The sequence below is a fragment of the Grampus griseus genome (genome assembly GCF_964374135.1).
Source record: "Grampus griseus genome assembly, chromosome: 10".
NCBI classification, from domain to species: Eukaryota; Metazoa; Chordata; class Mammalia; order Artiodactyla; family Delphinidae; genus Grampus; species Grampus griseus.
The window spans coordinates 61,622,658-61,766,019 of NC_139004.1; the positions used below are offsets into that span (position 1 = coordinate 61,622,658).

Consider the following 143,362-nt stretch of genomic DNA (forward strand, 5'->3'; position numbering starts at 1 on the left):
GAGCACAGACCTCAGAGCATTTTTTTTTACTATAAATATATAACTACTGAAAAGAAATTTAGAGCCATCACTTGCAAAGAGTAAGCCCTCACCATATATGTTAGTTACTATTTCTTTACTTTTGATGATTTTTATAAAAAGAGGCTTTTAATACAAATATAGTCATATTTTTCAAGCTTTTCCCTTTTTTAATTTATCTAAGAAATCATTCCTTATGTATTGGAGAATATAAAGATATTATTCCATAATTCTTCTAAAGATTTAAAATTCTCTGTGTTTACTGTGTTTCTATGTTTCAGTCTTTAGTTCACCTGGAATTTTATTCTTTGGTATATGAGGTATAGGTCTGTGTTAGTCAGAATATAGCCTTGGCTGCTATAACAGAGAGACCCAAAATAACAGAGGCTTAATGAATGAACAGTGAGAGGTTCATTGCTCTGTCACATAAAAGTCCAGATGAGAAGTCTAGGACTGAAAAGCAGCTCCAGAACCAGCCTTCTATCATGCTGCTCTGACATCTTCATCATGAAGCTTTTGTCTCCTCGTCCAAGAGGGCTGCCCTGGCTCCTACAGTTATACCCACATTCCAGCCAATGGGAAGTGGGAAAGGGGAGGGCACTTTCTCTCTTTCTAAAGGCATGATTGGAAGTTGCCCACATTTCTTTTCTCATAGCCCTCCTCATGGCTAGGTGTTGCCACATAACTAAGTTCTAACAAGAACACAATCCCTTCCAGTTCTGGTCCTCCATTGTAACAATTCAGCACAGGAGACCAGCTTTGGTTGCACCCTCAGGAAATGGCACACCATCCACAATGGAAAGGGTTCTCTTTCTACCTTTTCCGTTACCTAGTTAACAGCTTACTACCTCATTAACAATTCTTTATATTAAATTCCCTCTATCTAAATAAGTGATGGGGACTTCTAACTTCAGCTTGGAGATGCAGAAAACTAAAGAAAGCACTGCTTTCCTCCTTACAAGAGAAAAGTTGGAAATTAATCACTTTTGTTAAATCCCTGAGAGAACTGAGGTTATAGGGCAAACAACTAACTCAATATCTGGAGAAAGACAGGCCCCGTAGGGAATTTTTATAAAACTCTAGAAAGATGCAAACTAATCTGTCATGGCAGAAAGCAGCAGATCAGTGGTCGCCTGTGACAGGGGGGTGGGTGTAGGAAAGGACAAGAAGGAAGGATTGAAAAGGGGCACAAAGAAATTTTTGAAGGTAATGGATATATTCACTATGTTGATTGTGGTAATATTTTCATGGATGTATCCATATGTCAAAACTTATCAAATTTTACACTTTAAATTTTACTCGATATAAATTATATCTTATTATTTTTTATATATCTTATTTTAAAAAACAGAGCTCATCACGAGCTGTGATCCAAGGATCAGTGTTTTGATTGTCTACTGATATGTAACAACCTACTCCAAAACTTATGGGCTTAAAACAATTACCATCTAGTTTGCTCTTAAGTATATGTATCAGGAACCTGGGCAGGGCTCAGCTGAGTGGTTCTTTTGTTCCATGCGCCATTGGTGGGGTGATTCACTCTGCTACATTCAGCTGGTGGTTGGGGTGAACCGGAAAATGCAAGAAGCCTTTACTCACATGTTGGCATCTTAGTGCTCCTTTTCATGGACTATTTCTCACCACTTGGCAACCGTGGACTTCCTCATCGCATGATGGTCAGACTTGGTACATGGTGTTTGGCTTCCAAGAGAGTGCTCCAAAAAATGAAGGGAGAAGCTGCAGACCTCTTAAGGTGAAACCTCAGAAGTTACACAGCATCACTTTTGCTACATTCTATAGGTTAAAGCAAGTCACAGGACAACCCATACTGTGGAGGGAGTAACGCATACGCAATCTCATGATGGGATTTCACAAAGAATTTACAGCCATTTTAATCTACCATAGGCGGGAGCCACTGCAATGGCTGCAGATTGCCTCTTTATATCCATAAATATAGTCCCAGGTTCACTGGGATGCTGATCTAGAAAAGCCCAACATCTCCCTGACCATGCTTGCCAGTAGTTACGTCCAAAGCACTAGGAAGGTGGTTTCTGTTATCCAAATGTCATGCCAGCACATCTAACTGGTGGAACCTAAATTCAAATTCAGAACCCTATCTACAAAGGAGCCTGAGAAATCTAGTCACCAACCTTCTGGCTTGGGTACAGAAAGGCACACTAGAAGATATTAAGTGGCAGCTGAGTGCCTGACCCACTGTGTCCATCACAGCAGGGACTGAATGGAGTCAGAAGCATCAACAGCTCTATTTTGCTCCTTGGTGTGGTCCAACAGGTATGGACCATGCATGTGAGCTAGAGGTGGATGGAGGTGCTGCCCACTCCCAGAGGCCTGGATACAACCCTAGGAGAAGGCATTCCTATTGGATATTTGTTTGCCTGGGAGAGGCATCCCAGCTGGGGCCCTAGAGTTATAGATAAAGGACTTACAGCTGAGGTCTGGACTCTGGAGCTGGTGAGAGCTACTCAGTAGGGACTTCTGAAAGAACAAAAGGCATGCCAGTGGTCTCACTGTCCCCTGTGAAGGTCCTGAGACCTGGGTATTGGCCCAGGCTGAAGCCAAGCTCCCTACGAAGTGCAGCTGATCTGGTCCCCAACACTCCTTTCCAGTATTGGGGGCCGCAGGGCTCCTGTTCTCTTCACCTCTCAGAAATTATAAGGCTGCCTGAGTCCGGAGCAGCTCCACTCTCCCACGGCGCACGCTCAAGATACCAGGGCCCCGGACTCACCCCCAGGGACCCCAGCAACAGCCACTGCCACTTCCAGGTCCAAGGCAGGTCTCTCCTTGTCCCGGACCCGTCTCCTACGGTGAAACAGTGAGGGGATGGCACAGTTGATGTCCCCGCCCCGGCGGCCACGGACGCTCAGAGCCGAGCCGTGAGAGTGGGAGGCAGCTCTTTTGTTCTCCTGTCAGCCTTCACTTGAGAAGACTGCGCTCCAGCCCTGCCTCCTATCTCTTCAAAAGCTGATACACTCACAGACTAGAGGCAGCTTTTGTCAGCCACTGCCAGTTCGGAGCATTTCTGGTCCAAATCATTGGCTGCCAGTGAAAAAACCCGTTTCCCTACAAAGTTCCGAAGTCTCTCGTCAGGCCTGGGCCCCTCGGCTCACCCTCTTCTCTCGGGAGTGTGGAGGTGGCAGGGCTGGGGGTGGGGCTGGGGTGCCGGGTGCTCTGACAGCTGCGGCGCCCCTGGACTCATGTCAGCGTTTGGACAGAGTCCCTCCTTGGGTACCTGTGGACCTGTGGGCTTGTGGGCTTCCATTCTTGCGGAATGTTAGGGGATTTCATAATCCCCAGGCTTTCCTCTTAGAGACGGGAAAACTGAGGCCCAGAGGAGTCTGGTAGTTGGTTTGCACAGCGCTGGGGCTTGAGTCGATGGGCGCTGCTGACCCCACATCCTCTTTCTGTATCTGTGATGATTTTATTTTTAGGAAGTTGTGGATGCCGGACAGGGGCAGGAGCTGGGGAGGCTCAGACGTTCCCTAGGTGTGGGACAGGGACTCACTGGCTGGCTCGCTCCCCTATTCTCTACCATGGCAGCACTGGGGAGGAAATGTCTGACAAAAGAGAAAAAAAAAGATCCAGTCTTTCGTTTCAAAGTCCACAACCCCTGTTTCTGGGCAACCAGAGCCTTCAGTTCAAGCTCATGTACAGAGCAGTGAGATCAAATACCTGAAGCCCAGAGACCCTGTTCCAGCTCTCTGGGGCTCAGAATAGTGGCTCTGACCATGGTCTCTTCGAGAACCACACACACCTCTTCTTTCTCTTCCACACACACACCCGCATGCTCACACATTGCTGAAGGAAGTACTACTTCTATTCAAAAAGGTAAAGGTGTCTCCTTTTTTATTTTTAATTTTTCCATTTATATTTTAATTTACATTCAGGCAAATTCATCCTTTTTAGTGTACAGTTCTGTGAGTTTTGTCAAGTGCAGAGTCATGTAACCACCACCACGGTCACAATCCAGATCTTAAAACGTTCCCTCCCTCAGGCTGCCCCTCCAATCCCACACCTCCCTCCACCCCCAACCCCTGGCAATCACTGATCTGTTTCCTGTTCCTTTAATTTTGCCTTCTCTGGAACGTGGTATAAATGGAGTCTTCCGATATATGTAACCTCTTGAGGCTGGCTTCCGTCACCCAGCATAACACATTTGAGATTCATCCATGTTATGTATATCAGTAAGAATGCTTTGTAAAGGTAGAAAAATAAAACTGTGGTGGTAACTCCGTGCCCAAGCACAGTGCCCCTCTGGCGGGGGTCTCCAGCTCTGAGCATGGCTCCCCAGCTCCCCTGTAACCAGCGTCATCCTCCATCAGCCTCAATTCCATTCCTGCCCTGAACTGCCGGCTCCCACAAACACACAGCCTACCCAGAACCTGGAATTCCTAGCCCTCCCATCAGCACCCATTTACTTCTGATCCTCGTTCACGTGACCACATGGGGTGCTCCGGAGTCCTCATGGGGCTGCTGGGCCCTCATCCAGGAGAGAAAAACTCAAACGCTTGCAGGGCCTGCAGGTAATGTTAATAAACATAATACAACAAGAAATGGTGGGAACCAAAGAGAACAGGACAGTGTGTTTCCTCCCTAAAGACATTTGTAACACTATAAACTGTTAGGTACACTGTAGCTGCCTCCCCAACACCCTCGCCCCTGAGAAACACATCTGGGCTGCACTCAGGTGCCCGGACTCTGGTTCACAGGCTCTGAATCTCTCACATTGAACCTCTTCCTCAAATCCACCATTGCGTTGATGCAAACTATGACACAGGGCAATGGCATCACCGTTATGAAGGTGGCGGGACTCAGGGTGACCACGTGTCCTCTGTGGAATGCGATGGAACAGGACGTAGGTTGCCCTATGTGGACTTGGGATGCTTCTGTGGAATATGCTTTGCACCGGGGAAAAGGGCAGCTGAATGGAGACCCCACCCTGGCCACAGCAGTCTAGTGCTTCTTACTCCACAAAACCAAACCCAGGAAGGTTCTTCTGTGCACAGAATCAATCTTTGGCTCTTTTCTGATACCTGCCATATCGCATCCACCGAGACCAACCCACCACCCCACATATACGACACAGGGTAGGGGGATGCTGCGGCAAGCTGCCCAGAGCGCCTTTTAGGGCTGAGGTATTATTGTCCCTCCAGCTGCCAGGAGTGTGGCTGCTGACAGCTCGCAGCTGCACCCCCTTCTGAGCACTGCCCTTACCTTGCGGGAGCTGCCTCGCCGGCCCACCACCAATGATTGATTGAAGTGCAGGTAGAAAAGCTTGCTCCCTCTCCTCTGGTCTCAACTGGGGACAACTCCACGGGGGTCACCCAGCTCCAGAGCTTCCCGTGGCCTTTGGCTGAAGCCTTTGTTGCAGCTGCATTGGAGATCAATGTCTCCCTCTGCCTAACCCTGTCTCCCTCACATCCTTACAGATGTTTTCCCCGGTGCGCTCCCTAGAAACCTCCTGCACGCAAATCTCCATCTCAGAGTGTTTCCAGGGAACCCAACTGAAGGCAAAGAGTGAATAGGCTTTAGTAAGTACGAATGCCGAGTTCAGCCTGTAAAATATTTATTCTGTTTCTCACATGTTATTTCATTTGATTCTCTCAATAACTCAATCAGGTGGGTATATGATTATTCCATTTTGTATATGAGTAAAGTAAGGTCTGGAAAGGTTATATGTGTAATCCAAGGTCACATGGACAATAGTAATTGATCTGATCTGAACTTCTGACCCTCCAAGCCCTGCTCTCTAGTTCACTACACTGGCCAGAGCTGATGGGTGAGGGACAGCATTTTACAAGGAGGAGATGGGCTAGGTGGAGGCAGGAGCAGGCTGCCATGTACAGTTGTGCTTCACACATTTTGGGGGCAAAATGTGCATTCCTAGGCATCAGAGGTTTATGTCTATTTTCTCTCAGCTCTCCAGCAGATGGCAGTCGACTGTCTGGAGGAAGGGGACCATTCGAAGGCCAGCATCATTTGGGCTGGTGGAGACCTGGCAGAGTAAGGGGGTGGGTGTCTGACTAGGGCAGAAGGTAGATGTAGGACACAGCAGATCCCACCTGGCAATAGTCCCTCAATAAAAGCGTTAGCCTGCCCATCATCTAGGTATAAAGGGGGCATCAGGTCACCAACCCTTTGGAAGCAAGTCATGTTCTTGCCCTTGACCGTGAGCAAAGTCTCTTCCAAGGAGAATGCTGACCACCCACAAGGGTACCATCTTATTACTACTTAAACTTATCTGGGGTAGACACTAAAATGGAGGACTTTCTTCAAAATATAGTGGATTGAAGACATCTCTTAAAATTCCACTAAAATTATAGTGAAATAATTTTAAAAGGCATAAACGCTACAAGGCAGAAAGTCCGGAAGCGGAAGTAACAGCGGATGCGACAACAACTTTTTGGAAGTTTGAATGGTAACTGACTTAGCAGAGAGGGGAAGGCTGAATTCAAAGAGCCCTCGGAGGGAGGGGTGCCAAGGAGAGCAAAGGACCCCTCCGCCTCGAAACCCTGGGACGTTTCTGGGACTCAGACACTGGGTACCTCTGGAAGTGGGGAGGGGGCTGGGACCAAAAATAAGAGAGCTGGAGAACAGTATTGAGAGCACCTGAGCTTCCAGATCCCTCCCCACCCAACACAATCTGGCTGCAAATCACAGAGAATTCAGTCTCATTCGTTTACACGAAGATTCAAAGAAAATATGAAGGTGTGGGCTCTGCGGTTCACTGTCATTGGGGCCAACAGCTGCAAATCTCCTGGCCTTACCTCCGTGGTTGTGTGATGGCTTCGTCAGCTCCAAGCACTGTGCCCTTGTTCAAGGCAGGAGGAAGGGGAAGAGGGAAGACAGCTCATTCCAGTGCTCTTGTCCTCTTTTATCAGGAGGGGGAATGCTTTCCCAGAAACCACCGTTCCCCAGCCAAGCTTTGCTTATGGCTCGAGGCCGTTGTAGAGTCACGTGGCCAGCACCGGGTACAGGGAAAATTGGACATGCAAATACTTAGCTTGTCCAGCCTTCATAGGAGAGACAGGCAAGGAGAAATAAGATGGGAATGAATGTGGAGCGAGCAGAGCTCCCGGACAGGAGGGCTTCCAGTGGGGGAGATTGGGTGGGTGCCCACGATCAGAGGTCTTCTCTCTTGGGCTGGTCATTTTCTCAATGTGGAATTCCCCAATCCTTTGCCAGAGTTGTGGCACCTAGCAGAGGGAACCAGGGATCTCACTAGATCCCCTTAGTCTCAGGAAAGCTCCTCACTCCTGCCAGATGCCCCCTCCCAGAGCCAGAGTTAGTCGGCTGGATGGGGGACGACCAGCCTCTGTCTTAGGGCGTAGGGAGGAGGAGTCTCTGGGTCTACGGGCTTTGGTGTGAGCTTTCCACCACGCCTCCTGATTTTAGCCCCCAACTTGCACCTCCACCTTCTATGATGCCTAGTCCTGAGTGCTTATGGGTTCTGAACCCCTAATCAGCTTGCTCCTTCACCTACCCCTGCCTCAGGCATTAGCAGAGTGAAGCTAACAGAAACACAAGCCAGTTACTACTCTTCCATCTTCAATCCTACCTAGCATCCATCTCTAGGGGAATGGATAAATAAAATTCAGTGGGTGCATAACGCAGAACACTCTGCAGCTATCAGAAGCAAAGAATTAGCTGCCCACACCAAAACATGGATAGAGCTCAAAAGCAAAGTGTTGAGGGAGAAACATAAGAAAAAGGATGAAAGTTAGAACAATGCGCATTTATATAAATGGAAAGCACATACACACGAATGGCCAATAAACCGTGAAAAAGTGTTCCATTTCATTACTCATCAGGGAAATGCCAATTAAAGCCACAATATGAAACCTCTTCACACCCACTCAAGTGGCTAAAATGAAAAAGATAAAAATACCAAGTGCTAGAGGATGCAGATGAACCAGAATTCTCTAACATTCACTGCTGATAGAGTGTGTGTTGGTAGAACCACTTTGGAAAACTGTTTGGCTGTGTCTCCTAAAAGCAAGCATACTCCCTCCCATGGCCCAGGAATGCCACTCCCAGGCAGGCACCTGGCAGAAATGCACACAGACGGTCACCAAAATTCACACCCTAGAATGTTCATAGCAGTGCTATTCATAGTAACCCCAGCTAGAACCACCAAACGCCCATCAGCCGAAGAGTGGATAAATAAAGTGTGGGATATTCACACAGTGGAATTCTATTCAATGAGAACAAACAAACTATATATACGACTACAAGCAGCAGCAGGGATGAAGCTCTCAAACCCAAAGCTAATCAAAAGAATCAGATACAAGAGTCTGTACTGTATGACGCTATTTAAATAAATATAAGAAGTGGGCAAAACTAACTTAGGGAATTCAATGTGAATATAGTAATTAACCCTGGGGACAAAGTGGTGGTAACAGGAAGAGGGCAGGAAGGGGATGTCTGGGGTGCTGGTACTGTTTAGTTTCTTGACCTGTGTGCTGGTTACAGGGATGGGTTCAACTAGCGACACCTCTCGTGCTGAGCCTTCGGGTTTGTGCACATTTCTATATGTAGGTTCAATAGAAGTGAAACATAAGAAGAAAAGCCTGGGGCTTCCCTGGTGGCGCAGTGGTTGAGAGTCCACCTGCTGATGCAGGGGACACGGGTTCGTGGCCCGGTCCGGGAGGAACCCATGTGCCGCGGAGCGGCTGGGCCCGTGAGCCGTGGCCGCTGGGCCTGCACGTCTGGAGCCTGTGCTCCGCAACGGGAGAGGCCACAGCAGTGAGAGGCCCGCGTACCGCAAAAAAATAAAAAAGAAAAGCCTGGGGCAGTAAAAACGCATAAGAAAATCCATAGACACAAACAACAATACTGCATATTTTACAAAGATGTGTACATATTTAAAGATCTAGCTATAAGAATGGGTGCCTGTGTGGGGAGAGAGAGGACAGCGAGGGAGTAGATGACAGTAGTAGCAGGGAGCAGAAATAAAAGGAAGTGATACCAGAGAGGAATCCTGTGTGGATGCACAACAGCAAAGTGCTTAACCCAACTTTGAACCTGAGCTAAGGGGAAGGGCGGAATAAAAGCAATAGGAGTTTTAAAAACCTTGGACTGTTTTCTGACTGCCGACTGCATGTTTCTTCTTTAATTAAATGGGGTCTGGTGAAGAGAAGGGAGTCTCCAAGATCTTGGCAAGCGCTCCTTGTAGGAGGTGCCCTGTCTTTGGCCCGTTGACCTCTCCTGCCCTCTGCCGCCACTCTCAGGCCACCAGATACGTTGGCTGAATCTCCAAATTAGAACCGAATCAGAGTTCTATTTCCTCCTTCTCATGAGCTTCTCTCCCCTCGCTTAAATCCGGGGTGCGTGCCTCTCCGGCGGGCAACATCCAAGTGCCCAGCACCAAGGAGGAATGTGAGAACCTCACCTCTGCTAGATGTAGATGAAGCAGTGGGTCTCTCTAAGCCCACCCCCAGCAGTCTCCGTTCTCTCTCAGTCTGCTGCCCGCTCCGCCCACCTAGGAGGGGTGGGTTCAGATGGTGCCACACTGGGCTGAAAAATTGACATTGTCTGCACTTCCCTCTCTGGCCGCTAGTGGGAGATGCTGGCCAACCTGAGGCCCACCATGGGGCTAGAAGCAGGTGGCCAGAACGTGGTTTATCTGTCCGTCGCCAGCCACCCTACCAGACCGAGGGCCAGAAAGGGTCCTGTGTCCGGATCTTTTCTGTAGACTGGCTTTCTTACTGATTCCCGCACTCTGGGCTGGCTGACCCGCCCCCTCCTGCAGGAACCGGTAGCTCCTCAGCATATACATAAGGCACCCAGTGGCCCCAGGAGCCCCTCTCCCAAGTCCCAAAAGGAGGATGGCCCCCTGGTGACCTCTCCAAGATCCCAAAACTGGAGAGGAAGGTCATAGCCTTTGAACTCCCAAACACAGCACCTGGGTGCCCTCTGAGAACGATTTAGGAGCCTTGAAAGTGTGTCAGGAGAGATTAGAAGGCTACTGGGGAAGAAGACAAACGCTGTGTGTGTGTGTATGTGTGTTTACGTGTGTACTCCTGTGTTGACTCTGGGCAACAGCCGGTCCCTTCCAATGATGTTACTGGCCTGTGGGCAAAACCTGGTGGCCTGTTTCTTTTAAACAAGGATGTGTGTTCCTGGGTATATCTCCCTGTGGGTCAGTCTGCATGTGTGAGCGACTGTGCTTGTCAGTGTACGGGTCTCTGCATCCATGTATGAGAGACAGTCTATCTCATTGTCAGCATGTAAGTGCCTCCGTGTGTGTCAAGGTGTAGGTTTTCTGTAGCTCAACAGGGTGAAGTGAGTGCATGTGTTTCAGTGTGGGTGTGTCTGTTGGTTGTTTCTGGTCTGGGTGTTGGTTGTTTCTGGTCTGGGTGTGTGTTTCTGTCAGTGCCTATATATCAGTATAAGTGTCTACCATTGTGCAGACTTGTGTGCTCTGTGTGTGTCTCTAGTTGACTGTGGTTCTATGTGTGTGTCTCTGTGTCAGTGTGTCAGTGGATGTGTGTCTCTGAGTCATGCAGGTGTCCCTGAGTTTGTCAGAGTATGCCTGCCTCAGTGTCGGTGTGTGTCAATGATGTGTCTGCTTGTGCCCGTGTGGGAGTCTGTGTGTGTCAGTGACAGCAGGTGTCTCCGAGTGTCAGTGTATGTCTGTGTCCACAGGGGTGGGTGGCTTGGGTAAGGTTACCAAGTCAGTGAGGATGTGTGCGTGCGTACTCCGCGTGTGCCGGGGTGTGTGCCTGTCCTCGTCGGCCGTCGGCGGCTAACTGTAGCGAAGCGTCGCCAGGTCGCTGTGTGTGTACCCCTGCGTGTGCCGGGTCTGCGCGCGTCTGTCCGTGTCCGCGTGGGCCGCTTTCTGTGGCGGGGCGGCCCCGGGTCAGCGCGGGGGTGTGCGCCCCAGCGGGTGCCCAGGGCTTCACCCTCAGAATGGGCGGAGCGCCACGTGCGGAGCCCCGGGCGCGTTGCTCGGGGGCGGAGCCAGCCCGGGGCCCCAAGCCCCAGGCCGATCCCAGGCGGGGCCCGCCCCCGACCCCGCCCCCAGCACGAGCCCGCGCCGCCTGCGGAGCCCAGGCGCCCGAGTCCAGCCGCGGAGCCGAGACGACGGCGGCGGCGCCCGTGGGATGCGGGGATCGCGCCCCCGGGGCCGCTGAGCCTGCGCCCAGTGCCCTGAGCCCCGCGCCAAGCCGAGTCCGCGCCGAGCCTCAGCCGCCCATTCCGGGGCCCCGGCCGGGGGACCAGCAGGTGAGCGAGCACACACGCGCTCGGCGGCCCCGGCCCGGCCGGAACCCCCTCTGCCTGCCGCCGCCCAACTTTCCTCCCCGAGGGTTAGAGCTTCCAACCGCTGCGCGCCCCCTCCCCTGCCCCGAGTCCGCAGGCAGGCTCCCTCCCCCATCTCTGCCCCCGAGGGTGGGAAGGGGAGAAGAAGGGGCGCAGAGCAGCCTGGCTGGAGGGGATCCCCGGGAGCGGGGGGCGTCTGCTAATCGGCGCACGCCCCCTCCCCTTCCCTTTCCTTCCGGGTTTCCCAATGCGCTGTCGAGGGCCGGGGGAGGGGGAGCTGCGGCTCCGGCTTCCCGGCCGATCCTGGCGCAAGCTCGGGGAGGGTCTGGGATTGGCACCCGGCTTCCGGAGGCCAGAGACCCCAAGGTCAGAACAGCGACTAGGCGCGTAGAGAGTGGGGGAACTGACCGAGAAGGGCTGGGAATGGAGGAAGGGGCTATGCCCCCCCTTTCTCTGGGCCCCGCGGAGCAGTCCGCTGGGGGTGTCCTCTCTGGGGTGAGATCTCTGCCGGTCCTGACCGGGGACAGATCTATGTGCACCCTGACGGGGGAGAGATCTATGTTGTGTGCCCTATCTCTGCGCGTTCCGACCGTAAAGAGATCTCTGTGCCCTCTTGACGCCCTAATGGGGACACATCTGGTCTCTGTGAGCCCTGAAGTGGAGAGATCTCCGTGTGCCCTCAACGGGGGAGATATCTGTGCTCTGGGATGGGGAGAGTTCTTTGCCCTCCTAGCTCTGACCCGGGAGGCCGGAGGCCAGGCCGTTTTCTACTTGTTTTTTGATCGTCTTTGTTGGTGCCCTGGAAGGAAGTAGAGGTGCCTAGCCTTGTGGGGGATGGAGGTGTGGAGAGTGCTGGTGGTGGTGGGGTGCTGGGCACAAGGCCCTGGCCTTAGGCCCGCCTTGCAAACACCTGTTGGAGGCCAGTGCACAGCCCCGAATCAGGAGGCCGTGGCCGAGGTTGTGGCAGGAGTCGATCTTCTCTCCTTAGTGCTCTGAGACCAGTGTGGGTGACGGGATCAGTTTCCTCTTGGGGTTCTGGGCTGCCATTCCATTTCCCCACCTCTCTCCTCCCATCCTGCTGAGAACGCAGGCGCCTCCACTGGGAGGCTAGACTGCCCGGTAGAGACAGGCACTCCACATGACCCCACCGTGCCTGCCACAGCACATCTGCTCTCTCCCCGATTCCCTTCAGGATCCAGAGGGGCCCTGAGCGGCAGAGGCCCAGGTCATCAGGAGGCCAGGCCCCTGCTGCTGACCTCAGCCTCTCACAGTTAGAATTGGGCAGGTGCATGTGAGTGGGTGGTAATGGAGCTGGAAGGTGGAATGAGGCTGGCACGGGCTGATAGCTCAAGCCCTGCTGCAGTCACAGGAGCGAGGGGAGGGGAAGGTCAGGGAACAGCCAGAGTGCGGAACACAGATTTTACACTAGAGTGTTCAGCCCCATGCTGAAATGAGCCTCAGTAACCCTATCATCACCACCACATCGTGCGGGGGCAGGGGGGAAACTGAGGCTGAGAGTGGGTCAAGGACTAAACCAAGGTCACCTAGAGAGTCAGTGGATTGGGGGCCCCACTCAGGGTGAAGATGCCTTGAGATCTACTTTCTGAGAGCCAAATTGACCTAGGACTGATCACAGAGAATCTGAGCAGAAAGGGATGTGGTCCTGAGGTGCCAAGAACTAGCGTTCAGCCCAGTGTGGCATGGGAAGCTGCTATGCCTTTGGGGTGCTTGGTCCCGACGCGGTGGTGATTGAAGCCCCTCTGGAAAATTTCCAGGATTGACTCGCTCAACATGAAGATGGAGTTCGGAGGAGTGGTAGGAAGTACCAGAGACAACTGGGAGTTGGGGAGAACAAGAGGCTGGTGCTCAGGGATTCCAAGGAGAAGGGAGTCCTGGGGGCAGCCTGGGACAGTGGTAAATGGCAGTCTCTGTTCTGTTCATAGGAGGCTGGTTCCTGCTGACCCTTGGGAAACTTACTGGAAAAGTGTACAACGATAGAAGTGTGTGCCCACAAACCACTCAAAAGAGGAGTGATTGCCTTTGACCAGGAGAGTCAAGGGTATCTATCTAACAAAAATAACTTTCCAGCTGGATTTTGAAGGATGAATAGGAGTTTTCTAGATAGAGAAGGTGCAGTCTAGCCATCAAGACTATCAACGTACAAAAGCACAGAGATGTGAAACAGTACAATCGTTCAGTGACCCGTTGGGTCCCATGGTGTGAGGAAGAGAAGAGCAAAAGCTAAAGCCAAGGTCACAGTCACGGGGACCCTTGGAGCTCCTCTCAGGAATTGGGAATTTATCCTCAGTAATGGTACTAAAAATAGCTAACATTCACTGAGTGCTTTCTGCCAGCCAGGCACGGCACTAAGCACTTTATAAGACTCATCTCGCTGAATCCTTGAATCAACCCTGGAGGCAGACACCATAATAATGACCAATTTGCAGGTGGTGAAACTGAAAGCCCAGAAAGGTTAAGTAACTTGCTCACTGTCACACATCTACTAAGTAGCGGGACTTCAGTTTGAGCCCAGGTGTCAGTATATCTGCTTTGCACTGTGCTGCCTCTCCAGGGCAGACCATGGATGCCGTACAAAGTTTTTCAGTTGAAGGAGAGGGACAGGCAGGTGATCACAGGTGATACAACCTGTGATATTCCAACTTCCTTCCCTGTTAAGGGATATGGCGCTCTCCCATCCCCAACATCGGTTGCTCACTAAGTGAGATTCACTGCTGCTGTATCACACGGTGGGGAGTGGGGTGGATGGGCAAGTGGAGTTTGGGTTGGCAAGGTTGATGCAGAACAGAGAAGGTGATGGATGTTTCAGGGTCCTGATCTGAACGTGTAGTGCTTCCAGGGAGATGCTGATATCTAGCAGTCAGTTGGAGGGAAGGGTCCAGGGTCCAGGAGGGAGATCTGGGCTGGAGGTAGGAACTTGGAATCATCCGCAGAGGCTGGTTGTTGGAGCCATGGCAGTGAATTAGATTTTCCAGTGAGAATGCAGACCAGTGGTTCTCAACCCTGGCGATATTAGCATCACTTGGAAAGTTTTTTTTTTAAATTAATTAATTAAATTTATTTATTTTTGGCTGTGCTGGGTCCTTGTTGCTGCGCGCGGGCTTTCTCTAGTTGCGGAGAGCAGGGGCCACTCTTTGTTGCGGTGCTTGGGCTTCTCATTGCGGTGGCTTGTCTTGTTGCAGAGCACAGGCTGCAGGCGCCCAGGGAAAGCTTTTTAAACAAAACCAACCTATGCCCAGACTCCACCCCCAGACATTCTAATTCATTTGACTCTGAGGTGAGGCCCAGGCATCAGTAGTCTTGAAAGCACCCAGGTGATCCTAATGTGGAGAAGAGGGTGGGAGGGAAGAGAGTTCAGTCTGGAGCCCTGAGGCACTCCAACACTTGAGGCTGGAGAAGTCTGCAACGGAGGCTGGGAAGGAGCAGTCAGAGAGGTAGGAGGACAGCCAGCAGTGGGAGGTGTCACAGAAAGCACAGAGGGCGCGCGTCCCGGAAGTCTCCTGTCTGTGCTGGGAGAGTTAAGAAGATACGTTTTGAGAAGTTCATGGGAAGATGAAAAAGAATGCATAATTTAAAAATGAGTGTCCATTAGACTGAGCGACCGTGAGGGTGCTGGTGACCTTAACAACAGAAATTTTCCTCTTGGCACCCACGGAATGTGGTGCTGGGTAGAGATGGATTTTGATGAATGAATGAATGAATGAATGAATTGGTGAGAATGGAATCCAGTTTGGAGTGGGTTGAGGAGTGAGCAGAAGGTGAGGATGTGGAGAGAGCATGTGTAGACAGCTTTTCCAAAGAGTTTGATGGTTTAAGAGCGAAGAGAGAGATAGAGGGGAGCTGGGGGGAGGGTGGGGTCGAGGGAGGGCTGTAGGAAGAGCCCGGAGTGGACACTGTAGGCGTGTGCGTCCGTGCCGTGCGTCCATGAGCGTGAGATTGTGGGGAAGATGCTTTCCTTCACAGGGAGGGCCAGAGATCTGTGAGTTGAAAGTGTGCCCGTGGGGTCTCAGTTGCTCTGGTTTGTCCAGTGGGCCGGTCGGGAAGGCCTGGGGTGAAATGACTCTTCCTATGAAGCTCTGAGAGGGTGATTTTGATGGCAGGAGCTGTGACTCCTGCTGGGGGCAGGGAGTAGGAAGGAGAGGGAGATTTGCTCTGAGGAGAGAAAAGTGTTCCAGAAAGCCAGTGTCTGAGGATAAGATGAGGTCGTCTAGAGCAGGTTTCCAGGAGTAGAGGGCCTGGGCTAAAAGTCCTGTGGCTAAATCCACAAAGGAGACAGAGAAGAGAAGGTGAAGCCAGGGGCAGCCTGTGGAGAGAGGCTGGACGATGCAGGGAGGGGTCACAGGGGTGGTGAGGCTTCGAAGTGAGCCCAGGATTTGATGCCCACTGCCCTCTGCCAGCCCAGACTAACCTGCAGCAGAGGTCTGAGGCTGAGTTCAGCCTCAGGTGGTCGGAGAGAGCCTAGACAGGGCATCCAGCACCTAATCTCTGTCATGGAACATTCTAGAAGCTGTACAATTCAGATACAATAACTGCTCTCATGAAGTTTACATACTGTTGGGAAAGACAGTCTGGGTACCATGAAACAATTAAATACAGAAGATAATTTTAGATTGTGACCGGTGCTATGAAGGAAATAAAACAGGATGATGTGATGGAGAGATGGGAGTGACGCTAGACTGGCTGGTCATGGAAGGCATCTTGAAGGAGGAGACTAAACTGAGACCTGAATAGCAAGAAAGAAGCAATCCTGAGGAGATCTGGGGCAAGAATGTCTTGTAAAGAGGGGAATGCCAGTACAAAGGCCCTGAGGCAGGGCCAAGCTCCTGAACAGGGTTGGCTGCTGTGCTGGAGCAAAGGGACTGGGGTGGAGATGGAGAGGTCCCTTGCCTCCATTCCACCTCCCCCCCCCCCCCAGTCGTTAGCCCCTTCAGACTGCCCCTTTGCTTATGCGCGGCTTACACCACTCGCCTCGGACTGCCAGCGGTTCCTGAGGGTGACACTATATTTAGACCCTTCTCTCTGTGGTCCTGGAACATCCTGTGTATTTTTAAGATGATCAATATGGGATGGGTGCTATTTATAGAGACCCCAAGTGAATTCCTGGGACCTGGAGCCCTCAGATAGTGGAGGAAATCCAGGACCGGGCTTTTCTGGGGCAGCCACTGCATCTGGCAGAGCATTGGAGACATCTGATTCACGGACTCTGAAACTCGTATCACCTCCCTTGCCAGGCCTGCTTCATCCCATCCCTGCAGAGTTACCACAGCCGTGGGCTGGGGAGCTTGGATGCCCATAGTCCACCCATCTCCAGCTCTGTTTCCTGGAGGGGTATCCAGTGTGCCCCAAGCCCAACAGAAAACTTCATTGTGATTGTTGAAACCAGAGTCTGATGGGACAGTTTGTCAATCTTTTGTTCATTCCTCACTCTGTTTACTGGCAGAAGAGGACTCTCAGAGCTTCCCAGGTTTACCCCACTGGCCAGAAAGAGGTCTGCCCAGGAGTAAATGTGAGGTTGGCATTGGAAGCTTAGCCTTCCCAGTGGGAGGTCAGTGTGGCCCAGAGCAGCCAGGGAAGGCTGCCTGGAGGAGGTGGGATTGGAGCCCAGCCATGGAAGATGCACAGCATTTGGAGAGGTGAAAGGGATCAGATCAAGTTTTCAGGCCTGTTTTCGGAAGAATGTTTATGTTCCAAGGCTGGAGTTCTTTCTCTTTCTCTCCCCTTCAGTTTTTCTTCTGATTAAATCTCCCAGGGAGACAGTGGAAAGTCACGTCCCCACAGAGGTATTAGCTGAGTTGAAAGACAAAGCTGCTCTCACGGAGTCTGTGTGGGCCCGAGAAGATGCCTCACCCCCTTGGAGATCCCGCTGTTGTCATCTGCAAGGGCTTTCACTCCCCTCCTTACAGCCCTGAGAGGCCAAGGGCTGGTACTTGTCACCCCATAGGCTCAAGGTCACACAGGCATGCAAGTGGCACTAAGCCCAGAGCCAGTGACTCCCTGCCCCACCCAGGCCTTGCCCAGGTATTCCCAGTGCTTTCTGGGAATGGATCTTGAAGAGTAGAAAGGCTCTTCGTGGCATCAGGAGGGTGGTAAACACCTTTCTGGCGGGTATTGATTCCTTGAAGGCCTGTGTGAAGGAAGGACCTGGCTCAAGAGGCAGTTCTCAGAGAGACAGCAGAGCAGGAAGGGTAATCTGGCTTGAAGTACCAACTCAGTTCTCAGGCTACCTTAGCATCCCTCCATCCAGGCTGGCCTGGGAGGTGCCCCGGGAGGATCTAAGATGAGGGGCAGGGGGAGATCAGACCATGGGAGGGACCAGCCCAGCCCAATCAATACCTCCTGCCTGGCCATCAAAGTCCCAGCCTCATCGACCTGGACCGATAGCCCAGAAGTGGTCCAAAGAGCCCCTCAGAGCCCAGGTGCCCTCCCTCTGCTGCCTGCCTCTGGGGCTTTTCCTCGGAAGAATACCAGCCCTGGGTCCATTCCCTGCTGGGCCCAGGGCCCCACCCAAGGGACACCCTACTGGTGTGTGGGTGCAGGGAGGCTGAGCGACAGAGGCCTGCCCACCACGGCCAGACTTGAGCAGAAGACACAGGAGCTCAACCGGCCATTTGCGGCGCCGACCCTGCCACCTTGCTGGGTCACAAGCAGCACAGACTGCCAGTGAAATAAAGCGACAGCTAGTTGATAACAAAACTGGAAACGTAGGGAAAGCCCCCACTCACTTGCTGGGCCTGGGTGCTTATTAGGTGTGTAATTGCTGAGCTTCCATTTCAGGAAATGTCTGAGAGAAGGAGAGAAAAAAACTCCCTAAGGATCCCCTGGGGCCGCCTGTCCCCGGAGACTGCTGCACTTCTGGTCCCTTCCAGCCCTCGAGTTTTATGATTGAATCAAGGACTTGTCCCCAGATGGTTCACTTGTCTTCCCAGTGTATTGCACAAGTAACTTAAATGGTACTCACCGACAAATAAAAAGTAAAATTCTCAAAAGCATTATGTTAAGTAAGGACAGCTGACACACAAGAGCCCATACGGTGTGATTCCATGTATAAGAAGTTCCAGAACAGGCAAAACTAATCTATGGTGATAGAAGTCAGAAAAGTTGACTGGAAAGGGACAGTGGGGAACCGTCTTAATTGGCGTAGTAGTTACACAGGCGTATACATTTATTAAAACTCATCCAGCTGTACACCTAAAATCTGCATTTTCTTGTATATGTATTATACCTCAATTTAAAAGAGTATCAAGGCACAAGGGTTGCACATTTGGCTATATGGTGTCATGACACTTCTGCCGTGTGGACTTTGTGGATTAGTGGATTGGCTTATCCCTCTGGAGGTAAATGACCCTGTAGCATAGGGTTCCTAGGTTTCTCTGGGCGCATTTCTGTCTCCTTCAGTGCATGCAGTAGGTGGCCCCAAAATGCCTAGATTGCCGTGGCGTCTGTGCAGTTCCACTGCGGAACCTTTTTTCAGCCCAGATGGAGAAAGTGAGTTGGAAGGAACTGGGCTGGAGAGAGACGGGATGCTGACTGCTGTCTCAGAGGCACCTCTGTTCCAGGAGGGTGTTTCCTGGGCCACAAGTGATCACCTTTCTGGCCCGATTGTATGTATTGTGTGGGTGTAGCTCTACAGGGTCTGGGGCAGAAGTGCCCCAGGCTGACTGAGCCAGCTCTTCAACTTCTGGGCTCTGTGGTCTCGGAATAGTAGATCATCCAGGTCTCCACCCAGGAGACCCAGGGCCCCAGCAGCTCTGACAGCTCAGAGCTGCTCAGCACATTATAGCTCCCTTAGTCATGGAGTGGTACAGGGTGTTCGGAGGAAGACTCGGGCTTGGGGGAAGTGGGTGCTGTGTGCCCGGTGGAAGGGGCCCTACATGACCTGGGGAGTTTGTGTTTCCCCTGGCCTGGCACCAAAACACCACTGAACACTCAGATGAGATAATGGGATGAACTGGCACTTCCCAGCCCCCAGGTCCCCATCCTTAAATGGGGAAGGGGGATGAAAAGGCAGGAAGGAGGCTTGGGCTGAGTTCAGGGCTCAGGTCAAAAGTGCCCCTCCCTCCATACAGCTCTTCCATCAGCTCCCAGTCCAGAAGGGGGCCTGGTCTCAGGGACCCCCTTTTCATCCCTGCCTGGAGAATCACTTCAGCAGAGCAAGAGGGTGAGGTTTTACTGTCAGCTGAATTAGCCTCGGCTTCAGCCTGACTGTTGGAATAAATGAGATGCAAATGCATGTAAATGAGGGCATCCCCGGCTTCTGGGGTGGGTGTGTTCACCTCTGGGAGGGATGGGGATGATTCTGCAGGACTTCCCGAGACTGCTGGGGGCTGGGATGGCAGCTAGAGAAGGAAAGCCCCTTCACGATGCCTCGCCCCCTTCCCGAGGACTGGGGTCCAGACTGGACAGGGTTAATGCCTGTGCAGCCTCAAAGGAGAGGAGGCTGCAGGGAGCCGGTTAGCTGAGGCCCTGCCCGCACAGGGATGTGCCAGTGTGCCTTTGATCTGGGAGCAGGGACCTGAATGCACAGGCCACGGGCACCAGCTGGCACCCCCGCTGAGCCTTTGTCCAAGTGGTTACCCCGGGAGAGCCAGGACTGTGCATATAATTGCCTGGGCAGGAGGGATGGCCTGAAACACACTGTCGACTCCTCCCCTTCCCCTCACCCCCTACCATCCCAACCTGTGGGATCCCCGCCCTCCAACCCTCCTTCCACCCATCCCCACCTTCCAGCCCTCCTCCCCTCCGTTTTCTGCTCCCTCCCCTCCCCCACCCCCAGGCTAGCCTGAGGCCCAGCCCCAAAGCAGGTGGAGTTCTGTAAGGGTTTAGGGCCCCGTGGCTGGAACTCTACGACAGTGCCATCCAATAGAGATATAATTTGAGTTACAAATGCAAGTCACATATGCAATTTAAAATTTTCTACTAGCTGCATTTTAAAAAGTAAAAAGAAACAGGTGAAATTAATTTTAATATGTTTTATTTCACCCAGTACATATATCCAAAATATGAGCAGTTTACATTTTAATCGATATTTAAAAGTTAATAGTGAAATAGGTGACATTCTTGATCATGCTAAGCCTTCTAAACCAGTGTGGATGTAACAGCACATCTGGATGGGCACTAGCCGCCTGCCAGGTGCTCGCTAGCCACAGGTGCAGAGTGGCTTTCCTATGGGACTGGGCAGCTCTATCTGGTGTGGAGAGCTGGAGAGACAAGGGCAGAAACTGGCTAGGTCTCCCTGGGACCATCTGGCCACACAGGCTGCGAAGAGGGAGGGCCAGCCTCAGAGGAGGCTGATGGGCCGGCTCTTAGCTTTGGAGCGAGGATCACAGACATACTCAGCCCAGGTAGGCAGGCCACAGATAGCCCTGACCCTTCCTCCCTGCTCTCCATGTCCTCAGAGGTGGGAGGCAATGTCGTGCAGTGGTTAGGCTTAAGGCCTGGCTTCAGACAGACTGAAGCATCAGATTTCCCATGTGTACCATGGGGATAATAACGTCCCCTCTTCCTAGGATTGTTATAAGGATGGAATAAGCGCAGTCCCAGGCACATAACGAGCAAGTGATGCTGCTGGGATGACCCACCCCAGCTCATGGTTGAGGAAACTGAGGTCCAGAAAGGGGGGAGGGAGAGTGGTGTGACCTTGTCCCAAGGTCACAGTGTGGGTTAGTGGCTGGGCAGTAGGAAGGTTAATCTGGCACTCATTCATTCATGCGTTCATTCCTTCATTCACCAGGCCCTTATAGGCACCTCTCTGAGGCCAGACTGTGCTTTGGGAGCTCAGGACACAGCCAGAGGGAGAGGCAGATGTGGAAGCAAATTACTCTACCCTGTGATGAAGCCAGTATAGGAACGCAGTGTGCCAGGAACGCAGAGAAGGGCAGGGCCAGCCAGGCGGGGAGGACTGGTGTGGGCAGCGACAAGGTTTTTCAGAGAAGGGTCTTCTGAGCTGGATTTCTTAGGAGAAAAAGAATGGCAACAATAGCCACAATGATTATAGCAAATGACACTCATTGAACACTTTCTGTGTGCTGAGCATGTGCAAGTATTAATACACTTATGCCTCAGAACAGCCCTGTGAAATAGGTACTATTATTAACCCCATTTTACCTATGAGAAAACTGAGGTAGAGAACCATCAGTTAACTTGCCCAAGAACATACAAGTGGCCAGGACCCAGGTTCACACAGGCAGTCTTGCTTCCAAGCCATAGCCCTAACCATGCCCCTATCCCGCATAGGACTAGGAAGTCTTCCAGAGATAAGAGGGGTGAGCAGACCCGGTCACAGGGCTGGGTTCTCTGGCCCAGGGCATTTCCTCATTGCCAACCTCAACAAGACCGAGTAGAAATTTCCTTAAAAGCTACCATACTCTCCTTGCTGATGACTCTTCCCCCTTTCTTGTCATCACACCTGTTGATTTGGGACCCATCACTTAGGGAAGGAAAGTATTCTAAGAAGTCATTTGTAGGGCCATGCACACAGTGGGTGCTGATTAAATGTTCACTGAGTCATCAAAATGAGTCTATGGGTTGAGGTGTTGATTAGTTTCAGCGGGTTCTCAAGGGAGACATGAAGTGGCTCCTGATACTCCTCACACCTGTGGGGAGTGAGCCCCTGCTTCAGGGCCACCCACACCTTCTCCCTGAGCCCTCAGGACTGAGGGGCAGTGGAAGGGCACAGGTGGAACTAGTGCCCAGGGTTGTGGGTGCTCCAGCCCGAGGTCACCTGGACTGCAGGGCGGGAAGGAGGCGCCCAGAGCAGAGGAAGCCAGCAGAGATTTTCTAGGAAGCCAGGGAATCACTTCCACAGAGCTCTTTGAATAAATTTACATGGCAAAGAATATTCTTTGCCTGTTGCGTTCCAGAGGCTCCGATTCCAAGGCGAGCAGAATGCCAGAAGTGACTCAGGAACTGCCTTCAGGAGCCGGGAGGGGAGTGAGCAGGAAGGGGCTGCGAGGAGGGGTTAGGCTGGAGTCTGGTCCCTCCTCACCCCAGGGACGGCCAACTGGCCTGGTTTGTCCAGGACTGAAGGGCATCTGGGATGCAGGAATTTTAGTGCTAAAACCAGGGAAGTCCTGCGCATCCCTCCTCCACCCCAGCACTGCATGGCTGCACTGCAGGCTGCCGGGCTGTCGTGTCCTGTGTCACGGCATTGTAACCACCATTGACTGAGCACCAGCTGTGTGCCCTGTGCATTCAGGAAATCGTCTTTCAGGAGGAGACAAGAAGATGAGACAGTCTGGGGCGGTCCAGTTTCTGGTGTGAACAGTCCATATTCTCCCCCCACAGCATCTCCGCCCTGATGGGAATTCCCACACCTACAGGCCAGCGACTCAGAGGAGGGGGGACCCAGCCTTGCCCTAAGATGAGGTTTCCAAGATGTTTGGGGAGACCAGACCCACGCTAACAAGTGTCAGAGAGCAGCCGAGGCCAGGAAGAGATCCAGGGCTGGATGTGGGGCTCAGCCTCCTGACCCAAAGGAGGGAGGTCAGTGTGGGTGGGCAATCAGAGAGGGCGTCCTGGAGGAGGTGGTGTAGCGAGGGGAGCATGAGGTGGCTCTGCCGTTGCACAGGGCATGGACAGTGTTTGGCAATGTCTGAACTAGGAAGTGGTGGGAGCTGCACATGGTGGGTGGAGGGAAAGAGGGAGGAGGCCGGTGGCAATGGGATCAGACTGGTCCCAGCTGGGGCCAGGAGGCCCATCCCACGGCCGTGGCCTTGGGGATGGAGGCCTGATTTTTGGTGGAGCTAGGGAATTGTGGCCAGTGTCAGAGGAAACGGTGTCAGGAGGAGCCAGTTTGAAAAGGAGGGTTCACAGTTTGCTCCCAGTGACTCTCAGGAGCCAGCAGAACTGAGGGAGAGATGCACCCAGTAACAGAAGCTGATGAACTTGAGACAAGATGGAGTAGGGGGTCCCTAGAGCTCAGGGGACACCAATAGGACAGGGGAAACTGGCCCAAGAAGAGGGATCATCAGGAAGAAGCTGTCCCAGCCTGGGGAGCAGGTGTAGGGCTGGTACAGATGGAGAAGCTGGTGAAGGTGAAGTTGGTGCAGGTGGAGAAGCTGCTACAGGTGGAGAGACTGTTGCAGGTGGAGAAGCTGGTGCAGGTGGAAAAGCTGGTACAGATGGAGATGCTGGTACAGATGGAGAGACTGTTGCTGGTGGAGAAGCTGATGCAGGTGGAGAGGCTGTCCTGCGTGAGGGTGAGAGTCATGGGGTGCCGGCATCTAGAAGAGTATGATCTTTGTGTGATCTTTGAGTCAAATCTCGTCCAGGCTCCCCTACGTGATGGAGCTGTGTGAGATAGAGGCTCCTTGCACTTCCCCAGCCAGAAGTGGGTCTTCCCTGCAAAGCTGGGGGCCTGCCCTCCCAGGCCTGAGGGGTATGGCTGGGCCTGAGCCTGGAGTGTCCTCAGGTCTACCCCGATCTCTCCTTACCCTGGCATCACCAGAAAGCTTGCAGCCAGGGCTCAGCCAGTCTCAGCCTCAACAGGGCATGGGCCCTGAGCTGCTGAAGGAAGGGCAGGGCCAGAGCCAGGTGCAGGCAGTGGGAGAACAAGGGAGAAAACAGATCCCACCCACTCACAGTGAGCCACCTGTGGGGACCCAGAGACAGAGGACACTCTTGGCAGGTTTACCTTGGAACCTGAAGCTGCCTGGCTGCTGGGGAGCAGGGAACTTCATCTGGAATCTGGTTTCACAAACTGCCGAGTCCCAGGGGTTCTGGTGCCCTGCTGGAGGCCAGCTGGGGCAAGACCCTTCCGAGGACCCGGGGCCCTGTCATTGGGGCTTCGTTATTACTATATTAAATAATAATATCTAATAAGTGTTGTAATTTTGAAGTAGCCATGGCATTAATGCTATTTGAGATACTGCAGCCCCTGTAATGGAACAGAGAAATAGCTGCATTTCTATTGGTCACAGGTATCGCTAACACTTCCATCTTGCTGCCTGCATTCGTAATGGAAGGAAATGTTAAAGTTCAGATAGAGGTTAATGAGAACGAGATGCAGTTCCCCCCAGATTTTTTCCCCATCACTCCAAGAGGTCTGTTAGGTTCCTCTGAGCTGCAGAGGCAAACAAAGCTAGTCTCCTGACTGTTAGCAGTCGGGAGAGTGGTTATCCAGTTGCTGACTAGAGGGGAACCCTAGTCAGAGGGACTGGAAATTATCCATTTCTTGACCTGGGCGCTAGTGACTGGGCGAGTTCAGTCTGTGGAAATTCATCCACCTGTGTGTACACTTAGGATTTGGGCACCAATCTGTATGAACAGTTGACTTCAATACAAATTTTAAAAGCACCTTTACCAGAACAGATGTATATGCAGGTGCAAGCTTGCGTGCACACGCACACACACACATGCATGCACACACACCACACACATACACACACCACCACCACACACACACACACACGCCGCTATGTACCAGGGGCCCTAGGTCCATGGGTGTCCACGTGTCTCCAGAACGCTCGCAGGCATGTGGACACAGATGGATACAGTGAGACAGAGAACACTATTTTTAGGAAATAATTCCAAGTAAACGAGGAGACTTCTTGATTTACAGGACTAGTGATGGCTCACAGTGGAGAGGATTGCCCTGCAAGGAAGGGGCTGCTGTCATCCAGGCTGCCTTATTTTTTAATAAAAAGAATAATGACTTTATTGTTTTTGAAAAATAATATAAGATCATCATAAATAATTCAAAACTGAAGAAAAGCACGAAGAAGAAAGTTTAAAATTACCTAAACTTCCACCAGCCGAGGAAAAAACGTCACCATTCATGTTTGGTGGCGAGTATTACGGACGCCTCTCTTTATTCACGCAAAGATGGAGTTAGACAGGGACAGGCTTTTATTAAATAGGGATCTACTCCTTCACCTGCTGTTTTCAACAAAGATGTTCCTTTAACTTTACTGGAGTGAACCAGAAGAACAAGAGGCTGAAGGATGGGGTGGTTCTGACAGTGTCTGTCCCGGGACCTCTCTCCTCTGGCTTCCCTTCACACATTCCGTGCTGCATCTCCCTGCGGACCAGAGGCGGCCTTTTGAGACCCGGCTGTGTTGTGTTTGCTCACTGTTTACCTGTTACCTGGCCAGGTGCCTACTTCACGGTGATTGGAGCCTGGGCCCTTGGCGGGGTGTGTGCAGGGGTCGGGGTGGCAGCCACTCATTGGGGTCATTGGTGACATGTGTCCCAGGAGTCAGATCAAGGCAGAGCTTGTCTTTGACAGAAAGGGATTCTGTCTTGGCAGAGATCTCCAACAGGTGACCGGCCCTGCCCGGGTTTGATGTGGTAATTAGTGACACGGCCTCCCCCTCCTAGTGGCAGTGGCGTCCCAGTCAGGAGCTACGCCGACCACATCCTGTTTTGGTGGGGCAGTCGGGTACACATTCTCCGGCCTCCGTGTCAGAGTCAGAGCCTGTTCACACCAGGTCCTGGATCATCTGAGGCCACCGGGGGCCACATTCTCCCTGTTTGGCGTCACATGCAGCTGCTGGCTGGACGTCCTAGCGGAAGTGCGGTCACCATGTTCTGGTTCTGCTATTACTCGAGATGGGCCCTGGTTTGTTCAGACTCAGGAGGAGGGGAGTGAGGAGTCTGGGATGCTCCATCAGCGTTTTCCATCTCTGGAAGGATGCCTCACTCTGGGGATTTCTTTGAGATCCTCTCAGGGGGCTCTGTGGCAGCTGTGTACACAGCTCTGCGGTGCCAACATCTGGATGGCAGCTGCCAGGTTGTTACCCAGCTGTTGCCAAAAACCTGCAGGACTTGCCTGGGCCTCGGTGAGCAGATCCAGATACCCCCTCAGTGGCCAGATGTTGGAACCTCCATGCCCCAGGTGAAGTCTGGGCACCCTCCCCCACGCAGGTGCGTGGTGCTATGGGAAGACCAGACAGACTGTCCTCCACCCTCTGGTCCCACCACTCAGGCCGAGGATCTGCCTGAAAAAGAAGCCCAGGGTTGGGACGTTGGCCCAGGAGGGCTCTGATCACCCTCCTAGGGTCCCAGGGTTTCCTGTAGAAGAGACAAGCTGAGAGGAAGGGCAGCAGTGGGTATCTTCTAACGCCCTTGCCCCTCATCTACGTATTCGTCATTCATTCCATCCTTCATTTGTTCAGGACCAGCCTGGCCAGAGATCTGAAATAAAAAGGTGACAGGCCCCCTCCCTGCCCCATGGAGTGTCCCCTTCAGCCCAGGGTGTGTCGGGATCAGTTGTGAGAAGTGTCTCAGAGTGGGCTTGGTTAAGGAACCAACAGGTGTGAGTGTGCCCTTTTATATCAAGTGGGGTAGAATGAAGGGTCCCCGATGACCCAGTCACTCGTGCCTACTTGCATTCAAACGTGCTCGTTGGGATGGGAAAGGGAGGAACGACCCTCCTGCAGGTCCCCATGCATTCCCTGGAGCCTGGAGGGCTCTGGGTTTGCCCAGGCCAGCATCCGCCAAGTGTGCCTGTGGAGAGGTGGGGAGCATCTTTGCCAAGGTGCTGGTCCTTGCCTCCACCAGCCCAGCCACTCCCCCCAGGTCTGGCCACCCTGACCCCTGGCCGTGGGCACAGCATCAGCCCCATGTCTGTGTCTTTCAGCTTCCCTGCAGGTAGCGTGAGGACAACCTGTGCCCCAGAAGCAGGATGAGAAGATGGCAGACTTCCTGTTACCTCGGGTCACCAGCAGCTTCCGCAGGTTCACCCGGGAGTCTCTGGCGGCCATTGAGAAGCGCATGGCAGAGAAGCAGGCCCGAGGTTCGGCCGCCTTGCAGGAGAGCCGAGACGGGCTGCCCGAGGAGGAGGTTCCCCAGCCCCAGCTGGACCTGCAGGCCTCCAAAAAGCTGCCGGATCTCTATGGCAACCCACCCCAAGAGCTCATTGGGGAGCCCCTGGAGGACCTGGACCCCTTCTATAGCACCCAAAAGGTGACTGCTGCCCACCCCCCACCCCCACCTCCCTGCAGCATCCCTGTCAGCACAGCAGACAGCGAGAGGGCCTCACCTGCATACGGGGGCTCTGTTTGGGGTTGGCTTCCCTGGGCCTTGGGAGAGTGAGTCATTAGTGATCTATATTCCCATCACCTTAATGTTAGAGTTCCAGAATAAAAGGCCAGAATTATGCAGCCTGAGATGGTTTGGTGCTATGAAAGAAAGAGCAGGCAGCCACACTTGAAATCTTGCCTCCCTGTGGAGTATCTACTTTGGGAATCATCTGTGGTTAGATTATTCTCACCCCTGGAGGACTCCTCCCGGTCCCGTGGTATGTGTGAATTGGAGTCGGGCCCTGAGTCCAATTTGGGCCCCAGAGCACAGCATGTGATCCCTCTCCTAACCAGAGACAGCATGTAGCCCCCATCCCCCACCCCACGGAATTTGCTAGGCACTGGCTGTGTAATGACAGCTCAGGCTGGGGGCCACGGCAGCAGCATCCTGGGCCTTGTGGGCTGGTGATGGGACCTTGATGGCCAGTGGGAAATCTGAGAGGGGTAGGGAGGGGTGGTCCTGCCATTGTCCCTCCTGAGTGTAGGGAGAGGAAGGGGCTTTTGTCCACTAGGGCAGGGTAACCCAGGCTTCCTCAGGTGTGGATTTCTGCCCAGGAGGTCAGTTCCCCCATCTGGGTCCCCTGCCCGGCCTCACCTCTCAAGACCGTGTGCTCAGCCCTGCACCCAGCCAGACCACGGGCATGCAGGGCTCCTGCAGAGGCCTGGTACCCACCCCAGCTGCCCACACTTCGGGCCTCACTGCCGGAAGAAGGCGGGTTTGAATTTGGGGGAGGCCTTTCCCCAGAAGGCTGGGTGCCGAGGAGGATGGTTCCTACCCACGTCACTGCAGTTGGTCCAGGGCTGAGGAAGCGCTGAGGAAGTGAATGTGAGCACCTGGCGGGTATGAGTGTTGCGTGTCAGTGTCACCGGGCGTCTGAGTTGTGTGTCACTGTGCAATGAGACTGCATTCAGGAGACCAGGAGTCTGAGGGTGGGAGAGGTGCCAATTGTCTCCGTGTGTACACGCACATGTGAGTGGGTAGGTGGAAGGAAAGCCCACCCAGGCTATATGCACAGGCGGGAGAAGAGACCTTGAACCTGGTCTCGATTCCCCCCAGAGTTCGAGTGACTCAGGCTGGGTTAAGGTGGGGGCCTGGGGCCACGGTTGGGGTCAGAGTTAGACTAGACATTGGGATTAGTCAGGTTGGGTGGGCCTAGGTCCTGGTTGGTCAGAGCTGGAAGTGAGAATTAGGGTCGGGTTAAGGCCGCAGCTGGGGACGAGTCAAGGTTTGAGTGGAGCATCGAAGTGGCGATGGGGTTGAAGTTAGCTGGGACAGGAGGAGTCATGGCACGGGGACCCGGCTGAGAGTAGGCCAGGGCTGGGCTGGGCTTTGGGGAGCTGGTGGCAGTTGAGCCTGGGAGGAGTCAGGGACACTCTCCTGTCCCTGTGATCGGGGACACTTGAGTGGTGGCCCCAGGTAGGATTCTGGTCTCTAACCTCCCGTCTCCCCTTGCTGACCCCCGGTCACACTGCCTGCAGCCCCACCGGGTGATTCAGGCACCACAGCAGAACTTTCAGTCCTCATCTCTCTGGTCAGCTTTCTCCCCAGCCCCGAGTAAAAAGAACCTTATCTCAACAGCTCAGCCCTTGGAGAAGCACAGCCCCAGGCTATGCCACCTCAGCTGTGCCCGCTGAGCCAGGGCAGGGGGAATGGACTGCTGTCCTCAAGGGTGGCATCTGGCTCAAATGCCCACTCGATGTGCTCGTGGCTCAGCCTCTAGCACCCATTGTCCGCTCAAATGCCCCGTTGAGCTGTGTAGATAGAATCTTCTGGAAGCACAGGGAGCGGGTTTACCCTGGGCTGCACATGATCCCCCGAGGAAGACACTAGGTTGTGTCCTCTGGGGTCAGGTGGGGCTGCCATCTGTCTGGACTCCAGGAGACACGGTCCCCGGGAAAGCTTCACTCTCCTGGGCTGGGCTCTGCATTTTCCTCATCCCTACTCTCACCCGTTAGTCCTCCCTGCTGACCCAGCTCCCTTATCAGACCCTCGCTCCTCAGTGGGCCTCATGGGGAAGCACAGAGGGGTCAGAAGGGAGAGGGGAAGGAGGGGGCATCAGCGGGGTCCTGGCCTCCGCTATGATAACAGCTCGGCTAGGATCGTGAAAGGCCTCTTCTGGCTGGGACTGTAATTTTCAAACGAAACTAAATCCACCCAACCTGACAATCCCTTAAACTTGATCTCATCCCACCCCAGCCGTGGGTGACCCAGCAAGGGTCCACTCACCTGTCAAATGTGCCGACTGCCCCTACCCGCCACCTCTCCCTCAGGCCCTCTCCTCTTCCTCTCACCCTACCCTTTCTCCAGAGTTCTAGGGCTCTGAGCCAACAGCTGCCCCCCAAAAGCCTCTGTCCTCCATAAGGGCCTAAGGGCTGCCACCCGACCTAAAGCAGCTCTCCGTCCACAGACCTTCATCGTCCTGAACAAAGGCAAGACCATCTTCCGGTTCAGTGCCACCAACGCCTTGTATGTCCTCAGCCCCTTCCACCCCATCCGGAGAGCGGCCGTGAAGATCCTCGTTCATTCATATCCTTGGCAGTCCATCCCCGCTGTGTGGGCCCCAAACAGGGCGGGAGAGGGGGGCGGGTGGTGGATGGGGCGTTTAGGGCTGAGGGTGGTGCTGATTGCCGGTCAGTCCTCAGACGAGCACACAGTTTTCACCTGGGAGCAGTTGGACATCAGTCTCTCGGACCCCACCCCGAATCTGCATCTGCATTTTAACAAGATCCCAGGGGATCGTGGACCCATGAAAGTTTGGGAGATTCGGCTCTGATCCTTCAGGAGAGAAATGTCCTAGAAGCTCAGCTACTGAGGATCCCAGAAGAAATGAGGCCGATCAGTGTCCCCTGGTTCTGGTCTTGGCTCCACATGTCCCCTCCCACTGCACCCCCAGGCCTGCACCTCCCCGCCTACCGGCTGGGACCTCAAGCAGGTCCCCGGTGCTCAGCCAAGGAGAAAACGCTTCCCAGTAAAGAGGCCTCTGGTTTATTCACATGTGGGCCTCTTCCAAGGGAGGCATCGCTTGCTTTTTGATTAGGTGTTGACAAAATGTCTGCAGTTTCCGAGTATCTCAAAGAACTCTGGTTAGCGTTAAGTTACATAAACCACAACCTAAAAAATCTTCAGGCTGCGGAGGAGAGCTCTGGGACGGCTGCAGTATGGTAAGGGACGGGTACTGGTCTTTGGGCCCTAGGAGGACCCCATTCGGGTCGAGCATGGGACAGGGAAACGGCTGTTCTCTGGACTTCAGAAAAAGGGCCCTATGCATGGAGCCTCTCGGGGCGGGGGGGCAGGTATCTGGCTGTGGAGTCAGAGGCATCTGTGTTTCACTGTGAGGGCCTGGGCAGCTTTGCTTTAGCTGCAGCTGACTTGCCTGTTAATTGAATCGATGATGCTGGGCTCAGTGGTGTGATGAGCTGTTAGATTGGTGGCTTGGCCCGAGAGCTCCCCAAGGTCCCCCCTCAGTTCCCCCCTCCGGATGGACCTCTTCTGAGGCGAAGGCGAAGGTCTCACCCATTAACCTCTGGTCAGGGCAGGAGGCTTCAGGAAAACAGCTGCTCAGTGGGGGACTGAGTAACAGAGACAGATGCTGACTGCTCGGGGGACATTTCCTGTCCAGGCAGGGATGAGGGATGCTCCTTCCTGGTTCCACTGTCTGCCCACCTGTGCCCCGGTGCCGGATCCCAAACCCAGGGACCAGTCAGAGGGCCCCAGGGACCCGTTTGTTTTCTGCTTGCAGACGCTCTCCAGCCCCCTCCAACTGGCTCCTGCCTTTCTCATGGAGATGCTGAGACACATGTATGTCCAGGGACCACCCCCTGCTCCCAGCCCATGCAGGCCATGGCTGTGGCGTCAGTAGGGTGGTCTCTAGGGTGGGCAGACACTGTGGGGAGAGACTATATTCAGGGGCAGCCTACCATTCACAGCTGCATCCTACTTTATGAGGCAAGGGTGGTCCTGGATTTAATTTTGAGCCATTCTGCAACTGTTCCCAAGCTCCCTGTAGGTGCCAGGCACTTTGCCCGGCACCCTGGAGGTGTCAAGCTGAATAAGACACTGTCCTTGCCCCCTTGGGAATTTTACAGTCCCCTCAGCGTGATTAGACAACCACACGAGGAGTTGTCATTTCTGCCAGCATGTGGGCATAGCCTGGTGAGAGCAGTGCAGCGGGAGGAAAGGCCAGCCTTCTTGCTCTGAGCCTGTCTCTGGCCTCACTCCAAGGGCGTGGCGTCCCCGAAAGCATGCTCCGGCTCCCACCTGGGGCTTCTCCTCCAGGTATGTAACCAACCCAGCTCTGTTTGGTAGCCACTGCAGCCCCTAGGGATGAAGCTGCAGCCCCAGGGCTCCTGCAAAGCTGGGCCATGGGGCAGCTGAGGCCAGGGAGGCGGTAGGGGCAATGCAGTCCCCAGCCTGGCCAGAGGGTCCACCGAGCGGTGGCACTGAGGCTGTGTAGGGCTGGTTCCGCCCGGCAGGACTGGCCCTGAGGTCACTGAGGTGGACCTTGTGTCCCAGGGCAGCTGTCCCAGGGAAGTGGCTCAGCATCTGGGAGGCCCTGTGCTGGGCTCTGAGCAGCTGCCTTGACGCTCCACTGCCTGGGGATGGGAGCACACTGCTGGCCTCCAATAGCGCCCCTTAGCGGGCTTGGGGGGCACTGAGGGAGAAGAGGGGCCTGGATTGTGGGGTTTGGGAGCAGCCCCTCTGTGTCCTTGAGTCTTGCCATCAAAGTGTGGTACACCAACCAGCAGCAGCAGTATCACAAGGATCTTAAAGGAATTGCTGAAACTTGGGCCCAGAACCCGCATTTCAAGAAGGTCTCCATGATTTCTGCACACACTGCTCTAAGGCAGTCATTTCCAAATGTCAGTCTGCCAGTGGCACCTGGGAAGTTTGTTAAAAATGCAGATTCCTAGCGCCTTCCAGACCAGAATCACCAGTGTGAGGCCTAGAAATCTACAAGCTCTTCATGCATTTCCCTTTTTTTCAATCAAGATACAGTTCGCATACCATAAAATGTACCATTTAAAGTGTACCATTCAGTGGACTTTAGTATATTCATAAGGTTGTGCAATCATCACCACTTTCTAATTCCAAAACATTTTTGTCACCCCCAAAAGGAACCCCATGCCCATTGGCAGTCACCGTGCGTTTCTAATGCCCACAGATTTCAGGTTTTGAATTAGGAGCTTTCTCTCCATTTACACTTTTTTTTATTGTGGTAGAAAACATGTAACATAAAATTGACCATCTTAATCATTTTTAAGTGTCCAGTATAGTCATATTAACTATAGGCACATTGTTGTGCCATAGATCTCTAGAATTTCTTCATGTTGCAAAACCGAAACTGATTGTTGGCCTACATTTCTATAGCCATTCAAACATCTCAGTCCCCAGTGTGCAAAGTTCTGTGCCAGGCCCTTTGGACAGGGCAGTAGGGGCAAAGACTAACTTACGAGGGGGCAGGAATGCAGTCCCTGCTCTCCAGAAAGAAAGCCCGCTCACTTGCGACAATCCAGGCATTCCCAGTGACATGCTGGTGATCGTGCGATACCTCAGTTCAGCTTTGCTCTGGGCTCCACGCTTGCAGCGTGTCCCTGGGAAGTTGCCTAAAAAGTAAATATGGGCATGTAGAATTTTTTTTTCTGAAGTATTTTTGTTATAATCCTGCAGAATGTGTTCCTGCCAGGATTAAATAAAAGAAACCAACAGAACGCCAAATTCCACTGCAGTCACATTCAGAGAGGCCGCACGTTCATGGCAAGCAGCATTTTGCCTTCCTGGGTGCATAGGATCTGTTCACAAAATCCTCCCACATTCCCTTGGAAGATTCAAATGGGCAATCAAACCACATGTTTGTGTGTGTGTGTGTGTGTGTGTGTGTGTGTGTGTGTTAATTTAATAGCACAAATATATGAAAATACCCCGACCATTAATTCCCTTCTCTTTGATGCCTTAGGATCTGAAGACAGGCAGCCCCAGTTTCAGACTTTCCCCACAACCCAGGCTGGCAGTCCTTGCTGGCATTTTAATTATGAGGCTGGGAGTGGGTGTCTGGGGACAATGACACGGCAGGATTGAAGATGTTCAGCTGAACTCAGCCCCGGAGAGCTGGCCTTTGCCTCTGCCCACACATGAAACCAGCTCAATCATCGGCCTGAAACCACCAGGCAGTGCAAACAGGTGTGCCCTGGCCAGGAGTACACTTGACTTATCTCTCTGGTATTGGCTGTGTGCGTGGCTCCATGGGGGACCTAGGGATGCTTGGGCTGAGTCACAGGGACTAAAGGCTCAGTCTAGGTAGGAAAAGATCACATACACAGGAAAGACTGAGAATAATGGAAGGGCTGTCCTCAAGGATAGGAGAGCCAGGCAGGGTTTTGAGCAGTCAGGTGGCAGAGACTAGAGTCTGTGCACCTCACCCTCCATTGCTGTGTCTGGAAAAGCCAAAATTCATTCAGGGAGCACTTGTCTTTTCCCACCGTGTGACCCAGGCCCTGGCTAGCGGGGCTCAGCAGGGCTGTCTACTCTGGTTCTTCCCTAAGTCTTGATGCTAGACCTTGATTCACCTCTGTCTGTGTCCCGCCAAGTCCTCTGGTCCAAGGCGGCCTGTCCGCACTGCTGCTGTCTGCCAAGTGACCTTTTCTCCTCTCTAATGAGAGCTATGAGTGGTGTGTGCACTGAGAGAGGGCTTGGGAGAGGCTTGGCTCCCCAGACAGGGGTCTCCCCAGTTCTGAGCCTCACCAGGACTGACGGCTGGAGGAACCCTAACCAACCTTCAGTGCCTGTCTAAATGCCTCCTCCAGGAAGCCTTCCTGCCCAGCCCAGCCAGAGGCGGGTCTGGTTTCTCATAATACCCTATCTTGGAGCAGTTCAATGGCTAAGAGGCCTCCCTATCTCCCGCACAGAGCCACGCACATGTGCTCACATGAGGTTTGTTCTTAAAAATGACAAATAATTCTGTTCCTCTTCCTGGGTGGCCGTCTGCTCACACTTTACAGAGCCCTTCACCCTGTGGTTTGTACCCACAGTCGTATTCTGTGACTGCCGTAACAAACTACCACAAACTTCGCCACTTGAAACAACACAGACTTACCACCTTATAGTTCTGGGGGTCAGAAGCCCAAAAAAGTTCTCACTGGGCTAAAAGCAAGGTATCGGCAGGGCTGCAATCATTTCTGGAGGCTCTAGGGGAGAGTCTGTTTTCTAGGTTTTTCTGTTTTCTGAGGGCTACGGGAAATCCTCGGCTCTGGCCCCCTTCCATTTCTGAAGTCAACAGCAGCTGGTGGAGTCTTGCTCTTAGCATCATTACTTTCATATTTCAGGAATCATCTGATCCTCAGTTGGTTTAGCAATGGATCTGTGGGGATGAATAAAGTCTGGTTGAGGGGCTTGTTAACTGCCCAGTGAGGAACGCCTTGGCAGGGAGCTGGGGTGTGAGGAATGGGAATGTGTGTGTGCACATGCGCACGTGTGTAGGGGAGAAGGGCTGCTGAGTTGGGTATCTGATCCTACCCTTGAAAGCTGGAGAGGAACTAGGCCTGGCCGTGGAGACCCTCCCCCGGGCAGAGGGATGCACAGATACCAAGCTGAGGGAGGGACCTCGGTGTCTGGAGAGACACCCTCTGGCCGGGGAGGAATCAAGGTTCCCTGAGGCCCTGGCCGCTGAGCTGAGCAGCTCTGGTTTGAGTATCCAAACCCTGGGGTGTCCCAAAACCTGACCCCTCTCATCTCAGATGAGAAATTGGAGAATTCGTTATATACTGGGGGCCAGGTCTGACATGCTATTGCCTGATACCCTGGATTCCCTAGAAGGAGTGCTGGAGGTGTGGAGGGCATTCACCTAGATTCCTTGAGATATCCCACCTCTCTCTCCAGCTGGGCCACCAAAGTCAGTACCCCAGCTCAGCCCCATCTCCAGTCTGACTGCATGGGGCTCCCCATCGGGCCCGAGGCTGGGCCAAGCCATGGGAAAGGGTGGAACTGTGATGGGGAGGGAAGAGGCAGGCCCCCGGAGCTCAATTACTGCAGCTCCCGGGCTTCCGGTGGGAATCGCCTGGCTGGCAGCTGCTGCCCGCAGGGCTGAGGCCGGGACAAGGTGGTGAGCCTGGGGGCAGCTGCAGGGAAGGGAGGCCCAGTTTCCTCTCTTGGGCTGGGGAGAGGATTTGTGGGGCAGCAGAGTGTCCCTGTTCTAGGCTGGGCCTCTCGGGGGTGCTCCTACCCACAAGAGGCCCAGGGTCTGGCCCTTGTTCCTCTGCAGGTCCAGTAGAGGTAAGGGAGGCCATGGCGGTCAGTCAGAGCTTTGTTCAGCCTGAAGCAGTGTCTGGGACTTGGAGCCAAAGAGTCAGGGATCATGGTGACACAGTGGTTAAGAATCCGCCTGCCAATGCAGGGGACACGGGTTTGAGCCCTGGTCTGGGAAGATCCCATATGCGGCGGAGCAGCTAAGCCCGTGTGCCACAACTACTGAGCCTGCACTCTAGAGCCCACGAGCCACAACTCCTGAGCCCATGAGCCACAACTACCGAAGCCCGTGCACCTAGAGCCTGTGCTGCACAAGAAAAGCCACCGCAATGAGAAGCCCGCGCACCGCAACGAAGAGTAGCCCCCGCTCGCTGGAAATAGAGAAAGCCCACGCGCAGCAACAAAGACCCAACACAGCCAAAAATAAATAAATATATTAAAAAAAAAAAAAAGACTCAGGGATCAGACAAGGCCTGGAGCAGTTCAGCGTGAGGCTAAGGGCCCAGAGGATGCCCGAGACGCAATCCCAGCATTTGAAGAGCTCCCCTTCTGGTGGTGACAGATGGGCACTGCCATTCAGGGAGCCAGACATGCTAAAAGAGGGATGCCTGGTGCCATGGGGGTGCAGCAAGCAAGAAGTCAGGGCAGGTTGCTCAGAGGAGGCCCTCGTTGAAGGAGGGAAGCAGTGTACTAGGTGGAGAAGAGGCCATGAGTGAAGAGCATGTGCAAAGGAGGAAGCAGCCAGAGATGTGGTCCCCTGCCTCCCCTCAGGTCACTGTGTCCGGACAAGGCATGAACGTTTTGGCAGAGGTCCTAGTTCAAAGGTCAGCGTGGGCTGCTCCCATAGAAGTGGAGGAGGGAACTCGGGGCCCTGCCACCGTGGCTTTCCTCTCCCTGAAACAGTGGCGCCTGAGGAGCTGTTTATAAACACCCATCTCCCTCTAATTGTGGCCAAGGACAGGGCTCCCACTAGGCCATGGGTAAAAACCTCTGAGATCTGGGGGCCGGCCCCTCGTCCCTTCTCTCCAGGATGGGCCCTACAAGGGACTCTGCTGTTTGAATTCAGGTGTCTGGTCCCTGTCGGGGCCTGTGGAACAGGGCAGGTGTCCAGCCTCGGTGGGGAGGGGTTGGCAAGGACTGGGCAGAGCCCCAGTGTGTCTCCCGGGAGCCCCTGTCTCGTTGATCTGGCAGCCCTGGCCTGGCGGTGCCGACACCTGGGACAGGACCCCCTGGCGGTGGCAGCCTGTCCGGCCCCCTGCAGGCGGCTTTCCTTGACCCTGCGCCATGCTCTTCAGCATGCTCATCATGTGTACCATCCTGACCAACTGCGTGTTCATGGCCCAGCGCGACCCTCCACCCTGGACCAAGTATGTCGAGTGAGTATCTTCAGGGCCTCTCCAGCCAGCCCCTCCCGCCCTGCCTTTTCCATTCCAGACTCTTGGCCTCAAAGTTACCCCAGCAGAGGCCCAGGGACTCACCCACCTGGTGGGGGGGGGGTGGTCCTTGCCCTAGCCCTTCCCTCTTTCGCTGCTTCCAGTCCTGCCAAATTCATGCTTTGAGTTATGTCCTCAAGAGAGGAAGCTCTCCAGGTTGGCAAAGTGAGGGTTTCCCCCTGACCCACCTTAAAGAGGACTGATGATATTGGAGAAGGCTCTGAGACAATACTACTAATAACTGAGCACTTAGTGCATGCCAGCCACTATCCTGGAGCAATAAGCATCATGTAACCCCATAGGGCAGGTACAGACACTATGCCCATTTGACAGATGAGAGACAAAACTGGAGAAGTAACCACCCCAGACCTTGCAGCTAGGGGGCGTGGCAGCCGGGAAAAGGCCCAGGACTATTCCGACCTCAACACCACACTCTGCTGCCTCTTTTCCCTAAGTCCTGCTTCCTATAACCGTTTGCACAGTTTTAGAAAACTGTGCCTGGTTCTTTCTTCCCACATGAACGTACCTGACCCATAGGTTCTAAGTGGAACCCAACAGGCCTTGTTTTTAGGGGACCAATGAAATGTTGGGGACAGCCTCTCTTACCTAAGTGGCTTGCCTGGTGGTGCTCCTTGTTCACACAGGACCCAGCAGCACGGCCGGTGCTGGGGTCTGCATCCAGCTGCTAAGACCTGGAGACAAGCATGGCTGTGGCCCTGTGGGCCACAGTCCCAGCATCCGAACATTTGGGATTGCTCAGCTGACCCCGGACACAGAGAACAGCAACCTCCCAGCCTCAAGTGTTAGAACATCAACCCCCTTTCCGAGCCCAAGGTAGACAGCTGTACCCACCTACCTGTAGATGGTTGAGGATGAGAAGCCTCCCATCACTGAGGATCCACAAACAAGAGTGAGGGGCCAGAACTCTGAGTGTCCTAACTGTCCCACAGTGGCCACCGTATGCCTGTGTACCTGGACCCCCAGGGCTGGGGTGAGGAGATACGTGGAGGGTCTTCTTACATCAAGACAACCGAGAGACAGAAGATGGAGGGTTCACATGGGCATGCACAACGCTGAGTAAACGGGAAGATGCATAAGTTGACCAGGTGTTTGGAACGAAGCTCCGGCCCCCAACTCCAGCTCTGCCATGGGGGCTTTGCTGGGAGCCTGGTCTGAGAGCCCTCGAGAGGGAAGCTGCATAGGGCTCCTGCCAACCTGGCCTGCGGGCCTCACCCTCCCTGAGAAAGCCCACCGGTCTCTCCTCCCCAGGTACACCTTCACTGCCATCTACACCTTTGAGTGTCTGGTCAAAATTCTGGCTCGAGGCTTCTGCCTGCATGCGTTCACCTTCCTTCGGGACCCGTGGAACTGGCTGGACTTCAGTGTGATCGTCATGGCGTAAGTACCTCGCCCCTGTGCTGTGCGGGGTGCGGCCACACTGACAGGCGTGGGCGCCACTCCCGGCCCCAGGCTGCCCAGCCCTCTCTGCCTCCCTGCAGAGGCAACATCAGCTCTGCAGGAGGAAGATGGCGTGGAGGCCCTCGGCTCACCCTGGTGGGGAGAGACGGGTTCAGAGTAGCTCACGCGGCCATGCTGGTTAGGCCCCCTGGCTCATCTGTGGCTCCGTGGCAGCCCTTTGCTCAAGGAACTTCATTAAGATTCTGGTTTAGTATCCTCTGCTGTTTCTGTCAAGGGAAACCAATGGTACAACCTGAAATCTCTGGACCACTATGAACAGTGATCTGGATTCCAAGGTGATTTAAACTGCAGGAAAGAGAGCAAAGGAGCTGGAGAAGTGGCTGGGCATCCCCAGGAGCTTATGCCAGGTGCCCCAGCATGGCTGCAGTCTCCACTCAGAGAGTCTGGCACATTGTGAGATGCCTGGTCACTGACATGATCCATTGGGTCCTCACACCAGCCAGAGAGGTCACCTGGATGGGGGTTCCTTACTCCCATTTTACAGATGAGAAAACTGATGCCAGGGACACAGTAAGCAAATGTGACCCCAGGCCTGCTGCCATGCCAGCTGAGGCCCCACTTCCTTGCCAGGGAAGGGACCCTTGCTTAGGGGTTGGGTTGAGGCACGCCACTCTGGATGTCTCAGGCAACGGATGCTGGTTTCTGGTGGGGGTGAACGATTAGGGCAGGCCTCCCATGCAGGAGTCATGGTCAGGGGCTCAGCCGTCAAACCCTTTATGAAAGCCTGATGTGTGTGGAGAACCCAGTGTGTGCAGGGCTGGGCACCGCACCTCGGCAAGAGCAGAGCTGATGAGGGTTATACTCCCTACCCTTATAGAGCCTCAGTTTCCCCACTGGTGAAAGGTCGGTGTTGAGCTGGGTGGTGTCAGAGGTTTAGTTCAACTGCCACTTTCTAGGATCAGATTCACTGAACCCACCTGTTCATGACAAAGTCTTTATTTACCCTTGGATGTGAGCGGCTCTGAGCTCATCCATGCAGTGGAGGAGAGAGGAGAAGAGGGAAACGACCCTGCTGATGGGGTGCTCTCTGCCCGGTGGTCAGAACATGCATCAGAACCCCTGTTTCTAGGCACGCTGCTTGTGAGCTGACTCCAGCCTGCCGTTTTACAGGTGGGGAAACTGAGGCTCAGAGAGAGGCTACCGCTTGCCATGAAGCCAGTGTAGATTTAGGCCTGGGCAGAGCTAAGTGAACAAGGGAAAGAGTAGTGGGGTGTGGGGGACAGATTGTGCAGCCTTACAGGCCATGATCAAAGCCAAGTGTGATGGGAGCCTGTGGGGGTTAAAAGCAGGGAGGGACGTGGTCTGATTTACATTCTAGGAAGATCACCCTGGCTGCTCTGTGGACAGGACTCTGTGGAGGGATAAGGGCGGAAGTGATGGAGGAGCTCAGAGGCTATTTTCTTAGCCAGGAGAGAGAGGATTGTGTCTGGGACCAGGGTCCCAGTGAGAAGGTGAGAGACGTGGTCAGATTCTAAGTATATTTGAAGGTAGGCCTGACAGGAGACCTCAGGGTGGCTATTGGCTTGAGCAGCTGGGTGGCTGGTGCGACCATTCGTTGGCCTGGAAAACAGAGGGAGGAGAAGAATCAAACATCCGGTCTGGAATGTATTAGGTATGAAAGCATCCAGGGTAAGATATCGAGTCGGCAACTGGATCTTCCAACCTGGAGTTCAGGAAAGAGGTCCACTCAGAGGTATAAATTTAGAAGCTGTCGGGATACAGATGGTATTTAAAGCCAGGAGACCGGATGAGATCATCTGGGAGTGTCGCCAGGGAAGGGAAGCCGCCTGGAGACTGTACCCTGGGACGCTCTAACATCCTGAAGTTCCGAAAAAGGAGAATGGAGCAAAGAAACTGGAGGGAGCCTCCAGGGAGGGCTGAGGAAAACCAGGAGAGAGCAGTATCCTGAAAACCAGCGGGGGAGTGTGACTCGACTTGAAAGAAACCACAAGGAGGCTGAGGAAGGTGAGAACCAAGATGGACCGTTGAAGTCAACAACATAAAAATGGTTGACGATTTTCACCTTGACAAGATGGCTTCCAGGGGAGTGGGGGACACGTGGCTGATGAGAGAAGGCTTGAGGGAGGGTGGGAAGAGGGCGGGGCGGGGGTAGGCAAATGTACCCATCTGCTTTGTGGGGTTTGCTCTAAAATAGGACCCAAAGTAGGGTGGTGGCCAGAGGGGAGGATGGGTGAAGGGAGGACCTTTAAAGAAGGGAGGCATCGTTGCAAGTTGATGGGAACAATCCACGAGAGAGGGGAAGTTGGTGATGGAGCAGAGGGGGCAGTTGCAGGAGCAAAGCCCTTGAGCTGGCCCGAGGGGTAGGAATCCAGGGACTGGGTGGAGTGTTGGCCGTAAGAGCAGGGAAGGCAGAATTTCAAGTGGCAGTGGAGGTAGATTGATAGAGCCGATAGTGAGAGGAGGAATTCTCTTCTGATTGCCTCTGTTTTCTCAGTGGTAAGAAGCAGGATCATCATCTGAGAACACAGAGTTGGGAGGCAGGTCTGATGTGTGAGGACGGGGGGAGCATTCTCTGTCAGAGCCAGGGGCTTGCACTCATGGGAATGGAGTAGGATGGCTAAGGCGGGCCCAGGCTCCAAGGTGCCCTACGGCGGGGGTGGGGTGGGGGTGCGGTGGGCAGTGATCCGTGGGCCCCTGAGGGCCCGAAGTCACACGAAGGGGCTTCAAGAGGATAGAGCATCTGCCTGAGCCTTTTCTACCTTCCCATCCTGGAGCCTCAGCAGCACTGTGTCATGGCAGCAATGCTCCCAGAACCCGGGCCCCTTGTCTGATGGCAGGAGCCAGGCTTTGGCTTGTCCTCAGCCCACGACTCTGGGAGCTGCTCTGAGTCCTCCCCATCCAGCCCTTAGCCAGTCCTCCTGTCCTGTCTCATGCTGGTCAGTCCCCGTGGAATCCCGCAGAAAACGTCTCCCTCCACTGGGAATCGCAGAGCAGGAGTCCCTTCCTCACCAAGCCCTCCTGCCTTCACTTTGGACCAGAACCAGGCGAGAAAAAGCAGAACGGGGCCTCAGAGGCCACGAGACTATTTCCAGGTTTCTGAGCGTCTCACGGAAATGGTCCACTGACTTCCCCTGGGGCTGGGCTGCCTGGGCCCATTGGCACACCAGGTTTGTGCTCTGGGCTGGACTGGCCTGGCACTCTGATGGACAGTGCTCCTACCTTATGAAAACAATGAATTACTGCCATGGTAATGCTGTGATAAGTGTTCTGCTATAGCCAAAATGATTCAATAATAAGGGGCTCTTAGAATCATCAGAGGAGCCTAAAGTGGCAACAAAGTTCTATTCGATGAAACTCCCCATCCCACCTTCCGTTTTACAGATGGAGAAACCGAGGCTCAAAGAGAGCCTACCACTTGCCTAAAATTGTAGAATGAATCAGCAGCAATGCTGGGGCTCAAACCAAGTCTCCTAACTCGTAACCTTGAGAAGCACCCCTATTCTGATGTTTCTGGCTAGGCCTCCACCTGATCCCCAACCCCACCCACTTTAGAATTGTGGAGGGTTGGAGGGGGTGCCAGGAAGCCTGCCAGGCTCCACTTGCAATCCTGCAGCCAGAGCTCTTCCTGTCGCCCCCTTTGAGCTGGGCATTACCTGCTAGTTAGCGCAGCCTCCCACCTTCTGGGGTTGTTATGGAAACCAAACATGGAGGGGAAGGGAGGGAGGGCAGAGAGGAGAGGGTGGCAATCACCGCAGTAGCTAACGTGCTGTGCTGTCTGTACCTCTGCCTGGCAGCCCAGGAGGGGCCGTCTGCATGGAATGGGAGGGCTGCACAGCAAGATAGGGGCAGAGCAGGAAGAAGGCCAGGGTCTGCCTTCCTCATGGTTCCTCGGCCTCCAAAAGGCTCCCTCCTGCGCTGGGGCTGGTGTGATGGGGTAGAATTCTCACCCCCCACCGGCTGCTTTCTCTGTGTCAGGGCCCATGATCCACCCCCGCAGCTGTCTGCCCCTGCCCAGCCGCTTGGCCACAGCAGAAAGAGTAGAAGGACTTGGAGGAGCGTTTTGCCAGCTTGGCAGGAGCAGAGCTCCACCCTGACCTGGGCCACTGCTGAAGCTGGCCCTTTGCTAAATACAGGGTCTCTCCTGCCTTGCCATTCTCCGGGGCCCCAAGAGAGGCTTTGGTGGGGGTCTAGGGCCCCCAAACGGGAAGTAGCCAGGCACTAGGTTCTGGGTCAAGTAAAAGAGGCAGCAGCCCCCGTGTCACAGACACGGTCACAGACACACCTTGTCCTCACCCTGCTCTGTGCCCCACCGTCAAGTCTTCTTCCCCCTCAGTATTGCTCTCCCACGTGTGACCTGACTTCACCCACACTCAACCACTGGCCCCAGCCTGTTCTCAGCCACACAGCTGGCCTTGAAGGCTGCCGGAAGCACATACCCTGGGGTCTCAGCTTTCCTATGCCCAGCAGGTATTGAGCAAAGGGCACTGTCAGCGCTGGGGGCCCTGAGGGGGTGGGGAAGGCAGGGTCTACACTGGGACAGGCGAAGACAGGCTAAATCCAAGCAGATGGGCAGGGCTTCACTGGAGACACGAGAGGACAGGCAGGGTCTGGAAGGGACAAGAGGCTGAAGCAGGGACGGTTGGTTCCCTCTCCATTTGGCACAGTTCTCTGCCCATTCCCTGTAACCAGAAGAGACAGCCTTGAAGCCAGTGTCCTGAACAAGAAAACTTTGTCCCAGGCCACACCCATTGGAGTAGCAGCAGAAAATGGATCCAGAGCCATCCACAGGCTGAAACTGTGGCTTCCATGTAACAGCGACATCGGCAGTGGTCCAGGTTCAACCTGGCAGTCCCATGGCCACACCATGTCTGGACAGAGAGTCCAAGCCTGAGAGGAGAGTGTGGGACAGAGGTCTGAGGGTCAGAGCCCTCACAGAAAGTAGAATAGCCATCAAAAGTTGAGAGGGAGCTTCGACTAAATCAGTAGATGTATATGGGCCAGAACAAGGGAGGTGACTTCTACGCCCCCCAGAACACAGGGCTGCATCTCACTGTCGCGCCCAAGAAAGATTTGCAAGCTGCAGTGCGTCCAGCAGAAGGAATGGAAACCACACGATGGAAAGGATCTGGTGTAGACAGAAGGAAAGCTCTGCTGAGAAGGAGTCTGCTGACTTCCCAGCTCTGAAAGGATGTGGAGAGTAAGGAGGGAGCAGGCCTTGTCCACGGGGCCCCATAAAGACGGAATAGCCCCATGAGTGGATGGAGAGGAAGCTGGTGTCAGCCCAGAGTCAGAGCTGGACCCGGCTGACCCGAGGACATTGAGTCCCTTGTCACAGCGTGCCAAGTCCCTCCCTGCAGACCCCAGAGCTTGAAGGCAGATTCAGAAACTCTGAGCCGACTGGAAGGGCCTGGAGGTCCACAATGATAGGCAGAGTGAGTCTGTCAGCACTGTCAGCCCACCGTCGACACTCAGCCAGTGTCCCTGGACTGACGTCACTCAGACACCGGGTCGGACACAGTTGGTTAAACATCAGACATCCTGAGTCTGCTGTTCTTTGTCAAACATCAGACACCTTTGGTTAAATCTCAGACACCCTGGATATGAAACCTTTGGTTAAATATCACAAGTCACTTGCCACTGTCCCAACAGCCCTGGTCACACACTATCCATCCATCTCGCAGACATCCTGGTCATGTGACCCATCCACGCGTGTCCTCACGCTCTGCTTGGGCGGGTCCCTGCCAGCCAGAGACCGACTCCTTCCTCCTGTGATTGTGGAAGCTATGGATGGACGATTGTCCAAGTTGCAGGTGGGAGCCCCATGGCCACTCAACCCTGCTGAGCACCACTCGGGCCCAAGCAGGACACACACCGAGGAGGGCTGCTTGCTTCCCGAGGTCACTACTCCTGTGGACACCCAGGGCCATCGTGAGGAGACACCAAGACTGGGGTGGACTCATGGGAGAGGGGCTGGCACATCCCTAGGACCCCTCAACCTGCTTTTTTCTTTTCTTGTGTTGGCCGTTGCCCGTGAGTAGTTAAGAGCTAAATATTTGGGCAACCTCCCGTCTCATCTTCCAAAGCATCATTTTGGGAACTCTTCTCCCTTTGAGTACTCAAGTCACCTCCACCTCCTGACTTCAGGGACTCCTGAGCCATGCCTTGCGCAGAGATTTGTGGTTGGAAGGAGGGAGTGGGATGCCCTCGGACACCCAGCCATGGCTCCACAGCGGTCTCAGCTAGACTTCAGGGTCCCACGGATCAGAGCTGCCAGGCACAAGCTGGTGACACTGCAGAAGACATAGAGCAAAACCAGGACCAGAAACCCGCTTGCTTCCTATATCACCTGGCCTGAGCCTCCTGGAAAATGGAGTTTCCCTCTTTGCTGCATCCCCAGTCTCAGACGCCCCCCCATGTGGCTTCGTGTCATAGTCCCCAAGTGGCATGGAGAACGTGGCAGAGTCGTTCCCTCGTGGCGCTGGTTATTCACAGGACCATCACCGAGAGAGCCGCCTGGGAGCTTGTTCTGTGGACATCCTTAAGGCACCCTCACTGAGGTTCCCCGTGGCAGGAGGGTTGAGAACAAGAAGAAAACCTAGGGGAGGCCCCGAGTCATGCACAGCCCTCCCCGTGGGAGGGGGAGAAGGGAGAGGGCTGGTCGGGGGGGGGCGGGCTGAGGTGCCGCTTTGTAATTCCCAATAACTGTGATTTGATTCTACAGGTATGTATCAGAAAATATAAAACTAGGCAATTTGTCGGCTCTTCGAACTTTCAGAGTCCTGAGAGCTCTAAAAACTATTTCAGTTATCCCAGGTAAGATGCCCAGGTTTGCCTCCCAGATCTCAGCTACTAGTGACTCTCTCTCCGTCTCCCCCACCCCCCTCCTCTGACTGTGTGTCCTACTGGCGTGTTGTCACTGTCTTGTGTGTGAATTTCCCTTGTTACAGATACACCACTGAATTTGTGGACCTGGGCAATGTCTCAGCTTTACGTACCTTCCGAGTCCTCCGGGCCCTGAAAACTATATCGGTCATTTCAGGTGAAAATCAGGTTAAACGCCAAGGCTGGAGGGACACGCTTGGGCCTTTCCAGCTACCTGGGAGCCAAGGCGACCCTCGGGAAGGCCCCTTCAAATGTGCCTGTCCTCAGAATACCTTTCCCAGAGCTTGGGTATGGGGGCTGTCTTCAGTGGACACGGCTGTCCCCTCCGTGCTTCAGAATGGGCTTCGGACTGTCCACCTCAGCAAAGCCCACTACCACAGACCCCCGGGGGCACAGAGTACTCCATGGCAGGTCCTGGATTGAACCCAAATTCTTCCCAAGGTAGTGATTTATTTCCCAAACTGAACTCAACTATTGGAATAGCTGAAAGCTTGTATGTGAGTTGCTTCAGCCTGAAGCATCATCCTCCGATAAGGAAACTAAAAGTACTGTTTGTGAGGGAAACCACACCCAGAGTAAAAAAGGACAGCTCAGGCATGGCCTTTCATGGCTGAGTGCCCGTTCCCTGCCTTGAGCCCCCTTTGGTGATACACACACAGCCGACACCGCAACCCCATTCTGTGACACGGAGAGTACTCTGTGGACAGGTGTCACCGGGCCTTGGCGTCTAACAGCCCTTGCTGCATGTGCAGTAGAGGTTTAGCAAACCGTGCATGGTAGCCTCGGGAAGAAATTCTCCTTGACGCATGTTGGCAATTGTCCCGGGAAACCTTCTGAGGCCCAGACGACCTCTCTAGAAAGCCAGTCTACCCCATCCATCTAGGAAAGCTCTCAAAGACTATAATGATTTCAGAGCCTAGAGGCCCCTTCCAGAAACTTTTCTGAGTGCATCCCCACTCAGAGCTGGAGAAGGCATTTCTTTTAAGAAGGCAGCTGGAAACAGGTTGCATGTCACCGATCTGGAGAGATGTCAGAGCTGGTGAGCCAGATGGTTGTATCCACTCCTGACTTGGAAAGCCCGGGCATCCTGGGCCCTTGGCCTGCATTTGCTATTGCTGCCCCCAGGGAGGCAGGGGCCCTGCTGTGAGCTCCCAGAAGGAGTTCAGACTCCCCCGGTGGGGCTAATTAGATAATAAGAGGAGCCCGCACTTATGCTGATTTCACACTGAGCCTCAATACTCCTCCTGGCTCTGAAGCCACCATGGAGTGAGCACAGGAGCCACTTGCCCGCACACTCCCCGCACATGGCCCAGACCTCTGCTAAGAGCCCGTAGCGAGTGGGGCACTCTGTTCCCATCCCCATGGAGCCCCCCAACGTTGTGACAGGCGTCATCGGCCAGGGTCTGTCCTCTAGGGGACTTCACAGCACACACCTGGCAAGGATAGGTAAGCACACTGACCACAACAATTAAGAAAAATCATCTTCCAGTTTGTTTTATTAAAAAAAAATAAGGCTGACAAAGGAAAATATTTCTCAGTCCGGGATTAAGGGAGGGAGCCAGCCAACCCCAACCGAGTCCCACTGGATCTCATCAAAGCTGCCAGCAGCCCAGTGAGGCAGCACACAGCAGCTGCTGAAAGCGGTCATTAGGAAGATGCTGTGGTCACAGCATTACCGACGTCTCCCTTGAGGAGGTGTTCCCTGAGCTGAGGCTTAATAGCTGTGACCCTCTCCAGACCTCAGTCTCCTTTCCTTTAAAATGGGAATGAATCGGAATGGTTAGTTTCCAAGGGCTCTTCGCCCAGCCTGTTAGAACTTCAGTGGAGGGAGAATTTCCCACTTGATCCCCCAGCACCCCTCTCTTCCTGGGTCTTCTCAGAAAGAATCCCTTTACTTGGTTGGAATCATTCTTGCCAGAAGTGGACTCTCATCAATGTGAGAAATGGTTAAAGGAATGGGTCACCAACTGATTGTCCCCAAGGACACTATCTCCACAGACCAGGAGGTGCTTTTCAGAGCCTTGGACTGAGTGATTCAGGCCACAGATACTTTGGAGGCAGAGTTTAATTTGGGTATGTGAGCTGCTGCCCACGGCCCCTCACTTTGCCCCCACCATGCCCCACACTATGGGTGGATCTCCAAGCGTGGTGAGGAGAACCAGATGCCCACCGAGGGTCCTAGAAGCTCTGCTAGAGATGAAGCGTAGTTCTGGACTACAGAGGGCTCATGAACCCCGCCACCACCATCACCACCTCCACCACTCTGGGCCCAGACCCCTGCAAGGTCCACCCAGTGCCCAGGCGGTTGCCAACATCTGCCAGGATGATTTCACAGAGAACGCTGAGTGCCTCCGAGCCCTGGGCAGGCAGCAGCATTGGCGGCACTGTGGGAAGGACTTCCTCTCCCCTCTCCCATGTTTGCCCATCGCTGCCTCCTTGTCTCTGAGTCATGGGCACAGCAGCTGCGGGCACGGCCGCACAGGTGCTCCTAACACATTAACCGGCTGGACGATGGATGGATGGAGCTTAATCTGAGATCTGGCCGCTTTGATGGGGGGGAGGGGTGGGGAGGAGGGATGGGAGGTGAGTCCCTGCTGCTGGCAGAGAAGCCCCATCGCTCCCAATGCTCTGCTCGAACTTGTGAACTTGCTGTAGGACCGCAGCCAAGTGTCAGACCAGAGGCGTCTACACTTGCTTTTCTGTGCGGCGCTGGCTTCTGCAGGGAGCTGGGCCGTGCAGCTAACAGATCACGGCCTCTTAGCTTTGGGGGGTGGGATGGACGGGGGTGGGTTCCAGGGGGACAGGGCAGAGGAGGAAAATACAAAACAGGTACCCCTGTGCCTTTCCCAAAAGTGGGGCCTGAGCCAGAGTAGGCCCCTTAGGACATCACCCACCATGGCCTTAGCCAGACCCACCTACCCCCCCCCCCACCGCCCCGTCAACCTCCCCAGTGCACACACCACATTCCCCTACCAAGAATGGCTGAGTCTCTCCCCATCTCAGGATCAAGGCCAAGGCTGTCCATTGCCCTGGAGGGGGCCTGGCCCTCTGTCTCCTTTCCAGGAACTACATTTAAAGGGACAGGCCTGGCATAACTTGGGACTAACTGCGGGGGATAGGCTTTGAGTGTTTTCTCCTGCAAGGAAACAGCATTTTCCATACTTATTTCATTTATTTGGCTATGGACAGCAAAGAGAACTAGGCCCCTCTGAAAATACACAGCCAGACTGGACTCCCGCCCCAGGGGGACCAGGACAGACTCTCAGCAGCAGAGGAAAGGGAGGTTTTGGTTTGAAAAGCCCAGGAGAGGCCTCCTTCCCCTGCCCCCCCATCATGATGGCTCCCCCAGCCCGGCACCCCTCAGGCCTGGCCCCTGTCCACTGGAGCGGGGAGCACGGGTGCCGTGGGTGACTCCGAGCTCCTCCTCGTCTCCCCCAGGCCTGAAGACCATCGTGGGGGCCCTGATCCAGTCTGTGAAGAAGCTGGCCGATGTGATGGTCCTCACGGTTTTCTGCCTCAGCGTCTTTGCCCTCATCGGCCTGCAGCTCTTCATGGGCAACCTGAGGCACAAGTGCGTTCGCAACTTCACGGTGCTCAGCGGCACCAACGGCTCCGTGGAAGCCGACGGCCTGGTCTGGGAATCGCTGGACCTCTACCTCAACGACCCAGGTGCTGACTGGCTCCGTGGCCCAGGCAGGGCTTTGTGGGGCCACCAGGGCCGAGCATCTCCCACACAGGCCTCCTTCTGAGGATGTCCAGGCCCTACCTGCTCCCCCAGAGACCCAGCTGCGTGTCAGGGATCCCAGCCCCTGCCCTTTGGGGCTCTGGGAGAGAGGACAGGAGAGGAGCAGACTCAGCACCTATCCTCCTGAGTTCTCAGGCTAGATGGGGAGATAACACTTGAAGAATGGGAAGTATGGAGAGGTAGATAGGAGAATGGCAGCTACAACATTTGAAGGGTCAGGAATGGTGAGGAGACCAGCCTGCCAGCAGGGAGAGGGCTTTCGCTTGGGAAAGGGTGGGGGGACGGAGCTGGGGTAGTTTGTGAGGCTTCAGAGTAGAGGCCCCATTTGCTTGGCATGGGCTTTGTCACTTGACTTCAGTGATCCTTGTCAGGATGTTAAGTCCATACCCATGCACCCCAGGACAAGCTCGGTGATTGTACAAAGCCACGTGAGCCCCTCGAGTTGTTTCACTGCCCCATGGGTTACACTTCCATCCTCCGGGCTGATGACCAGCACCTCTCTTGACTAGAGCCATCAGTCTAGGCCAAAGGTAGATGCTGGTACAAGGCCAGATTCCAGGCCACAAGGACCCCGAGGGCCATTCTGAAGTTAAGGCCTCTAACATACACCAGCAGTCCACTGTAGAAAAAAGAAATAGATGGAAACTCAATGAGTAAATTTGCTTGTGATTCAGTGTGGCCACATAGCAGCTGTTCTAAAACGTATGTGTACACCAAAGTCACCTGGAAGGCTCTGGAAAACACAGACTGCTGGGCCCCACCCCACGAGTTTCTGAGTCAGTAGCTCTGGGAAGTTCCCTTTCTGACCAGTTCCCAGTTGATGCTTGATGCTGCTGGTCTGGGGACCACACTTGGAGAACTGACACCTAAGACTAAGGCAGGTAGTGGGGAGTGATGGGGGCTGATGGATGGTCACAGAGTGGAGGCGACAGGACTGATGTCCTACGTCTCATCTGGTCCAGCCCCAGCCATGTCTGAACAAACCCCTGCCTCCTGTTCGGGGCCTCTCTTGACCCAGGTTGGCCCCCTGAGTGATTGGGGCAGGGTCCGGAAGCTCCTCGTGGGGATTTCCTGAGTGCACCTGGGGACACTGGCAGCTGAACGTCGGAGGAGGAGCCAGAGGAAGCCCAGGGAATCAGCCAGAGTTGCCTCAGACCTGGTCAGGCAGAGGGCAGAGGTCAGGCAGAGGGCAGAGGAGCGGATGGAAGACCCCCAGCAGTGTCTACCTCCCCAAATCCCAGGGTGCAGTCTGGAACCCCCAGGAGTCTGGGCCACACGTGCCTCTCACCATTGGATGCTTCTCTTCCAGAAAACTACTTGCTCAAGAATGGCACCTCTGATGTGTTACTGTGTGGGAATAGCTCTGACGCTGGGTACGTAGCACCCACCCCCCCAGGGCCACCTCACCCAGCTGGGGGAGTCTCCTTCCAGTGCTTTATCAGCTGACTATGCTTTCAGTTTATGCCCTTGACCCCAGGGACAGCAAGACCTTTCCCTGCCTCCCTTCCCTCCCAGGCCCATGGCAGCTGCCCCCCACCTCCACAGGGAGACAGCTGGGAAGGGGTGAAGAAAGAGATGGGGGTTTGGCTTTTCAGGGAAGGCAAACAGAGCCTTGAAGATGGGACTGGACTTGGGGGGCAGCCCAGGAAACCCTGCAGGGCCCCACAATAGCCCAACCCTGGCTCCATTCCCTTCCCAAAGCCCCCCAGGGCGGCACCCACCCCCTCCTGTCTTCACTTCCTCCCTCCTCATCTGTCCATTAGGTCAAAAGTGAGTATGGCCTCCCCTGGCAGCCTAGACTCTCCTCCAGGGCAAGCAGGGCCTGGACCTGCAGCCTGGGTGTGGTACCCAGAGATGCCCAGTAGCCACGTGCAGCTTCCAGGGCCCTGTGCACACCGGCACCTGGGTCAGTGTGACTGTGTCATAGGTTGTTATGGGGAGGGTCACACAGGCTCACCTAAGGGAGGTGCTCTTCGGGGCTGTAGTCCCGCATCTCTGAATATGTAGATCTTCCCTGCAGACCTCAGGGTCTGGGGGAGCAAGGCTGTGCCAGGGGTTCAAATGGCCGCAGAGCCCTTCCTATCTCTAAAGAAAAAGTCTTAATTTCTTAATTTAGGACATTAGCAAGACACAGAGTCCCCTTGGCTGCATCCTCCTCCTTGCCAAGTTCCCCTTGCCCCCATCCTCTCTCTCACACACTCCCTCCACTCGTGACTCCATACCAGCGCTCCCTCTTTGGGAGAGAGGCTGTCCCCTCCAGACATGGCCGGGCCCCAGCCCATCCACCCTAGAATCATCCCACAGCCCCACGGCCGCCTGACCTTTGCCTTGGGCTCCATCCTGTTCACCTCAGCCTCATGCTCCCCCTGTGTGTCTGCACTGTGCCCAGCTCCCCTGGGGTAGGCAGGCAGGGAAGAAATCTGAGCCAGGCCCTTGGCACTTCCTCTGGGAGGGGAGAGGCAATGCAGACAGCAGCTGGGATGGTGTGTCACATGGGCAGAGGGAGCTGGATTTAGGCCTAGCAGCATACAGATGGGTAGAGAAAAGAGGAAGACGGTGTCCCGGGTGGGAGGCACAGCATGAAAAGTCACGGCGGCAGGACCCCGCAATGTGGCAGTAGGTTTGTGGAGCTAGCGTCTCAGGGGCAGAGGGCCCCCCACAGCATGGGATAAAGTCTGTGTGTCTGGCCGTAGGACATGTCCCGAGGGCTACAGGTGCCTGAAGGCAGGAGAGAACCCTGACCACGGCTACACCAGCTTCGACTCCTTTGCCTGGGCCTTTCTTGCACTCTTCCGACTGATGACGCAGGACTACTGGGAGCGCCTCTACCAGCAGGTACGTGGGTGCATGGGGCCAGCAGAGAGCTGCCAGGAATGGGCTCAGTGTCTAGCACCAGGGCCCAGGCTGCACAAATGACTAGTCACAAGCGCCCCAGCAGCTTCCCCACTGGTCAGAAGAGAGGAGGCACAGGGGACGTTTGAGGGATGGGGACTCAGCAAGCAAAGAAACTTTCCTTTAGCTGGTGACCAAGTACCCAGCCCTCTATATAGGATACTCCATGCTCTGTTAGTGGAACACTGGTCCACCCTATGTGACACTTCCTGTGTCAACTGAAATGTTCTGCCTCCTTCCATGGGTGGGGTACTGCCCCCTGTGTGCAGGTCACTCTCTTCAGTAGGTTAGGACACTTCCCTCTATAGGTGGGACATGCTCTACCTGTTCTCCAGGCTGTGGCCATTTGAACCCCTGGCACAGCCAGGCTGGGCAACTTGGGATTTATGACCTTGACCCGGAAGGGGCCGCAGTGAAGATGACCTCCGCCCCCTTGCTCCCCCAGACCCTGAGGTCTGCAGGGAAGATCTACATGATCTTCTTCATGCTTGTCATCTTCCTGGGCTCCTTCTACCTGGTGAACTTGATCCTGGCTGTGGTTGCCATGGCCTACGAGGAGCAAAACCAAGCCACCATTGCTGAGACAGAGGAGAAGGAAAAGCGATTCCAGGAAGCCATGGAGATGCTCAAGAAAGAGCATGAGGTGGGTGAGCAGTGTGGCCAAGGAGCTTCCAGAACAAGCCTTCATCTGATTGTGGATGCCTATAAGTGTGGCGCCTGCTGGGTAAAAGCTGGTGGCTGTAAGTGATGCATGCTGGGTAAAACTGGCGCCTGCTGGGTAAAGCAAGTGTCTGATGGGTGTAGGTATTTCCTGTGAACGTGGTGTCTGCTGGGTAAAAATTTGTTACCTGCTGGGTAAAGACAAGAGCCTGTTCATGGGGAGGTAAAAGTGGTGCCTGCTGAGTAAAGGTGGGTCCTGTGAGTATGGTGCCTGCTGAGGAACGCTCTTCCCTATGACCGTGGTGTCTTCTGGGTGATGGTGGTGCCAGGTGGGTAAAGGTGGTAGCTCCTGGCTAAAGGTGGTCGCCGTGAGCCTAGTGCATGCTGGGTAGGAGAGAACCATGTGTCCACAGACATAGTTTATCCTAGTCAACGGATGCCTTCTGATGGGGTAGTGAGGAAGATCCAAGGTCGGAGGCCTGAACAGGCTCAGCAAATGAGCACTGGCGATGCTGCCATGGCTGTCCCCACAGTTCCACACATGGTGGGTGCCGGAGGCTAACTGCAGAGCAAACTTTTTAGAAGCTAGGCCAAGGACATCCACTTCCTTCTCACTGCTCCATGCCACATCCTGCAGCAGCCATTTTGACCAGCCGAACCTTCTCGAAGATCCCCTGCCCTCTAGTTCTGTCACTACCTCGGCTCATCAACACCCCCTCTCCCACCTGCCCCAACCCTCCACTCTTGGAAGAACTGCCCACTTAAGCCACTACTCTCTTCATCCCTGGATCTGGATCTTTCTCAAAACATCCTGGGTCTGTCTGAGCTCACCTCTCCATGATGTACTCGTTTGGGGGGGTGTGGGCAGGTCCACTTAACTGTTGGGGAAAACAGAGGTGCTGAGAGTTGCCTGGCCTACCTTGGCCTGAGGTTGCATCATGTCTCAATGACCAAGACATCCCTTCTTCCACCGTTTTTCAGGCCCTCACCATCAGGGGTGTGGACACCGTGTCCCGCAGCTCCTTGGAGATGTCCCCTTTGGCCGCAGTAATCTCCCACGAGGGAAGGAGCAAGCAGAGAAAACAAATGTCTTCAGGGTCGGAGGAGTGTGGGGATGACAGGTTCCCCAAGTCCGACTCGGAGGATGGTCCCCGAGCAGTGGTAATCTCCGGCCGTGGCTCTGGCCCTTTCAGGGTGGATCCGGCATCAAAAGGCCATCGTGCTAGTCCCCTGGTGCTGTCACAGCCCCCACGGTTGCTCCCCAAGGAGAATATTCCTTGAGCCCCCTCCCAGCCCCTCCTGTTTCCCATGGCCACTCTTAGAGTGGAGGAGCCCTGGGCAGAGGGATAGGGTAGGTTTGGGTGTTAGGATATCCCCAACCTCAGCTAAGTCCCCAGCATTGGGGCTGGGACTGAGGGTCTCCCCATGGTGTGGATTGGTAGGAGCTCAAGGATGTGCCCAAATGAGTGAGGGACATGACTGATTGCCCCAGGCCCTGCTCGGGCCAGGCCTGTTTGCAGGGGCCTTCCTGCCCCCTTCTCCCCCAGATAAGCTTCAATCTCAAAGCCCCAGAGGCACAGGCTTCAGGTAAGCAGAGATCCCAGAAGATGCAGGATTGCCTCTAACGCTGCACCCCTCCTCTGAGCACCCCCGGCTCAGCCCATCCAGTTCCTATGTGGCTGACAAAAGCCCTCAATGCTCCAAGTTGAGCTGGGGCCAAAGCCACAAGTGATAAGCTGGGAGCACGGGGAGAGCCGTCTTCATCATGTCCCCTCTCTGTGTGCCCTCAGAATCATCTCAGCATCACCCACGGCCTCAGCAGGACCTCCTTGAAGCCACGCTCCAGCCATGGAAGCATTTTCACCTTCCACCGACGGGACGTGGGTTCTGAGACAGATTTTGCAGATGATGAAAACAGCACAGCCGGGGACAGTGAGAGCCGCCGCACATCACTGCTGGTGCCTTGGCCCCTGCGCCGGCCTAGTGCCCAGGGACAACCCAGTCCCGGAACCTCAACTCCAAGCCACGTCCTCAATGGCAAAAGGGACAGCGCTGTGGACTGCAACGGGGTGGTCTCCTTGCTGGGGGCAGGCGACCCTGAGGCCACTTACCCAGGGAGCCGCCTCCTCCGCCCTATGATGCTGGAGCGGCCCCTGGACACGGTGAGTCCGCCCCGCCATGCAGCGTCGGGCGGGTCCCATCTCCCAGACTGGTCACCAGAGCCAGGTCTAAAAGTATTTACTTTTAGAGTAAAGTACTTTTAGAGTAAAGTCAAGTATTCACCAAGTATTTATTGAGCGCCTATTGTGTACTGAGCTCTGGGGGTGAATAAGCCTACCAAAAAATCTCTGCTTCCTAGAGCTTCCAGACAGACAAAAGTTAAAGAAAGAAGACAAGTGTGTATGTATGCATATATGGTATGTAATGATGATAAACAGGGATGACAGTTAAATATTTAGCAGCGAGTAAGGCATGGGCACTGAGACACTGTGGTGACACAGGACCAGCGCCCTAGAGGTCTTGTGTGTGCCAGGTGTGAGCCCTGGAGAGTTGCGGATCATGGAGAATCTGGAGAAGGGCCAGAGTGGCAAGGGAACACTTCTGAGCTTCTGGGCGACAGTTATTCATCAAATTCAAAATATTTTGGCACGTTACAAACTGATACATGTCAAGTAATATTAGCCCAAGCTCTAAGTACTGTGCGAGGACGAAAGTGGGGAAGAGGGAAAGGGAAACCCCCTTATTACAAGGCATTTAAACAATGACCTGAAGGAGGCAAGGAGCGGGGAACCAGGTGAGGGGTGGTGTAGCAGAGGGGTTAGCACCCAGATTCTGGAGACAGATGGGGTTTGCTTACCAGCTGGTTGGCTGTGAGCAAGTTATTTTATTTCTCTGTGCCTCAGGTCTCTTGTCTGTAAAATGGATTTAAAATACCCACCTCAGGGAATTCCCTGGTGGTCCTGTGGTTAAGACTCCACACTGCCACTGCAGGGGGCGCAGGTTTGATCCCTGCTAAGGGAACTAAGATCCCGCATGCCACGCGGTGCAGCCAAAAAATAAAATAAAATAGTAAAATAAAATAAAATACCCACCTCAGGATCGAAGCCAGGATGAACGCGTAAAGCAATCAGGACACGCACGAGTACGTTGATGTAGTGATAATGTTGTAGTAACATACTGTCATTGCATCATCTGTGGGAAACATGTTCCAGGCCTAAGGAACAGCAAGTGCAAAGGCCCTGAGACAGAAGCATGCCTAGTGTATTGGAGGAAATGCCACGAGGGCAGTGTGGCTGGAAACCAGGGAGTAAACGGGAGGGGAGTTGGAGCAATTGTCAGAAAGGTGACGGGAAGGGAGGGCCAGATCATGAGAGGCCAGTCAGAGCTTTGATCGCTCAGTCAGCCTATCCCATGACAGGCTGATGTCTGCCCAACCAGTCACCGAGTGCCCTTGCTGACCCCTGCCCCCAGCACAGGGCTCAGAGCAGCCCACCCAGGAAAAGGGCAAATGTGGGTCTCAGACCCTGAGGCCTACAGGAGGTGGAGGAGGGCAGACCTTCTGAGGAAGCAGGGCAAGACAGGGAAACCTGATCAGGAAGGTGGAGGCAGGCTGAAGAGGGTGCTCACAGCCAGATGGCCTGTTTTGCTCCAGCTCAGACACTTGCTCTAGCTGTGGGACTTTGCACAGGCAATTAATCTCTCTCTGCCTCAATTTTGTCATCTGTTAAGTGGAAATAAAAATAATATCCACATCAGAAGGTGGTGGTGAGGACTAAAAGTGTTAATACCTGTCTGGTGCTTAGACCAGTACTTGCCTCATGTTCAATAATAATTATTATTATCTCTGATTGTTATTATTGAGCAGGACAGAAGGAGTGAAGACTTGGGGCCCTCGTGCTCCTCTGGAGCAGGGAGTCAAGGAGAGGGTCCTGGGAATGCACTGGGTGCAGACCATAGCTTCTGGGTGGGTCTGGGGACCCACCTGGCCATTACCTGGAGGGTGGGGGTCTGGCTTCCCAAGAACACAGATTCCCAGTTGCTGCAGGTCCAGCCCTGGAGCCTCAGCCTTGTGGAATCAGGTCAACAGCTGGAGCGCTAATAGAATTCCCTAATCTCATTAGGGAGAAAATCATCTCATTGTACTGCACATGTCCGGAGGAATCCAAGTTCAAACACTTCATTACTGGGAACTCTGACTTCACCCATTCTCACTTCTGTGGGGCCCATTTATAACCTTAAAGGGATTAGCGGGCCAAGGGGGTTATCTGCAAAGTTAAAGGAATTAGTGGACCAAGATGGAGATGTTGAAAAGTTAAAGAGATTAGCAGGCTGTAGGCCTCTGAGGATGCCTTCCCTGCTTCAACTGGGTGCCTGGTGACACCTCTGCCCAGTTCTAGTCTGAAAACAAAGCACAGTGTCGGGCACATAGTGGTTTCTTCATCAACATAGGAGGCGGCAGGCCCAACAGACAGCTCACTTTAATTTGGGGCAGAGGGTGAAGGTTTACTTTGCCTGCTGTCTGTGTGTGTGCCTGGCCCCAAAGGCAGAGGGAGTGGGGGAGGCACCTTGAACAGATTCTTCTCCCTCCTACCCATGCCCCTCCCTGCCCCTGTCATCTTAGGGACAGAGCTAGAACTTAACTCAAGCCCCTGAGTGCCAAGTATTTATCCATTTAACCCATATTTATCCAGTGCCAGCCCTCTGCGTAGAGTGCCAGTCTTTAAGGCTCCAAGGATATAACAGTGAACAGAACAGACAAGAGCTCTGACCTCATGGAGTTGGCATCATAGGCAGGAAGACAGAGAGTAAACTGATCAATATTTCTAGGGACCAGTAAGGGTCATGTGATTGATAGTTGCTAGGGGGAGGGCTGGGAATGGGGGCTATTAGTTAGAATATGCAGGGAAGTCCTTTATGTGGAGGTGACGTTAAAATTGACCAACAGATGATTTTAGGGAGCCAGCCACGAAGATGTGGAAAAATAGTGTATTAGGCAGAAGGGACAGAAAGTGTAAAGGCACTGAAGAGGAATAAGCTCAACATGTTTAAGGGATGAGAGGGGCCAGGCAGGGCTGGGTGTGGTGGAAACAGAAGGGGATATCAAATGAGTTTGAGGAGTTAGGATTTAGGCTATGCAGGGCCTTGTAAACTATAGAAAAGTTTGGATTTACTCTGAGTAAGATGGGGGGAGTTGTTGATCAGAGGATTATCATGATCTGATTTACTTTTTAAGGGAATCCCTTTCAGCTGTGTAGAGAATAGAGGGGAGAGAAGAGGCCAGTTAGGAGGCTGTTGTAGTAGTTTTGGGAAAGAGATGATGACAGCTTGCACTAGGACAGTGTATCAGTCAGCTATTTCCACAATACTGCTGTGTACCAAACTACCCCCAAAGTCAACGGTTAACAACAAGCCTTTATTCTCACGCTCACTTCTCTGCAAGTTGACCATGGTTTGGCTGGTCTAGGTTGACCTTGGCTGGGCAGCTCTGCCTCAGACTGCACATGGCCTGGCTCCATACTATAGGTTAGGCTCAGGGCTGCTCCCCTTGTCTTTGTCCCGGGCTGAAAGTGTGGCAGCTACTTGGGGAAGCTCTTTTCCTGGAGGATTACTGGAGCACAAGAGCAAGGCAAATGGCACAAGCACATTCAAAGCTTCTGTTCACATCATGTCCACTAACACTCCCTTGGCCAAAGCAGGCGTGTCACCAATAAGACAGGGAATTTTGCTTCAGTCACAGTGGGAGAGGAAAAGGTAAATATTTGCTGAGTGATAACCCAAACTATCACAGATGGTAAAGGAGAGAAGTTGGGAGAATTTAAGACATGCTTGTGAGTTAAGCTGGCCAGATTTGTAGTTGCATTGGACCTAGGGTACTACTGTTCCACCAGCTATCTCAGCTTTCTCAGGTGCCTCTGCTTGAATACTTCAATGACTGGGAGCTCACTCCCTCCCTAGGCAACAGTTCAAGGCAGTCCTACCAATCGCAAAAGCTGACCTGAACTTGAGCCCAGATCATTTTGGTACCCACCCCGGGCCCTGGCTCTGCCACCCTGCGTTGTCTAGGCCCATCTTCCCTCTGACAGATTATGGAGCCTCGCTCTTGCACGCTGAACAGCGCAGTGCCTTTAGCAGCCCCAGCTTGGGCTCACGGACTGTGGTCATGCACGGCCATGCTGACATGACGTCTTTGCGGGCCCCTCTTGGTTCTGTGGGGGGCTCTGAAGTAAGCCTCGGGAATGTCTGCTGCCACCCCCTTCATTAGGACACACCCCGTCTCCATTTGTAGGCCTGGTTCTTTTACTTACAAAAATGACACAAGCACGTTGAAAACAAATCCAACAGTGCAGAAGTAAAACTCCTTGCCCTTCCCACACAATCCCATTCCCCGGATATAGCCACTTTAACAATTTAGTGTGTTATCTTCCAGATCTTTTTCTTGTTTTCTCATCAAACTGTTTGTCTTGGAAGTGCTCCCATGGGAACATATGTGTAACAGCCTCCTTCTCCTTATTGTCTGCGTCAGAGTCCCGAGTTGGACTGTATCCATAATTGATTTTAATATTCTTCCTATTGATCAGTTGTTTTGTTTTTACGGTATTTGCAACAACGCTGCAGTGAACATTGTTGCATACGTATTTTTGGTGCACGTGTATAATTATTTATGAAGTTTGATTACTAGACAAGGAAATGCAGAGCCAATGTAAAATTTTCTTGGTAGATGTAGCCAACCTGCCTCCACAAAAGCTCCCACCAGCTGTGTCTGAACATTGTGCTTTATGCTTGCATTAATGTCACCTTAGAGCACGGTGGATTTTTTTTCAGCTTTTGTTGACTCTGGGGAGCTTGGGGTCAATTAAGACTCCCAGATTGTTTTTGCATGTACTAATGTATATGTCAGCATCTGGTTAAAAGAACCTGGTACATGTCATTTCCCGTCCACACTCAGGAATCACCACTAATGAGAGATGGTGAAAAAAAAAAGAGAATGAAGGAGATAATGATTGGCGAGAGGGGAGTTGTTAGCTGGGAGGGAGTTGGGAGCAAAGAAGCCCAGCACCCAGTGTCCCATCAAGTCCCCCATGTGGCCCCCTGTGACCTCTCCAACCTGAGTCTGGGGCAGCTGCCCCAGATCCAGGCAGACCCCCGTCCCCAGGCTGATGCATATCTCCCGGTTACACCCAGACCACACCGTCGGAGGAGCCAGGCAGGCCTCAGATGCTGACCCCCCAGGCTCCGTGTGTGGATGGCTTCGAGGAGCCAGGAGAGCGGCGGCGAACCCTCAGTGCAGTCAGCGTCCTCACCAGCGTACTGGAAGGTCAGCCCTGGTGTCATCCAAACACTCCCCACTTCTAGTCTGAGCACCCTCACAGTTAGCCAGGCCTGAGCCAAGTTCACCCCAGCTGCTTTGCCTGCCTTGGACATCCGCACAGCTGTCCCAGACTTTTCAGTCTCTGTGGCCTGTCCTGGGTGTCTTTTCGTCTGTTCCAGCGTGTTTTTTCCTGGGCATCCTCAGGAGCCATGTCTGTGTTTCTTCCAAGCATCCCCACAGCTGTCCTGGCCTGTCCTAGGGGCTCATTGGTCTCATCCTGTCCTCTCCCAAGCTTTCCCATGTCTGCTGGGACCATCCCATCCCAAGCATGCCTGTTCTAGCTTATCCCAGCCATCCCCATATCTACCCCAGGTTATTCCAAGCCTCCCACATCTGTCCAAGCCTGTCCCACTTTAGGCAACCTCACATCCAATCCATCCTGAACTTGGCACCCCCTGATTTGTCCTCTCCTGTCCAACATGATTTCTGTCCCAGGCATCCCCCCCGCATCTGTCCTGACATGTCTCAGATATCCACATCTGTTCCTACCTGTTGGATCCTGGGTGTCCTTATATCTGAACTCGCCTGTCTCAGATGTTGTCTCAGCCTATACCTCCCCTGAGTGTCCGCAGATCTATGTGGGAGTGTTGTCTCAAGAGAGCCCACATTTGTCCAAATCTATCTTGTCCCAGTTTTCCCCACATCCATCCTGGTTTTCTGTCCCTGTGGCCCTCTTCTCCCGTATTCCCAGAGTAAGGAGCCAGGACATAGGCCACTCTTTCCCTTAGTCATCCCTGCCCCTCTTTCTGTCCCCCTGTCATGTAGCAGCCCTGTCATCTCCTGGGTAGGTCATACATCTTTTCTGGAATACCACGAGTTATATAAGAGTTGGTCAACAAAAACAAACCAGCTCACTGGCTCTCTGCCCCGCCCCCTCCCACCCAGAGTTGGAGTCTCACCGCAAGTATCCGCCATGCTGGAATCGCTTTGCCCAGCGCTACCTGATCTGGGAGTGTTGTCCACTGTGGATGTCCATCAAGCAGAGAGTGAAGATCATGGTCATGGACCCATTCGCCGACCTCACCATCACCATGTGCATCGTGATTAACACACTCTTCATGGCACTGGAGCATTACAACATGACAACTGAATTTGAGGAGATGCTGCAGGTCGGAAACCTGGTAAGGGCTGCTGGCAGCTGACTCTCAAATGGGCATCGTGTTGTGAAGGGCTCTTGGCCAGCTGGCACAGCCTTTGTGGGTAAGGGAGGAGTGACTCAGAACACGAAAGGATCTTCTGAAGATAGGAGTCATTGTGGAAGACCTTGTGGGCGGAGCCTCAGGATCAGCTTTCGTGACAGATGTAATTGGGAGTGAGAGGTTAGGGATAAAGATGCCCAAAAGCTAGAAAACAAAAGTGAGTTGAGTGTGAGCCTGAAATGTGTGGGGACATGAGGTGTGGCAGTTAGTAACGGAGGAGGAGAGTGCATGCAAAAAGAGGCAGTTCTCTTAGGGAAAGGATGGATGGATGGCTGGATGGAGAGAAGGAGGAAGGGAAGGATAGAGAGATAGATGGATGGATGGATGGATGGATGGAGTGAGTAAATCAGGCAGAGCCAGATTTGAATTCTGACTCAGCTCTTACTAACTATGTGACCTCTAGCAAATTACTTAGTTTCAGTAATTGGTACAGTAAGTATTTGTTGAATTTAATAAATGTAAAATTAGTATGACAATATCAACTTCATAGGAAGCTAATGAGGATTGAATAAGATAATGTGTATAATGTGCTTGGCTCAGAGTTTGATAAACCATAAGCACTCAAAATAAATGATAGCTGTGGTTATTATCTTCGTTGTTGTTATTAAGGAGACTGTCCCTGGAAGTCAGAATGTCTGGGTTCTAATTCTGATTTTTTTCTTCTTGACACCAAATCAAGTCCTAGCTCTTCACTCTGAAGATGGAAAACTGAGGCCAGAGAGGTGACATAGTGATGGCATAGCTGGGCATGTAGCTGTTGTCTCCTGACTCTGGGGGACAGGGTCCTACTGGCTCTGTCCAGGTAAACAAAGGGTCGACCCTTCTGCAGAAGATCCTAGAGCAAAGCTGCAGAGAGCCCACTGGCCTCTGAAAGGAGCTCCTGGGATCATCACTGAGGTTGAGTGGGGGGAGGGGGTCATTCATTCCAAGCTCTCTCCTCTTGCAGACCCAGCCCTGTCTTGGTCCCAGCTGCACAGGTGGCCCTCACACGTAGACATGTCTCCTACACTGTGGAGTGTGAGGATTTTCTTCCCTTATTACTTACCATATCCAGAACTCTAGATAGTTCTCTACAGGGTCTATTCAAACTTTTTCACAAATGTGGGTCCGTTTTGCTGTGATTCTGCTTTTCTTTTCTTCTTCTGTATACAAATAGAAGGAAAAGCTAGATATCAGTCTGTAAGAGTCTTGTGGCACAGTTGTGCCTGCCTTGTGTTGGGTGGTCTTCAGAGGGTGGGTACATAGGATTTCAGTTGAATACAGTTTTAATGGAATGTGACCGTTGGGTTGGACTGAGCAGCAGTCGAGGTGATGAAGAGCACTGGTGGCTTCCCTGGAGCATTAAGTTGTGATTGAATTGCAGTCGTGTTAAATTTGTGGTTCAGTTATTAGTAATGGGTCATGTCATTGGATTACAGCTCTATTTTGTTCTGTTTGGATAGCTTTATTGCTAGTATGTAAGGTTTCGATTGTCTTGCAGTTAATATATTCTAGATGGTTTAAATATTAAATGTAAAGAAACAAAATCACAAAAATAAGCATGGGTAAATAATCTTGGTGTGAAAAAATTCTTTCCAAGCATGTCACTAAAGACAAATTCCATAAAGGAGAAGAATGATAGATTTCACTAATGTTTAGCCCATCATATAAACAAAGGCAAAAGGCAAATGAAACGTCTGTTCCTAGCAATACTGTGGACAAGGAAACCTGAGATGTTTCCAACTGTGAAACAAAAATACAGCAAACATTCTTTGACATGCATAATAAAGTTCATGAGAAAGTAACAAAAACCCCCAAGTGCCAAAAACAAAGAGGTACTTAAAAACCATAGCAGTAATCGTGTGAAATCGTTCTGTAGTTGCCCTAGGGGGTGGGAGGGGTGCTGATTTGAGTAATCTTGGGGGCTTGGATTTCTGTGAACACGCAGGGACAGGACTTATATTTGGGACAGTGCAGGTAGGGTTTGGAACTGAGTAGCCCCATAAGAATATGACCCTATGTTCAGTAAAGTGGTGAACTCAAATAAATCCACACACTGACCCTGGGAAACAATAAGGAAGGAAGGTTGTCAGTCTCAGCCAGGGCTGGAGGGGGGTGAGGGGATGGGGAAGGTAACCTCCAGAAGCTTGTGACTATGAATTTGACCTTATACAGATTTGGAGTTCAGATTTATACCTCGGTGTTCCTGGAAGCTATGTCTGAAAAATTAACACACAAAGTGATCCTGGCAATCATAGCTAATACTTGTTGAACACCTAATTTTTATAACAACCAGTAAGGGGGATGGTATTATTATTACCCTTATTTTACTAATAAGGTAACAGAGGCACAGAGTGGTGAAATAATTTAACCAAGGTCACACAGCCAGGAAGTGAAAGACCCAAGATTCAAATCCAAGCCATTTGTATCTAGAGTTCATCCTCTTACCTAGTGCCTTACACTGCTGTGCTGCAGCACTAGCTTTTTTCCCATCTCCCTGCTTCGAGTCCAAATTATACTGGAGTCCTTGTCAGTGTGGTAAGAGAAGAAAAAGAAGAATTATCTATAGAAACAATCCAAGAAAATCTACAGAAAGACAATTAGAACCAGTAAGAGAGTTCAGCAATGTTGGTAGGTACAGACTCTGCATACTAAAATTAATTCTGCTCCTAGCCACCATCAATGATCATTTGGAGAGTAATTTCTAAAAGTTAACACTTACAATAGCAATAAAAACTGTGAGGAATCTAGGAATAAATGTAGCAGAAGATTGTAAATTTTATATGAAAAAAATTACAAAACCATTGAAAAATATAAAAGAATAAATTAGTGAAGAGATATGCCATTTTCATGGATAAAATTCTGAATACTGTAGAGATATCAGTTCTTACCAAATTAACCTGGATGTTTAATGTAATTCTGATCAAAATCCCAACACATTTTTACCCATGGGATTTGAAAAGGCGATCCTAAAATTAATATGGAAAAATAATGTCTACGAAACAAATTAATGAATCAGCTGGGGAGCTTACCGTACCATGTATAAGATGTATTATAAAGCTATAGTAATTGAAACATTATAGTATTGGTGCAATATAGAAAAATGGACCAGTACTACAGAATCAAGAACTCAGAAATAAGAAATGCATATTTGGAGACTTGATAAATATCAGAGATGGCATTATAAATCAATATGAAAATGACCGACTATTCAATAAATAAGATTGGGAAGAATAGTTATCTCCTTTTTTTTTTTTTGGCTGCACTGCATGGCATGCGGAATCCTAGTTCCTGGACCAGAAATCGAACCCACGCCCCCTGCAGAGGAAGCACTGGAAGCATGGGGTCTTAACCACTGGACCATCAGGGAAGTCCCCAGAATGGTTATCTCTATGGAAGAAAATAAATTAGATCCCTACCCCATACCATATTCATTAATTAGTTGCAGGGAAATGGATTCAACACCTAAAAGCAATAAAATAAAATTTTAAAGCTTTTAGAATAAAAATGTGGAAGAATATTTAAAATTTGGAGGTTAGGAAGGCTTTCTCCAACATACAAAAAGTTTATACCATGAAAGAAAAGATTGCTAAATTTACCTATGTTAAAATATTTGTAATATGTGTACAATAAAGGATATGGTAAACAAAGTGAAATCACTACCCCAAACTGGAAATTGATGTTATGAGAAGTATTTAACTGGAAAGACATGGAATCCAGAATATGCATTGAATGCTTACACATCAATAAAGAGAAGAGGGACAATCCACTGGCAAAAACACAACCACAACAATGGACAGAAGAAATGACAGAAGAGGAAATTCAGATAGTTATAAACAAATGAAAAGAAACACAGAGGAATGCAAATTAAATCAACACTGAGATACTGTTTCTCACCCATTAGAGAATCAGAAGTAAAATTCTGTGTGTTGGCAATGATATGAAACAGCGGCAACTCACACTTTGTAAGAGTGTCAATTTGTTACAACCATTTCAGGGAACAGTTGTACAGTATCTGATAAGTCACGGATATGCATACCCTATAACAATTTCAGATATACATATTCTTCAGAAAGTCCCACACGTCTGTATAAGGAGACATGTACAAGAAAGCTCTTTGCTGCATTGTTAGTCACAGGGAAAATTGGAATCAATCTAAATGTCTATCCCTCCACTTAAAAATGGATAAATAAATTGTGGTGTTTTCATACTGTGCACAGTTAGAAGGAATATGTACACATCTTTCAGTATGGATAAATCTCACAAACGTGATGTTAAGAATAAAAGGAACTTGCAAAAAAGAACACATGTCGTTATAGAAACCTTAAAATAATGCAAAAATACTATGCATTAAAACTGTAAAAACATGCATGGGAATGATAAACATCAAATTCAGGATGGTGATTACCTTGGAGTGAATGTAGTTCTATGGGTTTTACCTGCGATGGCAGGTGGTGATCAAGACTATGCAGAAGAAGACAACTGTTTAGGTTCATGTCAGGTTCCATCATGTGGGCCAGTAACTTAACTTCTCTGTATCTCAGTTTCCCTATCTGTAAAATGGGGATAACAATAATATCTCATAGAGTTATTGTGAGGATTAAGTGATTCAATATATGTAAAGCACTAGTACAGTACCTGGCATATAGTAAATGCTATTTAAGTCTTTGCTATTATTTTGAGGGAAAAATGAAACAAGATTTGCAGCAAATATGGCAAAATGTTAATATTTGGTAGAGTTTGGCAGTGGGTACAAAGGACGCATCATATTATTCTATACTTGTTTATATGCTTGAAATATTTTATAATTTTTAGAAAGTACAACGACAAAGATAAATGACAAACCAAGAAAATTGCAATGCACACAGTAGGTAAAGGGATAATACCCTTAATATATAAAGTATATATATAAACAACAACAAAAAAAGGCAAACACCCTAATAGGAAAACAAGTAAAGGATATGAACAGGCAATTTCACAAAAGGAGAAATACAGAAATCAAAGAAATATCCAACAAGGCAACAGTAAAAGATGGCTTTTGTCCTATTGGATTGGAAAGGTTAGTGGGACAGGAATTAACATTTTTATGAGGGAAACAGTTATCCCATGTGGTTCATGGATTTGGTTAAAACCGATCTCTGAGGATCTTTTAGCAGTTATGTGTCAGAATCTCTAAAAATGCTTGTTGGCTATGCAATTCCATTTCCAGAAATTTATACTAAGAAAATAATTGGGCAAGTAGTTTTAAAATATGTATGTGAAAGGATATCTATTATGGCAATGGTTTTTTAAAATTTATTTATTTTATTTATTTGGCGTCATCAGATCTTAGTTGGGGCATGCGGGGTCTTAGTTGAGGCATGCAGAATCTTTCGTTTTGGCGCGAGGGCTCTTCGTTGCAGCACGCGGGCTCAGTAGTTGTGGTGCGCGGGCTTAGTTGCCCCGAGGCATGTGGGATCTTAGTACCCCAATCAGGGATCAAACCTGCGTCCCCTGCATTGGAAGGAGGATTCTTAACCACTGGACCACCAGGGAAGTCCTGGCAATGTTTGTAATAGGGACAAAAGAATGCCCATCACAAAGAAATGGTTAAACTACTTACAGCACATCTGTACCGTGGAATATCCCACAACTATTTTTTTTTTAAAGGAAAAAGAAAATAATGCTGTAAGTGATGTTTAAATGGCATGGAAGGATGTTCACAAGGTGTTACATTTCAAAAGCAAGTTTACAGTGTGTACAGGATGATCCCATTAAAGACATTAGCCAAGGTCAGGAGAGTTTGGGGTTTCTCAAAAGTCCTCCCACTTTCTGGGAAGCCACCATTAGCACTGATGACTCCATGTGCCACCTGCCAGGAGTCGGGGGAGGTGGGTGCCCACACTCACAGCCTGCCTGCTAGATCCCAGTGAGCCTATAAATCATGCAGAGCCGTTTGTATCTGAAGCCCCTGCCTGGGCCTGGAGTTTTCAGCAGCTATAATAAATGAGGCCAATGAGAACAACAACCGCCCTCTCTTAGGCAGTATCCACTTGACATCCATTAGCTCTAACTCTTAGACACCATCTATGGTGTTATTATTATCCCCATTTTACATATGGGAACACTCAAGGCTCAGAGAGATGGGGAAACTGGCCCAAGATCCCACTGTGGCAGACCCTGCTTTGGAACTCGGGTCTGGCTGCCATTCTCTGCACATCTTAAACCATCCGGCTTTGATCTCATGTCCTTACAATGCCAGTGGTGATCCTTTGAAAGGAGTCACACCAAAATTCATGTACTTCTAAAGCAGTGGTTCTCAAGCTTAGCTGCACATTAGAATCACCTGGGAAGTTGATAAAACTCTCGCTACTTGGGTACTCCAGTCCAACTTAACTCGAATCTGTGGAAGTGGGACCCAGGCATCAATACTTTTAAAATTCCTTAGGGGGTTCAAAGCGCACCAAGTTTAAGAACCATTGCTCAAAAATAGCACTTCTCAAACTTCAAATCACCTGTGAGTCTGGTCACAATGCAGATTCAGATTCAGCAGGTCTGGGGCCTTCAAGATTCTGCATTTCTGAAGACCTTCCAGGTGATGCTGTTGGTTCTTCTGCTCATCACCTCCCCAAAGGCAATCCCCAAGAGCCTCCCTCTGCTGTCTTTTTCTTGCTGACTTCCAACACCACCTTGTATCTGTTGTTTTGCTGCCAGAACAGCTGCGAACCTGGGCAAAGTGAGGTGGGGGGTCTTTCCTGAGCTCCTTTACCGAGACATGCGTATTAGCACTCGTGGGTCTTAAGCACACACTCACTCACCCTGGCATCCTCAGGCAGTGGCCGGGGAGACCAGAGGGCTGGGGCCAAGGAAGGGCAAATCCAAGCCCCACCCTTAGGAGCTCTCAGCAAAGCCCGACGCAGGGAATGCAGCTGGGTGAGGGCCGTTGCTGAGTAGGGAAGGCCTCAGGAAGACAGGGACATGGAGCTGGGTGCTGCAGGAGGTCTAAGGCCCAACCACTTGCATGCTTATTCAGCCAATATTGATGGCCCGCCTATAGGCTGGGCACTGTTCCAGGTACAGTAAGACAGGAAAGGTCCCTCCTACTGTGGAGTTTACAGTCTAGCCAGAGGAGACTCAATATACAAACACATAACTACCGTACAGTATGTCAGGGTGGCATATGAGGGAACAAAAAATAAAGCAAGGAAAAAAATAATAATAAAATAAAAATAAATAAATAAAGCAAGGAAGAGGATAAGCACAATCGTGGGCGGGGCCCCGATTTTAAGTGTTGAGAAGTTTTGTTGAGTTGATTAGGTGGCTTTTAAGCAGAGACCTGAAGGGAGTGAGTCCTGTGGATTGGGGAGGGGAGGATCCAGGGAAAGGGAGCAGCAGGTACAGAGGCCCTGAGGAGGTGATGGCAAGGAGGCAAGCGTGGCTGGAAGAGTAGTGGGAGATGGGGTCAGAGAGATGGAAAAGTTATGGGGGCAGGGAAAGCGGCAGAACCCAAGGATGCCTCTTCACATGTGAGGGCAGCCTAGGAATTTGAGCAGAGGCTGGAGGATTTCGGGGGCTCTCCCTTCCCTAAGACCCCAGCTGGTGGAAGGACAGTTCTCTCTGGGCACAAGCACTAAAGGGACCACTGAAGTCACATGGGCTGGGCTGATGGGTGGTGCCCTGTATGGTAGTGCAGAGGTGCCCACCCACCTGCCATCCTAGTGCCCTCCCTGGGCCAACAGCAATCCCCTGCCCCCCAGCCCACTGCTACCGGGCCTCATTTCCGGAGAAGGGAAAGGGCTGGCGCTGGGGCCACCAACAGGTGCAGATGCCTCTCCTTCTTTCCTTCCAGCACAGAGTCTCCTGAGGGCAGGTGCCAAGGACAAGGTAACCCCCACTCCTGAGTGCTGACCTCAGTGAGATGCCTCAGCCATGCCTCTGCTTCTGACCTCCACAGCTACTGAGGCCCTCGGACCTCAGGCCTCCCCTGCAGAAGACCGCAGAGCCTCCTCACCACTCTCAGGATAACCCCACCCACTACCCCACCTGGCTCCAGGAAGGCCTGATATACAGGCACCAACTTCCTGCTAGCCACAACCTCAGGGGATATCCCCTCCTCCCAGAGCCATGCGCCTTCCTGCCATAGCAGTTGACACAGCTCAGAGCCGTAGGCCATGGTCGGGGCTGCCTGGCCCATCACACGATGGACTCCTTAACCTTGAGTCTCTGCCTTCTGAAGCTGGGCTGCTCAGGGACTCATGAGTCAGTGAACCAGGTGAAGCCCAGCCCCTGCCCACCTCAGGATCGTTTCTAGAAGGGAGAGTGGTTGCTCTAAATCTTGAAGGACTGCACTGAGTTCATCTCCTGGTTCTCAAATTTATGAGCTACTTGACCCCAGGCATGTTACTTAACCTCTCAGTGCCTCAGTTTCTGTACCTGGAAAATGGGGTTAATGATACCTTTCTCGTCGGGTTGTTGGACAGATTAAAAGAAACAATGTATGCAAAGCATTCTAGCCCAGCTCTTGGTACATAGTCAAGCCTCAAGAGATGGTGGCTGGTTCTTATCACAGTGAGAAGAGTCAGCATGTGGACAGGGAGGAAGTGGGAACAGCATGGGCAAAAGCCATGAGCCATGAAAGCGTGTTTGTGGGAATGTGTGTATTTGGCATGTGTGAAACTTCCTGTGGCCACACGGGCTGGAAGGGGTCTAGAGTTGTGGTGTCAAGGCCCACCCCAGCTTCCCCTGATCCCAGGTGCCTCCCAGAGCTGTGAGTCCCTGCAGAGCCTGCAGTGGGCCCGGCTGTTTCTGAGGCCCAGGCTGGTGGGTCATGCCTGGAACAGCAGAGTTGGCTGGAGGCATCAGGCTGGAGGTGTCCCCAAGGGACCGGGCCGTGGCTGAGCAGGCACCCACTGGGATTCTGGGCGCAGTCAGAGCTGGCAGCCCAGAAGGGGGACCCTACAGGAGCAAGAGTCAGGAGGCAGGGAGCCCCTGCTGCCAGAGGCTTTTTCCAGCCTAAACGTCGGGAACCCCTGATTCCCGCTGCTTCCCAGGTCTTCACAGGGATCTTCACAGCAGAGATGACCTTCAAGATCATCGCCCTGGACCCCTACTACTACTTCCAGCAGGGCTGGAACATCTTCGACAGCATCATCGTCATCCTCAGCCTCATGGAGCTGGGCCTGTCCCGCATGGGCAACTTGTCGGTGCTTCGCTCCTTCCGCCTGGTACACGGCTGGGCCCGGCAGGGGGCGAGTGGGTGGGGGCCTTGGGTACTGAGCCACACCCCCTCCGAGGTCACCACTCAATCACCCCTACTGTGATCTTTCATGCCTTACCCAACAGCTGTTTGCTAGGTACCCCAGGGCTGGTGATGTGGGGGACACAGAGGTGGGCAAGACAGAGGGAGATAGCCCTCCCTCCAGAGGGGCAATTGGGGTGCCCATCCATCCTGACGATTTGCAAAGCCCTTTGTGATTCACCGTGCCCCCTTTAGTCCTCATAGGATCCCAGGAGAGGAGCTAGTATTGCTACATTCCCATTCCACACTCAGAGAGATGAAACGATTTCCCAAAGCCACATGGCAAGCAACAGGTGGAGCCAATTCTGCTGAGGCTCTACCTGCTGGTTTTGGAATCTGCATTTTTGAAACTTTAATGTGCACACAAATTGCCTGGGGATCTTGCTAAAGTGCAGATGTGGATTCAGTAGGTCTCGGATGATGTCAAAGCTATGCGTCTGTGGACCATGCTTTGAGTTCAAAATGTCTAAGAGGTCCAGGCATGGGGCTAGAGGTAGGTCAGGGAAGGCTTTCTGGAGGAAGTGGCTTCACTTGGGGCTAGGTAGGCAGGCTGTTGGGGGCAAAATAGAAAGCCTAGGCTGTGGGTTTTAATTCCGACTCCACTGCCAAGAGCCGAGGGACCTAGACACCATACCCCACCTCTAAGGGTTGGCTTCTTCATCTGTCAAATGAGATAATAATAGTACCACCCTCATGTAGTTATTTGGAGTTCTGAATGAGCTGATCCATCCTAAACATAAGGCCTGGCACAGTGGGTGTTCAATAAATGCTAAACACCAGCTCCCTTTCTCTGTGATGACTGAGAGGAGGGAAAGATGGAGGTGACTGGGCAAGTCAGGGATGGTTTGAGCTCGCCCAGAAGGATACCTGACGAGGAGGGTTCTGGAAGAGGGACATTCCATGATGGGGAATCTACTGGGTGGTTCCTGGAAGTGAGACCAAGGTGGGTAGGAGGCTGGTGTGGGGACAGAGAGATGGGGTGGGTTGGGGGGAGGAGTCTGGAGCTGTTGACCTGACTCCCAGAGCAGGGCCCGATGAAGCTGCCCTCAGGCTGTGGAGAGAAGCAATAGTGTGTGCTCTTGGACAAACGAGGAGAAACAGGTGTCGGTGACCTTTAAGGGTGCCCTGGGTTCTCAGGCAGGAGCTGTCGGGGTGAGGGTGTCTATGGGCAGTGGGAGCCAGAGCCCCTCACAAGGACCCCTCCCTCCCCAGCTTCGGGTCTTCAAGCTGGCGAAGTCCTGGCCCACCCTGAACACACTCATCAAGATCATCGGGAACTCAGTGGGGGCACTGGGCAACCTGACGCTGGTGCTGGCCATCATCGTGTTCATCTTCGCTGTGGTGGGCATGCAGCTCTTTGGCAAGAACTACTCAGAGCTGAGGCACCGCATCAGTGACCCAGGTGTGCTGCCCCGCTGGCACATGATGGACTTCTTCCATGCCTTCCTCATCATCTTCCGCATCCTCTGTGGCGAGTGGATCGAGACCATGTGGGACTGCATGGAGGTGTCTGGGCAGTCGCTGTGCCTGCTGGTCTTCTTGCTTGTTATGGTCATTGGCAATCTCGTGGTAAGTTGGCCGGTGGCCTCACACACACTCACTCACCTACCCGTCCATTCATCTACCTAGCTACCCACCCACCCAGTCATCCATCTGTCCATTCACTTACCCTTCCTTCCATCCATCCACTCCCTCACTCAGCCATCTATCAAACAATCCATCCACCCATCAATCTCTCATCCATCCATCGATTTACCCATCCATCCATCTACTCATTTACCCATCATTCCATCTATTTACTCACCCGTTCATTCATTCACCCATCTGTGCACCCACTTACCCATCCATCCATGTATCATCCATCCATCTATTCCTTACCCATTCACTCTTTCATCTCTCTACTCATTCATACATCTACTTATCCAGCCATCGATCCACTCATCAATAACCCACCCACCAACTCACCTATCCACCTGTCCACCTTTTCATCGATCTGCCTACTCAGTTACCAATCTCCCTACCCATTTATGCACTCACTCACCCAGTCATTCATCCATCAACGTCCATCTACTCATTCACTTACCCATCCATTCATCTATCCATCAACCATCCATCCATCAACCCCCATTCACACACACATGTGCACACCTGTTCATCCATCCATTTGCCCATCTATCTACCCATCCATTCATTCACCCACCTATCCATCCATTCATTCATCCATCACCCATCTTTCCACTCACTCATCTATCCCTCTATTGATTCATCCACCTCTACATCCATCTGTCAACCCACTCATCTATTCTCTCATTCATCAGTCCCATCCATCTACTCATTTATCCATCCAACTATCTACTCACTCACTCATTTAGCTATCCATTCATGCACATCACTCATTTCCTCATTCTTCCATTTACCCATCTATTTACCTATTTATTCATTATGTATTCATTTTATATCCATTAATTAATTATTTTCTCATCTACTCATTGTTTTATTAGTTATTCACTGTCAGTGATTTATCACCTGGTTCAATTCAGCTTAACAAACATTTGTTGAGCTCCCATTGCATGCAGAATATTGTGCCAAATGCTATTGGGCATACAGAGATGAATGTGGCTCTGACATTGCTCACCACCTTGAGTGAGTGAGGAGGTGGAGAGTTCAAACAGGCCTGAGATAACTCTCAAGCTGGTCAGAATGGTCAGAGCCATTAAGAGAGAGCCCATGGGTGCTGAGCCCCTTCAGCTGGGGAAATCAAGGAAGGCTTCCTGGTGGAGGGGGTTTCCCGCTGACCTGATTGACAGGTGATGCTAGAGAGGGAAGAAGCAAGGTAAGCAAAGCACAGGCTCAGGCAGGTAGTGGTGGTCCAGGTGAGGTGGGGCCCGAGAGAACCTTGTATGTCATCCTGAATAGCTGTGGTGAGAGTCCCTGCTGTCCTGTAATGAGAAGCCCAGGTCTTTGCTCCCATGGCCACCTGTCTGTCCCAGGGAAAGTGCATCTTGCCTTGTGTCTTTACAATGTGGGCAATTCTGGAGTTGAGAGAGATCAAAATCTAAATGCCAGAGAAGGAGCCTTTGGAAGAGGCAAGTTTGAGAGGGGTCAGTTGTTCAGGGAGAGGTCAGTGTCCACTGTGGACATGCAGCCACCTTCCTGGGTACACAGGGGGACCACACACGCTCCAACGTCACACCTGCAGTGTCTGGCTACCACTGCCCATGGTGTGGGCAGCTCAGGCTCACAGCGGCTCATAGAGGGATTTTAGGTGATGTGAGTACTGTGGGCTGCAGATTCCAGAGCCCTTCTCCAGACCTGCCTGCTTTCTCCTCCCCTGTGACTTAACCAGGCCAAGTCGGGGTCGGTCTTCCTCAGCCTCCATGGGTGGAGCCCAGAGAGGAAGCAGAGTGCACAGTGCCAGTGGAACCCAGCTCTTTGGCGGGCCCTGCAACCCCCCTCCCATCCCCTCAAACCTGCCGCCCCTCAGGGAGCCCCTCACTTAGCCCCTGGCACAGCTCTGGGACTGCCAGACTCTGTGTGTTCCAAGGAGGATGCGAGTACACAGAGCTTTCAGCCCAGGGCCAGGCTGAGCTGCCCTCACGCACACACAGCCTGCGACTTCCGAGTAGATCTGCCTGGGGATGAGAAGATTAGAGGCTGCTGGAGGAGGGAAGCTAACGCAGCCCACGCGGCCCCCTCCCTGGCTGCCTCAGGAATTGGGCTGCTTCGGGGCGTGGGTGGAAGCAAGATTGTCATTGAAATGGGAAGTGATCATCAGGCAGGGGCTGGGGAGCAGCAGTGTGATTGACAGGGAAAGCACTGGAAGCAGCCGAACTTCTGAAGCCGGTGGCAGGGGAGGCCCTAGCATCTTCTGTGGGTGGACAAGGCTGCCCAGGCACCCCCTGCCCTGCCCCCAGCCTGGCCCCAGATGCCTGGAGGTCAGGGGATGTGAACCCAGGGTGGGCTACCAGGAGCTGAGGCAGGCCAGGCCTGGGCCAGTGTGGACAGAGGCTGGGAGCCTGGCCAGAGGTCAGTGTAGACAGCAGCTCTGCATCACATCACATGCGTCACCCCTCCAGTGACGACATAAAAGAGACTGCCAGGTGTCAAAAGTGATCATCTCTCTGTGGAGATAGAACAGGAGAGCCTACTCCTTAACCTTTCCATACTGTCCACATGAATGTTAATGTTTAAAGCAAGGGCACGTTTCTGAGGCCTGGCACTCCAACCTTGCCCACTGCTTTCGCCAGAATTCTCACTCCCAGCTCTCTGACAAGCATGTCTCAGGGGCTTGTAAGAAGCCAGAGCAGGGACTCAGATTGGGTGTCCACCTTCACACACCACCCTGCTATAGGGGCCCCCATTCAACTGAACTCCCTTCTGGGAGTGGCTGCGGAGGGGAGACCCGAGCCCAAGGTGGGGAGATTGTGTCTCTGTCCTGTTGGCCTGGTGATGCTCATGAGCCGGTCTGACCCCTGTGTGGAACGAGCCCACCACCATCTTCAACTACCCTCCCCAAGCCCAGTCCCTTGTCACTCGGTAAAAGTTCTCTTTTTTAACAAAAGCTAAAACTTCACACTTGCAGGGTGGTTTAACAACAAGCAGTAGTCCAGAACCATCCAAAGACAGAGGGATTTTTCAAACTCCCCTTAGGGACGGACATCAAATCCATAACCCCTAATAAATAAGTAAAGACTGTGTGTTCCGGCACCTCTGAAGTCTCAGCCCCAGGTCCCTCTACTCTATCCAAGTGTCTAATCCTGCACGCAGCACCCATCCAAGCACCCCTCACTGCCTGGACACAACTCTGTCTCAGTAGCTTGACCCTACAGTTAGTCCCAGGCGCCCAAGGGCTGCCACCTGGCCTCTTTTCCTGGCATCGCCCTCTTCTCTGCTCATTCTCCCATGTCCTTCACCTGGAAAGCATGGTCGGATCTGGGGAGAGTGGAGAGTGCTCCACAGCTGGAGCCCCAGATCTTTGAATGGTGACCCAGCTTCAGTGGGGAACTCAGAGACATATCACTGCCCCTCCTTCACCAACAGATGCAGAGGCCTCTTCCCAGGAAAGCCCCAAGAGCAGATGGGTGATGGATGAATGAATGAATGGATGGGTGGGCCCTGCTGATCCCAGATTGGATCTCACTTCCCAGGGAGCAGCCCTGTGCTCACCCTGACCTCACTGCCCCCCATTACTCCCAAGACAGCAAGGCCCCATCTGCAGGCTTTGCCATCAGATGAACCCATGGTTCTCCCATTGAACCTGGGCCAACACCCAAGAAACCTGGGTTTGAACGCCCTCAATTCAGACTGTATCTGAGTCCTTGGGAGGAGGGATTGATTCTGGCAGTGAAACGCTGGAAGAAGGACCTCAGTTCTTCTTTGAAGAAAGAATTCAGCAAAGAGACCAAGATTGTGAAAAAGATAAAAGCATTTATTAGAAGCAAAGTACATGTGGAAAAAACAAAATATCTGTGGAAGAAACAAAGTAAGTGTGGAAAAAACAAAGTATGTGTGGAAGAGCACACAGGCAAGCTCAGAGGGAGGGGCTTAGGTTGCTTAAATAGGGCCAGTTTTCCGGATTTTTTTTCTGGCCAGTCCTCTTCAGATCTGGTCCTGGTGTGGGCACGCATCTCTCAGCCAAGATGGATTCCAGCTGGCATCTTCTCCCTCCTTTTGTCCTTCCCCTAGACTGAGGACCTTCTCTGAGCATGTGTCAGGCCAGGAAATCCATGAGAACGCACCCAATCAGGGCCCAATGCTCCCGCTGGTATCCCAACTGAAGCATCAGCAGGAGACCAGCTGCAGCTGCTCAGCCTGGGCCTATCGCCTACCTCAGGATGAGAATTTGTCTTTCCTTTTATAGCCAAACTCTCTATATTCAGGAGTATGGGGGGTTAGGATGAGAGCCTAGGGCCCAGGGTTTAAGCCTCGAGCTGTCTGCCTCTGGCAGTGCTCATCATAGCCCCGAGGCTGAGCACACAGGGCACGGCATTATCTCCACAGGTCCTGAACCTCTTCCTGGCTTTGCTGCTCAGCTCCTTCAGTGCAGACAACCTCACAGCCCCTGACGAGGACGGGGAGATGAACAACCTCCAGCTGGCCCTGGCCCGCATCCAGCGGGGCCTGCGCTTCCTCAAGCGGACCACCTGGGACTTCTGCTGTGGGCTTCTGCAGCGGCGGGCTCAGAAGCCTGCAGCCCTCGCCACCCAGGGCCAGCTGCCCGGCTGCATCACCACCTCCAGCCCCCCACCACCCTCAGAGACAGAGAAGGCACTGCCAGCCCGCAAGGAGACACGGTTTGAGGAAGGCCAACGGCCAGGCCAGGGCACACCGGGGGATCCGGAGCCCGTGTGTGTGCCCATCGCCGTGGCCGAGTCAGACACGGATGACCAAGAGGAGGATGAGGAGAACAGCCTGAGCACAGAGGAAGAGTCCAGCAAGCAGGTGAGCCCCATCCCACATCCCAGCCCCGCACCGTGTGTGCAGCACCTACTGTCCAGGGGACCCAGCCTCACTCAGAGCATCTGCCCCAGCAGGTGTGGCCTGGAGGGAGAAGACAGGCCATCCCCCAAAAACCAGCCTCATGGAGGCGTGCTGAAACCAGCTCTCAACCCTCTCTCCCCAGCCCAGCCCAGCCCAGCCCAGGAGGGCATCTTGGGAGGGACTGCTGTCCATCATTCATCCCCTGGCTGGTCACGGGCAGCTAATTGTACAGAAAGGGAAACTGAAGCACAGCAAGAGAGAGAAGAGAGAGACTTGCTAGGAGTTCCTCATGCGTCTAGGACAGAGCTAGGACACCTGGCCCCCAGCCCCTGCCCTGACCTTGTCACCTCCAGGACTAACAAGGTGGAATGTCTTGGTGAGGGAGGAATGTGGCCTCCAGACCTCCCCACTGCCCCTTCCCCTCCTCCCAGGCCCAGGGCTAATTCTGAGATTTAAAAATAAGCATCCCTAAGATGGCAGGTGTCAGAGACAGCACTATCTTATCTCCCAACCTGTTATTTTTAACACTTAGGACTAGAGTCTGGACAAACGGAATGGTACCCCTCACCGCCACCCCAGCTCCCTCAGTTTTCTCATGGCCTGAGCTAGGCTTAGATGGCTTCTCCCTATAGGTCTCAGGTCAAACAGCGAGGACTGGTTCTCTCTGTTTCGTTGGGCCCATCCTGGCCGCTTCCTCAGGGCCTGCACTGGGTGGGTCTGGCTGAGAAGAGCAGCTGTTCCCTTGCATGGAATTTGATCTGAGGCTCCAGGCTTGATTCCACATCCTCCTGCCTCCCTGTGGTCCCAGAGGCCAGCTTCTGCCCTTTCAGTCGGGCTGCAGGACAGCCACAGTGTCGGTTGGGGGAGGGGGAGCGTTGGCGTTGCCAGGACCACAGCTTCCAATTAGCTCCAGGACGTTCCCAGCACAGGAGTGGAATTCCGCCTGCCTCTCCTTTTCCTCCTCCTTTCCTTCTCTTGAGCCTTTTGGCCCTGGCTCCCTGGGGCCAGTGTGTGTGTGTGTGTGTGTGTGTGTGTGTGTGTGTGTGTGTGTGTGTGTGTGTGTGTGTGTGTGTGTGTGTGTGTGTGTGTGTGTGTGTGTGTGTGTGTGTGTGTGTGTGTGTGTGTGTGTGCGTGTGCGCGCGCGCGTGCATGTGCGTGCGCGCTCACACGTGCGGGCACGCAAGCAAGCTGGGGTGCCATGGGAACTCCTGGGAAAAGTCAGCATGTCCTTCCTAAGTAGAGTTGCCAGCATCTGGGAGCTGGGCATCATAGCCCAGCTGTACCCTTCAAGGAGTGGGAGGAGAGGGAGATTTGTCTAGCCTTAGGCCCTTTGCCCGAACCTATCAGGAGCCTCCTTCAGCCTCAGGACGGCCGAGGGAGAGGTCTTCAGTGAGATGAGACCTCATGAAGAGGGCAGGAGGCAGTGCCCCGCTGCATGGGCAGGGCCTGAAGCAGAGCCAGGGTCCTAGAAATACTCCGACCTGGTAGCTCATGGGCTGGGGGGGTCTCTTCAGCAGGAATCCCAGCCTATGTCTGGCAGCCCAGAGGCCCTCCCGGAGCCCAGGTCCTGGAGCCAGGTGTCAGAGACCACCTCCTCTGGGGCCGAGGCCAGTGCAGCTCAGGCAGCCTTGCGGCAGCAGCAGAGAACAGAGGCCCCAGCCCCAGGGTGCAGTGAGGTAATGCACACCTTTGTCCCTGAAGCCGGTGGGGCACTGCTGCTGGGACTAGAGGCCGTGAGAGTCCCTGGGCACAGGCCTGCATTTGCTGCTGGGAACCACAGCCACCGTCACAGCCAGTGTGGGAGACCCGTCTGCGGAGCGGGGCATGGGCAGCCCTGTCCTGTTAGGGGAGACACGGCTTGGGGACCAGAGCCATGGGGAATTTCTGGAAGCAGCCCCTCAGGACCACGATGCAGGACTAACCCCAAACTTCTGCTTGTTCACCCCCTCCTCACTCGGTTCCTGTGCTTTGGTCCTGTCGGCACATGTTTGTCCTGTGAATCAGCCCATCCCAGGGGGCTGTGGGAGCTCTGAGAACAAGTTCTTGGCACACAAGCCACCAGCTGCTTCTCACCTGGAGAAAAGCAGAGGCAGCAAACACAAGGCCTGCTGGAGGGCTTTGGGACACAAAAGGGTTTTAATTTGAATTTGCTACCAACATTTAAAACCCAGAAGCTTTTATGTAAAAACATCTGCATTTCTGGTTTCTCTTGAAAAACAAAAGTTGCAAGAAGAGCCGCCCTGCTGGAGACGAGTGGTAACCGCCGCCTCCTTGACACGGGCTGGAGCGCTCCGGTTTGCCAGTTCCCACCTGCCTGCCCTCATTCCATCACCTACCTGGCCCTGTAAACATTTGAGTTTGCAACCCCTGAGCTAACTGGACTGTGGCACAGCTGACTACACCCCACCTCGGCTCTGCCAAGCACCAAGGAAGATGGAGGTCATATGTTCAGAGACAGCACTCAGGGGCCCTTGAACTGCTGCCTGACCTCGGTCCTCATCCCGGCAGCTGTGACTTGCTCCAACAGGATATTTCTCCTTTGCCTTGTTCCTTACGTGAGATGGGCCCATTGGAGGCTTTGTGATCATGGCCAGTTTGTAAGCACGAGGGCCTGGTGGAATCATCATCCTGACTGTACAGGTCACACTACTCCCCCTGGAGAGTCTGACACACCAAGGCTTGTGGGAACAGGAAGACATAGGAGGAGCAGAAGGTCACGGACAGAAGAGGCTCCTGTACTAGAACGTTGACCTTTGAACGAGTTTTGTAACTTCATCACCTCTTCAAATCAGGTCACGGTGGGAACGAGGGAGAATGAGGTGGGCTGGGGCTTTCCTGGGAGAAGGACACCTCATCCCATCTGCAGCGGGATTCTGAGAACTTGTCCTCCCACGTGACAGCTCCAGTGTCTGAAAAGAAAAGCTGCATGAAGACCTCTGACTGTGCCTCTCCCAGCTCAGTGCCGCTCAATGAAGCTGGGAGAAGGACATGACCCTCAAAGCCACGGGAGACCACCCTGCACCCAGGAGCACTCTCTGCATTCTCACCAGGATCCAGCCCTTCCTTATCGCAAACCTCAAGGTTAAAGAGGACTTTGAGACAGCGGTGGAGTGAGTAGTGGAAGGAAGGGAAAAGAAGGCAACTTTGAGAGCAGAGGCTGCCCAAGAACTCAAACCAGCTCGCCCCTAAGTGGAGTGGAGCTTGAGTGGCATGAGGCTGGCCAGTTGCGCTGGGGAATGTAGACGTGATCTGAAGCAAATGAAGGCTGCCCTTCCTTTACAGAACCCCCTTCCCCACCATACTTATCATTAAGGTGGGCTCCTAGAAGCAGAGCTGGAGCCTGGCTTCCTGTGCTGATGTTTCGTTGAGGGAGTGCCCTCAGGAGAGACCCATAAGGAAGTGAGAGAAGCAGGATGAGGCAAAAGAAGCAGCTCCAGATGGCATGATGGCTGGATTCCAGCCTCAGCTTGGTGTCCTCCATATCAGTCAGTCACTAGGCGTCAGCCACCCCTGGCTTCGATGTAACCACCAAGCCATTTCCAGGGATTGCAGGTCCCTGGCTAAAGACACTTTTCTGGAGAAGGGGCTGGCTAAACAGTATTCATGGCAGCTGGAGGTGGGTGCACTGGCCCAAAGAGGGGAAGTGGGCAGAACTACAATACCCCTATACACTGGCACCCCACATGTGACACACACAGACACTCATAAGGGCACCTGCACACACCTCTCTATAATCAAGTTATGTGGGATCAGGGCAGCAGAACCCTGCACAGCCGGGCAGGAAAGCTTCCAGCACCTTCTCACTCTTGTTCCAGGCTCTGTGCATCACACCGGCACCCACATGAATTGAGTGAGAAATGTGGGCTGGGTTGCTGGCCTGTCCTTTGCATGTCTGACCTGGTACCTGTGTGTGCCCATGATCCTGGCTCTGACTCTGTTCTGGGTGTGGCATGCCTGTTTCCTCTGTGTGTGCCGAGCTGCCACTCTGTGTCCGTGTCCCAGTGTGTGTCCCTGTTGCACCCCATGTCTGTTTTACTTCCACCTGGATGCCTTCCCCATTCCCAGGGTTTTCCCAGAACCCTTCCCCGACCCCCTGTACCCTGCCCTAGACACCAGTAGACCAGAATCACAAACTCAGGAGCCCTAAGGTCCAGGCTAGGTGACCTTCATGGGAGGTTCCCATCCACCCGGGCTCAGATTCCCCAGGTGTGCAATGGAGGATAGTCTGGGCACCTCCACTCTGGGAGCCCCAGGCTCCCGCAGACTCTGGGCCTGAGGCTGGAGGCTGCTACACAGCCCACACTCATGCCCTCACCTACCCTACCCCACGGTCCTGCCCACAGACACATGAGAACAGTTACTCTGAGGGGAGCACAGCAGACATGACCAACACTGTTGACCTCCTGGAGCAGATCCCCGACCTCGGAGAGGACGTCAAGGATCCAGAGGACTGCTTCACTAAAGGTACTGCCCTAAATGGGCCTCTGGCCCAGCCTCAGCCCTGCCCACCGGGGCAGGAGGACCTGCAGCTCCTGGGGGTAGAGGGCCATGTCGCACCCCACTCTGACCTGGGTGCCTGCCAATTTTCCCCCATTCTTCGAGACCCTGGGGGCCCCTCCACCTGCCTGTGACATGAGTCATGGCAAGTGTGCCCGTGACGTGCTGGGCTGGGCCGCTGTGGGTCGGCTGTGTGTGTGGGACGGTAGCATGACCAGGTGTCTCCACAGCGGCAAGGACTGGATCTAATTCCCCCTGTTCCCTCAGGCCCTGGCACGGCACCTGGCATATAATAGGCCCTCTGTAAATATTCAAGGTGGGTGTGGCATGTGGCTGTGCTGGTGATTGGCATCTAGAGCTTTTATGAATCCATGGTATATTCGGAGGTCCGCTGGGGATAAGATGAGGGTTTGCCCTCCATGTGGCACATCATTTGGGGCTATCAGTGAGGAGTCTGCCCTTCCTAAGGCTCAGAACTGCAAACATGGAGAAAGACCAGGGACACAGCACCCCAGGGGGTTCTGGTACATTCCCCCAGGGGGAGAGTTTCCTAGATGAGCACAGGGCAAGCTGGAGCTCATCCCAACCCCAGCCTTGCCCCTGCCCAGAACTGCCAGGCCCTTCATCTACTTACTGGTTGCCTAGTCCATCCAGCTTATCCACAGGGTACCTGCTGAGTGTGGGCTCCTGAGGGCGGCACTCAAAGTCACCCCTCCCTGCCACCCACCCCCTGCCATGGCCCCACCCACCATGTTATCCAGTTCATTACCCATCATTGTAACCTGTTTCAGTCATTCTTTCAACCATTCAACTTTCTGCCATCAGATGTGGGCATTTGCAGGCCCTGGACTGGGTCTGACTCCTCTCCCTCCCCCAAAGGCTGTGTCCAGCGCTGTCCCTGCTGCACCGTGGACACCACGCAGGCCCCAGGGAAGGTCTGGTGGAGGCTGCGCAAGACCTGCTACCGCATTGTGGAGCACAGCTGGTTCGAGACGTTCATCATCTTCATGATCCTGCTCAGCAGTGGAGCGCTGGTACCCTCCTGGGGATTGGGCAGGGAGGTATGGAGGAGGAGGGGAGGTAGAGAAAGGAGATCTCCAGCTGGAAAACCAGGTCAGAAACTGGGGCGGAGCCTCTGTTGAAAATGCATTCCCCCAGGGCCTCAGATCAGGACCAACTCATAAACTGTCAACACGCACAGCACATATGGAGGTCAGAGCAGAAAGGGCTCACAGAGGTCATCTCTCCAGGCCTCCTTGTTCCACAAAGGGAAGTGATTTGCCCAGATCACAGTGCACAGCTGGCATAGGTCGCAGGTCACCAGTCACCTACACCCAAGCCCTGGTGACACACCCACCTGCACACAGCGTCAGACACTCCATCAGACTGGTTCAATGCAATTAACAATGCAGGCTGATATTACACTGGTAGCTCCACTCATTCCATGTCTTCTAGGGCTAGAGGCCAAGCTATGTAGTTCACGCATTATCACATTTAATCCCCATAGCAACCCTTTGTAGAAACATTAAGTAACTCACCCAAAGCCCCACCACTTACAAGCAGCAGATGTGGCATTTGAGCCAAGAGAGTCAGATTCCGAGTCCTTTGTCTTGACTTTCCATTTGTTCAATAGATCTTTACTAAGCTCTCCTTGTATCTACTGGTCCTGTGAGCCGTGGAGGAGCAATAGGAGGAAGAGACTCTGACTCTGGCCTCAGGGGCTCCCAGTCTAGTTGGAGAAATCAGATTCAGCAGGTTTGAGATAGTCAGATATCAGTTCGAGAGAGTTGAGTAAGAATGGAGTAGATGACTCAGGGTGATGGGAGGTCAGGGGGAACTGGAGCAATCAGGAGGACTTCCTGGAGGAAGCAGATGGAACTGGACTATGGAAAATAGGGAGGTTTGGTGAGGCCGGGAGGAGCAGTGAGGCACTCCAGGGATGCCCTATCTGGTTCCCAAGTACCTTATTCATCTCTCAGAGCCCTTCTAGGAGATGGAACAGCCCTGGAGAGGGTTGTGAAAGGTGCTGGTGGGCAGAGAGAAGGGTGATCAGAACAAACAGAAACTTTCCTAGCCCAGAGGGAGCAAGCACCTGATATTGTTGAGGAGTTTAGAACCCCATGGGTGAGCAACTAACAAGGAATGCTTTAGACTATAGAGAGGGAGGGGGCCGCTCTGATCCCAGACTGTTTGCCTCCAGCACATGCTGCCTCCTGTCGGGGCAGGCCATGGGGAGACATTGCAGCTATCACTTCTAAACCTCTGGGCCTCCCATCCCACCCTGTACTGCCCTGCCCCTGTTCCAGAGTGGGCCTGGAGCCATGGCTTGCAGGCTACATGCTGTTTTACCATCAGCAGCTAGAGCCAAATCTCTGTAGGCTTCAGAGAAGGAGGATTTGACAATATGTTAACGAGTTTTGTTTTTAAACAGCCACAAACAAGGGCAGCCAGAGCCATTTAGTCTGGGCTGTGGAGGAAAAGCTCAGCCTAGCATAAGTGAGGAGGAGTTTTGGCAAGCGAATGGTGAATCTCATCAGGGTAGAGAGCCAAGCACTGTAAAAAAAAAAAAAAAAAACACATCAATGATATACAGAGAAAAAGAAGTCAGAGTGTGTTATTTAAAGTTATAAACTTGTTTAACAGAAAGCAGAGTATGTATCACTTTGAAATTGCTGAAGGGAAAAAATTTTTAAGGACACAGATTTTACAGCAAAAGATAGGGGGAAAAAAGGAACAAGGAAGCATTAAATCAGGAAACAATATGGCAAAGGCAAGATCAAGCATGTGTTTTAATAATAAATGTAACTGGATAAAATTCATCTTTTAAAAGAAAAGGACTCTAAATGGACTGAAGAAAAAAAATCTTCAGCTATGTGTTCTCAAATGACAAATCTGAAACACTGTGACTCAGAAATAGTAAAAGGAAATAAGATATAGCAGACAACTGCAAACAATGACAACAAAAATCAGAGTGTTTTTGTTTGTTAATGTTAAACAAGGTTGAATTCAAGGTAAAAAATGAGATAAAACAAAGAGGGTCCAACCTATAATAAAAATACAACTATTATGAATATTGCTTGGGATTTCATAGCACTTATACAAAGCAAAATCAGAAAAAAAGTGGCAACAGTGCAGTAGTACAGTGAGATTTTACCACACTTCTATTAGTGCTTGACAAATCCAGTAGAAAGAACAAGACAATGAGATATGTAAAAAATATGTATAGTTAATAAATTTGACCTAACATAATAAAAATAATAGCTAACACTTAAATAGCACTGACTATGTGCCAGGCCCTATTGTAACATTTTACAAACATTAATACATTTAATTCTCATAATAACCCTGTGAAATAGGCACTGTTTTACAGATAAGAAGACTGCTAAGTGTAGCAAAAATAGAAAGATTAAAAACAAACCCTTAAAAATGTAAAAGTTATTCTTAAACTTTGGATCAAACAGAAAATAGTTTCATGGTGGGTTCATGGGTGTTCATTATATTAATAAGTAAGCAAATAAATAGAGTCTATTCATGGACTAAAGATGACAGTGTGTCATAAATCAAAGATTACAGTTCAACCAGTTTTGTCCACATGAAATCTAGAAAAATAAGAACGGAAAAATAGAGGTATAGAAAAAACTTCGACTTGGGAGAGGGGGAAAGAAACTAGAAAATAACAGTATCAGTAATACTGCATGTGGGATGCAGCCAAAGCTGTAATGAGTAAAATTAATAGACTTAACCATTTTCATTATTAAATAGAAAGAATAAATTCATTAACTCAAGAAATTAGAAATACAACAACAAATTAATCTTAAAGAAAGCAAAGGAGGGACTTCCCTGGTGGTGCAGTGGTTAAGAAACTGCCTGCCAATGCAAGGGACACGGGTTCGAGCCCTGGTCCAGGAAGATCCCACATGCCATGGAGCAACGAAGCCCGTGCACCACAACTACTGAGCCTGTGCTCTAGAACCCCCGAGCCACAACTACTGAGCCCATGTGCCACAACTACTGAAGCCCACATGCCTAGAGCCTGTGCTCAGCAACAGAGAAGCCACCACAGAGAGAGGCCTGCACACCACAAGAGTAGCCCCCAGCTCACCGCAACTAGAGAAAACCCCTCGTGCAGCAATGAAGACCCAACACAGCCAAAAATAAATAAATAAATAAACAAATGTAAAAAAAATTTTTTAAATAAAGGGAATAATTAATAAAATAAAAACACAAATTAATGAATTAGAAAATAAATAGTAAATCTGATAAAATTTCCAAAGCTGATTCCTTCAAAAATTAAAACAATTAAATAAACCACTAGGTCTAATCTCTTACATCTCCAAGAGTGGATTCTTTCATATTTTCAAGGAAGAAAATAATTTCAATCCTATTTAAAATCTTCTAGGGTATGAAAACAGATGGAAAACCTACAAATTCTTTTTATGAAAGCTAAATAGTGCTGATTTTTAAAACCTTAAGTATACCAGAAGTAAAACCACAGACCAGTTTTCATACTCTATACTAGTGAATAGTGATACAAAATTCTTAAAATACATGCAAATAGGATCCAGTAAAATATTTGAAAGACTAAATGAGTCATAGCTAGGTATATCCTAAAGAGTCAGAACGATGCCCTACTAGGAAATCTATTTATATGAGTCAGACAAAGAAAAACCATATAATTGTCTCAATGAATGCCTGATTTTTAAAACTTTGGTAAGAATAGAAATAAAACATATTTCCTTTACTTAATGAAAAACTTACTTTCAAATTAACTTTTTCCATCATCATTAGTAGTAAAGCACTAGAAACATTTTTATTAAAGTCAGGAATAAGAAAAGGATGATTTAACTACCTTTTAGCTGTTTTTCATTATTTAATAATAATCTTGAAGTACTAGCCAGTGCAATTAATCAAGAAAATTAAACATACAGTATAAAAATCAGAAAAACAGAAGAATTTAAGTTAATATATTCAAGTATAAAATGAGTTTAAAATAATAGAAATATATCATTACTTGTAGATAGTGATTGCTTAGAAAAATTTTAAAAACTATTAAAAATATTATATGACCAGTTATAAAACAAATATACAAATAATTGTTGCTGTTGTTTTATACTAACAGAAACCACTTAGTCACAAGTAACATTTCTCCAATAGTCCTTACATGCCAGGCATTGTAGCCATAAAATAATTGGGAATGAATATAACATGGAATGTATAAGAGGTACATGAAGAAAACTATTAAACTTGCCTAAGGAGAGTGTAAAAGAAGACAAACGGATAAACATACTATAAATATACTCTCGTCTTGGGCAGAAAGACTGTATTAGTTCCTAAAGCTAATGAGTTATTAAACTCAAGGCAGTAATAAATTTCTAACATTTTAAAGGGAATTTGACAAAACATTGCTTAAGTTTGTCTTAAATATTATGAAAAATGGCCAGGAAAATTCATATGACACTAATTCAGAAATAGACCAAGACAGTAGTAGAACCACACCGAGGTTGGAAATACATTTAAGCAAATATAGAAATGTGGTAGATGATAGTGTTGACTTCTACTGTGTGGATTCTTTAATAAAGTGTTAGGACACTTGACTAGTCACTCTGAAAAAAAAATTAAAATATATATTTGCTCCAACCAAAATATATTAGATTTAAAAAATTGTAATATAAAACAATGAAATGAGAAAGGAAGGAAGGAAGGGAGGGAGGGAGGAAGGAAGGAAAGAAGGAAGGAAGGAAGGAAAAAAGGAAAAGGAAAAGAAACGTCATTTTTTTTCTATCCTTGGAATAGGCAAGTGCTTTCTTTTTGCTTTTTTCTTTTCATTTTTTTTCATATGTACCTCATTTAAAATTTTTTTGTAGTATTTTTTTATACATTAAAAATTTTTATTTATTTATTCATTCATTCATTCTTTATTTTTTGCTGCACCGGATCTTAGGTGTGGCACGCAGGATCTTTGTTGTGGCATGCGGGATCTTTAGTTGCGGCACGCAGACTTCTCAGATGCAGCACATGGACTCTTAGTTGCAACATGCAGACTCTTAGTTATGGTATGCATTCAGGATCTAGTTCCTGGACCAGGGATCCAAACCAGGCCCCCTGCGTTGGGAGCACAGAGTCTTACCCACTGGACCACCAGGGAAGTCCCTACAGTCTTTTTTAATTAAATTTTTATGCTACATTGGAGTATAGTTGATTTACAATGTTGTGTTCATTTCAGATGTACAGCAAAGTGATTCAGTTATAAATATACATATATCTATTCTTCTTCAGATTCTTTTCCCATATAGGTTATTACAGAATATTGAGTAGAGTTCCCTGTGCTATACAATAGGCCCTTGTTGATTATCTATTTTATATATAGTAGTGTGTATATATCAATCCCAAACTCCTAATTTATCCCTCCCCCCCACAACCTTTCCCCTTTGGCAACCATAAGTTTGTTTTTTCATGTCTGTGAGTCTGTTTCTATTTTGTAAATATGTTCATTTATATCATTTTTTTTAGATTCCACATATAAGTGATATCATATGATATTTGTCTTTCTCTGTCTGATTTCACTCACTATGATAATCTCCAGGTCCATCCATGTTGCTGCAATGGCATTATTTCATTCTTTTTTATGGCTGAGTAATATTCCATTGTATATATGTATCACATCTTCTTTATTCATTCCTCTGTCGATGGACATTTAGGTTGCTTCCATGTGTTGGCTGTTGTAAATAGTGCTGCAATGAACACTGGGGTGCATGCATCCTTTTGAATTATGGTTTTCTCCAGATATATGCCCAGGAGTGGGATTGCTGGATCATATGGTAGTTCTATTTTTACTTTTTAAGGAACCTCCATACTGTTCTCCATAGTGGTTGTACCAATTTACATTCCCACCAACAATGTAGGGGGGTTCCCTTTTCTCCACACCCTCTCCAGTACTTACCGTTCGTAGACATTTTGATGATGGCCATTCTGACTGGTGTGAGGTGATACCTCATTGTAGTTTTGATTTGCATTTCCTAATATTTAGTAATGTTGAGCATCCTTTCATGTGCATTTTGCCATCTGTATGTCTTCTTTGGAAAAGTGTCTATTTAGATCTTCTGCCCATTTTTGATTGGGGAGTTTATTTTTTTGATACTGAGCTGCATGAGCTGTTTGTGTATTTTAGAGATTAATCCATTATTGGTCACTTTGTTTGCAAATATTTTCTCCCATTTTGTGGGTTACCTTTTTTGTTTTGTTTATGGTTTCCTTTGCTGTGCAAAAGCTTTTGAGTATAATTAGGTCCCATTTGTTTGTTTTTATTTTCATTACTCTAGAAGGTGGATCCAGAAAGATATTGTTGCAATTTATGTCAACGAGTGTTCTGCCTATGTTTTCTTTTAAGAGTTTATAGTATCTGGTCTAACATTTAGGTCTTTAATCCACTTTGAGTTTACTTTTGTGTATGGTGTTTGTTAGAGAATGTTATAATTTCATTCTTTTACATGTAGCTGTCCAGTTTTCCCATCACCACTTATTGAAGAGACTGTCTTTTCTCCATTGTATAGTATTGCCTCCTTTGTCTTAGATTAATTGACTGCAGGTGGGCTTATTTCTGGGCTTTCTATCCTGTTCCATTGATCTATATTTTTGTGTGTGTGCCAGTACCATACTGTTTTGATTACTGTAGCTTTGTAGTATAGTCTGAAGTCAGGGAGTCTGATTCCTCCAGCTCCGTTTTTATTTCTCAAGATTGCTTTGGCTATTCAGCATCTTTTGTGTTTCTATACAAATTTTTTTAAAATTTTCTAGTTCTTCAATAAATAACATTGGTAATTTCATAAGGATTACATTAAATCTGTAGATTACCTTGGGTGGTATGGTCATTTTGACAATATTGATTCTTCCAATCCAAGGACATGGTATATCTTTCCAACTGTTTGTTTCATCTTCGATTTCTTTCATCAGTGTCTTATAGTTTTTGGAGTACAGGTCTTTTGCCTCCTTAGGTAGGTTTATTCTTAGGTATTTTATTCTTTTTGAGACGATAGTAAAGGGGATTGTTTCCTTAATTTCTCTTTCTGATCTTTCATTGTTGGTGTATAGAAATGCAACCGATTTCTGCATATTAATTTTATATCCTGCAACTTTACCAAATTCACTGGTGAGCTCTAGTACTTTTCTGGTAGCATTTTTAGGATTTTCTATGTATAGTATCATGTCATCTGCAAACAGTAACAGTTTTACTTCTCCTTTTCCACTTTGATTTCCTTTTATTTCTTTTTCTTCTCTGATTGCTGTATCTAGGACTTCCAAAACTATGTTGAATAAAAGTGGCAAGAGTGGACATCCTTGCCTCGTTCCTGATCTTAGAGGGAATGTTTCAGCTTTTCAGCACTGAGTATGATGTTAGCTGTGGGCTTGTCATATATGTACTTTATTATGTTGAGTAGGTTCCCTCTATGCCCATGTTCTGGAGAGTTTTTATCATAAATGGGTGTTGAATTTTGTCAAAAGTGTTTTCTGCATCTGTTGAGATGATCATATGGTTTTTATTCTTCAATTTGTTGATGTGCTGTATCACACTGATTGATTTGTGGATATTGAAAAATCCTTGCATCCCTGGGATAAATCCCACTTGATCATGGGGTATGATCCTTTTAATATATTGTTGGATTTGCTTTGCTAGTATTTTGTTGAGGATTTTTGTATCTATGCTCGTCAGTGATATTGGCCTGTAATTTTCTTTTTTTGTGGTATCTTTATATGTTTTTGGTATCAGGGTAATGGTGTCCTCATAGAATGAGTTGGGGAGTGTTATCCTCTGCAATTGTTTGAGGTAGTCTCAGCAGGATAGGTGTTAATTATTCTATAAATGTTTGATAGAATTCACCTGTGAAGCCATCTGGTCCTGGACTTTTGTTTGTTGGAAGTTTTATTTTTTATTTATTTATTTATTTATTTTTTTTTTGCAGTACGTGGGCCCCTCACTGCTGTGGCCTCTCCCGCTGCGGAGCACAGGCTCCGGACACGCAGGCTCAGCGGCCATGGCTCACAGGCCCAGCCGCTCCGCGGCATGTGGGATCCTCCTGGACTGGGGCACAAACCCGTGTCCCCTGCATCGGCAGGCGGACTCTCAACCACTGCACCACCAGGGAAGCCCCAATTTCATTACTTGTGATTGGTCTGTTCACATTTTCTATTTCTTCCTGGTTCAGTCTTGGAAGGTTGTACCTTTCTAAGAATTTGTCCACTTTTTCCAGGTTGTCCATTTTATTGCCATATAGTTGCTTGTAGTAGTCTCTTATGATCCTTTGTATTTCTGTGGTGTCCACTGTAACTTCTCTTTTTTTTTCATTCCCAATTTTATTGATTTGAGTCCTCTCTCTTTTTTTCCCTTGATGAAACCTGGCTAAAGGTTTATCAATTTTGTTTATCTTTTCAAAGAACCAGCTTTTAGTTTCATTGATCTTTTCTACTGTTTTCTTTGTTTCTATTTTATTTCTGTTCTGATCTTTATGATTTCTTTCCTTCTACTAACTTTGGGTTTTGTTTGTTCTTCTGTAGTTGCTTTAGGTGTAAGATTAGGTTGTTTATTTGTGATTTTTCTTGTTTCCTGAGGTAAGATTGTATTGCTATAAACTTCCCTCTTAGAACTGATTTTGCCATGTCCCATAGGCTTTGGGTCATTGTACTTTCATTTTCATTTGTCTCTAGGTATTTTTTGATGTCCTCCTTGATTTCTCCAGTGATCCTTTGGTTGTTTAGTAGCATATTGTTTAACCTCCACATGTTTGTGTTTTTTACAGTTTTTTTCTTGTAGTTGATTTCTAATCTCATAGCGTTTTGTTTGAAAAAGATGCTTGATATGATTCCAATTTTCTTAAATTTATGGAGGCTCACTTTGTAGCCCAGCATATGGTCAATCCTGGAAAATATTCCATGTACACTTGAGAAGAATGTGTATTCTGCTGCTTCTGGATGGAATGCTCTATAAGTATCAGTTAAGTCTATCTGGTCTAATGTGTCATTTAAGACCTGTGTTTCCTTATTGATCTTCTGTCTGGATGATCCGCCCATTGATGAAAGTAGGGTGCTAAAGTCCCCCACTATTGTTCTGTTACTGTTGATTTTTCCTTTTATGGCTGTTAGTATTTGCCTTATATATTGGGGTGCTCCTATTTTTTGTAAGTATATATTTTGGGTGCATATATACTTACAATTGTTATATCTTCTTCTTGGATTGATCCCTTGATCATTTTTGTGTGTCCTTCTTTGTCTCTTTTAACAGTCTTCATTTTAAAGTCTATTTTGTCTGATATGAGTATTGCTACTCCAGCTTTCTTTAGATTTCCCTTTGCAAGGAATACCTTTTTCCATCCCCTCACTTTCAGTCTGTATGTGTCCCTAGATCTGAAATGGGTCTCTTGTAGGCAGCATATATATGGGTCTTGTTTTTGTATCCATTCAGGCAGTCTGTGTCTTTTAGTTGGAGTGTTTAATCTTTTTACATTTAAGGTAATTATTAATATGTATGTTCTTATTACCATTTTGTTCATTATTTTTGTTTTGTTTTTTTTAGGTCTTTTTTCTTCCCTTCCTCTTTTGTTCTCTCCTCTTGTGATTTGATGACTATCTTTAGTGTTGTGTTTGGATTCCTTTTTCTTCTCCGTGTGTGTATCCATTATAGATTTTTAGTTTGTCGTTACCATGAGGTTTTGCTATATCAGTCTGTATATATACAAGGTTGTTTTAAGTTGCTGGTCTCTTAATTTCAAATGCATTTCCAATATCCTGCATTTGTACTCTCCTCTTCTCACAATTGCTGGTTTTGATGTCATATTTGTGTGTGGATTATTTCCTACCTTTACTGCATGTTTGCTTTTACCAGTGAGCCTTCCCATTTTAAATTTTCTTGTTTCTAGTTGTGGCCTTTTCTTATCCACCTAGAAAAGTTCCTTTAACATTTGTTGTAAAGGTGATTTGGTGGTGCTGAATTCTCTTAGCTTTTGCTTGTCTGTGAAGCTTTTGATTTTTCCATTGAATCTGAATGAGAGCCTTGCTAGGTAGAGTATTCTTGGTTGTAGGTTTTTCCCTTTTATCACTTTAAACATATCATGCCACTCCCTTCTGGCCTGCATAGTTTCTCCTGAAAAATAAGCTGATAACCTTATGGGGATTCCCTTGTATGTTATTTGTTGCTTTTCCCTTGTCACTCTTATATTTTTTCTTTGTCTTTAATTTTTGTCTGTTTGATTAATATGTGTCTTGGAGTGTTCCTCCTTGGGTTTATCCTGTATGGGACTCTTTGTGCTTCCTCCAAATATTTTCTCAGGCCCTTTCTCTCTTTCTTCTCCTTCTGAGATCCTTGTAATGTTGGTATGTTTAATGTTGTCCCAGAGGTCTCTTAAACTGTCTTCATTTCTTTTCATTCTTTTTTCTTTATTCTGTTCCACAGCAGTGATTTCTACCATTCTGTCTTCCAGCTCACTTATTTGTTCTTCTGCCTTATTTATTCTTCAATTGATTCCTTCTAGTGTATTTTTCATTTCCGTTATTGCATTGTTCATCTCTTTGTTCTTTAAATCTTCTAGCTCCTTGTTGAACATTTCTTGTATCTTATCTTCTGTCTGTGCCTCCATTCTTTTTCCAAGATCTTGGATCATCTTTACTTTCATCACTCTGAGTTCTTTTTCAGGTATATTTCCTATATCCACTTCACTTATTTGTTCTTCTGGGGTTTTATCTTGTTCCTTCATCTGGAAGATATTTCTCTGCCATCTCATTTTATCTGACTTTCTGTTTTTATGGTCTCCATTGCTCAGGCTTCAGGATTGTAGCTCCTCTCACTTGCAGTGTTTGCCCCCTGGTGGGTGCAGTTGGTCCGGGGGCTTGTGCAGGCTTCCTGGTGTCAGGGATTGGTGCCTGCCCACTGGTGGGTGGAGTTGAGTCTTGTCCCTCTGTTGAGCAGGGGTGTGTCAAGCAGCTGTTAGCTCAGGACATCTTTAGCCAGCCTGTCTGCTGATGGGTGGGGCTCTGTTCCCACCCCGTTGGTTGTTCGGCCTGAGGCATCCCAGCACTGGAGCCTGCAGGATGCTGTGTTGAGCCAGGTCTCAGTACCAAAATGTTGACCTTTGGGAGAGCTCATGCCGATGAACATTCCCTGGGGCCTCTGCCACCAGTGTCCTTGCCCCCACAGTGAACCACAGGCAACACTTGCCTCCTCAGGATACCCTTCAAGACCCAGGTAAAAAAGACCTAAAAAAAACAAAACAAAAATAATGAACAAAATGGTAATAAGAACGTACATATTAATAATTACCTTAAATGTAAAAAGATTAAACACTCCAACTGGTAGGTCTGGCCCAGGCTCCTATGGTGTCACTGCTTTGCCCTGGGTCCCAGTGCACATGAAACCTTGTGTGCACCCTCCAAGAGTGGAGTCTGTGTTTCCTCCAGTCCCGTGGAGCTTCTGTACTCAAGCCCCACTGGCCTTCAAAGCCAAATGCTCTGGGGCCTCCTCCTCCCAATGCTAGACCCCCAGGCTGGGGGAACCTGATGTGGGATTCAGAACTCTTACTCCTGTGGGAGAGCCTCTGCGATCTAATTATTTTCCAGTTTGTATGTCATCCACCTGGCATGCATGGGATTTGACTGTATCGCAAAAGTGCCCCTCTTACCATCTTGTTGTGGCTTCTTCTTTGTCTTTGGATGTAGAGTATCTTTTTTGGTAGTTTCCCATCATTTTTTGTCGATGGTTGTTCAGCAGTTAGTTGTAATTTTGGTGTTTTCATGAGAGGTGATGAGCTCAAGTCCTTCTACTCTGCCATCTTGTTCAGGGAGTCTCTGGCAAGGACTTTCTTAACATGATGCCAAAGGTTTTACTAAATGAAAATCATAACAAATCATATAAATATATTAAATTATATAATTGAAAGTAAAGTGTAGAACTTCAGTACGGTAAACAAAAGTAAACAAAATTTAAAGGCACAGAACTAGGATAAAGTATATAAAACAAAGAGTTAATGTCCCCAAATAAACCAGACCATCAAGTGAAAAAATAGGTAAAGGACATGAACAGGCAATTTATAAAGAGAACACTGCAAATATCCAAGGAAATGATGTCAGTATCACTGGTAATAAGATAAATTAAAATGTAACAAATACAAATTTCATTCATTAGTCTGGGAAATGTGACAAAGGAGAAACTGCACCAGTATGGGTGGTGGGGAAAGAGCCACATTCATGCACTGTGGAAGGAGTCTCAAATTGGTGTCCCTTTTTGGAGGTCCTTTTCCTAATCTGTACCAAAAGTATAACTTTGACCTGGCACCTCAATTCTAGAAATTTATCCTCAACATAATCAGACACTGTGCTCATTGCAATGTTGTTTCTACTAGGGATAAATTGGAAACAATGGCTAAATTAACAGTAGTATATGCAAGTAATGAAATAATATACAGCCTTTAAAAAGAATGATAGATCTTGTATGTATTCACATTACTTAGTAGGTAAATATTCACAAAAGATTGTTTCATGGAAAAAAATTTTAAAGCAAAATATTTTAGCCTGTTTATAAAATCGTGCACTCAAATATATACACACAAATAGTGAGAGCTGAAAGAATGTTAACCTAAATGTTAGCAGAGGTTACTTTAGTGCCATAAAATTGGAGATGCCTTTTATTCTCTTTTTTTAATCAATTTTTTAAATTGAAGTATAGTGATTTACAATGTTTGTTAATTTCTGCTGTGCAGCAAAGTGATTCAGTTATACATATATATACATTCTTTTTTTTATATTCTTTTCCATCATGGTTTATCATAGGATATTGAATATAATTCTCTATGCTGTACAGTAGGACCTTGTTGTTTATCCATTCTGTATATAAAAGCCTACGTCTGCTAACCCCAACCTTCTACTCCCTCCCTCTCCCAACCCATCCCCCCCACCTTGGCAACCACCAGTCTGTTCTCTATGTCTGTGATTCTGTTTCTGTTTCATAGATAGGTTCATTTGTGTCATATTTCAGTTTCCACATAAAAGTGATATCATATATTTGTCTTTCTCTTTCTGACTTACTTCACTTGGTATGATAGTCTCTAGTTGCATCTGTGTTGTTGCAAATGGCATGATTTCATTCTTTTTTATGGCTGAGTAGTATTCCATTGTACATACGTACCACATCTTCTTTATCCATTCCTCTGTTGATGGACATTTAGGTTGTTTCCATGTCTTAGCTATTGTGAATAGTGCTGCTATGAACACAGGGGGTGCATGTGTCTTTTTGAATTATAGTTTTGTCTGGATATACACCCAGGAGTGGGATTGTTGAATCATATGGTAATTCTATTTTTAGTTTTCCGAGGAACCTCTGTATTATTTTCCACAGTGGCTACGCCAACTTACATTCCCACAAACAGTGTATGAGCGTTCCCTTTTCTCCACACCCTCTCCAGCATTTGTTATTTGTGGACTTTTTAATGACGGCCACTCTGACCAGTGTGAGGTGGTACCTCATTGTAGTTTTGATTTGCATTTCTCTAATAATTAGCAGTGTTGAGCATCTTTTCATGTGCCTGTTGGCCATCTGTATGTATTCTTTAGAGAAATGTCTATTTAGGTCTTCTGTCCATTTTTTGATTGGGTTGTTTGGTTTTTTTGTTGTTGTTTATTCTCTTTTTTTATAATTTCTGTATTATTTCATTTTTTATAGGACACATACATTTTTATACTCAGAAAAAAACAGGCCTACTTTCTGTCTTGAACAACTCCCAAAGTCCATTTTGGGGCCTGAATTATCCTGTTGTCATATCTACATGGACCAGATTAGCTATGTGGTCTGCTAATCTGACTGCTGACAGCACCGGCCCCCTGGATCACTGTAGCTCACAGGGGCCCTGCAGTCAGACAGGGAGGCCCAGAGCGACAGGTGGAGGCAGCTCCCTGGGGCCCTCAGTGACGCATTCAGTTGCCTAGACTGGGAGCCTCAGAGCACATTCTGGATAGGGGAAGGTAACTCAGGAGGGGCAGGTACAGATCAGAAGCCTGGAGTTAGAAGAGGGCAGCGGGGCCATCTGAGTCTCTCTGTTGGCTCGGGGATTTGGCTTGAGGCAGCAGTGAGGAGGTGGGGAAAGACCGACAACTTCTAGCATTTTAGGAATGTTGACTCCCAGATGCTGAGGATTGCAGGAGGTTTGACTTCATCTAGTCCTGTGTTTCCTAATCTTCATATCTACAAACCGCCTTTACTATCATTTCTTTAAAATTTTGCCTTAGATGAACATTCACTGTTTTTTTGTTTGTTTAAATAAGTTTATTTTAAAGGGCAACTTTGAATGATTGTTGTCATTGGAAACAAATATTGTTTCCTATGAAAAGTAGGGAATTGCCAAAGTAAATTGAGTAAAAACACAGTGGAGTAGAGGGGGTGGGGAAAGTGTGTGCTGTTTCTAGCAGCAGGCCTTGAGCTGTTTTAGAGAGGTCTTAACAATGCACTAGCACTGAACTGAGACTTGCTCTTTAAAGTGAAGGAAGAAGCATTCTCACTACACATTCTGCCTTGTTGTCCACACACCACATAACATCATTTCCTAACCCAGCAATGGTGCACACGCGGCTCAGAGGGCTCACTCAGGAATCCCTTCCACGACATGGCTCCCCTCTGCCCCGCTCTCCTGGGCAGCAGATACTGTCAGAGATGAAGGCTTGTGCGGGGTGGGACTGGCTGGGTCAGGATATCATGTCTACCTTGTCTACCCTGGTCTGCAGGCCTTCGAGGACATCTACCTGGAGGAGCGGAAGACCATCAAGGTCCTGCTGGAGTATGCCGACAAGATGTTCACCTACATCTTCGTGCTGGAGATGCTGCTCAAGTGGGTGGCCTATGGCTTCAAGAAGTACTTCACCAATGCCTGGTGCTGGCTCGATTTCCTCATTGTGGGTGTAAGTGTGGCCCCTGAAGGGAAGAGAGGAGGGGGGCGCCCGTTGCCAGTGTGAGAAGGAGCTGAGGCCGAGGGACAGAAGGACAGAAGGACAGGGCAGCAGGAGACAGCAGGACGAAGTGGAACATCTTGGCTGTGCCACAGGGTGGGCAAAGGGGCAGGAAGCCTGAGTCTGGGGTCACAGAGCGGATACCTGGGCTCTGCCATCAAAACCCCCGACTGGGGACACAGGGAAACCTAGGCTTCTGGGAGAAACTATACTCACCACGGGGGATAGTGAAGTGCAGTTCCCGCAGCGGTGTGAGCCAGGGTAGGAGTGGGGTCCCACCCTCTCAGGATGTCCAGAAGGGGGAGCAATGAGCCCGTATTGCAGCCCTCACCACGGCACCTTGTGAAGTGTCTGTCAGGCCCACTACAGAGATGACTGGTTAAGAGCCTACATGTCCACACACAGAGGAGGTGTTGTATAGGAGATGGAATGAGCCAAAGACCAGAGGGCACGGGACTGGGGAAAGAGTGCTGGGCAGGCAGGAGATCCTCCTGGCTCAGGTAGAAGGTACCACTTGGGGAGGATGAGAGGGGTTGCAGTCCCCTGTGAGAAGGAGGAAAGCATGAACACTGGCTGAGGGTTTCCAGGTGGCTGCCCTGGGTGATCAGGCAGCTGGCAGGGCTTGCCTGACCTCCGGTGTGCCCAGGGGACCTGGGGCAGGAGGTTGGCATATCCCCTGAGCACCCAGTTGGCAGATGGAATGGGAGGCCCCTGCCCCACAGTTCCCCAGGCCCCGGGACACTTCTGGGTACCAAGCAGGGTGAGTGCAGGGTCTTGTGGGGCTCCTGAGCACAGTCAGGTGGGAGGGTAGCCATGGCGGGGTGAGAACTGAGACTCAGAATGCGGGGCAGCCTTGGATCTGTGCTCCCTAAGGGCAGAGGGAACATGGCGAAGGGCTCCGGCGAGGACTTATCATCTGGTTGTGGTGGGTCTCGCACAGCAGGATGTGGGTCAGGATCTGCAGGCTGGGAAGAGCTTTCCAGAAGACACTCGTAGCTCTGCCCACCAGCAGGGGCTGTCCTTCCTATAGTTATAGAAGAGCTTAGGCCTGTGCTTAGTCCCCACTTCGGGCCCAGAAGCTAAAGGGAGGGGCTCAGCTGCCAGTGGGCCTGGCCAGTGTCCAGGCCTGGGTGGGAGGACAAACTTGAATGGCTCCGTGGGCTAGAGTATGTGTGGAGACACAGATCCGCGTTGCTGGGCCTCCAGCCCAGGCCTCTTTCATCACCCCCAAGTGGCCGATGCTAATGCTGGGGTGAGAGGTGCTGGGTTGGCAGAGACGGGGGGAGCTCAGGATGCTCTTACAGCCTAGAGCCCTCAGAGCCTCCCTGAGATGAGGGAGAGGACCCCTGAAGCCTCCTTGCCAAAGGGCCAGGGGAAGGCCTGGGATCCTGGCAGCTCTGCCCTGAGGCCCCCTCACCCAGCTGTTCCTGCAGCTTTTTGGGACTCCCCCAGGGCAGGCCAGATAGAGTTTGCAAAGACTTCTGGGGAAGCCCACCCACCTCCCACCACCTGCCACCTTGGGGAACTCCGCTGAGGCCAGGCCTAAGGGCCTGAAATTCTCAAGATTGGAGAATTAGCCTGTGGAGAAGGAAACTGAGGCTCACAGCAGAGAAGGGCCTGGCCCAAGGTCAAGGAGAAGGAAGTGGGTGCTGGAATCCAGCTTTCCAGACACTGGCCATGCCCCCCTATCCCCACACTTCATGGAAATGGTGGACTTCAGGCCTCAAGGTCTGGAAAAGGATGTTTCCATGTTCAATTCATGCATTTTTTCGATACTATTGAGCATCTACTGTATGTGGGTGCTATTGTAGATGCTGAGGATCTTGGGGAACAAAACAGACAAAACCCCTGCCTGCACTCAGGAAGGTGACTGTGAACCAGAAACATAATACATGAGCCAGCTTTATATTACGCTGGTGATGTATACACATGGAGAAGAGGAAGTAGAGAGGGAAGGGGGTTAGGAGGGCCGGGACTCAGGGAGAAAGGAAGATAGAGATTAGAACTTTAAACAGGCTGGCCAGAGTGGGCTCACTGTGGTGACATTTGAAGGAGGTTGGGGTTAGCCAGGCGGATGTCTGCAGAACATTCCAAACAGAGGTTGGAACAGCAGTGTAAAGATCCTATGGTAGGAGGGTGCCTGGGATACTTGAGGAACTGCAGGGAGGCCAGAGTGGCTGGAGCAGAGGAGTGGGGAAGGGAAGTGCAGGAGATGAGGCCAGACTGCATGGGGTAGAACGGATGCAGCCTTTGAAAACCATGGGCCTTTATTTAGAATGAAATGGGGAGGCGTTGAAGGGCTTTGGACAGAAGAGCGACATCATCTGACTCATGTTATGAAAGAATCACCCTGTCAGGGTGGTGGGGGAGGGAAGTGGAGGCAGGGAGAAGGTTGGGGGGTTGTGGAAGTGATCCAGGGGAGAGATGATGGCGGCCTGGCCAGGATGGTGGCAGTGGAAGCGGTGAGAAATATTTGGACTTCTGACATATTTTGAAGGCAGAGCCAACAGGAAATCCTGATGGGTTGGATGTAGGATGTGAGAGACAGAGAGAAGGCAGGGATGATGCCAAGGCTTGTGGCCTGAGCAGCTGGAAGGATGGAGTTGCCATCAACTGACATTGGGTGGAGCAGGCAGGGTGAGCTTTGGAAGCAACAGACAAGGCTGGCCTGCTGGGAGCTAGGCGGGGAGACTGGCCGGACCTGGCTGCCCTCAGCAGCAAGTCCCTGAGAGATGCCCCTCATCCTCTCCCGGGTGGGGGCAGCACAGAAGTCCATCCTGGGAGTCTTCCTCTTCCAAGCCCCTGTGCCCAGCCTTCTCCCAACCTGCTGCTTCCAAGCCTGGGAGGAGGGTCCGGGAGTCAGGGCCCCGCCTGCAGCCCCTCGCCACCGTCAGGCTGCCCTCAGAGCTAGGGTGGTGGTAATGGTGATTGCCGGCGAGGTCAGGCAGGAGGCCACTTCTAACCTGTGATCACCGGCCAGCAGTGACATAAGAAGGGTTTGGATGCCCCTGGAACTTTAGAAGGATAAAATCCGCTGGGTGGAAATGCCCTGGTGAGGGCGGGGCAGAGAAAGCAGACAGCAGAGAACAGCCCTCAGGGGCTCCATCTGCGCTTCCCTTCTTTGAAGACGGCAGAATGTTGTGAGGTCCAGCTTTGGGGAAATGCCCCAGGATTGTCTTGTCTGCTCATACTCAACTCAGGACAGTCCTTCTTCCCCAGAGAGTCTACTTCGGGGCAGGGAAGGGGCAGGCCCAAGAATCTGACTTGAAGGAAAGCACATGGGACCTAAAGCCCAGGCTTTGTGACCCTGCTCCTCCACACTAGCGGGTGGCTTTGGAACTCAGTTTTCTCATCTGTAGCATTGGGAGGTGCATTACAAGTCCTGGGGTGATTGCGGCTATTACAGACGTGTGAGTGTGTGTGTGTGTGTGTGTGTGTGTGTGTGTGAAGTGCACATAGCAGGCCCTCAGTGAAGGTCTGATAGCTGGGACATGCTTGGGCTTGCCCCCAGCCTCTTGGGCCGCAGGAAGGCTGGCCCAACGCAGGACAGCCTGTGAAAACGATCCAGCCGGGAATCAGAAAGACTGGACACAGGAAGACCTGCTGGCTCTCTCACACCCCGCCTGTTTTCGGTGGGCCAGGAGCCCTGCCACTGTCTCGAGCTGTCCCCGTGGCTCCACTCCCACCCTGCCTCCCACAGGTCTCGCTGATCAGCCTGGTGGCCAACGCGCTGGGCTTTGCTGAGATGGGCCCCATCAAGTCACTGCGGACCTTGCGTGCGCTCCGACCCCTGCGAGCCCTGTCACGATTTGAGGGCATGAGGGTAAGAGGGGTGGCTCTTCCCACAGGGGCAGTGGGAGGTGGCTCCATGGAGGGGACCCGCAGGCCCACTTGCTGTCCAGGCGGCCCTGACCCGGTGGGAGCATGTGCAGGATCTCCAGGAAGCACGGCTGGGCTTGGTGGCACTCGGAGATGGAGAGCTGTGCGAACCTCCCCCCAGGCCTGCCACTCCCAGCCCTGTGGGCTCCACGAGGGCCAGAGAGCCCTGGATAATGGAGAGGAAGTGAGGCCTGGGGCACAGGCGTCTCAGCTGCAGCCAGCCCCACCGGCCCAGGGCCCCTTCGGCTTCTGCTCTCCAGCGGGGCCTCGTGTCTATGTGCGCCCCGGCTCCATGTGTCCATCCCTGTCCCCTGCCTCCTGGCCATCACAGGCTGCCTTTCCTCTGTCTGTGACAGGCAGTAGGGCAGTGCTAGGGAGGATGAAGGAAGCAAGGAAGGAGCCAGCTGTATTCTCACCATGAGAGAGCAGCTTGTATTTGCTTAGTAAGCTCTTTGGCACTATTTTCTAAGTGCAGAGCCCTCTGCGTTTTTTTCAAGTCACCAAATTTTACCAAAGAATGTGCACATATAAGGCAAATTGAAAAGCCCACCAAGAAAAAACATTATCCATTTTATATAGCAAGAAAACGAACCCATGTGTTTGTGTGTGGGGTTTTTTTTTGTTTCTTGTTTTTACAAAATGTTCACAGTTCTGTTGTGACTTTAGCAGACACATCTGTGTGTCTCTCACTGACCCAGCAGGCACCATTACACAGCCCCAATTTGGTTGATGGTTTTGAACTTTGCTCACACGCCCGATCCATGGAGAAGCAAGCTGTTTATTTCTGGTGGGAAGCCATTCACAAGTGAATAATCCGACCTAAGTTAAATGTCTCTTTGGGAGCAAGGACATTTTGTTCTGGGACAAGGGGACATGGGAGAGACACTAGTTGCCAGGAATGCCTCTGCTGTGGCTGCTGGCCACAGAGCCAGAGAAGGGCAAACGGGAGAGTTGGTTTCCCACCCTGTTCCCAGGTTCATCATGCCTGCTGGGGGGCCGCGGACCGACCCCCTTCTTTGCTTGTGTCAGCATTACCATATCCACCGCCCAGCCCCACACCAGCTCCGCTCCTAGTCTGTGTGGCAAACATGTTCCTGGCTCACAGACAGCTGAGAACTAGGTCCCTCACTGGAGTGGAGTCCCCAGTTATTTTTGCCAAGGATACTTCTCCTGGGTGCTGTGAGTTTAAATGAAGAGCATGGGGCCATGGCCCCATGGGGTCAGAGAGCCTCTCCCTGGGGAGGGCAGAGGCACAGGGAGCGTGCACACCACCCGCCCTGCCAGCCCTGCTCCCACCACAGCATGGGAGGGCTGTCAGAGCACCCTCCAGACGTACCACCCGGAGGTCCCCTGGGCACACTTTACAGGAGAACACCCATCCATCCCGGTAGCAGCAACCCCAAAGGAAATCAGAAGCTTAGCTCAGAGAGTGTATCTCCAGAGGCCCTTTCTCATCAGACTTGTGGCATACTCATCCAGCAGAGACCCTGCTGAAAATTAAGTTTGAAGGTCATGGATTCCAGGCAGAGCCAAGAAGGGAAAGGCAGATGTTCTGAGCTGTGTCAGACTTTAGGGTGCAAAGCAAAAGGCGTGTGTGTTCTCTCTCACTCCCCTCGCTGCCCACCAGAGCTTCCAGCCATGGGTTCCCCTTCACTGGGGACAGGAATTGTTCCTCACCCCCATAGGGACCTATACCCAGGAGGTTGAGTAGTTTGGGGCTCTAGAAAAGGGTGTGTGTTCTGGGCACCCCCAGGAACTGAGCCTCTTCTCTGCCCACTTGAGGTTGTGGTCAATGCCCTGGTGGGCGCCATCCCCTCCATCATGAACGTCCTCCTCGTCTGCCTCATCTTCTGGCTCATCTTCAGTATCATGGGCGTGAACCTCTTCGCGGGGAAGTTTGGGAGATGCATCAACCAGACTGAGGGAGACCTGCCCCTGAACTACACCATCGTGAACAACAAGAGCGACTGTGTGTCTTTCAACGTGACTGGTGAATTGTACTGGACCAAGGTGAAAGTCAACTTTGACAACGTGGGGGCCGGGTACCTGGCCCTTCTGCAGGTGGTAAGTCCTGTGGGGGTAGGGAAGGGCCTTCCTTCCTCCTACTGGCTGACCAGCAACAGGCACCTTCCCCTGTGCTGTGGGCAGGTGAGGGAGAGCGGGGCCACTCTGGATCCTCACGATAGGATCATGTTGCCCAAAGGAGGCTTAGGATTCTCCAGGGAATTCTTGGCTGCTTGGGAAGGCCCCAGATTTTCCATTCTAAGGAAGATGCTATATTCTCCAAGTATGGCCTGGGGCTTCAGCACTACGGCAGAACCAGCTCCCCAGACAGCAGTCAGTTTGGCAGTACGATGGCACAGATTGCAAGTGAACGACCATAGACACCCAGGGACTGAACTAGTAGCAAAATTGTGACTCTGGCCGCCCCTCTGTTATAAAAGGTAGTGATACCTCCTGCGTTGTTAAAAGAATATATTTCCTTTCATCTCTAATGTGCAAGATGTGTGATGTTTAAACACGCATGGCCTTCCCCAGTCTTTCCAAAGTTTCCATTGATTTGTGAGGACAGTGGCTTCAGTGATTATAATGCACAGCATACAAATAACCTTGACAACAGAAATCAGTCTGAACCATAACATGCAAAGCTGCAGCTTGTTCTTCTTGCTGTCCCAACCAAAAGCCCAGACACCTGTCTCTAGTCCCCAGAACAGAGGGAAGCTTGACACATCTCCTCACACCTCCACGCACCTCTTAAATCACAGGGATAGCTTTCTCCAACGACTCCCCTGAAATACATAGTGGGGAACATGATTAGAGCCCTGAAATACATAGTGGAGAACATGATTAGAGCCAAACTCAGAGCGCCTTCCATCCCTGTGACTGTCCCTTCTGAATGTCAGAACTTGGAAGGAAAGCCCCCTTTCTGTTGCAGACAGAACCGCACAGTGGCTGGGAAGAATTCGGTCACGGGCATCTCGTAACCTTGGGTGGTCCCCAGCAGGTCCCACAGCATCTCCAGGCCTCTCTGTACAGGTGAGGGCCCCGTGGCACAGGGAGCTGAAGCAGTTGCCTTCTCTGCGGCTGCCTTGGTTTCCCTCTGCCCTGCCTGACTCATGAAAACTCTTAGACATGGAAAGTCTGTGCAGACCAGCTTATACCCTGAAAGTAGGCTCAGGACACGATCGGATTTTGCCAAGGACACAAGTGAGGTCCGCTAGGCAATTGGTCTCACCAGCAAGCATGTCCCCCAGGCTCTTTCTGAATCATCATAGCATCCCAGACTTGGGCAGTCCATGCAGCCAGTGCCAGGACCTTGTCCTATTCGGCCTCCTCTTTCCTACCTTGTGTGCCATGCCAGCGCCGGCACGTATGGACTCACAAGAGCCAATTGCTACATTTTCCAATATTTGGCAAGCCATTATTAAAAATTAGATTTTTAAACTTGTAATTAACTCAATGATATTGAAACGAAATCAGAACTCACCATTACCACTTATTATCATCTATGCTCCTGAGGTTATTCACACCTATTATATCCATACAGTGGAAATATTACAACGCTGTGCTCCTGTGCATCTCTTCCCAACTCTGTGTTCAGTAATGACATGTTGGCAACTTAAGGATGGCAATGATGGGAGTATTTACACAGAGAAGCTGGCAAACGCAACAATCAGGGCTTTTCTTTTTCTTCTGGAAAGCCATTTGTTAGCCATTTGCCAACACACCACTAGCAAAAGGACCCCCTTAAGTATGAGGGAAGGTTGGGATTCTTCAGGGACTTCCTTTGAAAAGCTATGAAGCAGAAGCAATAAGGCTCATGACAAAGGGGACCAGGTCAGCCCTGGAGTCCACCTGAAGTAAGAACTGAGAGCCCAAGAGCCACCTCTCTCTCCCTGATACCTGCTGTGCGCTTCTGTGTCATTTTAGAATCTGAAATGAATGTGGATCTGAAGGGAAGTCGCTTGGCCAACATCAAGAAGTTTATTCCCCCACTGTATGACCTTGTTGGGGTGTCTGCTTGGCTGGCTTCCCCTCCTCCTCAGCCCTGAACAAGAAGGCCTTTCCCTGACCGCCCAGCCGTTTGGATACTGCTGAAAGGGTGGGATGGACTGATTGCTTCTTGTAGGAGGTTATTTCCTGGCCTCATCTGCCCAGACGGGAGCCCTAAGTAGCTCCATAGATGCAGGATTAAATGATTTCCTTACTTTTGTTTTTTCCTTCCAGGCAACATTTAAAGGCTGGATGGACATCATGTATGCAGCTGTGGACTCCAGGGGGGTAGGTTGTCACACTGGCCTCTCTGCCTGAGTCAGGCACCCGAGGTTCCCAGCTTCTTGGCCCCCAGGGTATCAGGGTCTACATCCCATAAGGGCCAGGTCTCTTGTGTCAACCCAGAGTTGAGCCTCTCTGGAATGCCTAGGCCTGGCCCTGGGGCAGGGTTGTGTGGTCTCCCAAGGAGTCCCCAAATTTACAAATATCTTTCAAATTAAATTCACTGTAATTTAGTTGAATCAAAGTCTTACCCCAGGAGGATGGGGTGGAACCAACAGAGACATAAATCAAGTTTCTCCTTTGTCCTTGTGCTCCACCCCCATCACACTGAGAGTTGCAGGCTGAGAGATGCCCCCATATACTCAAACCTCCCAGTGGCCCAGGGGAAGGAGCCATGCAGGGACGCTGTGCCAGCCCTGAGCCCAGCATGCCTGCCCTTATCACCTGCCACCACCCACTCTTCTCAACTTCATCCCCACCCACCCATCACACACACTCAGACATACACGCTGTGTGGTGACCTTCCTCTGACACACCCAGCCAGCCCACCCCCATTCCCGCCTGTCTGACCTCCCGTCTGGTTTCTCCCCTCTAGTATGAAGAGCAGCCCCAGTGGGAATACAACCTCTACATGTACATCTACTTTGTTATTTTCATCATCTTCGGGTCTTTCTTCACCCTGAACCTTTTCATCGGTGTCATCATTGACAACTTCAACCAACAGAAGAAAAAGATACGTAGAGCACAGGTTCCCCAGGCTGCAGGGCAAGGCTGGATGCCAGGGACTTGGGAGCCTTTCCAGCTCCTGGCCCCATTTTTCCTTCCTGTTGGGGATGGTCCTCTTCTTGCTCCTGTTGGGATAGGGTGGGAGAGGGGTGTGTCTATAATGTGACCTGCTTAGGGCTGTAAGCCTGTAACAAGGTGCCCCACGCCTGCCGTAGTCTGAGAGATGAGGCTCCTAAGAGAACCTGGGGTGAGGATTGTGTCTGTTTACCTGGTCCGTGATCAGGGACAATGGTGGGGGCGGTACTGCACAGAGGCCAGGGTCTTCCAGGAGCTCCATCAGAGGGGCCATGATTGGGGGGCAGGCAAACCAAGTGGGCAGAGAGAACTTCCAAGGTGGCTGAGCTGAGCAGGGGAGAGGATGGGAGTAGGGACTGGATTTGCAAGTCACAAAGTCAGAGAGAGCTCAAGGAGAATGGGGACAGGGACCCAGGAGAAGCAGGTCCGGGGGTGGGGGGAATCTCTGGTGCAGGATAGAGGCACACTTTTCTCCCCCAGGAGAGGAAGTGCGGAGGAGCGCAACCCTGGCATCCTCATCAAGGAGGCGAGATCCCTGTGCCCTCCATGCTGGGGGCTCTGAGAACTCCAAAATGAAGCTGGTGCCTGTCTCTCTGCACTTAGGGGGCCAGGACATCTTCATGACAGAGGAGCAGAAGAAGTACTACAATGCCATGAAAAAGCTGGGCTCCAAGAAGCCCCAGAAGCCCATCCCACGGCCCCTGGTGAGTCAGGCTTTCGATTTGGTGGGAGTGGGGAGGACCAGCTGAGGGGACCCTGGGAAGGCCCCATGCCACAAGACCAGCTATCAGGGCCTCTTCACAGTCTTTTGGCCCAACCTAGGGCCCTCAGCCTGTCCAGGAAAGGAGGGACCTGTAACCACACACAGGGGCCTCAGTCTCACGGAGATAGAACGGAAGGCATGAGACAGCTATGGCAGCCCAGGGGACACTCCCCTCCCACAGGAACCTCTCAGTGAGCCCCCTTCTCCCCTGCAGGGCTGCAGGCTTTCCCCAGGGAGCGCAGGGCAGCCTGCCCCCACCCCCGTGCATAACCTCATCCTTGCAACTCCCTGAGCAGTAGAGTTCCCTGGTAGGTGGGGCCCAGAGGGGTGCTGGGTTCTCTGCTAGGCTGACTCCCTTGGCCCAAAAAAGTGTGTGTGTGTGTGTGTGTGTGTGTGTGTGTGTGTATTGGAGCAGGATGGGGGCAGTACTGAGGTTAATTAGGTGAATGGTACCTAAATCACTAGCTTGTAAGTGGCAGCCCCAGTTTTTGCATCTAATTCATCCATTTCATCTGATACTTTCCTGTTCTCCATGCTCGGTTCTAGGTTACGTGTGTGTGTGTGTGTGTGTGTGCATGCGCAGACGTGTGTTTTCACTTATTTATAATCGTCTCTCTTCCCCAAAATAATCTTACAATTAAAGACACATATAAATACAGTCAGTAGAATCCACTGGACCACTGGGGGAGTCCCAAGTAGAATAAATAAAATAAATTCCATAAAAAGGGTGGAGAAAATTTGTTAACCTGAGGACTGAGACAATTACTAGGACTGAAATTTAAATCTGACCTTGAGCCTTCAGACAGTGGGAACAAAAAGGGAAGCATGATGAATGATGTGCTGAGGAAACTCAGGGTAAGAGAGGTCCCTTTCTGAAGAGCCATCAGAGATGGTCTCAGGGAAGAGAGAGCCTAGGACTGGGCCTGGAAGCCCAGGGAGCTTTCAGCAGGAGAGCCAGGTTGGTCAGCATCCTGACTTCTTCTTCTTCCCGTGACTGTCTGGGGGCATTGCCCCCCCCCCCCAGAGGATGAAGTAGGAGGGTAGGTGGCCTGGGCTGAGAGGCAGCAATGGGGGCGTGCTAGCCTGTCTGAGACCCCTGCTGAGCCCGTCCTTTGCCCCTCCTTTCAGAACAAGTACCAGGGCTTCATATTCGACATTGTGACCAAGCAGGCCTTCGATGTCACCATCATGTTTCTCATCTGCTTGAACATGGTGACCATGATGGTGGAGACAGATGACCAGAGCCCTGAGAAGGTCAACATCTTGGCCAAGATCAACCTGCTCTTCGTAGCCATCTTCACAGGCGAATGTATCGTCAAGATGGCTGCCCTGCGCTACTATTACTTCACCAACAGCTGGAACATCTTTGACTTCGTGGTTGTCATCCTCTCCATCGTGGGTGGGTATGCAAGTTGGCTGGGCAGAAAAGCCCTCCCCAGGCCAGGCCTTTCCCTCTCCTCCAGCCCTGGATCTGTACTTCACCATAACAAGTACACCAGGCTCCTACATTCTTTTCTGTCTACATTCCTTGCCTCTACCCCCATCTCATACACACACACACACACACACACACACACACACACTCACACACACACATCTGGGAGGGCCCAATCAGGCCAAGGGGCCAACCTGGTAGAGGACCCAGCACCCCTTCCTGGCCCCACCCTCCCTGGAACCCTGGAACACAGCTCTCTGATTGGAGAGCTTCAAGGATGAGTCTGGGAAAGGGAATGGGACCTGTGGGGGCTTTCCTGCCTTCCCAAGGGAAGCCTGCCCCTTAGGCTGAAGGAGGAAGAGGTTCCAGAGTCGGGAGGCAGGTGGCCCTCTAAAGTAGAAGTTATCCTTGGAGATGGAAAATTCTGGAGTCTAGCCACCCAGGTATGTGCCAGGTTCCTTCAGACATCACCTGCCTCATGCAGTTTACCTTATAAAGTCAGCACTGAGGCAGGGAAATCATACAACTAGGGAGAAGCAGAGACAGGATTCATACACAGTCTACTCAGGCTGCTATAACAAAATACCAGACTGGGTAACTTATAAACAACAGAAATTTACTTCTCACAGTTCTGGATGCTGGAAGTCCAAGATTAAGGCACCCGCATAATAATGTTTTCTGGTGAGGGTCCTTTTCCTGGTTCATAACCTGCACCTTCTTGCCATGTCCTCACAAAGTGGAAGGGGCTAGGGAGCTCCATGAGCCTCTTTTATAAGGGCACTAATCCCATTTATGTGGGCTCCACCCTCATGACTTAAGCACCTACCAAGGTCCCACCTTCTAATACCATCATCTTTGAGAGTTGGGATTTCAACATATGAATTTAGGGGGAGACAGAAACATTCAGACCATAGCACATGCCCATATCTGTTTAACTTCAGAGCCCAAGTTCTTTTTTTAACAACAGTTTTATTGAGATATAATTTACATAACATAAATCCACCCTTTCAAGTGTACTTCAGTACTTTTTAGTATATTCACATAGCTGTGCAACCATCATCACACTCTAATTTTAGAATATTTTCCTCATCCCCAAAAGAGACTCTGTACCCATTTAGCGATTAGTCCCCATTTTCCCTCTCCCCAGCCCCTTGGCAACCAGTAATCTAAAATTTTGAGGGGCCGCCAAACTGTTTTCCAAAGTGGCTGCACCATTTTACATTCCCATCCTCAATGTATGAGGGTTCCATTTACTCCGCATCCTTACCAACACTTGTTATTTTCTGTATTTTTTAATTATAGCCACTCTAGTGGGTGTGAAGTGATATCTTATTGCGGTTTTGGTTTGCATTTCCCTGATGACTAATGATGATGAACATCTTTTTATGTGTTTATTGGTCATTTTCCTTGGTATATCTTGGTATATAATAAGAGAAATGTCTTGGAGGAATGTCTTCAAATCCTTTGCTCAATTTTTTAATTGACTTATTTATGTTTTTATTGAGTTGTAAGAATTCTTTATATATTCTGGAGGCCAGTCCCTTATCAGATATATGATTTGCAAATATTTTCTCCCATTCTGTAGGTTGTCTTTTCACTTTCTTGGTTGTTATCTCTTGAAGCACAAAGCTTTTATTTTTAAGTCCAATTTATCAATATTTTTTTCTTTTGGCACTTGTGTTCAGGGCCCAGTCTTGACCCTGCCTCCACAGACCGCTGCCTTGGGGTGACTGGCTTTCATCTTTCTGCCATGTTCAGACCCTGCCTTCAGTGCCTCAGAGGCAAAAGCAGGGGCTGCTATGGCTGCAGTGATGGACAGATGGTTAGAAGCTGGAAGTTAGGTCAGGAAATGCTCCGAGAGGTCCCAGGCAGGGGTGAGGGCGAGATTGTGCCTGGTAGGACTGGAGAGAAGCTTTAGAGAATGTGGGTGTCAGGAACAGGAACAGAGCCCTTGAGGCATAGTCTCAGAGATTCCAGGAGGTGCCATCTGTCCTCAGGAACACCTGGTGATCCCAGAGCTTGTGTACCAGAGAGGCATAGTTAACATGTCGACTTGGAGCCAGAGTGTCTGAGTCAAATCGCAGCTTCTCACTGACTAGGTGGTAACTTAGATAAGTTTCCTCTTCCAGAAAATGAGGATGATGGTATCAGCTTTCCTCCTAGGGTAAGCCCTTTCTTCTGTTGGAAGGGCTAAATGGATGGGTATGAATTGCTCAGCCCAGTGCCCTATTGACAGTGAACACTGGACATATGTCAGCCGGTGACATTATTATCATATGAGGAGTTGGGAAAGGTCACTTGGGCCAATACGAGGCAAGTGCATTCCACTCTTTCCCCTATAACTTACATCCCTGCTTCTTGAAACTCCAAATCCAGAGTAGTCAGTGGAGATGGGTGGGCAGGCCTGGCAGCTAGCAGAGTTGAAAGGGTCATAGGAAGCACCTCAGAGAGGCTGAGATGTGACAGGTGAGGTGCGGGGAGTGGGCCGACTGCCTGGCCAGTGCCTCTTGTATTTCAGTGTGCACACAGACGACCTGGGCTTGTTAAAACACAGTGGGTCTGGGGCGGAGCTGAGATTCTGCATTCCTGATAAGTGCCCAGGAGATCAGGCTTCTGGTCCTTGGACCACACTTTGAGTAGCAAGGAGCTAAAAGTTCCCGAGTTCTGGTCCAAGGTGGGCCACCAAGATGCTGAGAAAGTCCCCTGAGGCCTCAGAACCCAAGATCTGGAAGATGGGCCTGGTACGGCTCTGCAGGTGTTCTCAGGAGCCTAAGGAAAGGAGAGCTAAGAAGGCACTTTGCAAAAGATGCAGGTACTGTAGGTCCTCCTTTTCTGGACCACAGATGCAGCAATGGAGGCTCAAAGAGGTGGGTGGAGGCAGGGTCCTTGCAGGCCCCAGGTGACCCAGGCCTCCACTTCCTGGCTCCTCGCTGTACAGAGACCCCTCCCAGCGATGCTGGGCTGGAGGGAGGACAGCAATGCCATCAGTGGCCACAGTCTGCATTGTTTCCCACAGGCACTGTGCTCTCAGACATCATCCAGAAGTACTTCTTCTCCCCAACGCTCTTCCGAGTCATCCGCCTGGCCCGGATCGGCCGCATCCTCAGGCTGATCCGCGGGGCCAAGGGCATCCGCACGCTGCTCTTCGCGCTCATGATGTCCCTGCCCGCCCTCTTCAATATTGGGCTGCTGCTCTTCCTGGTCATGTTCATCTACTCCATCTTCGGCATGGCCAACTTCGCCTACGTCAAGTGGGAGGCTGGCATTGATGACATGTTCAACTTCCAGACCTTCGCCAACAGCATGCTGTGCCTCTTCCAGATCACCACGTCGGCAGGCTGGGACGGGCTCCTCAGCCCCATCCTCAACACGGGGCCTCCCTACTGCGACCCCAACCTGCCCAACAGCAACGGCACTAGAGGGGACTGTGGGAACCCCATCGTGGGCATCCTCTTCTTCACCACCTACATCATCATCTCCTTCCTCATCGTGGTCAACATGTACATCGCCATCATCCTGGAGAACTTCAGTGTGGCCACGGAGGAGAGCACGGAGCCCCTGAGCGAGGATGACTTCGACATGTTCTATGAGATCTGGGAGAAGTTTGACCCGGAGGCCACCCAGTTCATTGAGTATTCGGCCCTGTCCGACTTTGCTGACGCCCTGTCTGAGCCGCTCCGAATCGCCAAGCCCAACCAGATAAGCCTCATCAATATGGACCTGCCCATGGTGAGCGGGGACCGTATCCACTGCATGGACATCCTCTTTGCCTTCACCAAGAGGGTCCTGGGCGAGTCTGGGGAGATGGACGCCCTGAAGATCCAAATGGAGGAGAAGTTCATGGCGGCCAACCCGTCCAAGATCTCGTACGAGCCCATCACCACCACACTCCGGCGCAAGCACGAGGAGGTGTCGGCCTCGATCATCCAGCGGGCCTTCCGCAGGCACCTGCTGCGGCGCTCCATGAAGCACGCCTCCTTCCTCTTCCGCCAGCAGGCGGGCGGCAGCGGCCTCTCCGAGGAGGATGCCCCCGAGCAGGAGGGCCTCATCGCCTACATGATGAACGAGAACTTCTCCCAGCGCCTTGTCCCGCCCTCCAGCTCCTCCATCTCCTCCACGTCCTTCCCACCCTCCTACGACAGCGTTACCAGGGCCACCAGCGATAACCCCCAGGCGCGGGCATCTGACTACAGCCCCAGCGAAGATCTCGCGGACATCCCCCCGTCCCCAGACAGGGACCGTGAATCTGTCGTGTGAGCGTGCCCCGGTGGGCCAGCGCACAGCGTCATGGCAAACCCAAATGCAGCCCCAGACCAGCAGCCGTTGGGCCATCTGTCCTTGCTTTGGGCTTCAGGAGTGAGAGATGAGCCTCAGCCCCATGGACCGACAAGGCAGAGCCCTGTGCACCATGCTGATGCCTGGAAGCATTTGGCTACGCCAGCCATTCGGGGTGGCCTGTCCCTAGAGGCCCCAAGTGTACCAGTCCTGGCGGAAGGTTCTGGTCAGGCAACACCCCAGGGCTCTGACAAGAAACTCCATCCCAGCTGCTGAGACAAAATACAAAACTGAGACTGTAGGTGTTGTGAACGGGCTTTCATAAATTTATTATATTTGATATTTTTTTACTTGAGCAAAGAACTAACTTTTTTCATGGACGGATCGGCAGCAATTCCCGCTGCCTCTTCTTAACTCTGCACGAGAGTGTCTATGGAGCTGCTGGGACTCTGTTGTCAAAGCAAAAGTGAAATCCAGTGTGGGTCCCACAGGCCTTCACTGCCCAGGGGTTGGGCTAAGGTGCCAAGAGGGCTGAACCCCTTCCCCTTCATGCGTGTGCACGCTCCCATACACACAGAGGCCAGACACAGGCCACGTGTGGCCTGGGCTCCCCGAGGTGAGCACCAGGCAGCCTCTTGTGCCCTAGCCTAAGGGAGACAGGCCTTTCCTCCCGGCCCCCATGGGTGGGATTCTTGTCAGCCGGGGCTCATCCTGGCCTTCCATTGTACCCAAGGTCCATTTTCCCCTTGTATTTTTATGCAGGCCACCCTGGGGTCAGTTCTACAGATACAACAAGCTTCCAGAAGGAGTGTCCCGGGTCCCAGGGCTGGTCCTCGGCACTGATGTTGCCTTTCTTCCCTGGAGAGCGTGGCCTCTGTTAGTGTATTAACGTTAAACGAAGGGCCTGAGGGAGGAGCCCCACTCACTTCCTGCCACCCAGCTTGTCCTTGCTGCCCAGCCTGACCGGCCCTGCCCCACAGGCGAGGAAGAGAAGGCTGAGCCTGTGGGGTTAGGGCTGAGAAACACAACAGCCCTCAGAGCGGGGGCCCCTGGCCCATGTGGAGAAGGGAGTCTGTTGTCATCACCCAGGCTCTCTCTCCGGACCTTTCTGCCTCTGCCCAGCTGTGAGGGGATGCCCGTGTGGCCTCCAGCTCCTCTCCAGATGCAGTGGCATGGGGGTGGGGAGGGCTGTTCGGGCCCTGTGCAGAGAAGGGGCCTCAGGAGGCTCAGGCCCAGTCCCTGTGCCCTGGGAGGGGAATGGACCCCAGACCCCCTGGGAAAGGGAGTAGTGTGACCCTGGACCAGCCCCTCCCGCTCAGCCCAGGGTCCTGGTGGCACCCGCATGCAGGACCTTCTGGGGCAGCGACCAGGCTGCCCATAGGTCTTGTGAGCAGGCCTTTTCAGGGAAAAATACTTTTTCTAGTCCAATTACCACCCCCAGGGCCTCTTCAGCTGCTGACAATCCTACTTAGCATATGCAAATCTTTTAATGTAGAGAACTGTCACCCTGAGAGTGACAGTGGTGGCTGGTGGAGCCTGTGCAGGCAGGGGCTCGGCTGCCCAAATCCGCTCTCCAGCAAAGCCGCCCTCCACCCGGCGGCAGCCACCTCTCAGGGCAGCCCGGGAAGCCAGAAGCTGGCTGTCCTAACCTACCTCGCCGAGCCGTCAGGGAGCTGGCCGTGGGGAGCTAAGGGGACACTGCCGGCGAGACAAGTATTATGTTTCTTCTTGTCACCTGAGTTCCCTTGGTGGCAGCCCCAGCCTCCACCCCCTTCCACCCCAGTGATTTCTCTTCTCCCATGTTCCCTTTGAGTCCAGCGTGGGATGTGGTTTTTAACTGTCCCAGCGACACTTCTCTGAGTGGAAATCTTATTTTTGTAGCTCTCTGTGCTGTGCTCTTAAGGCTTGGAGAGGTGTGTGCCCTCCCTGGCACCTGGCACCCAGAGCCTGCTGCATGGACGGGGATGAGGCTGGGAGGCCGGCCGGCCTGCAGGCCCAGCTGACCAGAAGGCAACTGGGGTTTTATATGTGGGGACAGCCTGGGAGCCTGAGGCAGGTGCCCGGGGCCGGCCGCTGACAGACGACGCTGGCTGCACCAAGTGCCAGCCGTTGTCTGAACTACCCAAGCACTTCTCACCAAACTTCGTGCGTAAATAAGATACATATTTTTAAAACAAACCAATAAATGGCTTACATGACCTGGCCTGGACCCTGTTCTTTTTTTTTAATTGAAGCATAGTTGATTTACAAATTTACAATATTGTGTTAGTTTCTGGTATACAGCAAAGTGATTCAGTTTTATATATCCAGCCTTTATTTTTGCCTCTTCCTGTCCCTTTCAGCTTCATTCAGTGGAGACAATCTTCCCTGGCCCCGGGTAAAAACCAGGCCAATGCTGGGGCTTTTCCACTCAGTCTTGGGTGAAACAGCAGCCTTCAGCCACTCTGTTGTAAATACCATCTTAGCCTCATCCTGAGAGTGTCCAGTCCTACGACAGTCGGAGATAGGGTGGCTGGACGGCTAGAGGGGACTCTCATACGGGCATCTTCTGGCTTTCTGGAGACTCCCTACTGGGCCTTCTCCCTGTAGTCTCCTCAGCCCTAGGAATGCACTCTTCCAGGTGCCCCGTGACCCTTCCTTTGCCTGTGGGCACCTGTGGGTCTACTCCCAGCCTCTTCGTGCCAAGCCCCTGGACCTTCCCGGTAGCCCTGTTGTGGAGGCTCACACAGGCCCTCTCTGCCTGCTGCCTCTGGTCCTCAGGAAGCACTAAGCACACTTGCCCCACCCACACTGGCCCGTGGCTAGGACCCGGCAGCAGTGTGCTCCAAGGCCACCACCAGAGCAACCCTCCCTCCAGGTCCCAGGGCTGGTCCACTTGAGCTTTCTCAGGTCCAGTGAGGCCCAGTCCTCCATGTCAAAGCTCTCCAAGAAGGCCCAGGAAGCCCCCCTCAGCAGGCCAGGGTTAGAAGGTGGCACCCTCCACACACTGGCCATCCTCAAGAAGAAAGCCACAGCGTCCTGGAAACAACTCATGACAGTTCTCTGCAAGAAACCCACTCACAACAGGTTCCCTTGGACCCCTTTTTCTATCCTTGATGTGACTACGGGGTCCCCATGTCCGGCTCCATTTCCCTTGTAAGCCATCTGCATACAAGAGACACATGGTTTGGCAACCTGAAACCCTTGGTATTGGTCCCTTGGTCAAAACAGGGGCAGAGACAGTCCACTTTAACCTCCTGTGACACTTGTTTAATTGTCTCCCCAGCCAGACCAGGGCATTTCAAAGGGCAGGCCATGTCCCAGTGTAGTGGGCCACGACCAGCTTTTTTTAAAATGATATCAGAATTTAAAATAGCAGTGGATGCTATGTGCTTAGGATAAGTGTTGTTTTGTGAAGCTATTGTTTCAGATATACATAGAAAACTTGGGTGAATGCCTGTATGTACACTGGGTGGTGAAAGAAAATATATTTTGTATTAGAAATTGCAGCAAAAAGAGTGAAAACAACATGAGGAGAGGAGTGTGAGACAAGACAACGGAGTAGAAGGACTTCAGCTCACCATCTCGCATGAAAGCACCAAAATCACAATTAGCTGCTGAACAACCATTGACAAAAAAGACTGGAACTATCAAAAAGATACTCTACATCCAAAGACAAAGAAGAAGCCACAACGAGATGGTAGAAGAGGCGCATTCACAATATAATGAAATCCATACCCGCAGGGTGGGTGGCCCACAAACTGGAAAATAATTATATCTCAGCGGTTCTCACACAGGAGTGAGAGTTCTAAGCCCCATGTCAGGCCCCCAGAGCATTTGGCTTAGAAGGCCAACAGGGCTTGATTGCAGGAACTCCACAGAACCAGGAGAAACAGACACTCCACTCTTGGAGAATGTACACAAGTTCTCATGCACACTGGGACCCAAGGAAAAAAGCAGTGACTTCATAGAAGCCTGGGCCAGACCTACCTGATGGACTCGGAGGGTCTCCTGGGGAGGCGGGAGTAGCTGTGGCTCACTTTGGGGACAAGGACACTGGTGGAGGAAGTATTGGGAGTATTCATTGGTGTGAGCTCTCCCAGAGGCTGCCATTTTGTCACCAAGATCTGGCCCCACCCAACAGCCTGCAGGCTCCAGTGCTGAGACCAAACAACCAACAGGGTGGGAATACAGCCTCACCCATCAGCAGACAGGCTGCTTACAGTCTTCCTGAGCCCACAGCTGCTTGCAAAAATCCTTTACAAAACACTAGCAAACCAATCCAACAATACATTAAAAGGATCATACACCATGATCAAGTGGGATTTATCCCAGTAATGTGAGGATTTTTCAATATCCACAAATCAATCAGTGTGATACACTACATCAACAAATTGAAGAACAAAAACCATATGATCATCTCAGTAGATACAGAAAATGCTTTTGACAAAATTCAACTCCCATTTATGATAAAAACTCTCCAGAAAGTGGGCCTAGAGGGAACTTACCTCAACATAATAAACACCATATATGACAAACCCACAGCTAACATCATACTCAACAGTGAAAAGCTGAAAGCATTTCCTCCAAGATAAGGAACAAGACAAGGATGTCCACTCTTGCCACTTTTATTCAATGTAGTTTTGGAAGTCCTAGACACAGCAATCAGAGAAGAAAAAGAAAAGGAATTCAAGTTGCAAAAGGAGAAGTAAAACTTACTGTTTGCAGATGACATGATACTGTACATAGAAAATCCTAAAGATGCTACCAGAACACTACTAGAGCTCATCAATGAATTCAGTAAAGTTGCAAGATACAAAATTAATACACAGAAATCTATTGCATTTCTATACACTACGAATGAAAGATCAGAAAGAGAAATTAGGAAACAATTCCATTTACCATCACATCAAAAAGAATAAAATACCTAGGAATAAACCTACCTAAGGAGGAGAAGACCCATACTCCAAAAACTGTAAGACACTGATGAAAGAACTCAAAGGTGACACAAACAGTTGGAAAGATATACCATGTCCTTGGATTGGAAAACTAAATATTGTCAAAATGACTACACTACCCAAGGCAATCTACAGATTCAATGCAATTCCTAGCAAATTACCAATGGCATTTTTTTGCAGATCTAGAACAAAATATCTTAAAACTTGTATGGAAACACAAAAGGTTGCCAAAGCAATCTTGAAAAAGAAAAAACAGAGTTGGAGGGATCAGGTTCCCTGATTTCAAACTATACTACAAAGCTACAGTAATCAAAACAGTATGATACTGGCACAAAAATAGAAATATAGATCAATGGGACAGGACAGAAAGCCCAGAAATAAGCCCACACACCTGTGGTTAATTAATCTTTGACAAAGGAGGAGGAATATACAATGGAGAAAAAACAGTCTCTTCAATAAGTGCTGGGAAAACTGGACAGCTCCATGTAAAAGAATAAAATTAGAACATTCTCTAATATCATACACAAAAATAAACTCAAAATGGATTAAGTACCTAAATGTAAGACTGGATATCATAAAACTCTTAGAAGAAAACATAGGCAGAACACTCATTGACATAACTTGCAGCAGTATCTTTTTGGATCCACCTCCAAGAATAACGAAAATAAAACCAAAAATAAGCAAATGGGACCCAATTAAACTCAAAAGCTTTTGCACAGCAAAGGAAACCGTAAATAAAACAAAAAGACAACCCAGAGAATGAGAGAAAATATTTGTGAATGATGCAACCAACAAGGGATTAATCTCCAAAATATACAACAGTTTATGCAGCTCAATATCAAAAAAACACAAAGCCAATCAAAAAACGGGCAGAAGGGCTTCCCTGGTGGTGCAGTGGTTGAGAGTCCGCCTGCCAATGCAGGGGACACGGGTTCGTGCCCCGGTCCGGGAAGATCCCGCATGCCGCGGAGCGGCTAGGCCCATGAGCCGTGGCCACTGAGCGTGCACGTCTGGAGCCTGTGCTCCACAACAGGAGAGGCCACAACAGTGAGAGACCCACGTACCGCAAAAAAAAAAGGGCAGAAAATCTAAATAGACATTTCTCCAAAGAAGACATTCAGATAGCCAAAACGCACATGAAAAGGTGCTCAACGTTGGTAATTATTAGAGAAATGCAAATCAAAACTACAATGAGGTATCACCTCACACCAGTCAGAATGGCCATCATTACAAAGTCTAAAAAGAATAAATGCTGGAGAGGGTGTGGAGAAAAGGGAACCCCTATATACTGTTGGTGGGAATGTAAATTCGTAACAGCCACTATGGAGAACAGTATGAAGTTTCCTTAAAAACTTAAAAATAGAATTACCATATGATCCAGCAATCCCGCTCATGGGCATATATCCAGAGAAAACCATATTTCAAAAAGATACATGCACCCCAGTGTTCACAGCAGCACTGTTTACAATAGTTAACACATGGAAGCAACCTAAATGTCCATCGACAGAGGAATGGATAAAGACGATGTGGTGTATATATACAATGGAATATTACTCAGCCGTAAAAAAGAATGAAATAAGGCCTTTTGCAGCAACATGGATGGACCTAGAGATGATGGTACTAAGTGAAGTAAGTCAGACAGAGAAAGACAAATATTATATCACTTATATGTGGAACCTGAAAATGGATACAAGTGAACTTATTTACAAAACAGAAACAGACTCAGTCATAAAAAAAACAAACTTATGTTTGCCAAACGGGAAAGGTAGTGGGGGTAATAAATTAGGAGGTTGGGATTGACATATACACACTAGTATATATAAAATAGATAATCAACTAGGACTACTTTATAGCACAGGGAACTCTACTCAATACTCTGTAATAACCTATATGGGAAAAGAATCTGGAAAAGAATGGATATATGTATATGTATAACCGAATCACTTTGCTGTACACCTGAAAATGACAATAAACTAACACAACATTGTAAATCAACTATACTCCCAATATAAAATATTGGCCTGGGAGGTGTCAGGTACATCTGGAGGGAGGCAAGAGTGGGCCTTGCGGTCACCACACCACCAGCTGTCACCCGGCCACTCTGGGGTGAGGCTGAGGTCCAGGTTCCACGAGGGACGGATGCCGGCTCCTGTGTCAGAAGGAAGGCATGCAGCCCAGGATCTCAACCCTTGGCAGGGAGAGAGATGCTCCCGGACAGACGTCAGCTCTCACCCTGGGGCCAGGGCCCTGGCTGCTCCCTGCCCCGTGCCAGCCGCTCTTCCGCCTCAGCCTTGACGGCCACGAGACTCAGTGCCGGGCGGCTGGGAGGGGCAGGGAGACAGCACAGGCGCTCACTCCTACAGGCGGAGACAGAGCGGGCAGCGGCCGAGAGCTAGGAGGTGCCAAAGGCCACCGCGGATGGGCTGGGGAAGCCGCAGGACTGTGTCTCCTGCACACCCCTCCAGCTCACCGTCCTGTGCGCTGCCTGAGGGCTGGGGAAGGCCAGGCCAGCCTGCTCGCACCACACTCTCTGGCCTGCGCCCCGTGCCTGGCACAGAGAGCAGCCCTGGAATGCTGGCACAAGAGACACCCCCTCAACCCAGCTGTTCACCGTCCACTGGGTTCACCTGGATCCTCTCCTCCATTTGAGTCCTTCCTGCCCTTCTGTTCTCTTAGGTCCCTGGCTCCTATTCTCATCCACAGCCCCACCTTCCATTCTGTTCTTCTGGAAGGACGCCACCTACATGAGATCCTCGCCTACATGGAGAGGCAGGTGCGGATTCACACACATGCACACTCAAGGCACAGCAACCAGGATCCGTGTTGGAGAGCGAGCAGGGCGTGACCATAGGGAGATGCCTGAAATCCTAAGAAGGAACCTCAGGCTTCCTGTTCCAACCACCCTGGACCAGGGGCCTCAGGACATTCCCAGGGACAGAGGCAGGCAGACAGGCCTGAGGTGGGGGCCGAGGGATTTGGTTCAGAAATGACACTCAAAGGCCGGCAGCTGCCAAGCTCTGTCTCAGGGGATCCTGGGGGGATCCCAGAGGGACCCGGGGGGCCCCCACGCAAGGTGCCACTCTCCTGTGGGCGTCCCAAGTCAGCCTGAAGGGCAGGGGACGGGGACGGGCCAGGGCCAAGCCCAAGCCCAGCACGTACAATCACCACTCCGACAGGCACTTCCTCCCAGGCCAGTTCACGGGGCTGGCATCCACGGGCAGCTGCCAGGCACCTGCTGCCGGAGAGAAAAGCCCCATCGCCCCGGCGTTCGGCGTTCGTGGAGGGAGGCGCCAGCTCGGATTCCAGAAAGGCGTGCAAGTCGAAGCAGAGCCCCCTCCCCGGATGTGGGCTGACCGGCGGCGGTACGTCCTGCCCTCCCACCCCGCTGTCCTCCGGCCCGGCCTCTGTGGGGCTGAGCTTGCCTCCTGTCTTTGCTCTTGGAGCCGTGTCTCCTGGGGACCGTCTGTCTGCCACTCACCCTCTTGGGCTGCACTCCCTCTTCCTGGACAGCCAGGGACCAGGCTGCTTCTGCCTTCAAGACAATGGGAGATGCTGCAAAGACGGAGAACGGGGAGGGCTTGACCAAGAGGAGAGGCCGGCTCGACAGAGATAATTGGGCCTCCTGTATCCTGTATCAATCCATCACATTTATAGTCTTCTCTCCAGACAGGAGACAACAAGGAAATGACAAAAGCCAATAAGGCCAATAAATAAAGGGTAATGGAATAACCAGTACAGGCAGCCCATCCCCTGAGCCCCAGAGCCAGGAGCAGGGCTGAGCCCTCCCCTGTATCTGTCTTGACTTCAGCCACAGGCCCCAGGCGACAGGTAACACCGGTCAGCAGCCCCCATGGGGTTTTCAGCTGGAGCTCCAGCTGCTCAGGCCAAAAACCCTCGCATCATCCCTACCTCCTCTCTCTCACACACCCCACATCCAATCCAGCAGGAAATCCTGCCGGCTCTGCCTTCAAAATATATCCCAAGTCAGACCACTCCTCAACACCACCGTCGCCATGCTGGTCTGAGCCACCACCGCCTCTTGCCTGGATTCTTACAAAGTCCTCCTGGTTGGTCCTTGGCCCAGACCGTTCTCAACACAGCAGCCAGTGGCGTCTATTAAAAGGCAAGTTGGGGCTTCCCTGGTGGCGCAGTGGTAGAGAGTCTGCCTGCCAATGCAGCGGACACGGGTTCGTGCCCTGGTCCGGGAGGATCCCACATGCCGCGGAGCAGCTGGGCCCGTGAGCCATGGCCGCTGAGCCTGCGCATCCGGAGCCTGTGCTCCGCAACAGGAGAGGCCACAACAGTGAGAGGCCCGCGTACCGCAAAAAAAAAAAAAAAAAAGGCAAGTTGCACAGAACCCCCGAGTGGCCCCCATCACACTCAGAGAACAGCCTGAGCCCTCTGCAGCCCCCCAATGCACCCCGCTCCCCAGGGCCTGTCTGAGCCCGTCTACAACCCCGGCTCTTACTCCACTTCAGCCACACCAGGTCCTTGCTGGCTCCTGCCTAGGCCGTGCACGCCTCACCTGAGGGCTTCAGCAGTGGCTGTTCCCTCTCTGTCACAGTCTTCTCCCAGAGAGTGCATGGCTCCCCTCTTTCCTCTGATGTCACTTTTGCAATGAGGCAACAATGACCATCGTACTTTCTATCCTCTCCAGCCCACTGTTTCTATACTTAAATCAGGGGGATGTGAACTCTTAGCTGCAGCATGCGAAGTCTTAGTTGCAGCATGTGGGATCTAGTTCCCTGACCAGGGATCAAACCTGGGCCCCTTGCATTGGGAGCATGGAGTCTTAGCCACTGGACCATGAGGGAAGTCCCAAAATTCACCCTTTTAAAATGCACAGTGTGGTTAGTTTTGACAAATGTATAAGCAGTATAATCACCACCAAAATCAAGATATCAGATATTTCCATCACGTCCTCATGCTCCTTTATAGTCAACCCCTTCCTCCACCCCAGCCCCTGGCAACCACTGAGCTGTTTTCTGTTCCTATAGATCTACTTTTTCTGGAGAATTCATATAATGGAATAATATCGCACGTAACCTTTGTGTCTGGCTGCTGTCATTCAGCATAATGCATTTGAGCCTCATCCATGTTGCTGCCTATGTTGGTTTGTTCCTTTTCATTGCTGAGAGGTATTCCATTATATGGATGTACCATGGTTGGTTTTGCATTCAGTAGTTGATAGACATTTGGGTTGTTTACAATTTTTCACCATCAGGTATAAGGCTGCTGCTATCAACATTGTGTACTGGTGTTTGTATGGTCATATGTTTTTATCTCTTGGGTAAATGCCTAGAAATTGAGTTTCAGGGGACAACTAATCAGTTTCATCTGATTAGTGTATGTTTAACTCTATAAGAAGTTGTCAGATGTTTTCCAAAGTGGTTGTTCATCATCCATTCCTACCAGCAATGAGAGTTCCAGTTGCTCCGTATCCATGCCAACATTTGGAATTGTCAGTCTTTTTTTTCCCTTTAATTTTAGCCAGTTGGGTGGGTGTATCCTATAATTTTAATTTGCATTTCCCTGATGACTAATGATGTTGAGCATCTGTTCATGTGCTTCCTGGCCATTCCTATATCCTCTTTGGTGAAACGTCTGCTATTGTTTTTAAGGAGCTCTAAAGACAGACTTTATATATATATATATATAAGTGACATATATATATGTCACCATTTGAAGGAGCAAAACTCCCTGTGTAGTGTGACAACATTCCACCACTCTGCATGGGCTTGCTGCACCATGTGGAGAAACTGACCTCACTGTTCTAGTCTCCATTTTCTCATCTGTAAAATGGGCATGACAATACTTACCTCCTAAGGTAGTGTGAGGATTGTGTAAACTAAGACACATAAAGAATTTACAATAATCCCTAGTACACAATAGCACTTAATAAATATCCAGCATGATAATGATGAGCATGATTACCAGCCCCCATGTGACTTGTTCATGCCAATCCAATTTCCCTCTTCCAGAGCCCTGTGTTTTCATCTGTAAATGGTTAGGGACAATCTCTAAACCCCTTCCACAGTAACATTCACTGATTTCCTGAACTGCTCTCTGTTTACTGACACACCCCTCACAGGTCCCTTCCTCCACCCAGGGGCACCCCCGATAGCCACCCACCCCCCGGGACACTAGTTACACACACAATGCAGCAGAAAGCTCCCTGCAGCCCGTCCTTCCTGACACGCAGAATGGCCTAGGCCCCAGCTCCTCAGTCACCAATGAGAGGGACCGTGAGAAGCTGGAAGGACCGGGGGGGACAGTGGAGACTGAGGAAGAGCTGGGAAGGGCAGATGGCGCCAGGCAAGACCAAGGAAGCTGGGAAGGTAGTGTGGCCTTTCTGGGACCCCATCCCCTGCCCCGCAGGGCCCCGCATGCCCTTCCCTCTCCCCACACCACCCTCTCCCTAGCTCAGCTCCACAGCTCAGGGTCGGGGGGTGGGGGACCAGGCCCTCCGTCAGCCACACCCTCCCCCCACCTGACCTCTGGGGGGCTGGATCCCCAAGAGAGCCCCTCCCTGGGGGTGTGGGGCAGGGAGGACAGGAGTGTTGGGAAATCAGTCCACACAGACCTGGGGCTGGTGCCAGGGCGCCACAGGGAGTGGAAGGAGGTGAGAGAAGGGGGCTGACCAGCAGGGCCCAGGCCGCTGGCAGGACAGGCCAGAGGTGGCGACTGGGGAGCTGAGGGACAGGGAGGTTGGGAGAGCGGACGGCGTCACAGGGGCTGGGGGCCTGGGGGTTCTAGAAGCCCAGAGCATGGAGACTAGGAGGCAGTGAGGGGCTGGAGTACAGGAGGCGTGAGGAAGACCAGAGGCCAGGGGCACGGCTGGCTCGGGGTGCTGAAGCTCTGGACTTCCTACCCCCAGTCCTCCATTTCGCTTACACTAAGTGGGCTCTTTACGCCCACTGTCACCTCCTCGATTATGGACAGCCCGCCCAGCCCTCCTAGCCATCAGCCCAGACTCTCTTGGCACCTTGGCCACAGTGCCCTTCTCTCCCCAAGGCAAGTCACCAACTCAGTGCCACCCTCGCCACCCACCTGCTGCCAGGCCCCAGCTGCAGAGCCCCTTGTGCCAATTTCTCTGCTCCTATGCCCCGGCTGAAGACCACCTGGCCCCATGTGTCTGCTTCCCGCCAGCCCCAGCTGCTGCGTGACCACCCTCCTCCTCCTGTAGAGACTCTGGTGTTTGCAGGATAAATAAAAATGGAGCAGTGGGGCCACAGCCTGGCCTGCGGGCCTGATGGCAGCGAAACTCCCCAGGTGCGAGGGACAGGAGGCCCCGGAGCCAAAGGAGTCCCTTTCCTCACTCACTCACTCCTGCTAAGTGATGTCAGCCTACACACGGGACCAGCTGGGGAAACTGAGGCATCTGTCCATTCTTCCTTTAGCAAACATGTGCTGAACATCTCCCAGATTCTGGAGAGCACAATAATGAGCACAAACAGACAAGACCCCCGCCCTCATGGGACTCAGTCATGCTGGGGAGACGGACATTAACCTCAAAATCCACAAACCAGAGCTCTTTATAATTACAAAACAGTGAGGGGGTGGGGTGGGACAAAGTACAATGAGTACAAACATCAGGGAAGACCTCAGATGAAGACATGGCATTTTTGTCGACTGAGGTGGGTGTTTCCAGGCAGAGACCAGGAAGGGCAGGTGTGAAGGTCTTGAGGTGGAAGAGTCGTGGCCTGGTCCAGAAGGGAAAGATGGCCCACGTGGCTGGCTTGGGAGTGAGGACGAGCCAGGAGCAGAGTGTGGACGTGATCCAGCGGCACACAAAGAGGTGCCTTGTTGTACATGCTTTCTATTATTTGCAGGGAGGGGCAAGGTTGCCAGCTGGGTTTGTACTTTAGAAAGATCCTACCTCTTGCTCTGAGGGAAAGATCTGTGGGGCATAAGAATGGATGAGGGGAAACAGGTCAGGTGGTCTCTGTAGGGAGAGATGACGGTGGAGGGTGAGAAATTTGGGAGCAATTTGGGATGCAAAATTGGAGAACAGAGTGCCCAAAAATGGGTGAGGAGGTGCCTCTGGTCTCCGACTAGGACAAAAAGGAAGGTGCCACAAGAGGCTGTCGGCCTCCTCAGGCCACCTCCTGGGCTGGCCCTCAGGCCTCTGACATCTGCCCCAAAGAGTACTTGGCAAGCAGGGTGGATGATTCACTGGGGGCCTATTCTATTTAAGAATTAATTCTCCACTGTGGAGAACAGTATGGAGGTTCCTTTAAAAATTAAAAATAGAGCTACCATATGATCCAGCAATCCCATTCCTGGGCATATATCCAGAGAGAACCATATTTCAAAAAGATATATGCACCCCAAAGTTCACCGTAGCACTATTTACAATAGCCAAGACATGGAAGCAACCTAAGTGTCCATTGACAGAGGAATGGATAAAGAAGATGAGGTACACAGAGACAATGGAATACTACTCAGCCATAAAAAAGAATGAAATAAGGCCTTTTGCAGCAACATGGATGGACCTAGAGATGATCACACTAAGTGAAGTAAGTCAGAAAGAGAAAGGCAAATATATGATATCTCTTATACGTGGCATCTAAAAAATGACACAAATGAACTTACTTACAAAACAGAGACAGACTCACAGACATAAAGAAAAGCAAACTTACTGTTACCAAAGGGGAAGGGGAGGAGATAAATTAGGTGTCTGGGATTAACAGATACACACTACTATATATAAAATAGATAAACAACAAGGACTTACTGTATAGCACAGGGAACTATGTTCAATATCTGTTAATAACCCATAATGGAAAATATCTGGTAATAACCCATAATGGAAAAGAACCTCCTATGTCTACCACAGACAGCAGAAGCTCCACAAGATAGCAAGTTCCTGTACCCGCCTGAAGCATTGCACTATGTCGCTGCTGATAGGAAAACACTGCTTCTCTGGTCGTTGTGAATGTAGCTATATGAACTGCCCCCTGAGCATAGAGCACAAAGGCGGCCTCAGTCAGCTTTTTTTTCTTGGCTGTGTGGCTTGGGGGATCTTAGCTCCCCAACCGGGAATCAAACCTGGGCCCTCAGCAGTGAGAGCTTCAGAGTCCTAACCACTGGACTGGCAGGGAATATTCTCAATCAGCTTTTAATGTTTTCTATCAACCTATCAAGAATTTACATGACACATCCAGTCCCTCTCTTGAGGGAACCTCACCTTCTGCTTGAATTGTTTACAAAACAAAATTGGGGTTGAGGTCTGACGGCACTGCCATGTCACTGTTGAGGACACTTGGACACCTCACAGGAACCAGCCCAGGCTACCAGAAGGCGGTACCATTCCTCAAAGTCACGGGGAGCCCAGGGAGGGAACCCCACTTTGATTCATCTCTAGGTGACACTCCTGTGGATAAATAACCACAGTCTCCAGTCGAGAGCACAAGCGCAGCTCAGCACCTCCCAGCAGTAGCCTGACTCCACGCTGAAGCCAGCATTCCCCCATGAAACACAGGGGAGCCCTGGCTGGGATCCTGTCACTACCCCGACCTCTGCTTCCCCAAGATGATTTCATTTCAGAAGCCACTGGTCCAAGGCCTTTATTGTGGTCATGCCACTCCCACACAATACACCTCCTTCCCTTCTCATCTCAGGATGTAGCAGCTGGATACTGTTTCCTCCATCCCAGAGGCTCTGGGTCCTTCTGTAAATTGATGCACTTCCTCCAGAGGCCAGCTTTCCATACCCCAGATCTCAGAGAGAGGAAGCCTTGAATATAGTCTCAAAACAGTTAACTAACTCCCAAGTGGGGGACCAGGGATAGGTACTCACCCTACATTTGAATAACGAACAAAGCCAGCCAAGTGGCCTTCCCCGGACTCCAGGCAGTTTCTTCTTAAGCCACACCTGTACCTGCTACCTGTGGACATGGCAAGTGGGCTGCACTAGGCATGTAACCATTCCTGCGGGTCCCCTGAGCTTTGCAGAGGCTTATTTGGAGAGCAGACCTCCAACGGTACCCCAGCCTTAACCTCAGCACAGGTTTGGGTCTGTGTGCTTTCCATGCTGGAAAAAGGAACATTTCCATGTGGAAATCTTCCAAATGTGTCTTCCCCAATCACCCTGTCACCAGATTGTTCTAAGCAAAAACTTTCTTGTAAATTATCTTTGCCTTTGACTGTTCACACACAAAGGTTACATAGTTGTCTGTCTCTGATATCACACACGTAGCTGGGGAAATGGTTTCAGAGGTTCCCACAGCTGGAATCTCCAGAGGAATTCTGACCAAGAAAGGGGACATGAGGTCATGATGAAGAGGGAAAGAAGGAAAGAGAAGGTGGGGAGGACTCAGAGAGCCAGAGAGGAGAGGGGACTCTATGCAGGTCACCTTGCTCCTTTGCCCCTCCCATCTCCAAGCTGCAGTTTCATTGGTGCTGCCCCAACCTTCGCATACAAGTGAACAGATGATAAAATGGTCAAGGAGGAACAATAATACACCAGTATCAATGAGCACATGCAGCCCCAAGTCTTGGTTTCTAAATACCATTCTCCATTCACAGGAAATCAGACTCCTTGGTGAAATGGCTGATTCATCGCTAGAGCAGAGAAAAAATATAAGATGAGCCCCGGACCATCCTAGAAAGTAAGAGAGTGCTTAGACTGGTATATACATGTCAAAAGACATGGGAGCCAGTTTGAATGGTCCAGTTAGTAAGTTTAAAAGGAGGGAGGGAGTAGCAAATCATCAGTGGATGAAAATTAGGATAAAAGTTTGATGAGGAACATAGTCTCAAAGTATCCTCCCACAGCTGCTCTTTAATTTACTTAATTTAACTGCGGGGGAATTTGGCACACACGTCCTAAACCAAGTGATCGGGGACAACATCGCTACCAAATGGGAAAATGGATATTGCGTGCCTCCCCAAGTGATACTCCGAGAGAGATACAACATCCCCTTTGTGGTAATCTTACCAAAAATGCATAACCTGAAACAAATCATGAGGAAACAGCAACAGAACTTGAGCAACGTCATTCTACAAAATAACTGGCCTAAACTCTTCAAAACTGTCAAGTTCAAGAGACACAAGGAAAGGCCAAGGAATTCTTCCAGATTAAAGGAGACTAAAGGGACATGACAACTAAATGCAACAGGTGGCCCTGGACCAGGAAAAATAAATAAATAGAAAGAAGACATGATTGAGACAACGGATGAAATTTGAATATGGCCTGTGGATTAGATAACAAATTTTCTGATTTTGTTAACTGCATTGTGATTTTGTAAAAGAATATCCTTGTCCTCACCAATACACTCTCAAGTATTTAGGGGTAAAAAGGCATGATGTCTTCAACTTACTCTCAAGTGATTCAGAGAAAAAAATCTGTATGTGTATATACTATGTATAGTATATATACAATATAGAATATACAGTATATTATACATACATATATGTAGAGAGAGAATTATAAAATTAATGAGCAAAATATAAATAATTGGTGACTCTGCATAAAGGATATATGTGAAATCACATTAAAGTAAAATTTACACAAATAATAATAATGGCCAACAACTCCATGTTTCTTACTCTGTGGCAGGTGCTGTTCAAATACTTTACATGTAGTAACTCATTTGATACTTGCAAGAGTCCTACAAGGAATGTGGTACTATCGTCCACGTTGTCATCTTCCTTTTGCAGTTGGGGGAACTGAGGCACAGAGCAGTTAAGATGGCAGAGCTGAGATCTGACCCCAGGTCAATCTGCCTGGCTCCAGAGTCTGTGCTCTTAGCCAGTGGGCCTTGATGCCTCATAAGCTGTGCAGAGGCTGAGAACGGAACCCGGGGATGGGAACATACACAGAGGACACGCACATCTTTACACCCAAATGCACATGGATGGGCTGCCCGATGCACAATGGTGGCAGACTGAGAATCAAAGCAATCTTCAGCTCTGAACACGTTAGCGAGCCTCTGAGAAAGCAGAAGGAAGCTCCGAGTTGAGTGCCTTAGGCCTGGGGGCAAAGACCCTCCTTCCCGGGGGTGTCCTGCAGCCTCTAGCCCAGCCTGTTTGCCTTTCCCTTCCCCTTCCTGAGAGCTCCAAGCTCAGTTTCTCTTCTTCTCAGACCCCTAGGCCCACAAACCCAGAAATTAGGGGTTTCTGGCCTTGGCCTGCTGGTGGTGAACACTGGCTGGGGCCTTGGAGGAAAGAAGGTGGGCCCCGATGAAATAGTGGCCCCAAAGTCAGAGTTGAGGGGGGATGACTGAAAGCTGATGGCCACAGAGACTGGAGGAGACTGGGTGAGGGCAGGAGATGAGAGGACCAGCCAGGCCCCAGCCCCACGGTCACTGCAGGAGAAGCTTGGCAGGGGTGGCTGTCCTCCTCGGCTCTTTGCCAGAAAGGACTGAGGGAGTTCTGCTCCCTGCACCCCTGAGGAGGCTGAACCTCGCTGGCCGAGTGTCAGGGAGGATGGGGCTGCTTGGGCCTGTCCAGCCCAGCAGGGAAAAGGGGGTGGGGGAGGAAGGCGCTGACGTCCGGATTCAGCAGAGGCCTGGACCCCCGCCATCCCCTCCCCACTGAAGGACCTGTCACAAGGCGGCCGTGGCTCACACCCGCTTATCGGGGCCGGGGTGTGGAGAGGGTGTCGCAGACGGGAGATAGGACTGGGACAGGGCTGTCCACACCGGCCTGCTCTGCCTCTCCCTCATTCACGCCTCCTCTGAGGCCCCTCTGCCCACTACCCCCCGCACCTCCAGGCTGCCCCTGCATGTCTCCCTGCAAAGCACCCCTGCAGGCTGCCTTATGAGAAGGAGTGCTCTGCCCTGGGCAGTCAGAACACCGAACACAGAGGGACCCTGGAGAGCGTCTGGTCCAATCTCACGTTGCACACAGGGGACTAGGCGTAAGGGGGTGCCACTTACCTGAAATCGTATTGCAAGTATGCAGAGGAGCAGAGCTAGGCTCTGACCCTAGACCAGAGCTTGTAAGGCTCTGAGCCTCAGCCAGGGACCCCGGAGGAAGGGTCCCAGGGCCACAGTGAAGGAGACGTCACAGCACACTTACCCCTGAGGAATCCCAGCCTATTCAAGTTTCAGCCTCATATGGGGAAAGAGGACATAGACACGTCACACTCTCCTGGACTCCACTGACCTTGGAGAAGATCCAAGGTCTCTGCCCGTGTCTGAATGGCAATGACAGCGAGAGGTTGAAGGCTCCCTCTGCAGTGTGGGGCAGTGCGGGGCAGAGAGGCGAGAGGGGGCACACAGCACAGAAATCAGGAGGCCGGGGGAGAATCAGGGGCCCATCATGGGAGGTGGTGGGAACTAAAATATGTGTCCTGCCTAGGGGGCTAAGAAAGAGCCAGCTGGGCCCCAAATGTGCCAAGGCCTCGGAGCTCCTGGGGAGGCCTGGCAAATTCAAGGCCACTGTCTGCCACTGTCCCCAGACTTAGAAGACATTTGGGCAGAAATGAGCCCTGGCATCACCAGGGGCATGACGGTTCATCCTGTGCCTGTCGAGGAGCTGGGGCTGGGGGAGGCAGAGGAGAGAAATAATTCCAAGATCCTGGCTGGGGGCAGGGGAGAGGGCAGGGTTCCACACCTGCACACAGCTGGAAGACCTAAATTTAACTCTGCTTCTCTCTGGGCCAAACACACAAAAGCCCTGCTCAGCACACTCTGAAGGGCACCTCCGTGCTCCCATCTTCCCACTGGGACGGGCGGCCTCAGGACCAGACCCTCTGGATCCTGATGAAAAGTGAGTGGGGAAAGCGCCCGGGGAACTCCAGCCAGCTGGAAGCAGTGCTCAGCACGCCGCTGGGAGTCATCCCAGCACAGGGCCCTGCTCCACGCAGCGCCTGCCCACAAGCTCACAGCCAGAACAATGCACATGCTTTCCTCCCTCCTCTGAGAAGCCATCATCTCAGAGGCCAGTCTCTCTGTTCCCCGCAGGGGGACTGGCCCCCCAGCCAGGTCCTAGTCCTCAGCCTTCCTGGGTTCCCTCACAGGGACCATGAGCGCAGTGACACTCAAGCAGGATAAGCTCAACATTTCCGACTTGCTGGTAACTCCATAACACGTCTTGGGCACGTGCTGTTTACAGAACCCTCTGGAGGCCGCAGAAAGGAGTCAACTCTGCAATCTGCCTGCCTCCAGGAAGTTAGCAGGCCTTGGAGGGCAAAGACAAGTAAATGATGAATGACTGAACTACAAAGCAAAGTAAAGTAACGGCAACAGCCTTGCGGGGTGGAGGGCAAACATTACATGTGTAAGTGGGAAGATGGGCTGGGCAGTCTCCCTGCATAGCACAGGTGTCCAAAGCGCTGGCCCAGCCGTGCTGTGTGCAACCAGAGGTGCAGTGGGCAATCTCCCTGCCCCAGAGTGACTCACAGGCAAATTTTCATGGAGACCTATTTCTGCATTGTACAATCAATTTAGTGTTTTTTTTTAAGACATAGAAGAGAATTGAATGTAAGTTCTGAAAATATCAGAGCCCATTATTATCACATGAAACTTGCTGCATGGGTATGTGAAGCAGGTTGCCATGTAAAATGAATTTTTTACCAAAGAGACCTTCCTTGGCTCTTGTCTCCTTCAATGTTTTTAACGGACACATTGAAGGCTTGTTTTTCCAATCTGCAATCTCAAAGCTGGGAGGCATAGCTAACATGTCAAATGGCCAAATCAGGATCATCGAGAATGTGAACTCGCCTGAAGATGGGTAGGAATTATAATCAAGTGGAATCTTAATAGTTGGGCATACATAAAATGCCATATTTGTGTTCCAGAAATTGACTACGTGAGCACATGATGAGAAAGTGCTTTGACAGTAGATCATGTGGAAAAGACCCGAAGCCGTTAGTTGGAGCGAGTCCCACGTGAACCAGTGGTATAGTGAGAAAAGTGGGGTGTCAATCCCCCACCTCGATTCAGCACTGCTATCACCTCACCCTGAATGCTTTGTCCAGACGTGGTCGCCACACCAAGAAGACATGTGAAATCATGGTGAAGGGTCTGAAATCCATGAATGCCTGGGCATGAAATGAGATGCCCTGATGTCATTAGGAGCACCTTATCTCTAAAGGGCTATCAGGTGAAAGTAGGTGCCAGCCAGTTCTGTGTAGCCTGGAAAGGCGGTTAGGGCCTGTCATTGATGAGCAGGAGTTACAGGGGAAGGTTTCAGCTGAATGTTATGCAGCTCTTCTATAAAGAAAATTGGGCACCTGGGGGCCTAATGGGATAGGAGAAAGTTTTCCCTTGATAGTCACAAGGTCAAACTCAAAGACCACCTGCTTGCCAGAAGACTTCTGTCTAAGGAATGTGTGCCTTGGGGGAGGGTGGGAGCAAAGAAGGGCATATGGTCCGGTTCCAAATCCTGGTTGCTCCTCAGGATTGCCAGTGTTGTTTGTTTAGAAAATACAGATTCCAGCTTCACATCGGATCTACTGAATCAAAATCTTCAAGTGTGGGGTTGGAGAATCTACTATTCTTTTGAAGCTCACCAGGCAGACTATTCTAGATTGAGAGACTAGACATAATTAACAAAATATAATATAGGAACCTTGATTGAAGCCTGGATGTTTCAAAAAAGGATAAAAAACATTTGGGGAACATGCAGGCAAATTCTAATTGAGATTGTTTATTAGATGATATCGAATGCTTGATAATTTTCTTAGATGTGATAATAGTTACTTTGGAAATAGGGGAATGTCTTTTTTCTTAGGTAATTCAGGCTGAAGTATGAAAAAGTGAAGTGCTGTGCACTATTCACAATAGCCAAGACATGGAAACAACCTAAATGTCCATCGACAGATGAATGCATAAAGAAGATGTGGTACATATAGACAATGAAATATTACTCAGCCATAAAAAAGAATGAAATAATGCCATTTGCAGCAACACGGATGGACGTAGAGATGATCACAGTAAGTGAAGTAAGACAAAGACAAACATCACATGATATCAGTTATATGTGGAATCTAAAATATGATACAAATGAAACTACCTACGAAACAGACTCACAGACATAGAGAACAGACTTGTGGTTGCCAAGGGGGAGGGGGCTGGGGGAGGGATGGAGTGGGAGGTTGGGGTTAGCAGGTGTAAGCTATTATATATAGGATGATAAATAACAAGGTCCTACTGTATAGCACAGAGAACTGTATTCAATAACCTATGGTAAACCATCATGGAAAAGAATAATTTAAAAAAGAATGTATATATGTGTAACTGAATCACTTTGCTTACAGCAGAAATTAACTTTGTAAGTCAACTATACTTCAATTTAAAAAAATAAAGTAAAAAAACAGCAAAGGACTTCCCTGGTGGTGCAGTGGTTAAGAATCCGCCTGCCGATGCAGGGAACACGGGTTCGAGCCCTGGTCCGGGAAGGTCCCACATGCCGTGGAGCAGCTAAGCCTGTGCGCCACAACTACTGAGCCTGCGCTCTAGAGCCCGTGCTCCGCAACAAGAGAAGCCACCGCAATGAGAAGCCTGCGCACCACAATGAATAGTAGCCCCCACTTGCCGCAACTAGAGAAAGCCCACGTGCAGCAACAAAGACCCAACGCAGCCAAAAAGAAAAAAAGGAAAAAGAAAAAAAACAAACAGAAAAAAAAAAAAAGTGAAGTGCTGTGTCTACAACTTACATTTTTTTAGACAATAAGTTACTTTTAAATGGTTCAAGACAAGAACACAAATGAAACACAGTATGGAGGGAGAGGGCATTCGTTGCACTTTCAACTTTTCTGAAAGCTTGAAATTATTCAAAATAAAATTGGGGGGAAAAATTAAACTCTCTAGGCTTCTCTGACGTGAGCCAAACATGAGGCGCACTGGAAGAGATGACCCCTCCTGTCCCATCCAGCCTGAGAGCTTGGAGCCTGCCTACTGAGGCTCTGTGCTGGGGCGAGGTCCCAGCGGTGTGGCATTAGGCCACAGTGACCCCTAGAGGTGCTGTGCACTCAGGGTGAACCAGCCCTTGGCCGAATTGTCAAGTTCAGGAACATGGAAGAGAAGCCCATCCAAGCACCCCATCTCCCCTGCCCCAAATTATACAGAGTGCAGTGCATCCCACTCGGCCCTCTGATGACCTGAGGGTTGGTCCCTGGAGGTGAGGCTGGACTGCAAAAGCAGCACTGGATCCCCTGATAGACCATCTCCATGACGACACCCAGAAAAGCAGGCCAGGTGGAGAGGCTGGGCATGGATGTGGGCAAGAGCAGGGGTTCCATGGTCGATGTGAGGCTACCCCTGATCAGCTCCACCAGAATGAATTAGAGGCTCAAGGAGGAGAGTGAGGGCCCAGAAAGGGGAAGGGCACACAGGGTGGACGTGGTAGGGAGTTAGCAGGGAACAGAACAGCGGACCCTGGGGTCGGGGACAGGCCGCTGACGGGAAATTGGAGATTCGTCATGTTAACGCCAATGACATTTATGGACTCACGATCAAGGCAGGGAACACAGGCGACATGGTAATACTCACAGTCACTCCAAGAGCAGGGCTGCAGGCTGAGCCCAGCTCTGCAAGAAGCCATTCCCTCAAGATCAGACTCTGTATCTCCTGCTGGGCTCTATTCTAAGTCCTGAAGGAGGGACGGAGGTTTTCAGTCGTTTGAAGATGGAGTCACAAGTGCAGAAACACTAGCAGGTAGTTAAGGGGCTAGCACACCCATCCTACCTTTGCCACTTGTGTAAGGTCCCCCTTTGCTGCATACGATATAGGCGAAATAGTCTCAATCCACAGACCAAAGAGCCTGAAGTCTCGAAATAAAGATGTTACTGCAGGTGGAGAGAGATTAGGGAGTGAGTCCCTCGCCCCCAGAGGGGGGTCCCAGCAGCAGAGCCTGGGTCCTTCTCCCTCGGCAGCCTCCCTCAGACCAGGGGCTCCCTGAGCATAAACAGAGTGGAAGGCAGAGTCCCAGGTGCAGCCTGAGACCGCGGCAGGACCCGGAGAGGGCCCGGCTGGATGGTGATTGGCTCAGGTCAGTAATGAGGTGCTTCTTTGACCAGAGGGACACACCTGATGCTGTGGGGGGAGGCCTAGGGCTCTGCTGCGTCTGAATCCAAGTACTCAACAGTCCCACGGGGGAGGCAGAAGTGATCTGATCCAGAGGAAAGTCCTGAGCTCTACCCAGTGTTTACATTTCAAAGTTTGTTTTGGAGGGACTCTTAGTGGAAGTGTTGAGACAATTCAAGCATCACTTGTCGTATATCAACAAAACTTTTACGTATAAAAATGAGGACTGGGAGACTGCTTTTTTAATTGTAAGTAGTTATCTCTTCTTTTTCACAATGACCAGGTAGCATTTTTCATAGGAACTAAAAACATGTTAAGACACTTTAATTTATTGATCTAAAAATCAAGATTCTCTACCATTGAGGTGGTGACACAGGAGTGAGAACAGCATGGGAATAACCCCAAGGCTGCTGGAAATTCAGGTCAGAGGAGAATGTAGTGACAGGCCCCGGGGACAGCGGATGGGGGCTTGCCTCTTGAGATGGGCGGTAGGACCTCTCCCACAGAGCCACCCTCAGGCTCCTGGAAAAACACCCAGACCCCACTGTCACCTCTCCAACAAGGAGAGAAAGTAACAGAGTTTTTGGTCACAGTGACATTTGGGCTCTTTCTCCCTGAGAAGAAAAAGACTGGCATAAGCTAATGGGGAACAGTGTGATAAAACAGGCCGGTATTAATTGGGCTGCAGTGTTCTGACCCCCCAACTTCTTTCTTTTTTACCCAAATAAAGCAGAATAATGTCAATCATTATCATCTTACCTTTATCTTAAAGCCTTGGCATGTCTGTTAGAGACAAACACAAAGCACCATGAAAACTGTTCTAGTAACAGCACTTGGAAAGACTGTGACAGGACACAGTCAGACAAGTTCCTGTGCCCTATTTTAAGACATTTTACTGCCTACACTTATGAAAGCCCATGAAAGGATTCCACATAAACCCAAATCTAGAGATCTGGCTCAGAAAACAGCCACTGTTTCCCCCAGAGGTAACAGTTTTTGGGTCTTTGGGCCAACCACCAGCCCTATGTATGCCATCCAGGTAGGCACGCTGGCACAAAGGTGAGTGAGCCACCAGCTGGTGAATCTGTGGGCACAGACCCTTCTAAGGTTCCTCAATCTCTAGAACAAAAAGCCCATCTGGAAAGCAAGGAACACATCGATTTGGCACCAGCCAGTCTCTAGAAGAATTGCATTTCTGAAGGCAAATAGGGACCTTGATAAACCCCAAAAAGCACTGACCTTTAACCTTCAAATACCTGTGACTGTTTCTTCCCAAAGAACTAAGGAGGGTTCAAGTCAGAGGACATCAAAGTCCCTCTGGCTCGATGGCAGACAAGGAACCAGACCCCTCTTACCAAGCAGGCCCCAGGATCACAGACACCCCTTCCATCACTCAGGACATATGTCTTTCTGAGTCAAAAGCCTCTGTGTCAGGGAAGATTTTAATGTACCCCATGTTGTGTGCCCATTCCTTGTGGATTACTTCTTTGGGAAGATGAACCTTGGGCAAAACACTTCAGCTCTCTAAGCCTCAATTTCCTCTTGGGTAAAATGAGGATAGTGGTATTTCCCTCAGGGGGTAGTTGTAAGATAATACACGTAAAGCACTGAGCTTAGTATATAGAACATACTAAGTGAGCAGAAAATGTAGTTGACAGAAGAGGAGGAACAGCAGGCCCATGAGGGGAGGAACAAGAAACAAATATATGATACACATGGTCAGGACAATGCATAGGGGATCTCCAAAAGCCATCTCTAAGACCAGCTCAAGTCCCAGGGAAAGAACACGTACAATATTTGGTTCCACGAAGGCTGAGCAGATACATCAAAGACACTGTATGATGTGGAGGCAGAAAATATAATGCCTTCACGTACAATACATCCAGAGAGACACGCACACAGAGTCATCCTACAGACACAGCCCTCCTGTTAACTTGACACAAGACCAGCCCGTGATCTGCAGGCGTTAACAGTTTCCTTAGTTTCCCACGTCAAATAAAATACCAACCAAAACATTTGACATCCTTGATCTTTTGGGGAGAAATTTAGTCTGAAATTTAGGAGTCCATCATTTTAAAGCAGAGCCACAAAAACATAGTATCCCAAAGAGGCTGCACCTGCTTCATTACAGACAATGTCGCACTTCTGAGAGGTGAACTACGAGGGCTTTCTTTCCAGGACCCCTGACTGCTCTGAGCTTTGAGTTCTTCCAGCTTCTTCTTGCAGTGAGTCATGAAGTCCTCACTGGGTTCAATGCCTGCGTTCCGCAAATTTTCCATGAAAGGATTTTCCAGTCTGAGTACCGATCGGGCTCCCTGAATCTTTCTTGTGCTCAGAGTGAACTTCCTGAAATCCAGGAGCTTACAGGTGTCCACCAAGCAGATGTTCCTGATGTCACTATTTCCATCCAGATGAGGGAAAAACACCAGTCCTGACAACTTCTCCAGGTTCTGCAAGCTCACCTGGAGCTCACTTAATTGGGGCTGGAAGCCAATGGCCTCGCTGGGCACCACGAAGCCCCTAGTGCCAGGGGCTCAGTAGACACTGGGCTTCTGCGCACCAGGATCGCCTTGCAGAGGTGGGAGGGCACCGCCACATTGTCCTCGCCAATCACCTAAAAACAAAGCAGCTGTATTAGTGATGCTAATTTGCACTAGCAGGTCCCAAATTTTTCCTGAAAAGACTTTTAGATGCATTTCTGAAAATGTACTTACAAACTACCCCACCCCATCCCCAATGGATTTAAATTCAACTGCCAAAGGTAATAATAACCAAGATACAGACTCACAGAGAAGATGAGCATTTAACAGGTAGATTCTGATTGTCTTTAAAGTAACACCACCCCAAAGAGCAGGGGTTCCATTCTCTGCTCTTTGTAGGACAATGGAATGCCAGGAGTGGGTCCTGAGTTTTTTAATGGACAAGAAAAGCTTTGCCTTTTCCTTGTCTCATAATCAGAACTTTTGGGGCTCCTAACATTCAAAGGTCAAAACGGCCAGCTTGGGGAACTCCCAGCTCTAGAAATAAAAATATGGCCTTGGTTTATCAAATTCGCTAGGGAGCTAAACAAACAGCCTTTCAAGAAACGCCCAGACACACCACATCAGTATTACTATCTCCAGTATCACCTAGACTGTGGCTTATTTTAAAAATTACATTAGGTAAATGTAAATGCTGTTTGCTCAGAGTTCTGCACACTCTTAGGGCTGCTATCAAACACAGAACCCCTGAATGTGTCATCAAATCAGACACTTTGGAAAGGTATCCACACAACGAAAAAGCCAGAGCCAGGGTCGGGCCTGAAAACAACTTGGCTGCCTGTGGAGGCTGGCTGTAATAATGAAATAACACTGTTATGAAACCTTTTCAAATTTCCTTCCAATTGGCTTAGAAGCCATTATCTGCTTTCTGGAAAAGAAAAAAATGAACGTCCATTTCCTTAATGGTCTCCAATAAAATGACACAATCCAGCTACAATATGCTTGTGGTACTACTGCTCCTCCCGGGCCGGCCCTTCTTTGGCAAGAGGCCTCCCTTCCAGGCCAAACCCGCTCGCTGTGGGAGGCCCCGCTGGGAGCCCAGATAAGGCAGAGGGATGAGAGCTACAGAGGATTCTTTTCTGCTTTTCCCAAGCTCCTACCCATACGGCGCACAGCCTAAGAACTCCGAGGCCATCTGCTGCCTAACACGCAGGGAAGTCCCACCGCCAAGGCCAACTGCATGGCTGCAGGGAAGACCCATCATTCCACAGGAATGATCTCTGTAACTGTCTTGGAAGTTAGTGAAAGTGGTTGGTCAGGGTGCAGTTTGGAGTAAGGTTTACGAAACTACACAATCCCCTCCAGCAAGTCATTTATGCAGCTGGGAAAATAAACATGCCGTTCAAGACAAAAAACATACTGAACATGAATGCAATGGAGGGTCACAACTAGCGCACGGATCACCAAGAGATGTTAATTCAACACTGCACCTCAGAGGTCCTGTGCCCGGCACTGCTGGAAATACCGAAAGGAATAAGCTTTAAACTCATTTGGCGCTGCTCTCAAGAAGCTTCCCATCCAGGGGAAGAGTCAACACCCACAGTGTGGTGAGACGCAGCCGACACAGAGCAGCAGCAGCAGCAGCACTGAGTGGGCGGGTGCAGGGGAAGTCAAGGACCAGAGCTGAAGGTGTGGCTGCAGCTGAGCCTTAGTTTACAAGGTGGGGAGAAGTTTAAATGGGCTTCAGGTGGTCCAGTCACTAACTAGCTGGGGAGCCAACAGTTAAGCAGCTCCTTGGTGTCACCTGGTGGACATTTTCCATCACTGCAGCACAGATCTCAGACTCCCAGCTATCTGGAGCCTTAGGAGACGAGTCACTTGATTTTATTCTCTCCTCACCGACTCCTTGTCTACAAACAAATGACAACTCTCAAAAAACTTAATCAGTCATGCCCATGTGCTGCTAAACAGGGCTTCTAATCAGGTGCGTTAAATTCCAGCCAAAAGTAAAGAAGCTTGACATTTTAAGATCCATGGATTTACCACATGGAAATCTACCGTTTCTATTAGATTTTCAAAAACTCTCACATAGCTAGAGCTCTAATACTACCTTTGAGAAACCTCATGAACACAGAAATTCCTACTAAGAACCACAAAGTGTGACTCTTCCACCCATGACTTACAATATTTCAACAAAGAGGAGATAAAATACTAGTCCCAGAAATAAAGAGAAAAATGAAAACTTAGCCAACTCACTATCTTCTCTGATTCAGTCCACTTTGTTCTCAGGAAGCAAACATATTTAACGTATCTAATATAGGAACCAGTCCTATTTGGAAATTCAGAAAACTCGTTTCTTCCCTGATTTTAAAACTTAAAAAAAAAAAAACCTGAAATATCTTAGAGCTATCTTCTCTGTAGACAACTCAACCTACATAATAAATTCTTCCCACTTTTGGGAAAACTGGACATGTTTCCAGAAACTAGGGTACTGAAGCAGAATGGTTCCGCAGATTGAAACCCCAGAGACCTGGGGCTTTGGCATGAAGTTGCAAGTCACGACCATTGGTATCTTCTTTTTTCATTCATAAAATGAGTACTAACAATCCCCAAGCTATCCCATAGAATAGTTCCGAAGATATAAAGACAGGTTAGTTTAAAAAAAAAAGATTTTGAAATCTGCAAGGCCTATGTAAAAAGCTATTTTTGTAGCATATGTCATTCAAAAGACAGGAATGCAATTGCATTTGGTACAAAAGGTGGTTCTGCAGAGGGATAGTGGAGAAACATGGGATCAAGCAAGATTAGACCAGTTCAAGGTAGACAATAGGGTTTCAGGAGAAGAAAACAGGTTGGACACAAATGACACCCTAAACAAAGGACTCGAGGGCTTAACGTGAACCAAGTCTTTAGTATCAGTAAATCAGCAATAATCCTTTTCCTATGACATTTAGGTATAAAAATACTTTACAAAAGGAAATCTTTGCTGCTGTTAAATTACCAGAAAGCACTGAACTCTTGTCAAGGCTGTAACAAAAGCTGGAAATCAACTGGGAATCACTAGAAAATACAATATATATAACAATCATAAAGCTGGCACTTGTGACCTGAAATTAGTTTCCGTACGTGCTGGCCTGCGCTCGTTCCCTCCTATCCAAGAGACAGAGATGACAATTTGCTCCCCCTTCCCACCCCCAACTCCACACACACAGAGCTGGGCCTTCATGCTGACTCAGTGCCAGCAGAGACTGGCCACAAACGACACCCAGGCTAAGCCTGCCCTCTGTCATGTCATATCTGCAGCAACTGTGCCTTAAGTGAAATAGCAAGCAGCATCGTGAGGAAAAAGTATGTACCTGCAAGACTCAGATAGATAGATAGATATTTGGTTACATTCCCCTGGTAAGACAAAAAAAAGAAATTCTAAAAATAAAACTGTTGGACACCTCAAGAGATAAAGCCCTTAAAATAAAGTCATGCCAATCAAGAGAAAGAAAGAGACCATGACAGTGTGATAAATAGGGAGGAACCAGAAGTGAGGGAGTCACAGGGGTGGGGAGTCAACAGGGGTGTGGCAGCCCCGTGTGCTACCGGTAAAGCCTCTTCGGGAGCTCAAACCCTGGGAGACGGTGCTTCCCACACGGGGCATCCACCCAGCGCAGAGGTGGGAGATGCCAGGCCAGTGAAATAAGCACATTTTCCCAAACTGTCAATTCCACTGGGTGATTTAGGTTGGGGGTAAAGAAATAGTTAACCAGTAAAAGAAGTAATTTCAATTAAAACAAATAGATATGAAAATGAAGATTGCCTAAAGATAAAAGAGGAGATTTCAAAAACAATTCCCGATCACTTCAGCTGATGCCTCAAGATCCCTGGAGACATATTTTTGATTTCCTCCCCCTCCAGGAATTGTGGAAGTTTGGAAAATAATGCTGTAGAAGGAAAACACAGACTGTTAAGTGCTTCTAACGTCACCACCACCACCACCACTGAGCTGTCAAATCTGAAGCTCACTTTCGTGCCAGGTCAATTATAATGTTCAGGCCAGGAGCTTCAGGTATGTTTCACTTGTCTTGATTCAGTCTTTTCTAGAAATAGGCACATGGATGACCTAAGCTATAATAAAGGGGGTGATTCTGATTAGAGCTGTCAGATGACTCACTGATAAAATCACTGCTACCAATCTTCCCTCAGGCTCACATTCACTCAAGTCCTATGATGCTGTGATTCCTTCCTACATATTCTAGCAGACGTTTCTGCCTGGCTATAAGGAATCTTCCTCTTGGCCCATTTTCTGTTCTTATTTTTGCAGGCTAGCAAATATCACTTGTAACTGCTCTCCATCCACATCATTTTTTACCTCCTGGCCTTAAGCTTCTATATATGAAGAGCACAGCAATCCCTTCACTGTCGACTTTTGAGAGCTTAAAGAACAATGCTACGAATGACTGGCAATTCTCATACAAGTAGAGAGACCCACCTTTGGATTTCCCCCTTGACAATTACTAGCAATGTGACTTGGACATGACCCCTCAAAACCTCAATTTCCTTGCCTATAAAAGAAGATAACCACTACTTGTTTGTAAGAGCCGTTTGTGAGGACTGACTGGGATGGCGTGAACAAAGCTACCTACATACTGGGTGGTATATATGGCCCTCGATAAATACCAGCTCATCTGCTTCACTTCCTCTGAAGTATACACATATATGCTTCATTACCTAGATAGAAAAGTAAATTAATACCTCGCTTTTATTAGGTACATTCTCCTAAAATAAGGTTCAAAGTACAGTCATAAACAAGAAGTAAATACTAAATGGCTGGATTTAAGAAAACAAAACACGAACACTTCTCATGCATTCTGAATTGCCGCACATAATTGTAAGACATTCCCTGGGAAACAGGAATTCATGATTCAAATACGTATTTATTCCTTGAGAGGAACAGACCCACCTTGAGGGCTGGGCAATGCTGTGTCCCCTTTCTCAGCATCACTAAAGGACATGGTTTTATCCACAATAATTTTATCATGAATTGCTAGAAGATAACCCGAATTTTTAGCTGGGCATTAAAGGTTTCTACCACCTGGTGCAAACCTTCCCTTTTTTTTTTTTTCAAAACAACTTTTTATTGAAGTATA

At 50.6% G+C, this 143,362-nt stretch overlaps 1 protein-coding gene across 7 annotated transcripts; it reads left to right on the top strand.

Annotated features, from left to right (window-relative positions):
* Positions 1–26,946: 26,946 nt before the first annotated feature.
* Positions 26,947–112,812, top strand: SCN5A (sodium voltage-gated channel alpha subunit 5; the record flags this gene model as incomplete). Of its 7 annotated transcripts, none has more annotated exons than XM_082664513.1 (27): positions 26,947–27,219; positions 29,744–29,889; positions 36,870–36,950; positions 38,277–38,405; positions 45,169–45,260; positions 48,768–48,998; positions 50,384–50,447; positions 51,768–51,909; positions 52,412–52,609; positions 53,608–53,787; positions 54,417–54,788; positions 59,809–59,941; positions 60,881–61,116; positions 70,203–70,376; positions 71,663–72,019; positions 76,451–76,891; positions 78,445–78,606; positions 81,274–81,394; positions 82,307–82,461; positions 97,181–97,354; positions 101,103–101,225; positions 103,064–103,345; positions 105,509–105,562; positions 106,152–106,293; positions 106,961–107,061; positions 108,249–108,519; positions 111,572–112,812. In XM_082664513.1, 27 exons carry the CDS (start codon positions 26,947–26,949, stop codon positions 112,810–112,812), a joined length of 6,075 nt encoding a protein of 2,024 aa, XP_082520639.1. The 7 variants fall into 7 exon arrangements, with proteins under 7 accessions (XP_082520639.1, XP_082520643.1, XP_082520638.1 ...); XM_082664517.1 differs by having other exon boundaries at positions 78,448–78,606; positions 108,249–108,429; XM_082664512.1 differs by lacking the exon at positions 45,169–45,260 and adding an exon at positions 45,395–45,486.
* Between the last annotated feature and the right edge of the window lie 30,550 nt (positions 112,813–143,362).